This window comes from Balaenoptera ricei, chromosome 4, assembly GCF_028023285.1.
Source record: "Balaenoptera ricei isolate mBalRic1 chromosome 4, mBalRic1.hap2, whole genome shotgun sequence".
Taxonomy (NCBI): domain Eukaryota; kingdom Metazoa; phylum Chordata; class Mammalia; order Artiodactyla; family Balaenopteridae; genus Balaenoptera; species Balaenoptera ricei.
Genome location: NC_082642.1, coordinates 161,357,181 through 161,483,904, shown reverse-complemented (window position 1 = coordinate 161,483,904; position 126,724 = coordinate 161,357,181). Strand labels below are relative to the sequence as shown.

Below are 126,724 nucleotides of genomic sequence, written 5' to 3'. Positions count from 1 at the left end.
ACCCGCCAGGGGCTTGATTCACTTGCTGTCGTTGGCCTCCAAAGTCAGCGCTCAGCTTTCTCACTGATTGTGGGAAGGGGGCGTCTGGGCTGCGCCTCTCCACAAGGTGTCTGGTCACAGCAGAATTCACAAGAACCGCCCTCGCAAGTGGCAGCCGTAGGAAGCTGAAGACGCAGCTCTGAAGAGCTCAGTAAACTTACTAGGGGCACTGGGGCAGCATGTCTTGACCTTGGGCTCCCCTCAAAGACATGTGCCTGGCATTTTCACTTGGAATTTCTGGTGCTGTTTTAAAAACCCTCTTTCCTCGCTCAGGATTAGGGTGATAGCGATAACTTCAGAGTTACTTGTTTTCTTCAGGGAAAATAATTCAACCAGTAGTTTCTACGTGATGACTATTATTGGTATGTGACTTCCAGCCTTCCTCCCAGGGCGGTGGTGCCCCAGGGGCCATTTGAGACCCATGCTGCACATGGTGGAGAACAGCTACTTTGGTGGCTTTAGGCAGCCGCTGATGCCTGTCCCACGGCCAGGCCTCTTGTGCAGGAAGCAGCGAGCCGGAGACCTCATGTTCCCTGGTGGCCCTGGTTCCTGGGAAGGTGGAGGAGCAGGGCTTGCCCTTGGGCCCTCTAGGCATAGGTGAGCGCTGAAGCGGCCTGACGGTGGCCAGAAGACTTAAAACATCAAACAGAGCTTCAGCGGCCTGTTGGATGATACTGAGTGGTCCAATACGTGTCATCTGAGACCTAGAAAAGCGGGAGGGAGGGTGGAAGGCAGGCAGAAAAACATTGGAAGAAACCATGGCTGAAATTTTCCCTAACACAAGACGTGTAAGCCCACAGGTCCATGAACCTCAGCGACAGACCAAAAACCCCACCAAAACCCACTTTAAGGCTCATGATAATCTGATGAAAACCAAGGATGAATAAATCTTAAAAGCAAACGAAACAGGCACGTTATGTACTGGTGAGCAAAGACAAGGATGAGAAGCGACTTCTCATCAGGAACAGACATGCTGGAATGACATCTTCAAAGTGTTGAAACCTTAAATTCCATATTCAAAGAAAACAGAAATGAAAGCAGAGTGGACCTTTTCCAGACAAACCAACGCTGAAGGAATCATCCAGCAGCCTTGCCTTACGAGAAATGTTCATTTGTTTAGGTGTGGGAAAGAGATACCGTGTGGAAACTGATCTTCAGAGAATGAAGAGCACCAGGTGGGAAGTGTGTGGTAAGTATAGAAGCTTTCCCCCTTTGTCTAAAAGATTTTTTCTTTAACTTTTTTTTCTTTTAATTAATTAATTAATTAATTTTTGGCTGCGTTGGGTCTTCGTTGCTCCACGTGGGCTTTCTCTAGTTGTGGTGAGCGGGGGCTACTCTTTGTTGCGGTGCACAGGCTTCTCATTGCGGTGGCTTGTTGCGGAGCACATGCTCTAGGCGCACGGGCTTTGGTAGTTGTGGCACGTGGGCTCAGTAGTTGTGGCACACGGGCTTAGTTGTTCCGCAGCAGTGGGATCTTCCCGGAACAGGGCTCAAACCCATGTCCCCTGCATTGGCAGGCAGAGTCTTAACCACTGTGCCACCAGGGCAGTCCCTAAAATTAACTTTTAAAAGCAAAAATAATAATGGTGGTTTTAACATAAGAAGTAAAAGATATGACAACACAAAGGATGTTGAAGGAGGATGGAGGCTCCTACCTCGTGTATAAAGTGGTATGCTATGTAAAGGTAGACTGTGATAAGCAGAAGAAACCTACTGTAAACCCTAGAGGAAACCACTAAAAAAGAAAGAGGTACAGCTGGTAAACTAATAAAGGAGGTAAAATAACCCTCCTAAAATAAAAGAAGGTGAGAAAAAGAAGAACAAAGGACAGATGGGACAAATAGAAAACAAATAATATAATAGACTTAAACCCAACTCTTATGGACTGAATTGTGCCCCCCCACTCCAAATTCATATGATACTGCATCTGGAGATGGGGCCTTTAAGAAGATAATTAAGGTTAAATGAGGTCCTAAGGGTGGGTCCCTGATCCAGTAGAACTCGTGTCCTTGTAAGAGAGAGAGACACCAGGGACACACACACAGAGGAAAGACCACATGAGGACCCAGGGTGGGCGGTCGTCTGCACATGAGGAGAGAGGCCCCAGGAGGGACCAGCCCTGCCAGTACCCTTGTCTTGGACTTCTAGCTCCCAGAACTGTAAGAAAATAAATGTTGTTTAAGCCACGCAGTCTGTGGTGGTTTGTTATGGCAGCCCTAGAAGACTAATACACCAACCATTTAAATAATTTTATTAACTGTAAAGGCCAAGCACTCTGGTTAAAAGGCAGAGATTTTAACCAGAGATTGTTAACATTGGATGAAAAAGCATGACCCATCAATGTTGTCCATAGAAATTTTTAGTATAAAGATACAGACAGGATAAAAGTGAAAGTTTAGAAAAATACATAACATAAAAACACAAATAAGAAAAAGTGCTATATTAATATCAGTACATTTCAGGAAAAGGAACAGTACCAGAAATAAAAAGACATTTACTAACAATAAAAATGTCAATTCATCAAGAAGGCATAGCAATCTTAAATGTATGGGCACCTAATAGAGCTTCAAAGTACACGAAGCAAAAACTGGTGGCACTAAAGAAAGAATTAGACAAATACACAATTGAAGTGGGAGACTGTAATACTTGTCTCAGCAACTGTAGACAAAACCTTCAACCAACTTGAGGAATTGGCATCTGTACAGCTCCCAGCATTCTTTCCTAGTGCTCATTCACTAAGATAGGCCATATGCTGGATCATGAGACAAGTCTCAAGAAATTCAAAAGGATTGAAACTGTACAGAGTGTACTGTGACCACTGTGGAGTTAAATTAGAAATCAGTGACAAAAAGACTTAGAAAATCCCAAATATTTGGAAATGAAACAATACACTTCTAAATCATCTATAGTAAAAAATGAAAGCACAAGGGGAATTAGAAAATATTTCAAGCTGAATGAAAATAAAAACATGACATCAAAATTTGTGGGATGTAGCTAAAGCAGTGCTTAGAGAAATGTTTACAGGCTTACGTATTCATGCTGTAGATAAGGTTTTTTTTTTTTTTTTAATTTTTTTTTTAATAGTAATCTTTTATTTATTTATTTATTTATTTTTTTATTTTTGGCCGTGTTGGGTCTTCGTTTCTGTGCGAGGGCTTTCTCTAGTTGTGGCAAGTGGGGGCCACTCTTCATCGCGGTGCGCGGGCCTCTCACCATCGCGACCTCTCTTGTTGCCGAGCACAGGCTCCAGACGCGCAGGCTCAGTAGCTGTGGCTCACGGGCCCCGTTGCTCCGCGGCATGTGGGATCTTCCCAGACCAGGGCTCGAACCCGTGTCCCCTGCATTAGCAGGCAGATTCTCAACCACTGCGCCACCAGGGAAGCCCTAGATAAGGTTTAAAATCAATGATTTAAGTGTCCATCTTAAAAATCTTAAAACCAAAGTAAGTAGAAGGAAGGATATACCAGACAAAAGGGTAGAAGTCAAATGCTACAGAAAACATAAAAGAAGATCAGTGAAACCAAAAGTTGATGCTTTGAGAAAAGTAACAAGCCTCTAGTCTGACCAAGTAAGAAAGAAAACAACCTATATCGGGAATGCAAAAGGGTACCTCACTGTAGATCCTGCAGAAGTAAGTCGTCCAGCCTGCCCCCTAAGCCTGGCCACCCTTCTCCCTGGATCACATGGTTCCCACATGATCTGCTTTACATGCTCCTGCAAAAACCTGCTAACACTGTTTCTGCACTTTCACATTTGGTTTTCTGCCTCGGCTGGACCTATTTGTCCTCAGAGGCATGACACCTCAGAGAAGATAATAAGGAAATACGAGCTGTGTAATGCCAGTACTCCACAAGGTAGATGATGTGGACAAATTCCTCAAAAGACACGGTTGTTATCTAGATGGGCATGAGAAGAAATGGAAAATGTAAGTGATTTTATATCTATTTAAGAAATTGAATCAGAAACTAAAAGCTTTCCTGGAAGAAAACTTTAAGCTCACATGGCTTTGCTGGTGAATTTATCAACCATTTAAGAGAGAAATAGCAATGTAACACAACATCCAGAAAATGGAGGAGGGAACACTTTGCAACTCATTGTATAAGGTCAATATGACCTTGATAGCAAAACCAGACCAGGACATTACAAGAAAAGGAGATACAGATCAATTTCCCTCATGAACATAGAAAATACTTAAAATATTAGAAGTTGAATCCAGTGATGTGTTAGAAGGGAAGTGCATCATGATCAGAAACTGGCAGGATGTTCCCAGGTCCCTGGCTGGAGGGTACCACCTGGAGAGGGTTTTCTTGTGGGGGGAAAGAAATGGCACTGTAAATGCGAGGGGAGGGGCCGGCGGAGGGGAGCTCCTCACCCCCCCGCCCTGTTCTCAGGAGGCTGGCGGGACATCTGCCCTGGGGCCTTCCTCAGTGGGCGCTGTCCACGTTCCCGCCGTCCTGTCAGCTCTGTCTCGGCATGCAGCCCTTCGCAGATCCCCCCCCGAGACTGGGTGGGCGACGAATACGCTAAGCTGTGAGTCTGGGGAGGCAGGGCTGCGTTCTGCCTGGAGGCTCCTCCCCCTCCCCCTGCCCTCGAGGCGTCGAGGCGTCGGCTGAAGGGGAGAGAAGACGCTGCTCCTCTTCTGGGCTGTGTCCTCAGGCGGAGACGCAGGCGACCCGGCTGCGGCCTTTGGAGCCAGGAGACAGTGCTGGGTTTGTGCGCCTCCCGGGTAGTTAGTGGGAGTGGGGGGTTCACGGAGGTCACCCTGACCAAGGACTGGAATCTGGCAGGACTCTGCATGTGGGTGGGTGGTCCGGACGGCCCTGGGCCCTGGCCAGGGCTCCTCAGGTCCGGTAATGGTCCGTGTCCCCGACACTCAGTGCTGGTGGTCTGTGTGGGGACACTGACGTGCCGCCCGGACCCTCTGGACCAGGGAAGTGTGGTCGGCAGGTGGCCTCCAACTGCCAGCCCCTCGAGCCCGCTGGAGCTGTGCGGGCCGCGGGGGCCGTCGGGGGGCTCCCCGGCCCGCCTTCCTTGCGTCCACGGCCTCCTCTCCCTCAGGGGTGCGGCCCAGAGCTCTGGCTGTTCCTGGGACATGCCAGAACATTCCTGTCTGGGCCTCGGCCTGCGCTGTTCCCTGCGCTGGGGTGCCCGTCCCGCGAGGCCGCAGGCGCCCCCTCCCCTCCGCTCCCTCGTGGCCGCGGGGCGCCGCTGCTTTAAGGGCGACATCACAAGGCTGCGGAAGGCCAGGCGCGTGGAACTCCGGGCTCCTGGTGTTTCTGGGGCGCCCCTGGGCTCCGGATTCCCACCTCCATGGGGCCACGGCCCGCACATGAGCCCTGAGGACACGGCCATGGCTGAGGGCAGCGAGCTGACGAACAGGCTCATGAGCGAGAACGCGGACCTCAAGAAGCAGGTGCGCCTCGTGAAGGAGAACCAGATGCTGAAGCGGCTGCTCAGTGAGAGCTGCCAGGAGAGCTGCGGGCGCGGGGGCTGCGGCCTGCTCATGCCCAAGGCGCCTGCCTGCCCCGAGGCCTGCTCCGCTGGCAGTGCAGGTGAGCCCGGGCCTGTGTCCTCAGGCGGGTCCGCAGCCGGGGCGGGAAGGGCGCCGGGGAGGTAGGACCTGCAGTGTCACGGGCAGGAGGTGAGGGAGGAGCCGTGAAGCAGCGCGCCCTGTGGGAGCCGCTCCGGAGGCCGCGGCGCTTTCTGTGGAATTAGTTGGCTGTGCTGTAAACGTTTTCACGCGTGGAGTATGATTTAGGGCGTGCTTGGAGCCCTGGCCTTGGCCTGAGTGGTCGGGATGTGGACGGTGGGCCCCTGACCGGGCAGCCTCCTTGTCCCCGAGGCGGCGATCACTCACTGCCCAGCAGGGCGGGCAGAGTCCACACCCCAGCCCTCGCCTCGGGGTGCCCGCGCCCGTGGACCCGCCTCTCTTGGGGTGAGCCGTTCGACTGGGCCTGAGATGTTTTCCTTTCCTTCTGGAAGCAGTTGAGCTGCTGCCAGTTCCGCAGCAGGATGCGCGGGCTGCTCCGGGGACCTCCGTTGTGGGGTCGCCTCCTGGAGTCCACCGCACGCCTGCTGCCACCCTGAGCAAGCAGGCCCACGTGGAAGGTGGCGCCGTCACCCATCAGCCCCCTGCACGCAGCTTGTGGGCGCAGGGCCCCGTGAGCGAGTGTGTCCCCAGGGTGCAAGGGTCCCTCACGGCATCTCCACACCTTCAGCCTCAGGGGGCCTTGAGGAAGGAGCTCAGATAAGCAGGGGTTCCTCGTGGGGGGATGGAGGGTAAAGGAGGGGCAGCTGGAGAAGCCCGGGGGCCCGTGTCCTGAGCTCCTGCCGGTGGTCAAGGCACACACTTGTCCCCGGGCACTTGCTGAGGAGGGGCTGGCCTCACGGTGCTGTGTCCCACATGTGACGCCTGCAGAGGGTCCGTGCCGCCTTCGCAGCCTACGAGGGACGCCTTGTGCATGGTGGCTCATGAGGCACTGGTCCCAAGGCCTCGTCTGCACTGGGGCAACTGTCAAGAGTCACCTGCCTTGTGCCGCTCTGTCACCCTTCATCCCAAGAATTGAGTTGTGCCAGGGCCTAGCCTCAGGGCTCAGAGCCATCCACGCGGTCAGCCGGGGACAGGCTCGCTGGGCCCTCCCTCACTCCCCGCCTCACCGGGCCGGAAGGGTGGGCTGCGGGCGAGGTGCAGGCCCTCGCTCAGGCTGGGCTGTTCCCCGTCACACTCCAAGTCGGCCCGGAGTCTCCGGGACCGTGGCCAGCACCCCGCCTGTGGGCAGGCCCAGATCCTGCCGGACAGCAGTCTTAGGAGGAGCCCCAGCCCCTGGCCAGCCCGCGGCCACCAGGCCTTCCACAGAGAAGCCTTGGAGCCCCAGCTGCAGGGCGTGGGCCCCAGCCATCCTCAGGGTCACCTCCATGCCCAGGGTTCAGCCTTCGGCAGAGGGTGTGGCCTTGGCCTTGGGGCTGGACTTGGAGAACCAGCAGGAGTTCCTGCGAGCAGCTCAAGGTACAGATGGAAGAGAGCTGCCCGCAGCAGCGGCTCACTGTCTGCATTCCAAACAGGATGTGCTCTGAAAACCCGTTTTTCTCATTTACCGGCGTCACTCAGGGAACATGAGTACCCCAAGGCTGGGCCTGAGCCCCTGGCCCCGCTCCCAGAGGCGGCCGCTGTCAGCGTCTACTCGGCGTCTCCCTGACCTTGTCGGTGGCCATGTGTGTGTGTCTAGGGATCCTTTTGGTTGACATAAGTGGGGCTGAGCCGTTCTACACGTTGATCTCCCCGACCGTCCATCTTGCTGTCGTTGCCCATCGGCCCTCTCCTGGAGGGTACACTGTTCCCTGTGGGCTCACCACAAGCCCTTCAGCCTGGACCCCACGGCAGCAGCGCCTTTCCAGCTCCCTGTGACCACGGATGGCCTCACGTGTGCATCTGCGGCCTGCCGAGGGGTAGCTGTCGGGAAGCCCTTAGGTCAAAGGCCGCGTGCAGTTGAAACGTTGAAGAGGACACTGGAACCCTCTCTAAAAGGCTGCGGCCTCGACACCCTGCACCTTCCCAGTGCACGGCCTCACCCGTGGGAGCTGAGCCAGGCCACACCGGGGGCTCCTGGGGCCGCTTCGAGCATATGGCACACATGAGCCAAGGGACAGAGGCGGGGGCGGCCTCGACCGTCCCGGCCCCTCCCTCCTGGGCCTTATTCCTTCAGACCATGCTGGTCCCCGAGCCCCTCGAGTCACGGAGCCTCCGCTGGTGCCTGGACTCCTTGTCCTGGGTGGAGCGTCAGGTGGTTTCAGTAGTTTCTGAGTATCTCTCCCCCTCTTTCCCTTTAACACCGTGATGTAGCTGTTTCTGTATTGTTATAAATATATTTCAAATGGCTGTGTAATATTCCAAAAATCAGATGAACCACAATTTAAAGAACTCTTTTTATGTTTGAAATGACAGTTCTTTTTTCTTACTCTGAGGTAAATACCACAGCAAAATACTTTATATTTAGGGTTATTTCCTTAGGGTATGTTTTCCTAAAAGTAGAATCACTGGCTCAGAAGGCAGGGGTAATTTTTTCACATTTCTTCTGCTTACATTTGCCCAGAGGATGATTTCATCTACTGCAGTTTTATTAAGCTATTTTCTGTTTCTTCAAGTCTCTTTAGACATTTCTCACACATAAATCTTTCCCATTAATTAGTTTATTCCTGGAGCACTTTATGTTACTTGTTGCAATCATGGATGGGAATTCTTTTTCCATTGTATTTTCGGTTATCAGTGTTGCTATGTTTTGGAAAGCTGTTGATTTGTAGATATTTATCCTATATCCAGCCCGTTCATAAGGTGTTTTATTCTGCTAAGTTTTTCAGTTCATTCTCCTATGTTTTCTAAGTCTGTAGTTGCTCTGTTTACAAACGATCATTTTAAACGAGGTTGGCAGCTCATACCCTTGTTTCTGTCTTTGTCTTTGTTCCTCAGAACGCCCAGGACCTTTGGCCTTGGCAGCCTCCCCCCTATCCTCCTGGTGGGTGGTGGGCAGTGAATGGCCCTGTCTGCCCAGGGATCAGGGGAATGCCATCTGGGTGCAGTCTGGGTGCTGGGGAAGTAGTCCTTATTTTTTTTTTTTTTTCCTCCAACCAGTTTTATTAAACATAACAAAATTCTGTATACAAAGTGACCTAAACCTGTTGCTTCAAAACATACTTCCCTTAACTAGTATTTTGATAAGTCAATCCAGAGTGTCAAAAAGCAGCTTACTCTAAAATTAATAGAAAAGTGCCCAATGCACATTACATGAATGGCCTAATTACTGGAACTCTAATAGCTCTATAAGATAATTAACATAAGGTACGATTGAGTCCCCATGACAAGCTGCTGGAGAACTGATACAAGATGTCAAGAGGCCATTTTGTGCACTGCCACTGTGATGCCATCGTGTTTCTGGATCATAATGTTCCCATTATCTGATTCTAGACACACCACAGGAATATCAGTGGGGTCTGAGGTTAGCTTAGCTGCTTGCTGGGCTAAAACAGATATCACCCCAGCATGCTCATCTGACAGGGTTCCGCGGCAGCCCAAATTGAGTCCTTGTGAATCTGTGCACAGGACTCCAACAATGGATGGATTCTTCATTGTGTCCTCCAAGTGCTGCTCTAAGGTTGCCTCCATCTCGCCGCGAGTCGCCTCCTTCTTCGCCACTGCTATTTTTAAAGAACAAAAAAAAAGAATTGAGAAACGGCTCATTTTGTTAAATTTTTATGACCTCGTTTTGGCATCGGCAGAAGTGCCCTCAGCTGCTTCTCGCAGCTCGTCTGTGGGGTCTTGTTATGCTGCTTCGTTGAGAGACCCCGTGGGTCCTGGGCCTGAGCTGTGTCAGTTGTGGCATCTGTTTGGCTGGGGCTTTGCTTAGGATCTCTGGACCCTGTTCCTACATGAATCTGGGCTACAGTTTTCTTTCTGTGGGTTGTCTTTGCAGGGATTTGATATCAGAGTTGTGACAATTTATAACCTTAATAGTCAAGCATCTTTTAATTTTTTCAGTGTTCCAACCTCATTTATACGATGTAGGGATTGTTTGGGAACTTGAAAGAACTCACTCACCAACCAATCACCCAGGTCTGCAGCCCTTTGCAGCATAATTATTCTGTAACTTCTAGGTTTTTCTTTTTTGCTTATTGGTCCATTTAGGTTTTCTACTTCTGAGTCATTTAAAATAATTTCCCAGATGATCTCTCCTTTTATTAAAATTTTCAATTAATATTCAATTGTACATAATATCAATACTTTTATAATTTAAACATTATCTTCCTAGTCATTCTTATATCACTTTTCTTATTTCCAATTTTATTCCTTTATGTTTTCTGTTTCTTTAAAGTAGCTTTCCACAGTTTCGCTATCTTATTGGACTTTCCATAGAGCTGTGTCGAGTTTATTTCTGCTGCCATTTTTATTGTTTTCTAACTTTTTCTTTCTTCAAGAGTTCATTCCCATATGAATGTTTAATTTTTTGGTGATGTTTTAGAAGTAATTAAAGGATTTAAGTTACTAATTTCACTCTAAATACAGTTATTTGTTTTATAAAGCATTTTTTTTAATTTATTTTTTGGCTGCGTTGGGTCTTTGTTGCTGCACGCAGGTTTTCTCTAGTTGTGGTGAGCAGGGGCTACTCTTTGTTGTGGTGCACGGGCTGCTCATTGCATGGCTTCTCTTGTTGCAGAGCATGGCATCTAGGCGCGTGGGCTTCAGTAGTTGAGGCACGTGGGCTCAGTAGTTGTGGCTCGCAGGCTCAGTAGTTGTGGCTCGCAGGCTCTAGAGCACAGGCCCAGTAGTTGTGGTGCACAGGCTTCCTTGCTCCACAGCATGTGGAATCTTCCCGGACCAAAGCTTGAACCCATGTCCCCTGCATTGGCAGGCGGATTCTTAACCACTGTGCCACCAGGGAGGTCCCTCTAAATACAGGGATTTAAAATTTTTTTTAAATTTAATTTAATTTATTTTTTTATGCAGCAGGTTCTTATTAGTTATCCATTTTATACATATTAGTGTATATATGTCAATCCCAATCTCCCAATTCACCACACCCGCCCACCACTTTTCCCCCTTGGTGTCCGTACGTTTGTTCTCTACATCTGTGTCTCTGTTTCTGCCCTGCAAACCGGTTCATCTGTACCATTGTTCTAGGCTCCACATATATGCGTTATTATATGATATTTGTTTTTCTCTTTCTGACTTACATCACTCTGTATGAGAGTCTCTAGATCCATCCACGTCTCTACAAATGACCCAATTTTGTTCCTTTTTATGGCTGAGTAATATTCCATTGTATATATGTACCACATCTTCTTTATCCATTCTTCTGTCGATGGGCATTTAGGTTGCTTCCATGACCTGGCTATTGTAAATAGTGCTGCAATGAACATTGGGGTGCATGTGTCTTTTTGAATTATGGTTTTCTCTGGGTATATGCCCAGTAGTGGGATTGCTGGGTCATAGGGTAATTCTATTTTTAGTTTTTTATGGAACCTCCATACTCTTCTCCATAGTGGCTGTATCAGTTTACATTCCCACCAACAGTGCAAGAGGGTTCCCTTTTCTCCACACCCTCTCCAGCATTTGTTGTTTGTAGATTTTCTGATGATGCCCATTCTAACTGGTGTGAGGTGATACCTCATTGTAGTTTTGATTTGCATTTCTCTAATTATTAGTGATGTTGAGCAGCTTTTCATGTGCTTCTTGGCCATCTGTATGTCTTCTTTGGAGAAATGTCTATTTAGGTCTTCTGCCCATTTTTGGAGTGGGTTGTTTGTTTTTTTAATATTGAACTGCATGAGCTGTTTATATATTTTGGAGATTAATCCTTTGTCCATTGATTTGTTTGCAAATATTTTCTCCCATTCTGAGGGTTGTCTTTTCATCCTGTTTGTAGTTTCCTTTGCTTTGCAAAAGCTCTTAAGTTTCATTAGGTCCCATTTGTTTATTTTTGGTTTCATTTCCATTACTCTAGGAGGTGGATCAGAAAAGATCTTGCTGTGATTTATGGCAAAGAGTGTTCTTCCTGTTTTCCTCTAAGAGTTTTATAGTGTCTGGTCCTACATTTAGGTCTCTAATCCATTTTGAGTTTATTTTTGTGTATGGTGTTAGGGAGTGTTCTAATTTAATTCTTTTACATGTAGCTGTCCAGTTTTCCCAGCACCACTTATTGAAGAGACTGTCTTTTCTCCATTGTATATCCTTGCCTCCTTCTTCATAGATTAGTTGACCATAGGTGCGTGGATTTATCTCTGGGCTTTCTATCCTTTTCCATTGACCTATATTTCTGTTTTTGTGCCAGTACCATATTGTCTTGATTACTGTAACTTTGTAGTATAGTCTGAAGTCAGGGAGTCTGATTCCTCCCGCTCCGTTTTTTTCCCCTCAAGATTGCTTTGGCTATTCAGGGTCTTTTGTGTCTCCCTACAAATTTTAAGACTTTTTGTTCTAGTTCTGTAAAAATGCTATTGGTAATTTGATAGGGATTGCATTGAATCTGTAGATTGCTTTGGGTAGTATAGTCATTTTCACAGTGTTGATTCTTCCAATCCAAGAACATGGTATATCTCTCCATCTGTTTGTATCATCTTTAATTTCTTTCATCAGTGTCTTATAGTTTTCTGCATACAGGTCTTTTGTCTCCGTAGGTAGGTTTATTCCTAGGTATTTTATTCTTTTTGTTGCAGTGGTAAATGGGAGTGTTTCCTTAATTTCTCTTTCAGATTTTTCATCATTAGTGTATAGGAATGCAAGAGATTTCTGTGCATTAATTTTGTATCCTGCAACTCTACCAAATTCATTGATTAGCTCTAGTAGTTTTCTGGTGGCATCTTTAGGATTTTCTATGTATAGTGACATGTCATCTGGAAACAGTGACAGTTTTACTTCTTCTTTTCCAATTTGTATTCCTTTTATTTCTTTTTCTTCTCTGATTGCCGTGGCTAGGACTTCCAAAACTATGTTGAATAATAGTGGTGAGAATGGACATCCTTGTCTTGTTCCTGATCTTAGAGGAAATGCTTTCAGTTTTTCACCATTGAGAATGATGTTTGCTGTGGGTTTGTCGTATATGGCCTTTATTATGTTGAGGAAGGTTCCCTCTATGCCCATTTTCTGGAGAGTTTTTATCATAAATGAGTTTTGAATTTTGTCAAAAGCTCTTTTTGCATGTATTGAGATGGTCATATGGTTTTTATTCTTCAGTTTGTTAATATGGTGTATCACATTGATTGATTTGCATATGTTGAAGAATCCTTGCATCCCTGGGATAAATCCCACTTGATCATGGTGTATGATCCTTTTACTGTATTGTTGGATTCTTTTTGCTAGTATTTTGTTGAGGATTTTTGCATCTATATTCATCAGTGATATTGGTCTGTAATTTTCTTTTTTTGTGATATCTTTGTCTGGTTTTGGTATCAGGGTGATGGTGGCCTCATAGAATGAGTTTGGGAGTGTTCCTTCCTCTACAATTTTTTTGGAACAGTTTGAGAAGGATTGGTGTTAGCTCTTCTCTAAATGTTTGATAGAATTCACCTGTGAAGCCATCTGGTCCTGGACTTTTGTTTGTTGGAAGATTTTTAATCACAGTTTCAATTTCATTACTTGTGATTGGTCTGTTCATATTTTCTATTTCTTCCTGGTTCAGTCTTGGAAGGTTATACCTTTCTAAGAATTTGTTCATTTCTTCCAGGTTGTCCATTTTATTGGCATAGAGTTGCTTGTAGTAGTCTCTTAGGATGCTTTGTATTTCTGCGGTGTCTGTTGTAACTTCTCCTTTTTCGTTTCTAATTTTATTGATTTGAGTCCTCTCCCTCTTTTTCTTGATGAGTTTGGCTAATGGTTTATCAATTTTGTTTATCTTCTCAAAGAACCAGCTTTTAGTTTTATTGATCTTTGCTATTGTTTTCTTTGTTTCTATTTCATTTATTTCTACTCTTATCTTTATGATTTCTTTCCTTCTGCTAACTTTGGGTTTTGTTTGTTCTTCTTTCTCTAGTTCCTTTAGGTGTAAGGTTAGATTGTTTATTTGAGATTTTTCTTGTTTCTTGAGGTAGGCTTGTATAGCTATAAACTTCCCTCTTAGAACTGCTTTTGCTGCATCCCATAGGTTTTGGATTGTCATGTTTTTGTTGTAATTTGTCTCTAGGTATTTTTTGATTTCTTCAGTGATCTCTTGGCTATTTAGTAACGTATTGTTTAGCCTCCATGTGTTTGTTGTTTTTATGTTTTTTCCCCTTTAATTGATTTCTAATCTCATAACATTGTGGTCAGAAAAGATGCTTGATATGATTTCAATTTTCTTAAATTTACTGAGGCTTGATTTGTGACCCAAGATGTGATCTATCCAGGAGAATGTTCCATGTGCACTTGAGAAGAAAGTGTAATCTGCTGTTTTTGGATGGAATGTGCTATAAATATCAATTAAATCTATCTGGTCTATTGTGTCATTTAATGCGTGTGTTTCCTTATTAATTTTCTGTTTGGATGATCTGTCCATTGGTATAAGTGAGGTGTTAAAGTCCCCCACTATTATTGTGTTACTGTCGATTTCCTCTTTTATAGCTGTTAGCAGTTGCCTTATGTATTGAGGTGCTCCTATGTTGGGTGCATATAAATTTATAATTGTTATATCTTCTTCTTGGATTGATCCCTTGATCATTATGTAGTGTCCTTCCTTGTATCTTGTAACATTCTTTATTTTAAAGTCTATTTTATCTGATACGAGTATTGCTACTCCAGCTTTCTTTTGATTTCCATTTGCATGGAATGTCTTTTTCCATCCCCTCACTTTTCAGTCTGTATGTGTCTCTAGGTCTGAAGTGCATCTCTTATAGACAGCATATAGATGGGTCTTGTTTTTGTATCCATTCAGCAAGCCTGTGTCTTTTGGTTGGAGCATTTAATCCATTCACGTTTAAGGTAATTATCAATATGTATGTTCCTATGACCATTTTCTGAATTGTTTTGGGTTTGTTTTTGTAGGTCCTTTTCTTCTCTTGTGTTTCCCTCTTAGGGAAGTTCCTTTAGCATTTGTTGTAGAGCTGATTTGGTGGTGCTGAATTCTCTTAACTTTTGCTTGTCTGTGAAGCTTTTGACTTCTCCGTCGAATCTGAATGAGATCCTTGCCGGGTAGAGTAATCTTGGTTGTAGGTTCTTCCCTTTCATCACTTTAAATATATCATGCCACTCAACTTCTGGCTTGTAGAGTTTCTGCTGAGAAATCAGCTGTTAACCTTATGGGAGTTCCCTTGTATGTTATTTGTTGTTTTTCCCTTGTTACTTTCAATAATTTGTCTTTAATTTTTGTCAGTTTGATTACTATGTGTCTTGGAGTGTTTCTCCTTGGGTTTATCCTGTATGGGACTCTCTGCCCTTCCTGGACTTGGGTGGCTATTTCCTTTCCCATGTTAGGGAAGTTTTCAACTATAATCTCTTCAAATATTTTCTCAGGTCCCTTCTCTCTCTCTTCTCCTTCTGGGACCCCTGTAATATGAATGTGGTGCATTTAATGTTGTCCCAGAGGTCTCTTAGGCTGTCTTCATTTCTTTTCATTCTTTTTTCTTTATTCTGTTCTGCAGCAGTGAATTCCACCATTCTGTCTTCCAGGTCACTTATCCGTTCTTCTGCCTCAGTTATTCTGCTATTGATTCCTTCTAGTGTAGTTTTCATTTCAGTTATTGTATTGTTCATTTCTGTTTGTTTGTTCTTTAATTCTTCTAGGTGTTTGTTCTTTAATTCTTCTAGGTCTTTATTAAACATTTCTTGCATCTTCTCAACCTTTGCCTCCATTCTTTTTCCGAGGTCCTGGATCATCTTCACTATCATTTTTCTGAATTCTTTTTCTGGAAGGTTTCCTGTCTCCACTTCATTTAATTGTTTTTCTAGGGTTTTATCTTTCCTTCATCTGGTACATAGCCCTCTGCCTTTTCATCTTGTCTATCTTTCTGTGAATGTGGTTTTTGTTCCACAGGCTGCAGGATTGTAGTTCTTCTTGCTTCTGCTGTCTGCCCTCTCCTGAGGAGAATTTAGATGATTACTTTTATCCACCAGTTCATTTTCAGACTTGCTCAGTTTGTAATGCTCTTAAAACATCCAGGTTGAGACGTAGAGTCAGCAGCATCAGAAACTCAGATGATAGATATTGACTGATGTAGAAGAAAATGAATCAATAGTCAATCTAATGATACCAAGGGACCACTGCTGATCGAAAACCCTGTCTTCAAACTGAGAGCAGAGTTCTTCCCGTTACATGTTAAATCCTCTCTGAAATCCTGCTAGTGTTGGAGGGTCTCCTGCAGAGGTGGGGGTGGCTGTGTCTTACCGTGAGGAAACGGACACTGGCAGCCGAAGTTCTGGGAAGTACTCTTTGGCGTGAGCCCTCCCAGAGTCCGCCTAAACACAGTTTTAAATGTACTGATGTCATAATATATATAGTGTTCTGATTTTCATTATCTTTCAATAATCATTTTTTTCCTATTTTTATTTCCTCCTTGATCTGATCATTACTTAAGAGAATGCTTTTAATTCTGAGGAAATGGATTTTTCTATTGACTCTCATTTTTCATTTACAGTTTTATTGTAATGTGACCTGAAAATTTGGACTTCACTGAGGATTAAATAAATTTTTTTTTTAACGATTAACACAACTTTATTAAGCCTTGGGAATAACAGAAGGGAATTTCAATTCACTAAATAGAAACTAAATGAAAAGTGCAAACCCACCTGGCCACACAACAATCCCTTTAAAACTGGGTCATAGATATGGCTCTTCCCCAAGTCCATGAGGTGAGTTTTTCCAGCCCTTGCCCACTGCTGGAACAGCCCACCTCCCCTCAGAATATTTGCGTCCTGAGCACAGGGCTCCAGGCTCCTCTGGGGCTGAGCCAGAGGAAGAATCCAGCTCTGGGGACCCTTGATGCCTCAGCCTTGTTAAGTTCCTGAGGTGTGTCCCATAGACAGTTTGTGGGCTGTGTGTTTGGCAGGGGATGCACATCGAGGGACGCTGATCACGGCTTTGCTTTTACAAGGAAACTTAGAAACAGCCCCACATGCATCAATGGGATGATGGATAAAAAAATCTGTCTGTGTGCAAGTGTGTGTGCACGTGTGCCGGGAAATGGTTAAATGAACCAGTGAACTACCAAATGACTCAGTCAATGTGGATAAATCTCAAAAAAAGATAAGTTTCAGAATAAAACGTGTGTCAGATGATACCATTTATGTAAAATTTAAGAAGCACAGAAAAGTCACTGTCATAGTGTGTGGATGCACAGGTGGGAGGAGGCGTCAGAAGCACCCACGCTCACTGTGCCTGTGAACCCGAGGCTGCTAGTGTCCTTGGGCACTGGCGCCCATAGCTGTTTCACCCACGTGTCCGTCACCTCCTCCAAAGCGGAAATGGGAGCAGGTGTCAGAGCCGGGGCAGGGTGTGTGCGTGTTCTTAAAGTGGTCTCTACACTTCTTGGGATGTTTCGGGAACCTCAGCCTGACGTCTCCTTCCTCTCCTCCCTGCCCCAGTTCCAGATTTTGGAAGGTTCAACAGTGGCCCTGATGCGCCCTCCCAGCTGCAGGCGTCCTCCCTGGAGGACCTGCTGTGCTCACACGCCCCCCTCTCCAGCGAGGACGATGCCTCCCCGGGCTGTGCGACCTCCTCCCCGGCGCCCTTCAAGTCTTTCCTCAGCTCCCCAGAGCTGTCTGCACCCCACAGCTCTGACTGGAAGCTGTCCCCGCTCCTGAGTCCCTTGCAGGACCCGCTGGCGGACAAGACCCTGCTGGAGCCCAGGGAGGTGGGCCGGCCCAAGAAGGTGTGCTTCTTGGAGAGCAGCCTGCCCTCCGGGGACAGGACCAGGAGGAGCTACTACCTTAACAGTACAGCGGGCGAGGGGTGGGTGAGGGGTGGGAGGCTGCTGCTGGGGCGCGTGGTCCAGGCTCTGTGCTGCTGCATTTATCTGTGTCAGTATTGATTCCAATACACACTGTCTCAATTACTGTAGCTTTATAATAAGACTGTAAATCAGATAGTATACGTTCTTCAACTTTGTTCCTTTTGTCAAAGTTGTTCTGGCTATTCTAGGTTCTTCCGTATGAATTTTAGAATCAACTTGCCCATTTCTACAAAAAAACCTTGCTGGCATTTTGATTGGAATTGTCCTGGACCTCCAGGTCACTTTTCAGAGAAATGGCATTGTAACAATATTGAATCTTCAGATGTGTGAACACTGTACTAGCGTATCTTGTTTTATTGCACTTTGCTTTATGTGTGCTTCACAGATATGGCATTTTTTACAAATTGAAGGTTTGTGGCAGCCCTACGTGGAGCAAGTCTATTGGTACCATTTTTCCAACAGCATTTGCTCACTTAATGTCTGTGTGTCACGTTTTGGTAATTCTTGCAATATTTCATACTTTTCCATTATTATTATCTTTGTTGTGGTGATCTTCGATCAGTGGTCTTTGATGTTACTATTATAACTGTTTTGGGACACCAAGGACTATGCGCATACAAGACGGCAAACTTAATGCGTATACATTGTGGGCGTTCTGACTGCTCCACCTACCAGCCCTCCCCTGTCTCTCTCCCTCTCCTCAGGCCTCCCTATTCCCTGAGACAAAACAATATTGAAATTAGGCCAATTAATAACCTAAGTGTTCAAGTGAAAGGAAGAGTCACATGTCTCTCACTTTAAACCACAAGCTAGAAATGATGAAGCTGAGTGAGGAAGGCAGGTCAAAAGCCGAGATGGGCTAAAGCTGGGTCTCTTGTACTAAACAGTTAGCCAAGCTGTGAAGGCAAAGGAAAGTTCTGGAGGAAATTAAAGTGCTACAGTGATCACACGAATGATAAGAAAGTGAAACAGCCTTATTGCTGATACGGAGAAAGTTTCAGTGGTCTGGATAGAGGATCAAACCAGCCACAACATTCCCTTCTGTCAAAGCCTAATCCGGAGCAAGGCCCTAACTCTCCCCAATTCTATGAAGGCTGAGAGAGGTGAGGAAGCTGCAGAAGAGAAGTTTGAAGTTAGCAGAGGGTGGTCCGTGAGGTTTAAGGAAAGAAGCCATCTCCATGACATAAAAGTGCCAGGTGAAGCAGCAAGTGCTGATGTAGAAGCTGCAGCCAGCTGTCCAGAAGATCCAGGTAAGATAACTCATGAAGGTGGCTACACTAAACAACCGATTTTCAGTGTAGACGAAGCAGTCTTCTGTTGGAAGAAGATTCTATCTAGGACTTTGCAGTTAGAGAGGAGAAGTCACTGCCTGGCTTCAAAGCTTCAAAGGACAGGCTGACTCTCTTGTTAGGGGCTAATGCAGCTGGTGACTTGAAGCTGAAGCCAATGCTCATTTATCATCTGAAAATCCTAAGGCCCTTAAGAATTGTGCATTTATCATCTGAAAATCCTAAGAGCACTCTGCCTGTGCTCTATAAATGGAAAACAAAGCCTGGATAACAGCCCATATGTTTGCAGCATGGTTTACTGAATACTTTAAGCCCCCTACTGAGACCTACGGCTCAGAAAAAAGGATTCCTTTCAAAATATTACTGCTCATCGACAATGCACCTGGTCACCCTGGAGCTCTGATGGAGATGGACAATGAGGTAAATGTTGTTTTCATGTCGGCTAACACAACATCCATCCTGCAGCCCATGGATCAAGGAGTCATTTTGACCTTCAGGTCTTATTATTGAAGAAATACATTTCGTAAGGTTACAGCCGCCACAGACAGTGATTCCTCTGATGGATCAGGGCAAAGTCAATTGAAACCTTCTGGAAAGGATTCATCATTCTAGATACCATTAAGAACATTCATGATTCACGGGAAGAGGTCAACATATCAACATTAACAGGAGTTTGGAAGAAGTTGGTACCCTCATGAATGACTTTGAGAGGTTCAGGACCTCAGTGTGGGGCTTCCCTGGTGACGCAGTGGTTAAGAATCCGCCTGCCAATGCAGGGGATACAGTTTCGAGCCCTGGTCCTGGAAGATCCCACATGCTGTGGAGCAACTAAGACCGTGCGCTGCAACTACTGAGCCCGCACACCGCAACTACTGAAGCCTGCACGCCTAGAGCCCGTGCTCCGCAATAAAAGAAGCCACCACAATGAGAAGCCCTCGCACCGCAACAAAGAGTAGCTCCTGCTCACCGCAACTAGAGAAAGCCTGCGTGCAGCAACGAAGACCCAACGCAGCCAAAAACAAAACAAAACCCTAATATTCGATTATTTAAAAAAAAAAAAAAGAACTTAGTGGGGGAAATAACTGCAGATGTGGTGGAAACTGCAGGAGAACTAGAATCAGAAATGGAGCCTGAGGTGTGACTGACTTGCTGCAATCTCAGGATAAAGCCTTCATAGATGAGGAGCTGCTTTTTATGGATGAGCTAAGAAAGTGGTTTCTTGAAATGGAATCTACTCCTGGTGAAGATGCTGTAAAGATTGTTGAAATGACAACAAAGGATTTAGAACATTACATAAACTTAGTCAATAAAGTAGCGGCAGGGTTTGAGAGGATTAACTTTAATTTTGAAAGAAGTTCTATCGTGGGTGAAATGCTGTGAAACAGCATTGCATGCTACGGAGGAATTATTCTTGAAATGAGGAGTCAGTCAATGTGGCGAACTTCATTGTTACCTTTTTAAAGAAATTGCCACACCAACCCCAGCCTTCAGCAAGCACCACCCTGATCAGTCAGCAGCCATCAGCACTGAGGCAGGGGCCCTCCACCAGCAAAGAGGTTGTGACACACTAAGGCTCAAATGATGGTGAGCAGTTTTTAGCAATAAAGTATTTTAAAATTAAGGTATGTACATTGTTTTTTTTTGGACATAATGTTATCACACACTATAGACTACAGTATAGTGTAAACCTAATTTTATGTGCACTGAAAAACCAAAAATATTCATGTGACTTGCTTTAGTGTGATATTTTGCTTTATTGTGGTGGTCTGGAACTGAATCAGCAATATATCCAAGGTATGCCTGTATATCTCTCCATTTATTTAGTTCTTTAAAAATATCACTCAGCAATATTTTACAGTTTTCTGTGTACAGATCTTGCACATTTTTGTTGAATTTATCCCCTAGTATTTCATGTTTTTGATGCTGAAAAATAAATAGTATTGTTTTTGTCAATATGAATTTCTGATTATTTGTTTCTAGTATATAGTAACACAATTGGTTTTGTATATTGACCCCATTTGTCAACTTGACTGGGCCATTAGGTGCCCAGATATTTGGTCAAATATTATTCTGGGTATTTCTGTGAGGATGTTTTTGGATGAGTTTAATATTTAAATCAATAGACTGAGTAAATCAGATTGACTTCCTTAATGTGGGTGGGCCTCATCCAATCAATTGAAGGCCTGAATAGAAATGGTGACAGTGGGCATTCTTGTCTTTTTTGGATTTAGGGGGAAAGCATTCAGTCTGTCACCATTAAGTATGATGTTAGCTGAGTTTTGTAGATGCCCTCCATCAGGTTGAGGAAGTTCCCTTTAATTCCTTGTTTGCTGAGAGTTATCCTGGATGGATTTTGGAATTTGTTGAATGCTTTTTCTGCACCTATTGAGATGAGCATTTGGTTTTCATTTGTAGTTTGTTAATATGGTAAATAACATTGATTGATTTTTGAATTATAAACCAACCTTGCATTACTGAGATAAACCTCACTTGGTCATGATGTATTTATACTTTTTTGTATTGTTTGATTCAATTTACTAAATTTTTGTTAAGAATTTTTGCAGTCTGTGAGGGATATTGGTCTATAGTTTTCTTATAATGTCATTTTTTGACTTTGATATTGGGTTAATGTCAGCCTCAGTGAATGAGGAAGAAAGTGTTCCATTCTCTTTAATTATCTAGATGAGTTTGTGTAGAATTGGCATTATGTATTCCTTAGGTGTCTGGTAAAATTCACCACTGAAACCATCTGAGCGTTGAATTTTCTTTGTAGGAACATTCTCTCCCCACCCCAACAAATTCAATTTCCTTAGTTGATATAAGGCTGTTCAAATTTTTTTAAATTTCTTCTTGAGTGAGCTTTGGTAGTTCACTCACAAAAAAAGATACAAAAGTGAGCTTTTGTATCTTTTAAGGAATTGGTTCATTTCATCCAAGTTGTTAAATTTATTGGCATAAAGGTGTTGTTAATATTACATTATTATCCTTTTAATGTATGTAAAATCTGTGCTGATGCCCTCTCTCATTTCTGATAGTGGTAATTTTTGTCTTCTTTCTCTTTTTCTGTAATAAGTCTGGGTAGAGGTTTATCAATCTTACTGACTTTTTTTCTTTGAGGAATAGGTTTTTGGCTGGATCTTGGAAGACCCAAGTTGGCTAGACATGATTTCTAGATCCTGTCAGGTGTAGCTCGTTTCTTCTGCCTAATTTATACTTTAGGGAGAGAGGGAAGCAGGGAGAAGGACTGATTCCTGATGAGATAAATGTATTAATACAGAAGGGGGAGTTTGCACCCTGCTCCTCCATGGGCCCCATTTTCCCTAACATGTTTCTGTGCAGTGTATCTGGTTCTCAGCTTTAATTCCTGGGTACCTTCTGCAGCACTGCTAAGTGATTAAGGAAGGAGAACACTGAAAACTACAAAACATGGTTGAAAGAAATTAAAGAAGACCTAAATAAATGGAAGAAATCTTGCGGTCATGGCTTAAAAGACTTAATGTTATCAAGATGGCAAAACCTCCCAAATTGATGTACAAATCTCAATGCAATCCTTATCAAAATCCCACCTGGCTCCTTTGCAGAAATTGACATGCTGATCCTAAAATTTGTATGGAAATGCATGGGACTCAGAATAGGCAAAGCAATCTTGAAAAAGGAGAATTAAATCGGAGGACTCACATTTCCCAATTTCAAAATTTACTATAAAGTTAGTTACAGTAATCAACAGCGTGGTACTTGTATAAGAACAGGCATACAAGTCAATGAAATAGAATAAGTCCAGAGATAAACCCATGCATTTACAGGTTTGATCTTTGACAAGGGTTCCAAGACAATTCAGTGGGGAGAGAAGAGTCTTTTCAACAAATGGTGCTGGGAAAGTGGATATCCACGTGCAAAATAATGAAGATGGACTTCACACCACGTATGAAAATTAACTCAAAATAAATCAAAGACTTAAAAGACCTAAAACCATAAAACTCTTAGAAGAAAACATAGACATAACTCTTATGACCTTGGATTTGGCAATAGAGTCATAGCTGTGACACCAAAGGCATGAGCAACGAAAGAAAAAACAGATATATCAGACTTTATCAAAGGTAAACACTTTGGTGTTTCAAAGGAACATTTCAAGAAAGCGAAATGTCAACTCATGGAATGGGAGAAAATATGTGTAAATCATGTATCCGATGAGGGAGGGAACAGTATCCAGAATACATAAGAACACTTATAACTCATCAGGAAAAGGCAAACAATCCAATTAGAAATGGGCGAAGAATTTAAATAGACATTTCCCCAAAGAAGGCAGACAAATGGCCAATAAGCACCTGAAAATATGTTCAATATCCTCAGCCATCAGCGAAATGCAAATGAAAACCGCAGTGAGACACCACTTCACATCCACTAGGATGGTTATAATAAAAGAGACAGACAATGACCAGTGTTGGAGAGGGTGTGGAGGAACCGGAACCTACACACATCGCCACTGTGGAAAACAGTTGGGCAGTCCCTCAAAAAGTTAGACGTAGAGTCACCTTGTGTCCCAGCAATTCATTCCTAGGTATATCGCCGAAAGAACTGAAAACATTTGTCCACACAAAAACGTTTATATGAGCGTTCATAGCAGCATTATTCATATTAGCCAACGAGTGGAGACAGCCCAGATGCCTGTGCGTGGGGGAGTGGACACACAGCATGTGCTGTATCCGTGCGATGGAATGTTATTCACCATAAATAGGACTGAAGTTCTGACACACGTTACAACACGGACGTGCCATGAAAACATGCTGGCTGAATGAAGCCAGTCCCGAAAGACCACATATTGTGTGATTCCACTGATATGAAATGTCCAGAGTAGATGAATCCATAGGGACAGAAGTAGATGTGTGGTTGCAGCGTGAACTGTGAGCGACTGCTAATTGGGTACAGGGTTTTGTAGACTGTGGTGATGGTTATATGACTTGGTGAATGTACTAAAAGCCACTGGACTGCATATTTGAAAAGAGTGAATTTTATCATGTGAATTACGTCTCAATAAAAAGAGTTAAAAGTCATTGGGAAGCAGCGAGCCCCTCAACCTCAGTTCCTTTGTGTGTGAGTGGAGTCTGAGGCCCCTCGAAGGCTCATCGTGAGGATGAGCAAACCGTGGAAGGACCAGAGCTGCTTCTGGAGGAGGAAACGGACGCAGCCCGGCCTCAGCTGGGTTGGTTGCTGGCGGCCTCGAGGGCCCCTCTGAGGCGGTCCGAGCCCCTGTCACCAGGAACCTCCCCGTCACCACCGGTTTAACCCTGAGTCCAGAGCCTGTCCTGCCACTCCGGCCGCAGCCGCCAGATTACTTTCTCGACACCCTCTGTGGCTCCCTGTCTCCACAGGGTCAGCCCAGCATTTCTCCTGGGCCCTCGGACACCTGGCTCTCTGCCGCCCCCAACCCTGTGACCTTGTGACCCCAGGGCGCTCACAGGGCTCTGGGTCTTGTGGCTCAGGGGAGGCCCTCTGCCCTGGGCATCCACACCCCCTCGGCCCCTCCATCTGCCCGGCCCACATCCCCTGAGACCCGGACTGTTCTGAGTTCAGCCTCGTCCTCCCCGCTCAGCACGTGCACAGGCCCAGCCGAGGGAGCGGAAGGACGGATGTCCTCCCAGCCTCTCCTGGTGTCCGCAGAGGAGGAGGCTGCTAGTACCTGGCCTCGATAAGCCCGTGCTGACTGGCGATCACGTTGCTGTGGAGAGTGACCGGGCGGGGTTCTGGGATGGGGGGCTGTGTGGACAGTCACAGGATGGGGCCGAGGGAAGCAGAACAGCTGCCTGCGGTCACAGGCAGGGTTGGTCCTGGAGCCCAGCGCTCGTGCCCACACAGACAGCCCGCAGGAGCAGTTCAGCAACTCCCCGGGCCACTGAGCCCTGCCAGCATGGGTGGCGAGTCAGGCCGACCTCTCTGCGTGCTGGGGGTCCTGAGCCTTTGGTGGGCACAGGTGTCTGTGGGTAACAGGACCGGGGGGCCGGCTCTCCACGCGGAGCACCCAGCCCGTTTGTGCACTGCCCGCCCGGTGGACGGACCTGGCAGGGCTGCACCATCCAACACCCTTGGAAGGGGTTTGGATCACGGGCAGGTTTGAAGGTTGCAGGGCTTTAGGAAAAGCTTTAGAAACGGGCACGTTATTAAATGTCTCCCGTGGGGAAGAAAGGGCAGAGCGTGGAAGGCACAGGATCCTGTGCCGAGAGCCCGCGCCCCCCCAGCTGGGCACGTCCTGGTCAGTGAGGGCGCCCCGGGCATTGTGAGGCAGGCCCTTTCTCACTTGGCCGTCTCTCAAGGTCAGGTGCACCTGGTGATAACAGTGGGCAGTGTGATCTTCAAAGATCACAGTGGTTTTGAAGGGTATTGATCGTATCACGGTTGTCAGGTGGAAGACTTGCTGACATCGGAGACTGCTGTGGGGAGGGGAGAATTGGAAGCAGGTTTTGGAGGGGAGGGTGGTTGATGTGCCGGGTGACGGTGGGAAATAATTAAAATTAGAATCTCCTGCCAACGCAGCAATCCTGTTCACAACGAAGGAAAGTCTTATTACTGAATAAGCACTAGACCAGCATGTGATGTACACAGGCTGCCAAGACAGAGCCTCACCGTTTCACGTAGCTATGCAGACTGGACCCACACGTGTTACTTACGTGTTCTTCAGTTAACCAGACCGCACGCTCAAGTGGGGGACACGCCTAGCCCATCCCGAGTTCACCTGGTCATAGGGCTGGGGCCTCTGAGGGGTCAACCTTGACTGGGTGCTGAGCAGACTCGGGGACAAGAAAATAATCCTGGGCTGTGAAACAGGCTTTTAAAGTGTTTACATCCATCTGTGTTGGGGAGCAGGGGAGGGATGGAGAAAGGACCTGGGATCAGGGTGCTCACGGAACATGCCAAGAACAGGGAGGAGAGGAAAGCTCTTTCCCCTTTGGCAACAGAAAATTCAAAGTTTCCTTTTAAATTTGTGTTTGCCTCACAGTGGAGGGCAGGTGTCAGTGGGGAGGAGGGTGCCCCCTCAGGTCACGACCAGGGTCCTGCGGGAAGGCTCTGCTGGGCTCCCAAGGCTTCACCCCAAACCCACAGTGTCTGCGTTTGGGTCGGTTCTCTCCCTGAAATGGACCCTGGAGCACAGGCAGGAGGAAGGTTGGTGGCCCCTGACCCTCCGAGTCCTGGCCGGCCTGTCTCACTGGCCCCCCCGCACCCCCCCCCCCCCCACAGAGATCCAGAGCTTTGCCGGCACCGAGAAGGACGGGCGCATCGTTGGGGAGATCGCCTTCCAGCTGGACCGGCGCATCCTGGCCTATGTCTTCCCAGGGGTGACCCGGCTCTATGGCTTCACTGTGTCCAACATCCCTGAGAAGATCAAGCAGGTGCGCCTCCCTGCCTGGGGGCCCTCCCTTGCCCCAGGGTCCCCTTGCTGCCCTAGGACTCCCCCTTGCCCCAGGGTCCCCTTGCTGCCCCGTCACATGTGCCCACACAGCTGCAGCCCTGGGCGAGCCTGAGTGGTGTCTGAGGCACATGTGCCAGGGGACACGACGAGCTGGTCCCATGAGTCCCTGTGCTTCCTGGCTTGGGACAGTCTCAGGAGTGGCTCCAGGCCGGGGAGTACTTTCACGCTCAGCCCCGGCTGGCAAGACACCTTCTGCGCGCCTGCGGTGCAGCTCCCTGCTCTCCCTGACACTGTGTGCTGGAGGGAAACTGGGAGACGGCTCCCCTGGTGGGGGTCTGGCTGTGGGCCTCAGTGTCACCACCTACACAGCCGCGCTCGGGGAATCTAGCCCCTGCCCCGCCCCGGCCCTGGGCCGCGCCTCCCGCCCCCCTCCACGCCCCCGTCCGCGGGTTCCGGGCTGTGCCCGCCCACCCGCGCCTGTGCCCACAGACGTCCATCAAGCCCCTGGACGGCTCCGTGGATGAGAAGAGGCGGCGGGAGCTGACGCACCGCTTCCTGACGCTGACGGCGCGCCTGGAGAGGCTGGGCTACAGCCGCCACGTGCACCCCGCGTTCAGCGAGTTCCTCATCAACACCTACGGCGTCCTGAAGCGGCAGCCCGACCTGCGCGCCAACCCGCGGCACAGCAGCCCGGCCGCCCTGCCCAAGCTGGTCATCGACGCCGTGCCCCCCAAGGTCCTGGGCGACTCGCTGCTGCTGCTCAACTGCCTGTGCGAGCTCTCCAAGGAGGACAGCCGCCCGCTCTTCGCCTGGTGAACCCGCCGACCCGCGCCTCCCTGCAATAAACGCGTGCTGCAACCCGGGCGCCGCGCTCCTCGTCCGCTCCCCGGAGGGCGCGCTGAGGGCGCCGGGGCCCGGTGCGCCGCCGGCCGGCGCCCGGCCGCCCGCCCCGCCGCCCACACCTGCGCGGCGAGTCGCACTCTATTAAAAGTCGTCTGTTTGCTGTTCCTCCTTTACCGCTGCTCTTTGAGGGCGGAGGCCCCGCTGTGTTTGGAACGGGGCCACCAACCCCGAGGACCCGCCCGCACACACGGCGCCTGGCCCCCTCCGCTGGGGTCGCAGTGCTCCTCTCGGAAGGGCAGCGGTCCGTCCCCCTAGGGGTTTCCCCGAAGGCGGAGCCCGGGGCAAGGATTCGGCAGCAGGCAGGGAAGCTGCAGAATCTGCAGGGCGGAGTGAAAACACAGGCCCCTTTTTCAAAAGTCAGGAATTGCAGGACAGCGACTGCAGCGCTTTAAACCACGTGCCCGCGTGCAGCTGTGTGGGTGTGCCCTGCCGGTGAGGCTGGCGCAGGACAGGCAGTTTACTTGGGAGATGATTCGAGGAAGCAGGAGCCCCCAGGGGAGGGGAGCCAGTGTGCAAAGGGCGTCGATTTTCTGCCTGCTTCTGGTATCGAGAGCCCTGGTCCCTTTGGTTGGAAGGTGGTAGTAGAAACTAGCAATCGGGTGCTGGTGAGATGGCTTTTTCCTGTAAATGGTGGAGCTTTCCAGGGTCCGCTATTCAGGAGCTATTTTTAGCACTTGCCAAAATTTTTAATGTCTCAAAACTGCCCCCAAGAACTGGTCCCACTCCCCTGAGATAGAAAAATAATAGAAAAGAAAAGAAAAAAAACTGGTCCCAGCATCACACTGGGTCCTGTTCCTGCATCTTGTGTTCCCAGCCGTGGCCAAGCCCTGGCCCAGAACCGTCTCCGTGGGACACACAGCCCCACTCCTGCCAGAGCCCTCTAGCCCCCGACTTTCCTGAAGCCTGGAGAGGGCAGGTGGCCCCCTGGGGCTCTGCAGTCAGGACACCTTCCTGGTTCCTTCTCTGCTGTAGGTATGAGGATGAAGGTGCTAGGGCGCCCTGTCCCTTGGTTGTCACAGCCTTGTGTGTCCCAGATGCACTGGCCCCTGTCTCAGTCAGCTCAGGTGCTGTAACAAATACCACCGACAGGGCGGCTTAAACAATAGAAATTTATCATCTCACAATTCTGGAGGCTGAAATCTGCGATCCAGGTGCCACAGGGCTGGTTCCTCGTGGAGCCTCTCCCCTGGGCATGTGGACAGCCGTCTCCTCCCTGTGTCCTCACATGGTCATCACTCTCTGTGGTGTCTGTGTCCTAATCTCATAAGGATGCCAGTCCTATGGGATCAGGCCCACTCTAGTGACCTCATTTTAACCTCATTATCTGTGCAAAGACCCTGTCTCCAGGCACGGTCACGCTGGGGATTAGGGCTTCGACATATAAATTTGGGGGTGGGGTCACAATTCAGCCCATAACAGACCTCATCCCTCCCAGCCGCCAGACACTACCCTAGCTGAGACTCCCCACCACCTGGGGGCCCTCTGCAGGATGCAGGGCCGTCTGGTGGGCACTTTGGGCCCCCACCCCTGGGCCTGCGGGCTCTTTCGGGTGGGACCTGGCATCGGGGCCTGAGTTTGGAGAGCTGCCCTGGTTGAGCCCTCGCAAAGGACCAGGTGCTGCTGGGGTGCCCACATCCCCTCCTGGGACCCGGGGGGCAGGAGGCCATCACCCACGTTCACCCACAGTCAGCCCGGGGAGCCACAGCTGGACAGGACGGGCCTGCCCCTGGCCTCCAGGGTCTCTGGGCTCGCCCAGCCCTTCTGCCTCTCCCAGTCCCTGTGAGCAGCTGCTGGAGGGGTGGGCTTCCCAAGGACCAGACAGCTGCTGGCCCGAGAGATCTGGGCATCCCCTCTCCCGGCCCCGTGGTGACTGCGAGGGGTGAAACAGCTGCAGACGCTGACCCCACAAAGGCCACCGGGGGTGCCCACTTCCGGGAGGACCATGGATGGGTGCAGTCTGCTCTTGGGGGGCAGGGGTCTGTGGGGGTCTGTGTGCTGCCAGGATGACCATGTGATCCATGGGCCTTTGCAGAATGGAAACACCGCCCTGTTCAAAAATCACGAAGGACTTCAAGACGGTGTTGACTCGAGCTGGCTCTCTGGGCTCAGGGCCCTGTGCTGCTGACCTGGGTGTGTCACCCTTGTGGGGACCCTCCGGCCCTCCGGCCTCAGGGGGCACAGCCCGCCCCTCCGGCAGCGACACGCACCTGCACACACTCACCCCCTGCCCCGCCTCCTGCCCGACCAGGTGCGCTGACCTCTGCTGAGAGCCAGGGCCAGTGCCGGGGCCTCACACCCGGTCCCTCTCATCCCCCTGCAGCCCTGAGGCTTGGCTGTTCTGCCAAGAGACAAAAGGCGTGGAGGGTCATTGTACGGTCACCCAGAGGGTCACCAGGGGACTCTGGACCCAGCTGGGCCTCAAGCCTGGGCTGACCTGAGGCCGCCGCCTGCTGAGGACTTTCCCCCGAGGGTCCAGGTCACAGGCACTTCCTTCGGCGGAGCCCACGCCCACGTGGGTGGAGGCCTCAGTCCTCCCCCTCCGCTGGCAGCCTCTCGGGGTCCTGGCTCTGCCCCTCCCCCATCTACTCAGTTAATAAGAAGCCTGGCCCCGGGGTGGGGCGCCACCCGAGGGCATAAAGGCCCCCCTGGCCTCCTTCCCACCTCTGCTGGTGAGAGGAGCGTCTGGAGCAGGGCCTGGACCATGTCCCAGCTGGTAGAATGTGTCCCCAACTTCTCGGAGGGGAAGAACCAGGAGGTGAGGCACCTGGGGCGGTGGGGGGCAGTGTAGGGGGCTCAGGGCAAGGAGAACGCGGCTCAGTGTGGGGTTTGGGGATTATCTTCTCTGGAAAGAGTGAGGAAGGGGGCAGCAGGCGGGCAGGCAGGTCCTGGCCCAGGTCTGGGCCTGGGGTCTGGGCGGGTCACTTGGCCTCTTGTGTGAAAACAGGGCCCCTGAAGCCCGACCCCCAGGGCCATTTCAGGGTGCCCGGGGGGTACCCCGTCTCCCTTCCCCACCTTGTGAGGCGGGCGCCGCTCTCATCCCCACGTGACCTGCAGGAAACTGAGGCACAGAGAGCTGGGCAGGCCTTCCTGCTGCCTCGGAAGGTTCCGGGCCCTTCACACTCCCCCCCCCCCCCCAGACACAGGTGGCCTGGGGGCCGGGGCCCTGACCCTCTGTAACCTTGGCCTGTGGGTCACCTTCTCGGGGCCCTGAGAGCCCCTGTGCCCAGATTCTGCTTCCTGCCTCGGTTTCTTCCGGAGGGTGCTGCCCGGGTGCCTGCACCCCTATGCCCAGGTCCTTGCCCCGCGTCATGTCTGAATGGGGGCAGGGCGGGCATGGCCCCTGCAGCTCCCGCTCCCTCTTCCGCGTGGGGAGATCGAGGCACAGGCCTGGCTTTGTCCCCAGGTGATCGACGCCATCTCCCGAGCGGTGGTGCAGACCCCGGGCTGCGTGCTGCTGGACGTGGACGCTGGCCCCTCCACCAACCGCACCGTCTACACCTTCGTGGGGCGCCCCGAGGACGTGGTGGAGGGGGCCCTCAACGCCGCCCGGGCCGCCCACCGGCTCATCGACATGGGCAGGCACAGAGGTGAGGGCCCGAGTGCGCGCGGCCGGCCTCGCCCGCAGGACTCGCCAAGGGCATGGGGCCATGGGGCTGGCTGGATGCTCCTTGGACCCCGTCCACGTTTCAGGGGGCCCTAGAGTGGCTGGCAGAGAGGTGATCGCGCTCTGTGCAGGCCCTGGGCGGGGGTGGGGGACACAGCCCGATCTGTCAACAGCCCACAAGCCAAACACATTCTTTGGGCTGCAGGGTCAAAGATCGGTGGACACACGGGGAGCTGGTCAAAAGGGCAGGGTCTCTGGACGCCCACAGCGGGGGAGGGAATTCACACGAGATCCCAACTGGTGAAGAGAGATGGAGGCTTATCTCAGAGGAACCGCCTGGGGAGAGGGGGGCGCGGGGGCCGCCATCTGACCCGCAGCGGGACTCGGGTTTTGAGAAGGACCCTCTGTAAGGCAGCCGAGTGAAGGCGCCCCTCCCTGAGGGCTCGGAGCTATCCTCTCGGCTCTTAGGGGAGGGAGGGGTTTACCTCAGAGATGCCGCAGAAATCAGGGGCTGCTTCTCCCGGGGCCCTGTGGTCAGTGCGGGTGTGCGTGTGCGGGGGGCCGGAGGGCAGGGTCCGCCCCGAGCTCCGCACCTGGGCCTCCGCTTCCTCAGCCCCCATCTCTGTGCAGGGGAGCACCCTCGGATGGGCGCCCTGGACGTGTGCCCCTTCATCCCAGTGCGGGGCGTCACCATGGACGAATGCGTGCTCTGTGCTCAGGCCTTTGGCCAGCGGCTGGCAGAGGAGCTGGGTGTGCCAGGTGCGTGCCTGGGGAAGGGGGGCCTATCCCAGGGGCTCCCCCAGCCGGCCCCTCCTCACTTTACTTCAGTTCCCATCAGCAGCAACAGCAGCCATCCCTTGAGGTTCTCTGCTCTTGCATCCTTAAAAATGCATTTTAAGAAAAAAACCCCAAAACGCTACCATGCAGGTTTTTGACAGGCAGGAATGTCCTGCTTCTCCTGCAATGGGACAAAACACAGGGACAGGGTCCCAGCTGTCAGGGAGGCAGTGGGACCGAGTAGCCGCTCTGTAAAGGACTTCAGCAGGATGGATGGGGAGCCCTAAACAGTCTCTTTGGGGAATTAACCAAATCAAGGAAAAGCCCAGCACAGGGCAGCTGGCGGACCTGTGAGCCCGGGCACGGGTCCAGCCCCCTGCGATGTGGCTGATGGACGGGCTGGGGGACGGGTGTCACCTGCCCTGTGCAGGTGTCAGAGCTGGTGGTGAGTTTTGTTTTCTCTCCTCCTCGTTCCTTAATTTGCGGGTGTGTTGATCGTTCAACGAAAATGCACTTTGGAGAGAAACACGAATATCCTTCCAGCCCCTCTTGAGGGCGGGCAATGGCTTTTTTCTGGGGCATCTGTGCAGGGGCAGCGGGGGTGGGCAGAGGAGGGGTCCTGGCCCATACAGAGCGCCCATCAGCGACCACCCACACCCATCTGACGGGGCTCAGAGACGGGGGCGCTGCCAGCAAGACGGAGCTGCGGGAATGGGGGTCCCGCAGCGCCCGCCGGCCGAGGGCCTGACCGGCCAGGCCCCTTGCAGTGTACCTGTACGGCGAGGCAGCACGGACGGCCAGCCGCCAGTCTCTGCCGGCCATCCGGGCCGGGGAGTACGAGGCCCTGCCTGAGAAGGTGCGGTGTCCCCTACCAGGGGGCGGGCTGGGGGTGGGCCCTCCTCCCCCCTTCCCTCACCCACTGGTCTCCCCCCAGCTCAAGCAGGCTGAGTGGGCGCCCGACTTCGGCCCCAGCTCCTTCGTCCCCAGCTGGGGGGCCACTGTCACGGGGGCGCGGAAGTTCCTCATCGCGTTCAACGTCAACCTGCTCAGCACCAGGGAGCAGGCGCACCGCATCGCCCTCGACCTGCGGGAGCAGGGCCGCGGCAAGGACCGGGTGAGGGCACCCCGGGGTGCCGCCGGAGAGGGCCAAGGCTATGCACCGCGTGTGGACCTGCTGAGCAGCCCACCTCGGTGTCCACGCCACGTGGGACCGGCAGAGTCGGGGTTCCAGGGTTTGAAGTTGGGGAGCAGGTCTTTAAGGACATTTTCCATGGAAGCTGCAGGGCTGCAGCTGTGGTTAAAATACTGCATCATTTCCACACTGATAGGAAAACAGCCGCTTCGGCACCCCAGGTACCCCTAGGTGCCCCCATGTACCTCCAGATGCCTCAGGTACTTCCAGGTACCCCCAGGTGCCCTGATCCACCAAGTCGGCCATCATAGCTGTCACCTAGTGTGAGCATCGCTCCTGCAGAAAGTTCGAGTTGGACACAGACACAGAGACACCCGGTGGAGGAGGCCCTGCCCACCTGTCAGGCCCCACTCCCAGAGACCTGGGCCTTCCAGGCAGCTGAGGGCCTGGGAGCCCAGCTTCCGTGCCGAACACTCAGGTGTCTGCAAGCACAATACAAAAACACAGCCACTCCCCAATCCTTCTCTGTGCTCTGCTGAAGTCAAGAGTCTACCTAACCCCGAAAGGTAGACTGAGTCGCCCCAGGGAGTGAGGGCCAGGAGCTGGCCTCTGGGGCAAGGGGTGGAAGGGGTGGGAGGCAGGGCCCCGCGCCCAGGACAGGGCTGTGGGCGGGGATGCCCGGGCCGCAGGGCCTGGTCTGAGCGTGTGGCTTGTGCGGGGCGGGCACCGCGGCACTGACCCCTTGGGGCCTTGGTTTCCCGTGGTGGGCGGGCCCTTTCCCGGCTCCGATGGGAACGGGACAGTGAGGCGCAGACCCGCCTGAGGCCGGCTGCCCGGCCGCACCGCACAGTCTTCAGGCCACGGCCCCCCTCGTCTGGGTGTCTGGGGTGGGAGGGAGCCCTCGGGATGGCTGGGGGATGCAGGGGCAAGGGGCTGTCAGTGCGGGGCGCGGGAGAGGCTGGGCTGGGCCGGGCTGGGCAAGCCTTGTCCTCGACAGCCAGGACGCCTGAGAAAGGTGCAGGGCATCGGCTGGTACCTGGATGAGAAGAACCTGGCTCAGGTGTCTATGAACCTCCTGGACTTTGAGGTCACAGGGCTGCACACGGTCTACGAGGAGACCTGCAGAGAAGCCCAGGTGAGCAGGGTGGGTCCCCTCCCCCCGTTCTCAAGCCCAGCCCCCTGGGCGCTGACTCCCCCCTCCGACCTCTGACCTCTGCAGGGGCTGAGCCTCCCGGTGGTGGGCTCGCAGCTGGTGGGCCTGGTGCCTCTAAAGGCCCTGCTGGACGTGGCCGCCTTCTACTGCGAGAAGGAGAACCTCTTCGTCCTGGAGGAGGGGCAGCGGCTCCGGCTGGTGGGTGGGGCTAGAGGGGGTGTGTCAGGGAGAGGGAGCAGGTCGGGGGCTCCGGGCACCTGCACCCCAGGCCTGGGGCACTGTCTGCGGGCCCAGGCCTCCTCCTCCTCCTTCTTTGTTTTATTGTCTGTGCCTGGAAGTTGAGATCACACTGTTTTCACTTGGGGGACACTGTTGAGGTTTTCTCTGTGACCTAAAATGTGTTCAGTCTTGTGAAACTTCAGCGGAGAGGACGGGCCTGGTGCCGGTCCTGGAGCCGCATCCTGCGGATGGAAAGACCTGCCCCTCGTCCGCTCCCTGCCTGTTGGGATTTGGGTGCGTGAATCTAGTGTCCATGGGTTATTCACAAAGTTGTTCCTTTGGTCCCAGGTCCTACCGCCTGCTCTGGGTGTGGCCGTCCTTCTCAGTCCTGTTGCTCTGGCCTCTGAGTCATTTTGTCTTGAGGGCGTTTCTTACAATGAACGCGTGATTGGATTTCTCTGAAAGTTTTTTTAAAATTTATATTTATTTATTTATTTATTTATTTTTGGATGCATTGGGTCTTCGTTGCTGCGCACGGGCTTTCTCTAGTTGTGTCGAGCGGGGGCTACTCTTCGTTGCGGTGCGTGGGCTTCTCATTGCGGTGGCTTCAGTAGTTGTGGCTCAGGGGCTCTAGAGTACAGGCTCAGTAGCTGTGGCGCACGGGCTTAGTTGCTCCGCGGTGTGTGGGATCTTTCCGGACCAGGGCTCGAACCCGTGTCCCCTGCATCGGCAGGCAGATTCTTCACCACTGTGCCACCAGGGAAGCCCTTTCTGAAAGCTTTTGTCTTTTGGTAGTTGGGTTTATCCTTTTGTATCTGCTAATTTAGCAGGTATGTCTGGACTTAACTTTTGTCCTAGTTTTAGGCATGAGAGTGTGTGGTTTCCTTTGGGCTGTATGGAGGAGTCTATTTTTAGGAATTCTGGTAATTACCCTATAATAATATATTTATCTCTATTTTTTGATTTATTAATTTAAAAACTTTATCCAAATGTATCAGTTTGACTTAATTTTTGTCAATACAGGCACCTTGGAGATAGCATAGCTTTGGTTCTAGGCCACTGCAATAAAGCGAATATCACAATAAAGCAACTCACGATTTTTTTGGTTTACTAGTGTGTATAAAAGTTATGTTTACACTAGACTGTAGGCTATTAAGTGTGCAATACTATTATGTCTAAAAAAGCTGTGTACATACTTACTTTAAAAGTACTTTATTGCTAAAAAATGCTAACCATCATCTGAGCTTACAGAGAGTCGTGATCTTTGTGGAGGATTTGAAATACTGCAAGAATTACCAAAATGTGACACAGAGACACAAAGTGAGCAAATGCTGTTGGAAAAATGGTGCCAATAGACTTGCTTGAAGCAGGGTTGCCACAAACCTTCAATTTGTCAAAAACGTACTATCTGTGAAGCGCGGTAGAGGGAGGTCTGCCTTTTGCTGGCTGGCAGAAACCAACAGAACTTATACTCAATTGTGTAGCTTTGAAGAAATAATCATCTGAAAGCATAATATACACTTTAAGAAAATAATCTACATTCCCGTAACATTAGACACAGAAAATGAATGAGAAAGTAACTACACAGCATTTACTGCTGTCTTTTCTTCCTTCTCTATTTCCTCATTTTTTAGACTTGTGCTCTTTTTTAGGGAGCTGGTTATTTTGGTGCTTAAATATTTTTTCAGTTGTTTAAATTATGGTAAAATAGACATGACATAAAATTTGTCATCTTAACCATTTTTAAGTGTACTGGCCACTGGTGTATGTGTATAAAGTTGTGCAGCTGTCACCAGTGTCCAGGATGGGGTTTCCTATTTCTGCAAAAGACGTTGTCAGGACGTGTCGGGGCTCACACTGACTCCGCAGGCCACTTTGGGCGGTGGTGCTGTCTTACAGCACCGTCCTTCCAGCCCTGGACGTGGGCTGTGTTCCCCTTCACCTGTCTTTGCCTTCTTTCATCATGTTTTGTAGTTTTCATTGTAGTCTTTCACCTCCTTGGTTAAGTTAATTAATTCCTAAGTATTTTATGCTATTGAAAACAGAATTGTTTTTGTAATTTCTTTTTCGGATTGTTCACTGTTAGCGTTTAGAAATGCACTGACCTTTGTGTGTTGACTTTGTATCCTGCTACCTTGCTGAATTCATTTATTAGTTCTAGGTGTTTAACTTTTTAAGTTTAAATAATGTATTTAATCCTTTAGCGCTTTATCAGTGTTAGACAATGTCTGCTGACTCTTGGTGAAGAGAGACAAAAAAATTAATGCACTTGTGTGAGTGGTCATCTCTGTTCCAGATTTAAATTGCTTTGTTGTTATTTTTACATTGTCAGCTGTATAACATTTACCTTCTGTAACCATATCCACACATATTAAATATCCACAGATATTTAATCTTGGTTCTATACACGAGTGAGGTCACTATGCATCTCTGTCCTTTCCCATCTGTCTGGCTGGATTTCACAAACAAGCAGAGTTTTAAAGAAAGGCTCATAGGGGCTTTATTCTGTGGGTTCTGGCATGTTTGGGAATGTCTTTCTGTGACTTTATGCTTGCAAGACAGTAGGACAACCAAAACCTCAAGTCACATGTCTTTTCCTGAGAATGTTGCAAACACATCTTTACCACCTTTTGGAATAAGTGTCCCCGTGGGGAGGTCTAAGGCCATCTAGTTATCTCCCCACCCCTGGTGACCGGTTCTTTCTCCTGGATGCTTGAAGAATTCCATCTTTATCCTTGAAATTCAATGACTCTGCCATAAGAGTCTTGCTGTGGATTATTCTGCATCATTTTTTTCTCTGGAACAGGGTTTCTTGTGATTCACAGGTTCATTCTTGTTTAGCTTCAGGAATATTTTCTTCTATTGTATTTTTGATCCAGTTTTTGGTCCTTTCACTTTACCGACACCCGTTACACCGCGGTAGCATTTTCTTCCACATATTCTGTCTTTTTTGTACTTTCTTTCCCCCGTATTCACTGTGGTTTTCTCAGGCTTCACTTCGCAATCACTGATGCAGTTTATGGCTGGGTCTATTCTCTTTCTAGCGGTTACAAAGTTTTGTGTAACTTTTAATTTTGATGTAATTTCCTACTCACAGAAGAGGTGCAAGAACAGTACCAGGAACTCTTTTATACTCTCCAGATTCACCTATTGTTGCATTTTGCCCCATCCGCTGTATCACTCTTTTTCTGTATTCCACGCATAATCATATTTTTTCCTGGACCATTTTAAAGTAGACTGAAGACACTGTGCCCTTTACCCCTTGTTTATTCAGGGTGTAATTCTTAAGATCAAGGAAGTTCTCTTACCCATCACAGTGCAATGATCAAAACCAGGAAATCCAGCACGGTACAACCTGGTATCTAATCTGCAGACCGTAGTCAAATCGCATCAGTGTCCCCCCTCTCCATGGTCTGCCCCAGACCAGCAGTGGGTTCGGGTGGCTTGTCTTTTATGGTCTTTAATCTGGATCAGGTCCCCAGTTCTCCCCGTCTTTCCTTGACCGTGACGGGCTGTGGAGCACCGGCTGGTGGCTTTGTGAAGCGCCGCTCGCTGGGTGCTGGTCTGACCTGTCTCAGCGCTGGGTGTACGTGTGCGTTTCTGGCAGGAGCAGCTCAGATGTGACGGAGTATCCCCCTCAGGGCGTTACCTGGGTCCTCTGGTCAAGCTGGTATCCCCGACCCAGGGTTATCACTGCAATGTTTCTGTTTTCCTTTTGTTGTTAATAAGAACTCCCTGGGGAGGTAGTTTAAGAATGTGTAAATGACCTGTTCCTCTTAAAATTCCAGCCACAAGTATTAGGAGCATGGAGAGTTTTCTAACTTCATCCTTTTTCTGTAAGAAGCTTTCACCTCTCCCACATTTATTTATTCCTTATTAATGTGTTTGACGCTCTCTACTGTCTTTTAAAACATATTATTTTATATTTTTTAACTGAAAGTTCTGAGGTCTGCAGTCTTTGCAGGTCTGATTCTGCAAACTGTGTGTCTGCGGATTCTCGTGGTGATGCTTCTTCCTGTGCTTGGTGATGTTTGGTTGTGACTGCCTGTTCTTTAGAGTTTCGTCTGCGGTAATTCTTGGTCACCTGGTTTAGTTTGTGTTTGCCTCTGTTAGATGCTTGGACCACTTTAGATGAGCCCTTTGCTTGGAGCTTTGGAGCCACACAGGAAGAGAATTCTGTGCGAACGGTGGCCCACCTCCCCGTCAGGTTAGAATTCCCAGGAAAGATTTTTTTTGTGCTTCACCAAACGGAAGGCCGAGACTGGGAAGTATCCCAATATTTCCTGTGATGGGCGGTTTTCCCAAATTCATCCCTGGAGATGTCCTCTTTCAAGTGTCTCCCGTCTGACCCAGCTCTTGAGGGCTCGAGACCTCCCCTGCTCGTGAGAGGTCTCAGATGTCTCCAGGGTGGACCCAGCTTCTGGGAGAGGAGGTCTTTCCGGGCATTTCTGGTCGCTTCTGGCTGTGAATGGCTTCCTTTACATTCTGCCGGCTTTGCCGGGAGCTGAATTCCACTCTGACAGTCCTGTTCCTCATTCTGAGGTTTTCTGCGGCAGGCGGGCCGCTTGCTGGCTCTACCGCCAGCTCTCGGGCGCTCTCTGCCCCATTTCCGCGTCCTCAGGGAGACCTCATGACTGTCCCCTGGGACCTGCTGCTTCGTTTCCCTCAAGCTGCACTTGTCACTTTCTATTTTGTGTGGAACATGTCACCTGTGTGGCTCAGAGGGGCTGGGACTGTGCTGACGGCATCGAGCATCATAAAGTGTCCTGAGTGTTTTTTGGTGGAAAGAATTCTACTCCGAAATGGGGATATTTCCAACTTGATTTTGAATTCGGGTAAAATTCACTTTTCCTCACATGTCAAGTCTCACATTTGGGCAGATCAGGCAGCTCCCGGCGTTTAAGAACCAGAGAGACCCTGACACCCGAGGAGCTGGACTCCTGTCCAAAGAGGCAGTTTTCTTGGCCCCTTTCCAGCGCAGGCTCTTGTGCGGGCAGGATGGGGTCACCACGGGCCTTGGTCTCGCTGCAGCAGCACGGTGGGTGGGTGGTGTGTCCGGAGGCCAGGCAGGGCGCCTGCTCTGGGCGAGGCCTTCAGTCGGCAGGGCTGCTGGTGGGCATGGGGTGCGGCAGCTGTGCCCCTGCAGGCTCCCGACCAGGGCAGGGCGCCCCGCGGGCGGCAGGGGTGGGACCTGCGATCAAGGGGACTCCAGTCACCGGCCCCTCTTGCAGGTGGTGAACCGGCTGGGCCTGGACTCCCTGTCCCCCTTCAACCCCCAGGAGCGGATCATCGAGTGAGCAGCCCCGCCCCCCGCCCCTGCGTGGAGGCCCCCTCAGTCCGCCAGAGCTCTGCTCCGTCACCAGGCGTGGGGCTGGGAGCTTGCTGGGGGGCCCAGTGGGGCCACGACAAGGTGCCACTCTGTCCTCACGCAGCTCCTGGCTGGTCACAGCCCCTCCCCGGGGCAGCCACTCTGCATATCGGGCCCACATCCCTGCCCCCCCCCCCCCACTGGTGCGAGTCAGGGGCTCCCGGCCTGGCCGACCCCACCCTTGCGGCCTGGCTGCAACGACCCGGGGCCCTGTCCGCCCCCTCCCTGTCCCCGCCCCTGCACGACGCAGACCCTCACTCCCAGCTGCCCCACCCCTGCAGGTACCTGGTCCCCGAGGCCGGCCCAGGGCAGAGCCTGGTCGACCAGCCCCTGCGCACCTTCGTCCGTGAGGTGGGCGCCCGCTCGGCAGCCCCAGGGGGCGGTTCCGTGGCCGCAGCCAGTGCAGCCATGGTGAGTGGGGCCGGGGCGAGGATGCGGGGCGGACGGCCGGGGTTGGGGGCGTCGCCCGGCCTGGGGCCGGTCCCACGCACAGGGCGCTCTCCCCAGGGCGCCGCGCTCGCCTCCATGGCCGGCCTGATGACCTACGGGCGGCGCCAGTTCGAACACCTGGACGCGACCCTGCGGCGCCTGATTCCCCCCTTCCACGCGGCCTGGGCTGAGCTGACGGCGATGGTGGACGCCGACGCCCGGGCCTTCGAGGCCTACCTGGTGAGCGTGCAGGCGGGCCTCCACCACCAGCCCCGCAGAGGCAGCCCCGAGGGAGGGAGAGTGGGGTCGGTGGACGGTACGGGGTCCGGAGGAGAGACAAGTGGGTCAGGGTCACAGGGGGAGGGGGAGGGGCTGCCACGAGCACAGGTGTCTGTAGACGCCGGGGGCTGGAGGGAGGAGACAGTGGTCTGGCCCCTCTTGGGCCCCCCTCCCCTGCTCGTGCAGGGCCAAGCCCGGCGGGTGTGGTGCAGGCGTGACTGCAGGTCGGGGTCTCTGCAGGCTGGGGGAGGGCCGAGAAGGGCACCTGTTCTGAGGGTGAGCCAGGCTCAGCGTCCCCCTGCCCACGTCCCTGAGTCCCGCTGATGGGCGACACCCAGACCTGCAGATGCCGGAGGAAAAGCAAGGTCCCCAAGGAAGAGCTCCCATCCCGGGAAGGGCGGGAACAGGAATCTTCACAGAAGAAACGCTGAGGGTCATGGTCTCGGAGATCAGAGAAGACGTTCAGCCACGAGACACAAAGGGCCCCCGGGGAGCCGGGCACCTTCAGCAGCACAGGATGTGGGCGGCTGCCTCCAGGGAGTGCCCATCCAGGGGGCAGCGGAGGAGGGACGTCCATCAGACCGGGCGGGGGATGGGGAACTTGCAGGAAGGTCAAGAAGCCCCAGGCGTGTCTGAGGGCAGATCCAGCAGAGAGGACCCGGGAGGGGCGGGAGTGAGGGCGCTCGGACCCCACGGGGGTAGGAAGACACGCCTGGGAAGGAATGAGCTCCCAGCAGACAGCAGGCATCCAGAGCCGCCTCGGGGGTGGGGGTGGGGACGGGGCAGGAGGACCTGGGCCAGGCGACCTCGGGAGGCGACCTCGGGGGTCGGGGGGGGACGGGGCAGGAGGACCTGGGCCAGGCGACCTCGGGAGGCGACCTCGGGGGTGGGGGGGAGACGGGGCAGGAGGACCTGGGCCAGGCGACCTCGGGAGGCGACCTCGGGGGTGGGGGGGGGACGGGGCAGGAGGACCTGGGCCAGGCGACCTCGGGAGGCGACCTCGGGGGCTGCTGGGCTGGGCGCCCCGACGTGAGTGCCGCATCTGCACGGGGACAGTCTAGGATGTCGCATTGAGGGAGGAGGTGACCCTGTGACAGAAGCTGGGTCCCTGGGGGCGGGGTACAGAGACTGATCACCTTTCCCCTATGCGCTTTTACGTTTTAATTTCGTTTATTTGCTTTTTAAAATAGGTGAAAGCCTCAGGGGTTCAGAGTTCACAGGGGCAGAGGGCAGCTGGTGAGCTGCCCCCCGTCCGCCCCGTCCCCCCGCCCAAGCAGGTGCAGCCCCAGTGCGTACGTCTCCCTGAGATGTTTGTGTGCATTCGGGCAGAACTGGGTTCCCCTTTCTCTTCCTTTCTTACACAAATGCTGGCAGGCAGATGTCCAGTTGCAGCTTGCGTCTTTCACCTGACGTCCTCCTGGAGCAGGGACACCCCCGGCTCAGTGGCCCGGGGTTCTGGGGACGCCTGGAGTGGAGGCCTTGGACCAGCCCCGTTGGGGATTCTGGCCAGGTCCAGTCGGCACCTGGGACAGGCTGTGTGGACAGCTGGCGTCCGTCGCTGGGCACTCGGTGGACGGGCTGTAGGAGCGACTCGGGGAAGGGCTTTCCCTCCAGGGTGGGTGTGTTCCCCGCCTGAAGGGTGCTGCCCAGGGGCCCTGGCAGAGGTTGTGTGGACCGGGCCCTGGAGTGGTCCTCCCGCCGTTTACCCGACGCCGCGGCCATTGGGCCTGGTTGTCACGTGCATCTCTTGCTGCTGCCCTGCTGCGAGAGTCTCATGTGGGTGGGGCAGGAGCATTTTCATACTTTTTGCAGCGGTTTTCTTTCCTTTTCAGGAATGTGAGGTGTCCTTTTCTTCTCTGTTTTGCTTAGTGCTGACTGGGACTTTTCATAAGCCAGGGAGTCTCAGCTTGTTTGACTTTCAACTTTGCTTGTACTGGTTTCTGACCATACGAGCCTTGTGTTTTTATGTCGTCGAATATTCAGTCTTTCTTTTGCTCTTTCCTTGGTGCTGTGTCCTAGTTTAAACGGCCTCCCCAGGCCAGAATTATTGAACTTCTCTCCGGGTACCTCTAGCCATCTGTGGTCTGAAGAACTTCAGATGCTGAGAGGGGCTCGAGTAGAAGCATCAGCGTGCATATAAATAATAATACATAATTAAAAACAAATATTAAAAATTCTGACCACTAGAGATTAGAAATAAGACAAGTATAAAACAACTGGAGGGGGGCAGTAGAAAAATGAAAATCTAATCAAAAGGCAGGAAAGAAAAAGAAAAATAGTCAGCAAAGAGGTGTGGTTTAGAGAAAACCTAAAATAAAATGGTTAGACTGAAGACACACCCGACCAACAATCACACACACACACACGCACACACACACACATGTGAGTGTGGTAGATACTGCACTGGTCTATGTCCCCACCGAGCAACAAGAAGACAGACTTTTGAACAGAAATAAGAAAACATCCTTATCTTCCACCGAATACATGAGCAATCTCTAGGCAGAGTCGGAAGCTAGCTGTGTACCTCCTTCCCCACCAAACAAACCTCACAGTGAATCAGAAAATAAATCAAACTGCGGTGGGCAGCCCTCCTCAGCCAGACACAGACGTGGCCACGTGAAAGTCAGACTTGACTAAAATCAGCAAAGTTCTGCCCAGTGGAGCCCCCCGTGCCCCCGCTCCCCGACCTGGGTCTGCAGCGGAGTCAGCAGGTTCCCGTGTTCGTGAGGAGTTGCTGTGGGTCCACGTGGAAAAGAGAAACGTGTCACCGGAGACAGGCGGCCGGAGGGGTGCCCGGGGAGGCTAGGGGACGTCAGGATGGTGACAGAACCCGGTTCAGGTCGGGTCAGGATGGTCACAGGATCTGGTTCTGGTCGGGTCAGGATGCTGATCGAATCTGGTTCAGGTCGGGTCCAGGGATCCTTTACGCTCGTGCAGGGTTGATGGACCAGCTGACTGTTAACAGCTTTTGGGCGGAGATTTGGCGAAACCTACAAAACCAGCAAGGCACGTTCCCCACCAGCTATGCCCTTGGACCTGGCACGTGGGCAGGCCTCGGGCGCCGGTGTGAGCGAGCGAGCCTGGACGGGTGCTCACAGCACGGGGTGCGGGACCGGGGAGGCCTTCCTGGCAGCGGCGAGGAGAGCGACACACGGGGTGATGGCTCCTCAGAGGAGGCCTGGCTTGTGTGGCCCCTCGGGGATGCGGGGACACGGCCTGAACCATTACACCAGGACTTCGGGGGTTGTGCGGTTGCCTCGCCTGGAGGCTGGGAGGCCTGGGGCTGGAGAACCCGCTCCCCTCCACCCTCCTCTCCAGCCTCCAGCACTGACAACGTGGGGCCTTGCGCCGGGTCGCCTGCCCTCCTCTGTCGGGGGCCCAGGGCTCTAATCCACGGAACCGACCTCGGGGGTGGTGTGGGCCCTGCGCGAAGCCCCTCCCTCCCCCAGGCTCCCGTGTCCCCTCATCACAGCCAGTCAGCCGCACGTTTCTGTGTTTGCTCCGGCAGAAAGCAACGAAGCTGCCCAAGAACACACCTGAGGACAAGGACAGGTGAGCGCAGTGGCGGCTGCGGACATCCGGGCGCCTCAGGAGGCCCGGGCGCCAGTCAGCCCCCCTCTGGGGTGTGTTGTGATTGAAGAACAGCTTCCCTGTGGTCCCCACCCTGGTTCCGTCTGCTCAGAGCGGAGCCATCAGGTGGGTCCAGCGGTGCCCGGGCGCCCTGGGCTCTAACCACTGACCCTCTTGCTTCCAGACGCGCGGCTGCCCTGCAGGAGGGGCTGAAGCGGGCGGTGGCCGTGCCCCTGGCGCTGGCGGAGATGGTGACGTCGCTGTGGCCGGCGCTGCAGGAGCTGGCCCTGTGCGTGAACCTGGGCTGCCGGTCGGACCTGCAGGTACGCGGCGGAGCCCCGCTGCAGGGGCGACGTGCGGAGGGTCACTGGGCATTACAGCTCTTCGCCAAGCCGGGCAGGCACAAGCGCTCACGGGGCGTTTCGGTCAGTCTCAGCCCGCAGGGCCGGCTCCGTCACCCATTAAGGTCTTGTTCAAGGTCGCGCGGCAGAGAGAAGCAGAAGCTCGAGTGTGTCTCCAGAGGCCACCCCTAACCGTCCCCCAGACCCCGTCCCTTCCCTCCTTCCCACCGCCCCTCTTCCAGAAAACCCAGGGGCTTGCAGACGTGCACAGGCCCCCCGTCCGCAGCCCGTGCGCGGAGGCCCGGGCACCAGGAACAGCAGGGCCGGCTCTGCGTGTCCGCAGCCCGTCCTGAGGGGAGGAACCTTGTCTCCTCGGGCTGGTCGTCATCCGTCTCTGGAGGGGCCGGGCCAAGCTGCTCGTCTCTGTGGGGAGAGGGCCGGCCCTGCCACCGGGAGGGAGCCCTTGGGCTGGTCAGTTTGCCGTCTTCACGGCTGAGGCGTGAGGCCCCCAGGCCCCGTCCCTGGGCTGAGGAGTGGGCAGGGCGAGGCCCTGCTGCCCCCCTGGTACCGACGCCGGCCCTGCCCCTTGGCGGTTGCAGGTGGCAGTGAAGGCCCTGGAGACGGGGGTGTTTGGTGCGTATTTCAATGTGCTCATCAACCTGAAGGATGTCACCGATGACGCGTTTAAGGACCAGGTGGGCAGGGGTGCGGGCCGGGCCCACCGACGGGACTGGAGGTTGCCCTCGGGCCGTGGCTCCCAGAGGGTCCCTGAGGGCCTGGGCAGTGAGGGAGGTGGGGGTGTGGCGGAGAGTCCCCTGGGCTGGGGGCCCAGGGCACCTGGCCAGCAGGCCCTCGGGGAGGGAAGTGTCCATCAGACGAGAAGTTCCTCCAGCTCCTGCAGGTGGACGAGGCCTGGCCCGCAGAACGCAGGCGTCAGGGACGGCCGGGGCCGTCTTTCAGCGTCTCTGTGGAGGCAGGTGGCCTGGGGGCCTGCCGGTACCCCCTAGCTCCCTCCCAGGGGGCTCTGGCCAGGGCTGGGGTCTCTCCCAGGGGGGCTGGGCTATAGCACTGGCAGCACAGGGTCTCAAAGGACAGTCTCCAGCCTAAGCAATGACCCCACTTCAGCATCTGTGATAATTTCATTGTTACTGTTTATTGGAGGAAAATTCACGAAACACGCAGCTCACTGTGTTAGATGATGCAATTCAGTGGCGTTAGGCACACTTACGCGGTTGCGAGACCACCACCGCTATCAAGATCTGGACCATTCTCATCACTCCAAAGGATGCCCCACAGTCACCCCCATTCCCAGCCCCGGCCACTGCCCAAGTGTCTCTGTGATTTTGTGACAATCTTTAAAAAGTGATTTCGCGGCTCGGAATGGGAGCGGCACGGCCTTTTCGAGGGTCAGCCCGTCCCCACCTGCCTCTCCAGCCGAGCTGGGCTTGGCCATCAGGGAAGGCCCTGTCCACCATGGGGGCATTGAGATAACAGACGGGCCGCTTGAGCTCTGGCCCTTAGGGCCTCAAGACACAGCCCTGCCCTTGGCAGTCATGGCTAAAGTGGGGAGACCGGGAGGGTGGGGGCTGGCTGGCCCCAAATCTCAGGAAAGACAGAGGGGCCCCTCCCGTCACCACCAAGAGACCCATGAGGAGCTGGGGGCCCCTAGGTCAGGGGCTTGGGGTCACCCAGAGTGGACAGCCCAGGGAGGTGGCGGGGAGGCGGGGCCAGTGGGGTTGGTGGCAGGCTCGGGGTGGTGACGGGGCCCCTGTGTCTGTCAGGTCCGTCAGCGCATCTCCGGCCTCCTGCAGGAAGCCAAGACGCAGGTGGCACTGGTGCTGGACCAGCTGGAGGCCCGGCAGGAGTGACGGCCGGGCGGGGGACCTCACTGGACTCCGCTTCCCCCTGAGGCCACTCCAGACACATCCCATGGGGCCCAGAGAGGGGAGTGTGTGGGGGGCAGTTGTGTCTGGGGTTCGTGGTGTCACCTTCCATCACCTGGAGCCTCCAGTAAAGTGAGGACACACCGGTGCCTGTGGGGTGCATGCAGGGGATCAGTGGGCGGGCTGGGGGAGGGCTGAGCCGAGCGGCTGGGACGGGGACCCCGTGAGGTGCCAGTGTGGGGAGGCAGGTTGGGGGAAATGGGGGCGCAGCCCAAGGTGACACAGGATCCCAGAGCACCTGGGGTCGTGGGGGAAAGAGCGCGTCACATGGAGGGATGAAGGCCGCGCTGCCTGATGGGCAGGGACCTGCCAAGGTGAGGGTGGCCAGGCCAGCTCCTCACAGGGCAGGAGACGGTGAGGAGCAGCAGAGGGCCGGGAGTCCCTGGGGAGGTGCTGGTGACGTGTGACCGGGTCCCGCGTCCTGGCGGGAGAGCTCGAAGCGCTGGACCTGGGCTCCGGGAGGGGGGTCCCGGGCACTGGGCACTGACTTCCCTCAGTGGAAGCTCGGGGGCCGAGGCCCGGTGGTGGGGGTCCCAGGAGGGTCCCTGAGGGCCTGGGCAGTGAGGGAGGTGGGGGTGTGGCGGAGAGCCCCCTGGGCTGGGGGCAATCGACCTGGTCCAGGGGCTGCCGAGCCGGTGATGCTGGAGGGAGGGCCGCGGGATCCTGGGGGGGTGGGAGGTGTGTGTGGGGCCCTGCGGGGATCGCAGGAGAGGCCCGAGCAGGCGGCCGTGTTGCCCCGGTAGGGCAGCATCCTTGAGGCTTGGAGCTGTAAGCGCGCGAGCGTCGGCGCTACTATAGGAGATCCAGGCGACACCAGGAGCTGCAGGAGGGCCCCAACCTGGTCTTTTAAAATAGGCAACGTGTCGCGTAGTTCAAACACAAGGGCTGAGCGGAGTCCCCACCACCTGGCCCCCGGCAGCCCTTTCGTAACCTCTTCAGGAAATCACTGAATTCCCTCTTTGCGCCCATTCAGTGTTTATGCGAACACAAACACATGTGAGTATATACCCTTCATTCTTCCTTGACTGCGTTAGGAGAGCAGATCAAATGCAGACTTTTGTTCCTAGTTAACACGCTAGCCTGGAGGCCATAGCCCGGAGCCCTTTCACATCAGCGTTTATTTTAGAGACTACTACTTAATACTTACTTTATTCACTCGTCCTTTCCCCGTATTTCCTTCACCATTTCATTGTGAAATAGAAGATACATTCAGGAAGGTGCATGTCCTGATCGGCCCTCTCCCCGTCACAGACTCCTCACCCTGACCCCTGACCCCAACGGCCCTGCTCCACGGTGACCGCACTCTGGTTTCCTGTAGGCCGCCCGACACAAGTGCACACTTCCCACACAAAGGCTCAGTTTTCCCTGTGGGCTGACATTTGGGTAAACGGGGTCGTGTGTGCCCTCGGCATCTGCTGTGTCTCTCCACCTTGCGTGCATCTTGCACAAGGCTTACAGGGTGGGGGGACTGCTGAGTCCCGGGGTGTCACCCTCCCGAGCAGCTGCACCACTGCACTCAATCCCCCCTTGTCCCTGTGGCAGAGTTCGGAGGAGCCCCAGTTCTCACCACTGACAGTGGAGTGTGTCCCCAGCTCTCAGATGCTGGGATGGGGGCTGAGGTGGTGAGCATGGTGCCCACCGGGCTGGAGGAGACTCCCTGTTTCTCACCTGTTGCCTGTCTGGGAACCCCTGACCTCCACCTGAGGACGGATTTCCCCAGGTGGCCACTGCCATTGGCCTGAGCCTCCCCACTGACCCACAGCCCCTCGGCGAGAGTCGGGCCTGAGGCAGCCCCAGGGGTCTTAAGCAGAGCTGCCCTGGCTGATTCAGGAATGAAATAAATTTCAACTGTCCCATCCATGAGATGTCGTGGCTGGTTGTTATGTAGCAGCAGCTGACAGATACACTTCCCAACTGAGTATATTGTCAAGCTTTGGGGGTTTTGCCTTGAGAGGTGGAAGATGGGTGTCAGTATGGTTTAATTATCTTTTGTTGTATCTGAGGTTGACTGTCTCTTCATATCATTAATGATGGATTTCCTTTTCTGTAGTCAGTTCATGTGCGTAGCCTGTTTTTCTATTGGGCACTAGACTGGCCCTAAATATCCACCAGCCTCCAGCTCCTTCCTGGGGGGCGTCCTCGGCTGCATTTGATCTGCTCTCTTTATGTAGTGAAGGAAGAATGAAGAATATATGTTCACGTGTTTGTGTTTGTAGCCTCCTGCCTCCAGGAAGTTCCCGTTAAAAATAATTTGGAAAAGTCATCACACTCTGAAATTCCTTCCAGACAGGCTGTGCACACGGAAAAACAAAAAGTATGAACGTACTTGCTAGGTAACCATACAAGATATTAAGAGAAAATGATTTGGGGAGTATATCCTCCTTGAGCAAGGCAGAGAACCCAAATGTTTTACAGGGAAGTCTTACTATCTGAAAATTTAAAAACTTGTTTTGTGGGCTTCCCTGGTGGCTCAGTAGTTAAGAATCTGCCTGCCAATACAGGGTCCACGGGTTTGAGCCCTGGTCCGGGAAGATCCCACATGCCGCAGAGCAACTAAGCCCGTGCGCCACAACTACTGAGCCTGTGCGCCAGAGCCCGCGAGCCACAGCTACTGAGCCTGCGTGCCCCAACTACTGAAGCCCGTGCGCCTAGAGACCGTGCTCTGCAACAAGAGAAGCCACTGCAATGAGAAGCCCACGCAGCGCAACAAAGAGTAGCCCCCACTCGCCGCAACTAGAGAAAGCCTGCGCGCAGCAATGAGACCCAACACAGCCAAAAATAAATAAATAAAATAAATTTATTTAAAAAACCCCCAAAACCCCCCCAAAACTTGTTTTGGTAAAAGACATCATATCCCAAAGTAAATGTCAAGAACCTATTGGAAGGAAAAAACCCAACATAGATAACAGGTAGAGTTAGTATGACCAATAGAAAAGCTCCTACAAATTAAACTGACAAGGACAGTGTCTGAGCAGGTGTGCGGTGGGTGTGCTTGTCTGCGTGTGCAAGCCGGTGTGCGTGTATCTGTGCAAATGCAAGGACAGCTCCAGGAAAGTCCTCAAGGGGTGAACTCTGGAAAGGGCGTGAGCTTGGGGTGCAGGGTCTCCCTTACCTCTACCGTATTCTCCCAGTGGAGTGTGGGCGCAGGCCAGAGGCTCTCGTAGGGGCCCGGTCTACACGTGGAGCAGCGGGGGTGGGGGGCTGTCCTGGGGAGGGGACCCGCAGGCCCGTATGGGGAGGGACGGAGTTCCTCCCAAGGGGCTTAGGGGAAGAACTTCAAGTGGGTTTAAAATCCACCCCCCAGATGGCGCATCGAGGGTCCAGGCTGCCCAGGAGGCACCGCGGCTCCTTCACGACTCCCTTCATCCGCTCTTTCTTGCTTGTATCTGAGGCAGTTGTAATTGCTCGTGGTCGTTATTTTTGGTGGAAGTCACAGCGTCCCTGAGCAGGAGGCCCTCCTCGTGATCCGGGAGCTCGTCCGCTGCGCGGGCCCCCCTCCACCCCAGCCCACTGGTCCTGGCTCTCCGCGTCTCTGCCAGGTCCCTCCTCTGCTGCCTTTGAGGGGTTGGAAGGCGAGGCGCCTGGGGTCTCGCCATGTGTGTGTGTGTGTGTTTGTGTGTGTTTGTGTGTGTGTGTGTGTGTGTGTTTGTGTGTGTGTGTGTGTGTGGCGGCTCAGAAACGCGGGGTCTCCGCTCTCCTTCCCCACGGCCCCGGCTCAGCTGACCCCGGACATCTCAGGGCGGCACCCAGGACCCTGCTTGGCGCCCACCGCACGGCGGGACCTGGGCACCGATCCCTGAGTGAGGGGAGACCCGCCACGCCCACCCTCTCCCGCAGGACCGGGTACTGGGATTGGGGGGCTCATCCAGCTCCGGGGCGCTCACGGGAGGCCCTGCAGCCCGCCCGCCTCGCCTCCCGCCTTCCCCGAGGGCCCCCCAACGCTGCTCCACACCCTTCCCCCCCAGATGCTGCACCCTCCACCCCATGGTGGGACGACCTTCTGCAAGACCAAGGGGGCCGGGCTTCTGCCTCCAGACACCTTTCATCCTCAGCAGCGACCATGTGGCCTGTTTCTTGTGACAGACCAGGGGGTGCCCTGTGGGCAGATGGGAGGGACTCTCCCCTGGCGACACTGACCCCAGGGAGACTCTGACCTGGGGAGATCCTGTCTTTGGGGGACTCTGGCCTGGGAACACCCTGTCTTCAAGGGACCCCCACCTGAGTTGGAAGAGGCTCTGCCAGGCAAATCCAGGGGTGTCCGCACGCTGACCCCCCACAGGAGGCCATTCCCAGGTCTCAGGTATTTCACAAGCTTCGGGACTAATGCTTGTGCTTCCAGATGCTGCTGGAAAGACGCTCCAGCACACGCTCGGGTCTAATTGGTTATTAATGATTTGTCTTATGAAAGCGTGCCTGTTGGCCATTTATACCTTCTTCACTTTCTGTCTGCTGATGTTCTTTGTCCGTTTCCTTGGAGTCGCTTTCCTTCTTATGAATCTGTGGGTTTGTTATAGCGCAGACACAACCCTCAGCTTGTCGTATGTCCTGTAATGTCTCTCCAGTCTGTTTCTTTTCTTTTTTTAAAAAAATTTAATTTTATTTATTTATTTTTATACAGCAGGTTCTTATTAGTTATTTATTTTATACATATTAGTGTATACATGTCAATCCCAATCCCCCAATTTATCCCACCAACCCCCACACCCCCGCTTTCCCCCCTTGGTGTCCATACGTTTGTTCTCTACATCTGTGTCTCCATTTCTGCCTTGCAGACCAGTTCATCTGTACCATTTTTCTAGATTCCACATATATGCGTTAATATACGATATTTGATTTTCTCTTTCTGACTTACTACACTCTGTATAACAGTCTCTAGGTCCATCCATTTGTCTACAAATGACCCAATTTCGTTCCTTTTTATGGCTGAGTAATATTCCATTGTATATATGTACCACAACTTCTTTATCCCTTTGTCTGTTGATGGGCATTTAGGTTGCTTCCATGACCTGGCTATTGTAAATAGTGCTGCAATGAACATTGGAGTGCATGTGTCTTTTTGAATTATGGTTTTCTCTGAGTATATGCCCTGTAGTGGGATTGCTGTGTCATATGGTAATTCTATTTTTAATTTTTAAAGGCACCTCCATACTGTTCTGCATAGTGGCTGTATCAGTTTACATTCCCACCAACAGTGCAAGAGGGTTCCCCTTTCTCCATACCCTCTCCAGCATTTGTTGTTTGTAGATTTTCTGATGATGCCCATTCTAACTGGTGTGAGGTGATACCTCATTGTAGTTTTGATTTGCATTTCTCTAATAATTAGTGATGTTGAGCATCTTTTCATGTGCCTCTTGGCCATCTGTACATCTTCTTTAGAGAAATGTCTATTTAGGTCTTCTGCCCACTTTTTGATTTGGGTTGTTTGTTTTTTAAATATTGAGCTGCATGAGCTGTTTATATATTTTGGAGATTGATCCTTTGCCGTTGATTCGTTTGCAAATATTTTCTCCCATTCTGAGGGTTGTCTTTTTGTCTTGTTTATGGTTTCCTTTGCTGTGCAAGAGCTTTGAAGTTTCATTACGTCCCATTTGTTTATTTTTGTTTTTATTTCCATTACTCTAGGAGGTGGATCAAAAAAGATCTTGCTGTGATTTATGTCAAAGAGTGTTCTTCCTATGTTTTCCTCTAAGAGTTTTATAGTGTCCATTCTTACATTTAGGTCTTTAATCCATTCTAAGTTTGTTTTTGTGTATGGTGTTAGGGAGTGTTCTTATTTCATTTTTTTACATGTAGCTGTCCAGTTTTCCCAGCACCACTTATTGAAGAGGTTGTCTTTTCTCCATTGTATATGCTTGCCTTCATTATCAAAGATAAGGTGACCATATGTGTGAAGGTTTATCTCTGGGCTTTCTATCCTGTTCCATTGACCTATATTTCTGTTTTTGTGCCAGTACCATACTGTCTTGATGACTGTAGCTTTGTAGTATAGTCTGAAGTCCAGGAGCCTGATTCCTCCAGCTCCATTTTTCTTTCTCAAGATTGCTTTGGCTATGCAGGATCTTTTGTGTTTCCATACAAATTGTGAAATTTTTTGTTCTAGTTCTGTGAAAAATGCCACTGGTAGTTTGATAGGGATTGCATTGAATCTGTAGATTGCTTTGGGTAGTACAGTCATTTTCACAATACTGATTCTTCCAATCCAAGAACATCATTTATCTCTCCATCTGTTTGTGTTATCTTTGACTTTTTTTGTTTTGTCTTTTTTTTTTTATCTTTGATTTCTTTCATCAGTGCCTTATAGTTGTCTGACTACAGGTCTTTTACCTCCTTAGGTAGGTTTATTCCTAGGTATTTTATTCTTTTTGTTGCAATGGTGAATGGGATTGTTTCCTTAATTTCTCTTTCTGATCTTTCATTGTTAGTGTATAGGAATGCAGGAGATTTTTGTGCATTAATATTGTATCTTGCAACTTTACCAAATTCATTGATTAGCTCTAGTAGTTTTCTGGTGGCATCTTCAGGATTATCTATGTATAGTATCATGTCATCTGCAAACAGTGATAGTTTTATTTCTTCTTTTCCAAACTGGATTCCTTTTATTTCTTCTTCTTCTCTGATTGCCGTGGCTAGGACTTCCAAAATTATGTTGAATAATAGTGGTGAGAGTGGACATCCTTGTCTTGTTCCTGATCTTAGAGGAAATGCTTTCAGTTTTTCACCATTGAGAATGATGTTTGCTGTGGGTTTGTCATATATGGTCTTTATTATGTTGAGGTAGATGTCCTCTATGCCCACACTCTGGAGAGTTTTTATCATAAATCGGTGTTGAACTTTGTCAAAAGCTTTTTCTGCATCTATTGAGATGATCATATGTTTTTTATTCCTTAATTTGTTAATATGGTGTATCACATTGATTGATTTGCGTATGTTGAAGAATCCTTGCATCCCTGGGATAAATCCCACTTGATCATGGTGTATGATCCTTTTAATGTGTTGCTGGATTCTGTTTGCTAGTATTTTGTTGAGGATTTTCGCATCTATATTCATCAGTGATATTGGTCTGTAATTTTTTTTGTGATATCTTTGTCTGGTTTTGGAAGATTTTTAATCAGTTTCAATTTCATTACTTGTGATTGGTCTGTTCATATTTTCTATTTCTTCCTGGTTCAGTCTCGGAAGGTTATACCTTTCTAAGAATTTGTCCATTTCTTGCAGGTTGTCCATTTTATCGGCATAGAGTTGCTTGTAGTAGTCTCTTATGATGCTTTGTAGTTCTGCAGTGTCCGTTGTAACATCTCCTTTTTCGTTTCTAATTTTATTGATTTGAGTCCTCTCCCTCTTTTTCTTGATGAGTCTGGATAAGGTTTATCAATTTTGCTTATCTTCTCAAAGAACCAACTTTTAGTTTTATTGATCTTTGCTATTGTTTTCTTTGTTTCTATTTCATTTATTTCTGCTCTGATCTTTATGATTTCTTTCCTTCTGCTAACTTTGGGTTTTGTTTGTTCTTCTTTCTCTAGTTCCTTTAGGTGTAAGGTTAGATTGTTTATTTGAGATTTTTCTTGTTTCTTGAGGTAGGATTGTATTGTTATAAACTTCCCTCTTAGAACTGCTTTTGCCGCATCACATAGGTTTTGGATCGTCGTGTTTTCATCGTCATTTGTCTCTAGGTATTTTTTTATTTCTTCATTGATCTCTTGTTTATTTAGTAACGTATTGTTTAGCCTCCAGGTGTTTGTTTTTTTTACGTTTTTTTCCCTGTAATTTATTTCTAATCTCATAGTGTTGTGGTTGGAAAAGATGCTTGATATGATTTCAATTTTCTTAAATTTACTGAGGCTTGATTTGTGACCCAAGATGTGATCTATCCTGGAGAATGTTCCATGTGCACTTGAGAAGAAAGTGTAATCTGCTGTTTTTGGCTGGAATGTCCTATAAATATCAATTAAATCTATCTGGTCTTTTGTGTCATTTAAAGCGTGTGTTCCCTTAATTTTCTGTCTGGATGATCTGTCCATTGGTGTAAGTGAGGTGTTAAAATCTCCCACTATTACTGTGTTATTGTCAATTTCCTCTTTTATAGCTGCTAGCATTTGCCTTATGCATTGAGGTGCTCCTATATTGGGTGCATATATTTAACCGTTATATCTTCTTCTTGGATTGATCCCTTGATCATTATGTAGTGTCCTTCCTTGTATCTTGTAACATTCTTTATTTTAAAGTCTATTTTATCTGATATGAGTATTGCTACTCCAGCTTTCTTTTGATTTTCATTTTCATGGAATATCTTTTTCCATCGCCTCACTTTCAGTCTGCATGTGTCCCTAGGTCTGAAGTGGGTCTCTTGTAGACAGCATATAGATGGGTCTTGTTTTTGTAACCATTCAGCGAGCCTGTGTCTTTTGGTTGGAGCATTTAATCCATTCACATTTAAGGTAATTATTGATATGTGTGTTCCTATTACCATTTTCTGAATTGTTTTGGGTTTGTTTTTATCGGTCCTTTTCTTTTTTTTAAAAAAATTAATTAATTAATTTTTATTTTTGGCTGTGTTGGGTCTTCGTTTCTGTGCGAGGGCTTTCTCTAGTTGTGGCAAGCGGGAGCCACTCTTCATCGTGGTGCGCAGGCCTCTCACTATCGCGGCCTCTCTTGTTGTGGAGCCCAGGCTCCAGATGCGCAGGCTCAGTAGTTGTGGCACACGGGCTTAGTTGCTCCGTGGCATGTGGGATTTTCCCAGACCAGGGCTCGAACCCGCGTCCCCTGCATTGGCAGGCAGATTCTCAACCACTGCGCCACCAGGGAAGCCCTATCGGTCCTTTTCTTCTCTTCTGTTTCTCACTCAGAGAAGTTCCTTTAGCATTTGTTGTAGAGCTGGTTTGGTGGTGCTGAAATCTCTTAGCTTTTGCTTGTCTGTAAAGCTTTTGATTTCGTCGTCAAATCTGAATGAGATCGTTGCCGGATAGAGTAATCTTGATTGTAGGGTCTTCCTTTTCATCACTTTAAATATATTGTGTCACTCCCTTCTGGCTTGTAGAGTTTCTGCTGAGAAATCAGCTGTTAACCTTATGGGAGTTCCCTTGTATGTTATTTGTCATTTTTCCCTTGTTGCATTTTTTTTTAATATATAAATTTATTTATTTATTTTTGGCTGCATTGGGTCTTCATTGCTGCACGCAGACTTTCTCTAGTTGCAGCGAGTGGGGGCTACTCTTCGTTGTGGTGTGTGGGCTTCTCATTGCAGTGGTTTCTCTTGTTGTGGAGCATTGGCTCTAGGCGCACAGTCTTCAGTAGTTGTGGCACACGGGCTCAGTGTTTGTGGCACATAGGCTCTAGAGCGCAGGCTCAGCAGTTGTGGCACATGGGCTTCATTGCTCTGCAGCATATGGGATCTTCTGGGACCAGGGCTTCAACCCGTGTCCCCTGCATTGGCAGGCGGATTCTTAACACTGCACCACCAGATGAGCCCTCCCTTGTTGCTTTTAATAAGTTTTCTTTGTCTTTAATTCTTGCCAATTTGATTACTATGTGTCTTGGCGTGTTTCTCCTTAGATTTTTCCTGCCTGGGACTCTCTGTGCTTCCTGGACTTGGGTGGCTATTTCTTTTCCCATGTTAGGGAAGTTTTCAACTATAATCTCTTCAAATATTTTCTCGGGTTCTTTCTCTCTCTCTTCTCCTTCTGGGACCCCTATAATGTGAATTCTGGTACATTTAATGTTGTCCCAGAGGTCTCTTAGGCTGTCTTCATTTCTTTTCATTGTTTTTTCTTTATTCTGTTCTGCGGCAGTGAATTCCGCCATTCTGTCTTCCAGGTCACTTATCTGTTCTGCCTCGGTTTTGCTGCTATTGATCCTTCTAGTGTATTTTTCATTTCAGTTACTGTATTACCCATCTCTGTTTGTTTGTTCTTTAATTCTTCTAGGTGTTTGTTCTTTAATTCTTCTAGGTCTTTGTTAAACATTTCTTGCATCTTCTTGATCTTTGCCTCCATTCTTTTTCCAGAGTCCTGGATCATCTTCACTATCATTATTCTGAATTCTTTTTCTGGAAGGTTGCCTATCTCCACTTCATTTAATTGTTTTTCTAGGGTTTTATCTTGTTCCTTCATCTGGTACATAGCCCTGTGCCTTTTCATTTTGTCTGTCTTTCTGTGAATATTGTTTTTGTTCCACAGCCTGCAGCATTGTAGTTCTTCTTGCTTCTGCTGTCTGCCCTCTGGTGGATGAGGCTATCTAAGAGGCTTGTGCAAGCTTCCTGATGGGAGGGACTGGTGGTGGGTAGACCTGGGTGTAGCTCTGGTGGACAGAGCTCAGTAAAACTTTAATCTGCTTGTCTGCTGATGGGTGGGGCTGAGTTCCCTCCCTGTTGGTTGTTTGGCCTGAGATGATCAAGCACTGGAGGCTATAGGCTCTTTGGTGGGGCTAATGGCAGACTCTGGGAGAGTTCACGCCAAGGAGTACTTCCCAGAACTTCTGCTGCCAGTGTCCTTGTCCTCACGGTGAGACAGAGCCACACCCTGCCTCTGCAGGAGACCCTCCAACACTAGCAGGTAGGTCTGGTTCAGTCTCTATGGGGGTCACTGCTCCTTCTCCTGGGTCCCAATGCGCACACTACTTTGTGTGTGCCCTCCAAGAGTGGTGTCTCTGTTTCCCCCAGTCCTGTCGAAGTCCTGCAATCAAATCCCGCTAGCCTTCAAAGTCTGATTCTCTGGGAATTCCTCTTCCTGTTGCCGGCCCCCCAGGTTGGGAAGCCTGATGTGGGGCTCAGAACCTTCACTCCAGTGGGTGGACTTCTGTGGTATAAGTGTTCTCCAGTCTGTGAGTCACCCACCCAGCAGTTATGGGATTTGATCTTATTGTGATTGCACCCCTCCTACCGTCTCATTGCGGCTTCTCCTTTGTCTTTGGATGTGGGGTATCTTTTTTGGTGAGTTCCAGTGTCTTCCTGTCGATGATTATTCAGCAGTTAGTTGTGATTCTGGTGCTCTTGCAAGAGGGAGTGAGCGCACGTCCTTCTACTCCGCCATCTTGAACCAATTGCTCCTCTCCAGTTTGTTTCTAATTCTGTTTATAATAGCATTTTGGTTATAGAGTCATTTAAAAATTTTACAGTCAAATTTATTATATATATGCTTATCAACTACAGGGAAGGGGAGAAGGATCTAATCATGGTTTTTGTTTCTCTTTTTTCACTGAGAATGCTACTAGGACCACCACCTCCACTATCCCCACCTGGGTGGGTGCCCTCCCAGGCCCCTCACACCATGGCCGGAGGTCCCGGCATCAGCCCCTCGCCTCTGACCTCCCTAGACAGCAGCAGGCCCAGCCGTGCGAGCACAGGTCTGTCCCCGGCTGCCTGGAGGTGGGGCATAGGGCCTTGGGGGCAGGGAAGGGAGATGGGCCCTTCTTTCTGGGGAGCACAGCTACACCTTGACAGGGTGGTCCTGGGAGAACCTTACTTCCTGATGGAGGCAGCTGAGTGCAGGTAGGGTAGGGCACAGAGGCTGCCCTGGGAGGGTCAGCTGGGCCTGGTCAGAGCACCAGTCCTGGACCTGGAGGGGGTTGTCCCAGGGGTCTGGGAAGGGCCTCAGGTGCTCGGGGGCAGCCGTGGTGGGGACTCACTAAGTCAGGCCCGAGTGGCCACTGTCGAGCTGTGGGACTGTGTCCTGTCGGCCCCGGAGTGGCCTCATCGCTGGGGCTGCAGCTCTGCTTCAACCCCGCCTGAGAGCTGATGGGGCCCTGCCCCAGCCCTGTCCTGTCCTCTCCCTGTCCCCCAGCCCTGCGCCCTGCCCAGGCCTTTCTAGGGACAGCTGGAGGCTGAGCCCGTGCCTGGGGAAGGTTTGGGGAGGCGACTTTGGGAAGAGATGTTAGTGTGGAGGTGTCAGTGGGAGCACACTGGTGAGGTGTTGTGTGAGGGGTGATGGGGAGAGATGTTACCGCGGGGGATCTGGCGAGGAGGCCTTAGTGAGGGATGTGGGTGACAGGGTGTTCCTGAGAGGGTGCTACTGAGAGGGTGTTAGTGACGGGACTTTGCTGAGGCGGTGTTAGTGGGGGCCGTTCTTGTGGGGATGTTAAGAGATGGCGTTTGTGAGTGCATATTTTTGAGGGTATGTTAGTGAAAGGATGTTGGTTTGGGGACTTTGCTGAAGAATGTTCGTGAGGGACAGTGTGAGGAGATGTTGGTGGGGAGGCCTTGGTGAGGGGACATTCGTGCGAGGACACGGGTGAAGGGATAATGGTAGAGACAGTGTGAGTGTTACTGTGGGGCCGTTGGTGAGGAAATTGTTGAGGGAGTGTCTGTGAGGGACGCTACTGGGAGTATATTAGTGAGATGACGTTAGTGAGGAATGCTGGTGAGGGGACATTTCTGAGGGGACATTTCTGAGGGGACACTAGGAGCTGCTAGTGTGGGGATCTAGTGAAGGGTGTTGGCGAGGAGGCTGGGGATGGGTCGTTACTGAGAGGTGCTGTGAAAAGTTATTGAGGGGACAGTAGTGTGGGGACGATTGTAAGGGCTTGTCGGCGGGGTAACGTTTGTGTGGCCATTGCTGAGTGATGACCGGATGGTAATGAGAGGACACTAATGTGGGACGTGGGTGTGGGGACATTAGAATGTTGACACTGGTGAGGGTCCTGGGTGAGGGGTGTTTGTGCAGAGATGTTGTTGAGGGGCCCTAGTGTTGGGCTGCTCATGCGGGGTGTCGGTTGGGGGTGCTGGTGAGGGATACGCCACTCTCAGAGGCAGGAGCGTGGCTGGCTCCTTACGGACACTCTGAGGGCCTAGAGCGCTCTGGCCTGCGTCTGTCCTTCCTGTGGGGGGTGGAGTTGACAGGCATGACATCCACTCAGGCTAAGGGACCACCTCGAACACTGTGTCTCGGTCACAGAATAAGGGCGTGGCATGAGGACCCATGGCCTTGTGCACACTTTTGAGGCCTGGGGAGTCCACTGGGCTCCCCCGAGGGCTGCACGCCCGTGGTGCCTGCACAGCGGCTGTCCTGGGCGGCTTCTATGGCCACTCTGCTGGCTTCCTTCTGTGACCTTGGCCCCAGGTGAGCCCATTTGGGTTCATCCGTGCTGAGTCTCCTTCAGTCACGTCCCCGGCTCTCAGGGGACAGGATCCATGTCCGAGTGGGGCTGGGTGGCGGGGAGCAGGCAGAGCGGGGGCCCAGCTAACCCCAGCTGTAGAGGAGGCCCTGCGGGTGTCCCGTGTGTAAGAGGGAAGGCTCTTGTAGGAAAACGCAGAACCCTAACTCAGACACCACACGTGGCAGGGAGTGTGTCTGAGCGCCCCACCAAGGGGCTGAGGGCTGGGGATGTGGGGCCTCAAGGAACAGCCCTGAGAGGGAGCTGGTGCCCTTGCCCTCCAGGGAGGTCGGGGCCCCAGCGGAGAGCGCGGGGGACACCAGCGTGGAGGGCACCCTGCAGGTCTCCAAGGTGGCCTGCGCCCTGGAAGGACCCTGCCCACCCGCTCGCCGCGGTCGTAGGCCGGAGTCACGGAGAGGGACGTCCTTTCTTCTGCAGAGGGGACACCGTGCAGGGTCCAGCGGGCAGAACTCCAGATGCGTGGAGGGAGGGGCCCCTGCCTCCCCCCCGGCCCCGCCCCCGCCCCCGGGAAGTTCACAGGCGCCAGCCCTCCGGCCTGAGGCCTGGGGCTGCCGGCTCTTCTCTTTCTTTCTCGTGCAGGCGTTTTGTACGGTTCTTTGCGGGGAGGGAGGGGGTCAGAGGAAGAGAAGATACTTGGTGTGACGCCCTGCCTTTCAGCTGCAGGCTGTGTAGGCAGACGACAGGAGAGGCGGAAGTGAGTCAGTCACCCCCAAAGGGGGGGTCAACAGGGTGTCATCGTGTTCTGGGCTGAACTGTGTCCCCCTCCCCCAAATTCCCATGTCGAAGTCCTAGCCCCCAGTACCTCAGAATTTGACCTTATTTGGAAATAGAGTCGTTGCAACATAATCTGTAATTAGTTGAGATGAGATCATCCTGGGGTAGAATGGGCCCTAATCCAAAATGGCTGTGTCCGTGTCCAGAAGGGAAACGTGGACACAGACGGGCCCGGGGAGATCACGTGTGAAGATCCGAGGGACGCTGCGAGCGGAGGAGCGACAGGGGCTGGAGGGCCTGGAACAACCCCTCCCGAGAGCTCAGCGGGGGCGCGGCGCTGAGGACACCTGGACTGCGCCGCCTGCTGGCCTCCAGACTGTAGTTTAAGCCCCCAGGTTGAGGTACTTTGTTAGGCCAGGCCCAGCAGACCAAACAGCCTGGGGTTTAACAGGGCACTTCCCAGAGGGTGAACTTAAAAGACCTGGGCATCTGGACAAAAAGTCACTGAGGCTGCCAGAAAAAAAGAGCCTCTCTCTCATTTCTCCTCTGTCTATCTATCTATCTATCATCTATATATCAATCAATTATCTATCTACTTCTCTGTCATCTGTGTACCTGTCATCTATCTATTATCTATATATCAATCACCTCTCTCTCATCTGTGTACCTGTCATCTGTCTACCATCTATCTGTATCCCCTCTCTTTCTATCATCTGTCATCTCTCTATCACCTATCTCTATCCACAAGTATCCTCATGCAAACCAACAAACATCCCTAAAGTGCTCTGGCCCCGTTCTGGGGACAGAGTGAGACTTCACTGACCAAATACTTTGTTTTCAGCCCAAAGCCAACCAGACAGAGGTGGATTCCACGGCTGAAGCCATCCAGTCGGTGCCCTTGGGAGTGGGTGCCTGTAAGGACAGGAGGCCAGGCCCGGCACCCTCTGGGTGCACAGAGCAATCCGGGGACCCCGGGGCATGATCAGTCCTGGGGCTCATGTGAACGGTCTCAGCATCCCCAGTGGCACAGACACTTGCAAGCTGGGGAGCAAGCGGGGTTCAAAGCCTTTATTGGACTGGGGTGTGTGCACACAGGGAGGTGCAGGGCCTGCTGTCACAGCTCAGTCTGATGGGGCAGGTGACGCCCAGAGACCTGGGAGCGGGGCCAGGAGGGCTGGCAGAGAGCCTCTGGAGGGCACTCGGGGGAGGACAAGTCTGGGAATGAGGCTGGGCTGAGGGAGGCCAGCCCCAGATGTGCTCCCCGGGAAGCCTCTGGGGTCCCAGGAGGGCACAGAGGGCAGGACAAGGGTGGATGGTGAAGAGGGGCAGTGCGCTCAGGGTGTCCAGGGCTGCGGGATCCCCGGTAGGAGCTGGGGTGGGCGGGGGTCCTCCGCTCCTGACTTCACACCCACATGTGGAGAGATTGAGCCCTCAGTGCGCCGGACCTCTCAGGTGGGGTCTGAGTAGCACCACGGACAGGAGGACAGCACCCACGGGGCAGGGGTCACGGGGCTGGTGGTGGGGGCGGGCAGGGGGCGCTAGCAGATCCAGCGGATGAACCTGTCGAAGAAGCCAGGCTGGGCCAGGCTGTCGTAGTCCTTCTCGCGGAAGACGGCGGCCGGGTCGCCCAGGCTGATCTTGGAGAGCACGTCCGCGTCCACGTCGCTGCCCACGGCCACCACGGTGGGCACCACGTTCTGCTTGCGCATGGAGTGCACCGCCTCCTCCAGGCTGTCGTTGCCCGTGACGCCGTCCGTGAGGAACACGAAGTCCAGCTCGGCGTGGCGGCGCGCCCCGGCCCGCGCGCCGCGCACCACCTGGTTGATGGCGTGCACGATGCCCGCGCCCACGTGCGAGAAGGAGTTGAGGTAGCGCGCGCTCGCCAGCGCCTCCTGGATGACGGTCAGGTTGGAGGTCAGCGGGAAGGCCACCTGCTGCTCGCGCGGGCCTCCGAACTGCAGCAGCGCGACGCGCGCGTTGAGCGGGTCGTCGTCCCTGCGCGCCAGGGTCAGCCGCCGGGACACCTCCTCTACGAAGCGCCGCGCCTTGTGGAAGTTCTGCTCGCCCAGCCGCTCGGAGCCGTCCAGCAGGAAGACGATGTCCACGGGCCGCTGCGTGCACTGGGCCACGTACAGCTCTGGGGGCGAGACGGGGTGGTGCGCGGGCGACCTGGGTGAGGCCCCGCTGCCCCGCCCCAGCCGCGCCCCCCGGGCCACGCCCGCCCAGGCCACGCCCCGTGCCCGCCTCTCTGCGCGCACCCGTCCACAGGAGCCACTCAGACCGCTGGAGCTTCACCCAAGATCACCGGCGGTCGGGAGCCCTCCACAGCGCCCAGGACGTGGGTCCAGGCTCCTACCCTGTCTCCCTGGGACCGACACCGTCTCTCCTGGCTGTGCTCCCACCAGGAAATGTCCCCAAACCTGAGGCTGAGGGGTCCCCTTCCACTCTCCCAGCACCATCTCTGCCCAGCGACCTCCTTCAGGCCTCGCGGGCAGGCAGGCAGGGATCAGTAAAGCCCCTTCTTTTGGCCCAAGAATTGGATGTGCCCCAAAGGACCACGGTCCATGGGGAGTAGGAGTGGGAGAGAGAGGTGTCATCACACCTGTGATCGTGTAAAAAGACCTCAGGAAGATCCCCAGACGCAAGGACCCACCTCTGGAGGCTGGGCCGTATCTCTCTCAGCCCTGGGAGCATCAGGGAGAGAAGGGGCCTGTGTCCCCTCAACTGGCCAAGGCTTTGGTGGGCAGTGGGCACAGGTGTGGCCAGACCCCTGTGGCAGCCCGGGTGACTCCCTGTTACCTGAGACCCTTGCCCTCATCCGGCCAGTCACCAGCCCAGGACATGCTGGACAGTGTGAGGGCAAGCCTGCCACCAGGGCTGAGGCTGGGCCTCTGAGGGACATGGGCGCCTCTGCACAGCCTGAAAACCTGCTCCACACGCGGGACCACAGGCTGGGTCTCCGTCCAGGAGCGTGCAGCCAAGCCCCTCGCCCAAGGCACTGCTGAGATCTCAGCTCTAACGGCCAACGGGGCTCGGCAGGGGCGGGGCTGGTCCTCCCTCATGGGTCCAGCTCCTCAGCCCCATGGGCACCCTCCTGACCGGGGCAGGAAAGGGCTCTGGTCACAGCCCAGGCGTGCTGAGCCAGGGCCGGGAGCACAGCGATCCCATCTGAAGGAGCTCCTGACCTGTGGCACCAACCACGAGGGGCTCAGGATCCCGCTTGGGCCCCGCAGGCCCCAGGTGCCCCACTGCATGGGCAACCCCCGAGGTCCAGGCGAGCCAGCAGTTGGCCTCAGCAAGTCGCTGACCACAGCACACATTCACACTCCTCGTTTTGCAGCTTTTATAGAATGTATGAGATGCGCTCACAACACCTGAAGGACACTCTTGGTGTGTCGCCTGCAGTACTGGGCTACCCGCGGAGGAGCGAGTGTTTCTGGCAGATTTTTTTTTTTTTTTAAAGGAGCTTATTTATATGGCAGTGCAGATGAAGAGCAGCTTTGGCTTTAAACCCACAGGGCTGGAGCTAGAGCTGAAACTGCCCAGCGAGTTCCCTGTGTGCCCCTGGGCCTGTAAGTCCCTGCGGTCAGAGTCAGAAACGCAGGGACTGCTGGTTTGGGGGGGTTTCTCAATGTATCAACCAGGGGGACGAGAGAAGTGCACAAGGGGTGACCTGGGCACAGAGGCCAGAGGTGAAGCCGGGAGTTGGAGTTGCTTATGAGGCTCTGGTCTTCCCTCTTTCTTTTTGGCTAAATAACGGTCCCCAAGAGATGCCTACGTCCTAATCCTGGAGCCTGTGAATATGACCTTATATGGCAAAAGGACTTTGCAGATGGAATTCAATTAATAACTCCCTTGAAATGGGGAGACTCTCCTGGATTATCTGGCCCTAAGTGCCACAAGTGTCCCTGTAGGAGGCAGGCCGGGGCAGGGCGTGGGGGGAAGGGGAGAGGCCATGTGTCCACAGAGGCAGAGACAGGAGCTGGAGAGGCAGGAAGGGCCCTCCCTTAGAGGCCCAGAGGGCGCGCGGCCCTGGGACACCTTCCTTTTGGGCTTCTGGCCTCCGGACCAAGAGAACAGCTTCCTGCTGTCTTAAGCCCCGCAGTGTAAGGCAGGCAGTGCCTGGGAGCTAATGCAGCCGGCGGGGCTGCAGCCCGGGGGTTCAGCAGAGCGCCAGCACGGTCTCGGGGTCGCCCACGATGTCCCTGTGCACCAGCTTAAAGGTGTCAATGAACAGGTCCATCCAGTCCTGCCGCTCGCTGCCCGTGGCGAACTTGGCCCGCTCCGCGGTGTAGACCAGCACAGCCACCAGCCTGGAGTAGGCGGCTGGGTCCTGTGTGAACTCCGTGGCGTTTAGCAACTGTTGGATCAGGGGGATGGTCCTGGGGAAGGAGGCGTCCGGGCCCTCTTCCGTGCGGAGGAAGGTGACCGGGGGCTCGCCGCCAGGCCGCGGTCCATCTGCGGGGGATTCCAGAGAAGTCTTTAAGGGACTTGGTCGGCGTGATCGGGGCTCCAGCCGCCTCTCTCCTCGGAGATGAGGAGGGACCAAGAGCTCAGCGAGGGCGTCAGATGAGGAGCCGGGGAGGCTGCAGCTCCCGCATGGTCAGCGCGGGGTGCCAAAGCTAAATAAAGGGGCTTCGGGGAGCCCGGAGGAGACGGGGAACAGAAGCTCGAGAACTGCAAGACTCTTGGCACAGACGGCTGCTGAGACTAACCAGGTTGTGGCGGCTGCTGGCAGCTCAGGGCCCTGCCCAGGGACGACCCCAGCCCCCTTAAAACGCTCAGCACTGCGGGGAGAATTCCCTGCCTGTTCCAGCCCCGCCTGGCGATAGGTGGGGGTCCCTGGAGTCCCTCTCAGGGCGGTTTCTCGCCGGCTTGTGGTTACAAATCCTCCTCCACCCTTCACCGTCAGACGTAAACCTCCCCGCCTGGAGCCGTTGCCCCGAGGACCAGGGAGCAAATGCTCAGCGCGCCCCACGCTCTCCCCATCCTGTCACGTCCAGGGCAGGTCAGGGCCTACCCTCCGGGCCCCTCGCTCCAGGCGCACCACGGCCTCCTGTCCGCAGGGTGCCAAGGGCACGTCCAGTTAGCGCGCCCGGGTGGCCTGGCCTCACGGCCCCAGCCCTGCCCCGCGCCCTTCCTTTGGGGCGCCCAGCCTTCCGGAGCCTCCTGCCTTGGCGTGGGGAGCAGGGCTCAGGTCCCCCTGGCTCTCCCCCTCCTGCAGCAGCTGTCGCGGAAGAAAACCTGCCTTGGCCGCCTTTGACTGGTGTCTGCCTTTGTTTCTCTTTGACAGCCTCGTGGTTCTGTCCCAGCTGAGCTGCCCACCTGGCTTGCTCCAAGCCCAGATGCGGCTGAGCCTCTGGGTGGAAGGGGCCATTTGGTCCAGTAGGTCAGGGCCGTGCCAGAGCAGGCGGCGTCCACACAGCGCCCCATCTGCTCAGCCCTCAGCGAGCATGCCAGAGTCCACTCGTGTCAAGGAGGTCATTTGTAAAAGCATATTCTGTAGATAACATTTACTTTCTTCCCTTCTGGTCACAATGTCTAATTTACTAGGAAATTTCAAATCACTTTAAAGGAGAATGAGGTTGTGAGTTTAGCAGAGGGGGGACTTAGGAGAACAGGGGAGGGGTCCCTAAGGGGGCTGTTCCCTTTCACTGTCAGGTCCTGGAGGCTCAGGGGAAGTGAGATCACCAGCACTACTCTAGCATCAAAAGCAAAGACATCACAAGAAAGGACACGACAGCCCAAGATGTCTCACAAACACAGATGCAAAAATCCTCAATAAAATATTAGCAATCAACTCTAACAATATATATGTTTTATACATCATGACCAAGTGGAATCTATCCCAGGTCTTGGAAGGCTGGTTCAACACTCAAAACTCAATGAACACAATCCACCACATCAGCAAGCTAAAGAAGAAAAACCACCTGATCATATCAACAGGTGCAGAAAAAGCATCTGACAAAATCCCACACTCGTTCACGACAGACTCTCAGTACCTAGGAATGGGGGGCCACCCTCAGCTTGATAAGGAACATCTACAGAGACCCTCAGCGGACTCCCCATGGCGAGAAACTCACAGCTTCCCCAGCAAAATCACCGCTGGGCCCTGGCACCAGGGGCTGGGTCAGGTTTCTGCCCTCGAGGGGCCAAGCTGACCACGGGACCGCAGCCTGGGAGGAGTCAGGCGCCCTGAAGGCAGGGGCACAGACCAGGGGTTAGTTGGGTCTCTGCGCGGACCCCACCCTCTTTAGCCCCCGGGGGAGACTGGGGTTGGCGCTATTGGGCCAGCCTCTGGGGTTTGGGGTGGCTCTGGGCGCCACACACAACCGTCTTCAGCTGGCTCTGGGGACCCCAGGCCCAGGCCGTCTCTGGGATGACCCCACAGCTTGCCAATGGCCATGGCACAGTCACTGGTGCAATCTCGGCGAGCACTTCCTTGGCAGTTCTCTGTCAGAATGAGTGTGCGGACCCCTGTCCCCAACTCAACACGGTCCCTTACCTCAGGCTGCCTTGGTGCCTTTGAACCTGCCCGGGGCCCCCTGACGCCTGGGAGGAGGCTGCCGGACCGCTGACCTCGTGGCAGACACGGATGTGGACGCAGGCCCCAAGGTTCCCATCAGTGTGGGACCTGCCAACGGTCCAGCCCGACTCACCCTGCCCCCCGCCTGCTGCGGGGCCCCCACCACCCAGAGCCGGCCCCAGGGGCCCCTCCGAGGCAGCAGCAGAATGCCCAGAGGAGCTGGTTGACGCATCCTGCCCCTTCCCCGCCCCGAGGGACCCCTTGGGGGCAGCCTCCGTGGGTCCCCAGCCCCCAGCCTCCCGCTCTAGTGCAACCACGTAGGGCTCGAGGCACGGCCCCCTAAACATGTCTGCTCCGGAGGGAAGACCAAACCCCAGCCGCCAGGCAGCAGCTCAGGGCGTCAGGGCAGGGGCCCGCTCTGCAGCCGCCCCCGTGGCTGTGGATGCGTTCGCCTCCCTGAGGGTTTAAGACCAGCCATTTCACTTACTGGATCCAGGGCTTCCGCCTGCAGGACCGGGGTGGCCCTGGGGTGTCTGTGCCTCTGGGCACCTCAGCCCACGAGGCCGTGAATCTGTGTTCGAGACCAGCGGCCCGAGAGCTTAGCGCACCCCCTCCTGACATGCGCCAGGTGGGTGGGGCGGCCGAGTGACTCCAGACGTCAACTGCACCCCCAGCCCCTCCTCGGAAGTGCCGGGGTCCCGGAGCCGGGCCACCGCGGGTCTGGAATCTGAGGCTTCTCGCTGGGGCGGCTGCGGCGGCAATTCCTAGGGTCCCTGCACGGCCCTCCCCCCGGCCCTGGCTGCCGGCTTGCCTGGGGGGCCAGTGGCGCCCGCGTTACCTGTTTGGCAGGGAAGGTCCGGGCACACGATCTGGGGGTCTAGGAGAGAGGAAAAGAGGCGGGGGTCCCGGTGGCTCCCTTGGAGGCCTGCGGAGACCCGGCCCCTCCCCGGCCGCGCGCCCCTCCCCTGCTCTCCTCCGGACTCACCCGGGCACAACACGTCCTCCATGTCGTCGATGAACTTCTCGGCCACCAGGTCGGAGAAGAGCGTCATGTTGCGCACCTGCTGCGGCTTGTCGCAGGCGATGGAGTACAGGTTCTCGCTCTCGTGCTTCTCGTGGAACATGTCCCCGATGCCGATGGCCGTCACCGTCACGTCGTGGTTGCACAGCGCCCGCAGGTTGAGGTCGTCGTCGCGGGGGTCGTGGCGGCCGTCCGTGATGACCACCGCGAACACGCGGGTCTTCTGGCGCCGGCTCTCCTTGATGAGCTGGTTGTAGGCGAACTTGAGGGCCGAGGGCGTCCAGGTGCCGCCCGCGATCCACTCAAGGTTCTTGACGGCCTCCTTGAAGCTGGAGAGTGAGTCGATGCGCTCGTCGTCCAGCTGGATGGCCTCGAAGGTGCCGTCGTGGCTGTACTGCACGACGCCCACGCGGGTCCCTGCGGGCGGGCGCGGGCGTGAGGGCGGCCCTCGGCAGGGCTAGGACCCCTCCGGGACCCCTCCCGTGGATTTCTATCCGGACTTCAGGCGTCCTGCGGCCCCTCTGCTCGAGCCCTGCCCCGCCGGACCCCCACCCCACTGCGGGGCCGCTGACCCGTCTCCGACTTGGGGTCCTTGGCGATGGCCCCCAGCCTGTTGACCACGTTGATGACGAAGTTCTTCTCCAGGGTGAAGTTGGTGTAGCCGATGCTCTCGGAGCTGTCGATGACGAACACCACGTCCAGAGCGCCACAGCGCTTCTCACAGTCTGCGGGGGGCGGGGTGAGCGTGCGGGGCGGGGTGAGCGGGGGGCGTGGCGAGCGGAGGGCGGGGCGAGCAGGCGGGGCGGGGCGAGCAGGCGGGGAGGGCTGAGCGGAGGGGCGGGCGGGTGACAGCGCTGACCCCCGGCCCAGGGAGACAGCCTAAGACCCCAGGGGCGTGCAGGCAGGTGCACCGTGGGAAACAGTGAATGTGAGCGGGAGGGTAGGACTCGGATGGATGACCCTGACCCCGGGACAAGAGCCCCCGAGGACACAAGTGTCCCAGTCCAGCCGCGCGGGGGCCACGACTCACCACAGCACCCGCACGTCTCCCTCACGTAGGTCATGACGTCGCACTCCTGTGACACAGCGGGGTCAGCCCCCAGCCCAGAGCACAAACCCTGGGGAGGGGCTGGAAGCGCTTCTGCAGGAAGCCTGTGGCCCCTGCCCACCTCCTGCTCTGACCTCACCCCTGCTGACCTGCCCTTCAGATTTTTAAGAGGGAGGAGGGCCCTGAGTCCCACCCCGACTGACACCTACCGTGAGGCCGGGATCTCCTGGGGGGCCAGGCTCTCCCTGGAAGGAGGAAGGGTATCTGTGAGATGTGACACCTGTCATGGCCGAGGCTGGGAGGGCTGGACTTGTTCTCACGCGGCCACTCCAGGACCCCTGCATGGTTCGGGCTGCCTGTTGGCCTGGCTGGCCCAGGGACTGTGGCCCGAGGGCCAAAGGGATGGGCAACTGACCTACCTCGGGTCCTGGCGCTCCTCTCTGCCCCCGCGGGCCTGGCTCACCAGGGGGACCAGGATCTGCCTGAGAAGGAAACGGGCAGGTGGGCTCCGGCAGTACCTTGGGTGGTCCCCCCACGCGGCCCTGCCCCCGGCAACCGTCAACAGGCAGCAGAGGTACTCACAGGCTCGCCCTTCTGGCCTTTCCTCCCGGGTTCTCCTTTGGACCCGAAGTCACCTCTGCCCCCCTGTGACACAGGACACCCGTGTTAACAACGCAGAGAGCTCGGCAGCTGGCACTGCTCCCTGCCGCCCCCCAGCCCTCCAGGGATCTGCCCAAGAGGAACACGCCTTTTCAGGAGGAACCTGTACTCAGCAGTGCGGGGCGGTCAGATGCAGCCCCACACGGCGGCATTTCAGGGCGCGGCCCGCTCCCACCAGCAGAGCTCAGCACAGAGGCCCGCTGCACAGACCGCCCCGCGGTACGTACCTCGGGGCCGCGGAGGCCAGGCTCGCCTTTCTCTCCCTGGGAAGCAAGCACAGGGGTCACTCAGCACTGAGCTGAGGACTGATGGCTGTGCAGCCCCCTCCCTTCCCTGACGGGTGGGCTTGGGTATCGAAATCTGTACAGAGCCGCAGAGGCTATGGGAGAACGTCTGAGATTCCCAGGGGACCCGCCTCTGCTCTTGATGGCCCCCCCGCCCCACCCCAGCCTCACCCTGGGCCCGGCGGGGGGCCCTGGCAGGAGCTAGCAGGAACCTTCCAGTCAGGGCCCTCCCGACAATGCCCGCCCCCTCCCCCAGTCCCTGTCCCACCCCAGGACTTACAGGTGCTCCTCGGGGTCCCGGATAGCTGAAGCCAGGCCTGCCGGGGTCTCCCTGGGGGACACGGGAGGCCAGTCAGGGCAGGGCCAGTGGAAAAGGTGGAGACTGAGTCAGTCGGCCTGGACTGGGGGTGGGTGGGCAGGGCCCGCCTTGGGAGGACACGCCACCCCTGAGGGTGAGAACACGGGCTGGGGTGGGAGGTTGCTGCCCAGGCCCCTGATGTCCTCCCTCACCAAGGGGGCAGGGCCGGCATGCTCCCGGCAGCCTTACTCAGGAGCCCTGGCCCATGCTGCCTGCCGGGTGGGGAGGGGGCATACCTTGGGGCCAGGCTCTCCTGAGTCTCCGCGGGGGCCAGCGTCCCCAGGGTCTCCCCGAGATCCCTGAGGGCAGAAAGGAAGCAGGGAGTCGGCACAGATGGGGCTGACCTCATCCAGCTCTGACCCCCAGGCAGCATCGCTGCCCTGCAGGGCTGGCCGTCCCGAGGGTCTCTCCTCTCCGCGTGCCACGTCCCGGCTCCCCCTGGCACATCCCCCCCCCCCCCAGGTAAAGCCTGACCCCTCAGGGCAGGATGATGGTATGAGGTGCATGGGGGCCTTCGGCTCCCTCTCCCGCTGCCCAGGTTTACTGTGCGGACAGTATCCTGCCCACCCGAGGACAGGAGGACCCAAAGCCATGGGCCCTCCCAGGCATCCTGCTACTGACCTGCTTCCCGGGCTCTCCAACAGTCCCCTGGGGACCTCTGGGTCCAGGTAAACCTCGGTCTCCCTGGAAAGAAAAGAGACGAGGGCGCTTCAGAGACCCTGTTGTCACTCACTGTGGACCTCGGCAAGGGCAGGGGGCCCTGCTGCCCTCCATGAGGTCCTTAGCCCTGACCCCAGTGGCCCCAGGCAGGGTCTGCAGGGCGGAGGGCAGGAGAGGGGCAGGGGGCCCTGGCGGTGCCACCCCAGGAGGGTATGTGGCCTTTGTGGCGGCCCACCCGCTGCCCCACTTGCCTTGGCTCCCTTGTTGCCAACCTCTCCAGCCAGGCCCCGGGGCCCCTCAGGGCCAGGGTCCCCCTGTGGGAAGAGAGGCCAGGTTAGTCTGCGGGAGGTGAGGAGAGGGGATCATGAGCTCCCCGGGGATGAGGCCCCAGACGGTGGAGGGTGGAGCTGGAACAGCAGGCCTGCCCGCTCAGCCTCATGCAGCAGGGCAGGGGCCACGAGTCCCAGAGGAGGGAGCCCCTCCTTTGCGACCTTCCCCCACATCTCACAGGGAAATGGCTGCCCTTGGATTTCACCACAAAGACCTCCTGCGCCAGCTACAGGAGCACGTGGGGGGGGGGCGCTGGGGGGTGGAGCAGCTGTGCATGACGTGCGTGGGACTGTCCTTGCCCAGGCCTCTCATCAGGGAGTGCCTCCTGCTCTCCCAGACCCCGCAGGGAGCGCCCCCTGACGGTCAGGCCCCGGGGGTTGCCTTTGTCTCCTAGGTGGACCGTGGAGGGGGTGTTGGTCATCCCTCATCACAGGGGCTCCACTGGCACCACGGTGAGACTCCGGTGTAGACACAGACACGGCAGACAGTGCCCGAGGCTCCCCCGTGCGGACACTCACCTTCTCGCCCTTGGGGCCATCGCTGCCTGGGCTGCCCTTGGTTCCAGGGTCTCCCCTGCGCCCCTGCAGAGAACAGGCACGTGGGAGTGTGGGGTTCCAGCGTGGGAGCCCCACTGGAACCCCCCAGTCTGTTCTCCCCACAAGGACTCTGGCTGTGGGGTCTGGGGGCCCCTCCTGAGGGCCTCAGCCGAGACTCTGTCCTCTGCTGGGTCGGTTTGGTCCCAGACGAGGATTTAGGAAATGATGGGGGCTGGTGAGCTTGTAAGTCCAGGAGCTCAGGTGACGTGACTGGGACCGAGCTTGGACCAGCTCTTCGCGAAGTCCCTCTGTTCCCCCCGGATCGGGATGATGAGTCCCCTCTGGGGGTCAGCCCTGGGACTGGGCTCCACCCACCCTGTGGCAGGACCCTCAGGGACGGCTGAGTGGGGTCGCCGTGTGGACCCGCAGAGTGTGTGCCTGGGTCTAGGTTGAGCCCTCGGGGGGTCCTGCCGGGGGGGGCAAGGTGGGGCCCCGGGGCCACTTCATGGGCACCGAGCGTCCGGCAGGGGTGTGCCTGGGCCCCGCAAGCCACTCCCCAGCGGCCCTCCGTGGCAGCTGCTGTGTGGGGGCCAGGAGGCTCAGCTGGAGAGGCCGGAGGACGCTGGGCTCACAGAGGCCCAGAGCAGCGCGCGTCGAGGCAGCCCTGTGGGAGGGTGCGGCGGGCCGGCCAGGGTGCCCAGGGCCTGTGGGCAGGTGAACTCACGGGCTCGCCTTTGGGGCCTCGGGGCCCAGGCCCACCCTTGGCTCCTTTCAGGCCGGGACTTCCGGGGGCTCCGGTGTTGCCTTGGTAGCCCTGCGGGGAAGAGACAGCTCAGCTACGGCCGTGATCTGCCCAGGCGCACGGACGGCTGTGGGCAGAGCCCGGCCCGTGCGGACGCATGCCCGCCGTCTCCGGTGGGGCCGTGTCTCCCTCGCGGTGCGGTGCGCCGTCACCTGGCAGCAGGGACAGAGAGGCTGGGGGCGCTCAGGACCCAGGGCCGGCCTGCCTGCCCACCCCCCGCCATGGGGCACCACGGGCGTGCGGCCGGAGCCCGCCGGGAACACTTGCCTTGCTTCCTTTTGCCCCGCTTTCCCCCGGGGGCCCTCTGCGTCCGGGGCGGCCAGGGTCCCCCTGGAAGGGTTTGGAGAAATCAGCCTCATGCTCTTCAGATGCCAGCAGTGGGGCAGGACCCCGGCGGGGCTGGGGGCGTGCGCTTCCCCTCCCGCGTCTGTGGAGCAGGTCCCCCTGTGTGGGCACCCACGGCCCCCTGCCCGGTTTGCGGGGCCAGGGCCTCTCTGCTGGGCATCTCAGCCCGGTGCTGCAGGCAGGGAGAAGGCCCCCAGGAGGGTGGCGACCCCCTCTGCTCTGGCCGGCCCGCCACCTCGGCCAGGCTGCCTACCTTGGAGCCTTGATCTCCTGGCTCGCCAGGGCTGCCGGCTTCCCCTACGTAACCATCCGGGCCCTGCAAGAAGGGAGAGGGTTGTGCTGGGGCTCTGGCCGGGAGCTGTGCTTGCATTTTCCCCGTGGGGCCAGGGCCAGCTGACCAGGGGGAGGGTGACCAGCACCCCATCGCTGGACTGGCTGCCGGGACCCCCGGCCTGGGCGGGCAGACCGGACAAGCCGCTGGCACGGGAGCCCCTCGGGACTCTGGAAGCAGCCACCCGCCACCTGACCCGGGAGCCGCTGAGGCCATTCGTCATGTTGTGACCCCAACCCCGGCTGAACACTGGCGGGGTCCCGGGACAGGCGGGGGAGGGGCTGGAGGGAGGAGCCCAGCTACTGGCTTCCCGCCGCAGCTTGCAGCGCTGGTGGCTGCACTCCCCACCCCCGCCCGGCGCCTGGCACCTCCCGGGGCCAGGGGCTCGACGCAAAGCCGCAACGCTGTGCTCACCCGATCCCCGGAGTCTCCCTTGCAGCCAGGAGGTCCGATGCGCCCCAACTTGCCCTGAAGGAAAAGAGGGGAGCAGAAGATGCGTCAAGGCCAGGATTCGGAGGACATGGGCCCCGACGACAGAGGTCAGTGGTGCCGGGTCTACGTGCACCGGGCACCCCACTGTGGACGTGTGCGTCAGTGGCTGTCAGGGTGGTGGTCCAGAGTCTCCGGGGTGCGGCCGGGAGCATGAGTGTCTGTGGTGCCCCCTCCAGGCGTGTGCACGTGTGTGTGCATGCATGGTGCGTGCTCACCTGTGACATGTGTGTGTGTGTGCTGTTTGTGTGCACCTGTGCACGTGTGTGAACCACCAGTCAGGCCAGACGTGGGGTCTGCAGGACAGGCAGGGAGAGTCCTGCAAGGCCGGGCCCTGCTTTTCAGGAGCAAATGTCCACTTCCGCTCTTGCAAGGTTCCTGTGTGTCCTGTGTCCACCGGGTAGATGCAACCAGGGGCCACCCAAGCCACAGGTTGTGCGCAGTGGCCAGAGAGGCCCAGAGGCCTGGCCCCTGGAGGGACCTGAGAGTCTCGAGGGCGTGGCTGTCAGTTCACGGGCACCCTTGCTCTGCCCGGGGACGGAGCCCCAGAGCACCCTACCTTCTGTCCATCCGTCCCGTTCTTGCCCGCCAGGCCGGGGGCGCCCTGGAGGAGAGGGGAGGAGGGACCCCGTTAGCCCCGCTGCTCCTTCCTTCTGAGCAGTGGGGAGGCAGGCACCCCGCCCCCGCCCGCCTGTCTGCTCACCTTCCGCCCTTCGGCTCCAAACTCGCCCTGCACGGGAGGAAACGAGGCCAGTTAGCGCTGCTAACACATCACAGACGCCACTGCCTTAGGGGCCCAAGTCTACCCTTGGACAAAACACGAGGCCAGAGCGGCCCCAGAAGGCTACTAGCGGCACGACACCGGGTCCCATGCCCCAGCACGGACCCCTGGCTCGCTACCGGACACTGCTGCCAGGGTTGGGGCCGTGTGAGGTCTGGCCGCCCAGAGCCCAGTCTCACCTTCTCTCCTTTGAAACCAGGAACACCCTGAGGTCGGAAGGAAAGTAAAGCAGCGTTACCAGGGTGTGTGCGCTGGGACCCAGCAGGCCTGGGGGGGAAGAAGGGGGGATGGGGAGGTGGGGGGGATGGGGGTGGGGTGGTGGTCGTCAGGCTCGGGTGCAGAGGCGCCACGAGGGACGTCGCTGGAAATGCAGCAGCGCTTCACTTCCTTGGGGCAGGGGCGGGAGCAGTGGGCCACGCCAGACACATCCCGACGCCGGCGGCGGGCCCCGCCTGGAGCCAGGGAGCCCTTGGCTTGTCCTCATGTCCCCCGCCCCCCGGGCAGGGTCCGCAGCAACTTGCCTTGGGTCCTGGGAATCCAATGGGGCCTTCGATGCCTGGATCTCCCTGTGGAAGAGCAAAGGGCCGTGGATGTACCCTCAGCCGTGGGGAGCGGGGGCCGCCGGGACGGGGTGTGGAGGGTACTCACCTGTCGCCCCTTCTGTCCAGGCTCTCCGGGCTCACCCATGTTGCCCTTGGCGCCCTGAAAGCAGACGAAAGAAAAAGGAATAAATCAAGGTGGGGAGGCAGAGGGTGCGTCTGGCCAGCGGCCTGGCAGCCGGGCAGACACCTCTTCCCCGAATTTAGAAAGAAGCCACTTAGTAGTAACTTCCCCGTAACAGTACTTCAAACGCGCTGTCTCATGTCCGCAGAGGTTCCTTCCCTCTCCTGCCTTTACAGTGTTGGACATGAATCATTGGTGTTTCTGATACCCCGGCAGTCATTGTGGAAGGATTTCATCTGATACACCTGTGTTGTTACGAAAACGCAGGGCCAACCTAACCTCTTAAAACCTACTTAGTTAACAAATGACAGCAGTGAGTGCCCTGTATGAATTAGCACCATATTACCAAGAGTAACGGAGTTCATGTTTCCTTATGTACTTGAGCATGCTTGTTTACTTTACAGGAGTCTTTTATGGGCAAATCTTAATTAAAAAGTATTCCTACTTTTCTCAAAATGCCATATAAAATGCAGCTGATAAAAGCTGAATTTTAGTTCTGCCAGGGTGAGAAGTGGTGAGTCCATCCGAGGTGCACTGGCCCTAAATTTGGAGTTCAAGACAGGTCGGGGGCTTTCCTGGGAAACAGACCCCTCGGGTGGTCTGGGCATCTTACCTTCTGTCCGCGGTAGCCCTTGGGGCCGGGGGGCCCGGGGATCTCCAGACAGCTCACCTTGTAGCACTGAAACAGGAAGCAAGGGGCAGCGTGTGAGGCTAGCACCACAAGTCCCAGGGGGGAGGGAGACGGTGCAGCCTGGGGCCCACTGGACACTGGGCCATCCTGAGCTGGGGGCTGCGTGACGGAACAGACTTGGGAGGTGCCCAGGAGGCCCCTGTGCCCACCAGGGGCGGGTTCAGGGGTCCACACCAGTGCTCTAGGCAAGTTTTGGAAATCAAGGCTGCATTAAGCAATGACCAACAGTAGAAAGTATTAAATCGCTGCTGGCCAGTCCCCACTGCGCTTGCACATTAAATCGCTGTGGTATTGAGCAGCTGGGAAAGGGTGTGCTTGTAGTATCCTGGGCTGTGAGCTGGTGCTTGGGAAGCACAGGCTTCAGGTCCTGTGCTGCAGGTCCTGTGCTGGGCACCCAGCTGGCCACCTCCCTTCTCCTCCTGGCCTCCCTCAGGTGGATGGAGCCCATCAGCCCAGAGGGCAACCCTCAACCTCGACCCTCATCCTTTGGCTGAGTAGACCCTAACGCTGACCTCCTGCGTTTAAACAGCCTGGTTGTGGCCAGGAGCCCTTTGTCCAGACTCGAGTCTCAGGCCCCACATGGAGCTGAGGGGTCTTGCTCCCAGGCCGGCCCCCCCCTCATTGTCCTAGACCCTGGGAGCCCCAGGGAGTGGGGCGCGGGTGGTCGTCTCTGCTGGCTCAGAGGCCCCAAGCAGCTCCCGGCAGGGCCGGCAGGGATGGAAACGCTCTCACCTCTCCGTAGGCTTCATGTTTCTGCGGAAAAGACCCAGACAGAAACCCTGGTTAGGGGGGACCTGGAGACACGGTCAGCTCCAAGTCTGGGCGGGGATGCAGGACATCGGAGTAGACAGGACCCTGCCCGGGGCCCACCCTCTTCAGCCACCTCACTCAGAGGGGGTAAACTGAGGCCCGGAGCGGTGGACTGCCCCCTGCCACGCGGGTGAGCGGATCCCAGAGCTCTGGGCCCCACGCTCCGTCCCTGCTGCTGGCGGGTGGGGGTGGCCTCCCCGGCCCAGCGACTCACCATGACCTTGATGATGCGGTTGACGGTGTCCTGGTCGATCTCGGTGGAGTCCGGCCGCATGGTGGCGTAGTTGTTCCGGTAGAGCTCGTGCGGCGTGTTGGCGATGTCCCGCAGGCCCTGCTCGTTCAGCTTCAGGTTGGGCGGCACCGCGAAGAGCCGGATGCCCTCCTCGCGGGCCCGCTCGGCCTGCAGCTTGATGCCCCCGCACGGGCTGCCCGTGACGTGGCCATCGGTGATGATCACCGCGAAGTTGACCACCCCCTTGCCCACGTGCTGCCGGACCTCCTGGGTCATGTTGGCCAGCATGCAGTCCGTGAAGGTGCCGCGGCGGAAGGAGCTGATGCCCTGCAGGCTCTTGGTGAAGGAGGCCCGGTCGCTGCCGGGCGGGCTGAACACCTCCACCAGGTCGGAGAAGTGCAGGCCGCCGTAGCGCCAGCTCAGGGCCACCTGGTCCAGGTAGAGCTCGTCCTGCAGCTGGCTGATGAACTGCAGCACGAACTGCTGCATGTGGTAGAGCAGGCTGTCGGTGGGGGACTGCATGGTGATGCTCTCCGACGTGTCCAGCACGAAGTACACGTGGACCGGGCAGTCGGCCTTCTCTGGGGACGCACACGAGTCACCGTGGCGCCGGGGGCCCTTGCGCGGGCTGGTGCCGGGCTCTGCCCGCCCGGCCTCCCCGCAGCCCGCCCCGCCCCCGCCCTCCGGCCCCGCCCAGGCCTCGCCGCACCCACCCCGGTGGTACCTGGGCAGCTGTTCCTCTCGGAGGTGCTGGGGCTGATGACCTCCTGCTGCTGAGCGTGGACGGCCCCCAGGAGCCCCCAGAGCAGGAGGGCGAAGCAGGGGCCTGGGAGCATCTTGGCAGCGCCCGTGCGCCCCGACATCCTGCAGCAGGGGAGAGCGGCGCTGCAGACGGTGCCCCGCGCGCACAGCACGGTCCGAGCCCTCCTCCCCAGACGGTGGGGGCGGCACACACGCGGCCGGCCAGCAGCTGGGCTCGGGGGCCCCTCTCCCCCTGCCCTGGATGGGCCACAAGCATTGACTGGGAGCAGAGACCGCAAGCTTTGGGCTCCGCTCCGGGTGGGACGCTCGCCACTCCTCCCTGCCCTGCAGAGCCTGGGTGCGCTGGGCAGACAGGCGCGGCCTGGGAACTGAAAAGCCAGTGACCGGCATCGGTGAGGACAGAGGGGGTCCGGCGGTGGGCAGGGCAGAGGGGTCGCTGGGGGCGACTGGGAGGAGGGGCACCCGGGGAGGGGAGAGGGGCCCAGGCTGGGCCGGGGTGCGCCTTGGTACCGGACGCCATGCTGACTGCGGAGGGGGACGGCCTGGGGAGCGGAACGTGGGCGCTGACGAGGACAGGCCTGAAGGGCCGGCAGGCAGTGGCCTCCGGGTCCTGCTTTGTTGAGGGACGTGGGGACAGCTGCACAGGGTGGAGGGGACCCTTCTCCAGAGAGGTCACTGCGCCCTGGCGTGTCTCCGCGGAGCCTGGGGTGGTCCTGATGCTGTGGCCTCTGCACTCGGGGGCACCCTCTGCCGGACAAATGCAGCGAGAGGACCTAGAGGTGCGGCGTGGGTGGGCTGGCTGGGCTCTGGGGACACGGTGTGAGGGGAAGGGGGACCCTTCGTGGGAAGGCGAGGAAGGGGCTTGTCACCCTGCTGTTCCAGTGGGGACCCTGCAAACTGGTTCACTTGGCGCCCCTGGAACAGAGGGTGAACCTGCTGAAGATGCAGCCCTGCCGGGGACTTGGGCTCTGCTGGCAACCTGGGCCCTCACATGGCTGGGGGCGAGAGGAGGCACCTGGAGAGCTCTGAAGGGAAGCAGAGGCGTTAGGGGCACTTTGGTGCTGTTTCTTGGTGATGCCCCTCAACACTGTGGAAACGTCTCATTTTTGAGAGAAGGTGAATTTGCACTTGGTTTAAGGTGAGAGGGGTTATTCCTGGCGTAGTTAGGGGTGCACAGGACGTGGTCCTGCCTCCCTCCGCATGGGGTCATGGTTAGCTCAAGAGGCTGTGAGGCTACAGGTAACAGTCATGACCCCGAAGGGTGGTGACAGTTGCTGAGATTAAAGCAAGCCCCGTGGGAGTATCAGGAAATCCAGGAGGGCTTCCTGCAGGAGGTGATGGATGTGCCCAGACTGAGGGAATGGCCAGAGGAAGGAAGCTCCTGGCCGAGAGGAGTCTGGTCTAGGGAGGTCTGGGGGCAACACTCGATTGAGGTGAGGACCAAGAAGGTGGGGTGAGGGGCAGGCCAGGGGCTCTGAAGCACCCAGAAGCCAAGAGGGAGTCGGGCTGCACCAGCCAGAGCCAAGGGTCCAGAGCCATCAACCACTGGCGACGGCCACTGTGGGACTTCAGTCAGGGGGGCCAGTCAGGGCTGACCACTAGGATGTGGGCACAGCTTTGTCCTCCACTACCCCTCACCCTGCTGCCCCATGGAGGAGAGACCGCAGAGAGGGCACCATAAGGCCCACCATGTCCTGTGTGCTACAGGTGAGAGGGGACAGACCTGAGGGGAGGCTTGCCCAGCTTGGCACTGTTCTCCATGTGCACACATGTCACGCGCCACACACACACAGCACACACACACACAGACATCACACACGCATCACACATACCACACACACCACACACACAGTACACCACACACAGACATCACCATACACACACACCACACACACACAGCACACACACACACACGTCACACACCACACACACACACATCACACACCACACACACACACATCACACACACTCACATATCATACACCACACACACACAGCACACACAGCACACCACACACACGTCACACACCACACACAGACATCACACACACATCGCACACACTCACACATCATACACCACACACACACAGCACACCACAGACACCACACACCACACACACACAGCACACATACAGCACACACACACACATCATACACCACACACAAAAACACACATAATAAATTAAAAGAGGCCCACATAATAAAGTGTACTGGTGGAAAATCTTACTCTCAAATGTAATGAAAAATTCTAAAAATATCTACCCCAGGGGAAAAATACAATAGCAACAACAAAATACAGAAAACACCCGAAGGGAAAAATCACTTTGGCCTGCGGTAGGCAGCCTCCAAGTGGCCCCCGATTACTCTTGCCCATGCAGACTCCTCTTACCCCCTGAACTGTCTCTGGCCAGTATGACCAACAGAAAGACATGGAAGTGATGCTGTGTGACTTCCACGACTGGCTCATAAAAGGAAGGGTGCCTTCTGCCTGGTCCCCTCTTGACTTGCTATGGGGGAAGCCAGCTGCTGTAACGTGAAGACGCTCAAGCAGCCTTTGCAGAAGCTCACGGGGGAGGTGATGAGGCCTACAGCCGACAGCGGTGAGTGAGCCGTCTTGGAGGCAGACCCGCCACCCCAGCCAAGACTTAGATGACCGAGGCTGTGGCCAATATCCTGACTGCACCTCATGAGGGACCCTGAGTGAGAACCACCCAGCGAAGCCTCTCCTGAATTCCTGGCCTGCATAAATTACAAGATAGTAAATGCTTATTGTTTTAAATCACTAAGTTTTGGGTACTTTATTACACAGCAATAGACCACTAACAGAGGCATAAAACTTTTTCTCTACAACGTTGTAGACAAAGATGAGACAATAATTCAGGATTTTGACAGGAAAAAAAAAATGACCCAAGGATGTCTCCCCAGCCAACTTATCTTTCATGTATAAGGATAAACATCACAGAAAACTAAAAATAGAGCTACCATATGGTCCAGCAATCCCACTCCTGGGCATATATCCAGACAAAACTCTAATTCAGAAAGATACATGCACCCCTATGTTCATAGCAGCACTATTCACAATAGCCAAGACATGGAAACAATCTAAATGTCCACTGACAGATGAATGGATAAAGAAGAGGTGGTATATTTATACAGTGGAATATTAGCCATAAAAAAACACAAAATAATGCCATTTGAAGCAACATGGATGCAACTAGAGATTATCACACTAAGTGAAGTAAGTCAGAGAAATACAAATACCATATGATATCACTTACATACGGAATCTAAAATATGACACAAATGAACTTATCTACGAAACAGAAACAGACTCGCAGACACAGAGAACAGACTAGTGGTTGCCAAGGGGGATGGGGGATGGGGGAGGGATAGATTGGAAGTTTGGGGTTAGTAGATGCAAACTATTATGTATAGAATGGATAAACAACAAGGTCCTACTGTATAGCACAGGGAACTATATTCAATATCCTGGGATAAACCATGATGGAAGAGAATATAAAAAAGAATGTGTATATGTGTATAACTGAGTAACTTTGCCAAACAGCGGAAATTAACACATCGTAAATCAACTATACTTCCATTAAAAATAAAAAAAGGATAAACATCTCAGATGTAAAAGGGCTCAGATCTATGCCACCCACACACCGTTCCTAAAAATATTCTGCAAGGAATTTCTGCAGACAATGGAGAAATGAATAAAAATAAATGAAAAGCAAAGAAACTTGAGACATACAGTAAAATATAGAAAATGAAGGGAAAAGAACTGAAGCATAAAATTAAAAGCCAGAAATTTCACATAGATCAGTTGTGACAATAAAGGTGTATGGCTTAAATTCTCCTGTAAAGACAAACTTTCCTAAATTGGGTCAAAAAATGAAACCCATCGCCATGAGGTTTATAAGAGTCACACTTTAAATAGAAAGCCACAGATGGTGCAAAGAAAATGGAGTGGGGAGGGATGGATGCAAATGGAGAGAAAGACAGGGGCAGTGTTGTTGAGACACTAGAATTTAAGACAGAGGATGAGGGATGGGGCCCAGGGAAAGATAAAAGCTGCGGCACTCCAGTTATAAATCTTTATGTACCTAATTTCGTAACACACAATATTACTTAAAGCACAATCTGTGAAAAATCAAAGAAAAAACTGACAGACTGCAACCAAGTAGACTTTAACTCATCTTTTTATGTTACTGACAGATCATATTAAAAAAAACAGAGGATCTGAATGTCATGTTTTATAAAACTTTGATAGTAACAAGCCGGGAATATGTATTTTCTAAACATAAAGGATTTGGATAATGTGCATAAAACACGTGCACATATTACATATATACCTATGTTTTCAAAACCTACAAGTAGAGAACATACACTCTTTTAAAAATTTTACAGAATTCAATCCTAGAGTAAGCCACAAAGAAAGTTTTAATTTATTAAAAAAATGGAAATTTTACAGATAAAATTCTTTGAGCTACAATGCCAAATTTGTCACTAGTAAGACATAGGAAAAAAAACCCCAAAACAAAGCACTTGAAATTGAAAAACTCTCACAAAAACTACATAGGAATTAGTGACAATGACGATGTACACATAAAAACAAATATGAGAAGGCCAAAACTATAATCGGGGGAAAATACATAGCCTTAGATGCTTTATGTTATAAAATAAGAAATTAGTGTAACAAATTAGGCATGTGGTTAGAGAATAGGGACAAAAAAACTTAAAGAGATAAATCTCAGGAAAGCAAAAGAGAGAAAGTGGTAAAAAAAAAAAAAAACAATTGGTAGAAAAAAAACCCACAGTAGAATAATAAATACATCTAAGAGCTGGTTCTTCAAAAAGGCCAATAAAATAGAAAAAATTTTAGCAAGTCTAAGCAAGAATAAAAATGATGTAAACACAAATATAGAAATATACAAATTTAAGGAGTAAAATAATGATAGATGAGGAGAGTTTTTCTTGTTGTTTGTTTTTAAGAGTATACCAAGTGCAGCTTTGAGTGAGCTAGTAAATGCGAAAAGACCGTTTTCTGGGAAAGTGGCCTCACCTCTAGAGAGGAGGTGAGGAACCGGCTGCACTCTGACTTGGAAGGAATGGAAACACGGGAAGGAAACACGTTCCCGAAGACTCTGGCCCAAACAGATTTTGGGTGAGTTCTTTTGCATTTTCAAGAACAAACACTTCTTTATTTAACTTATTTCAGAACATAAAACGATAAGCTTTTCAATTCATTTGTTAACTTGGCAAAACCTAAGACCAAAACTTGGTAAAAGATACCCCTAAAAGGAACTCTATAGATAAATATCACTTTTGAATACAGTTGCAAAAATCCTAACTGATATTAGAAAATAAAATATAGTAGCATATTAAGGACTACTAAACCAGTACTAAGATGAAGTTAGTTAAAAATACAATGATGCAACATTAGGAAACATATTAATGTAAGTCACATTAATATAAAAAAGAAAATCATGTATAGGCATACCTCAGAGATATTCTGGATTTGGTTCCAGACCACCATAATAGAGCAAACATTGCAATAAAGGGAGTTGCAGGAATTTTTTTGGTTTTCCAGTGCATGTAAAAGTTATGTTTACACTATACTGTAGTCTATTGTGTGCAATAGTGTTATGTCTTAAAAAACAATGTACATAACTTAATTAAAAATACCTTATTGCTAAAAAAAATGCTAGCCATTATATGAGGCTTCAGTGAGTTGTAGTAGTAACATCAAAGACTGCTGATCACAGATCAACATAACAAGATAATAATGAAAAAGTCTGAAATATTGCAAGAATTCCCAAAATGTGACAGACATAAAGTGAGCAAACGTGGTTGGAAAAATGGCGCTGATAAACTTGCTCGATGCAGGGTTGCCACAAACCTTCAATCTATAAAAACCAAAACATCTGCAAGGTGCAATAAAGTGAAGTGCATTAAAATGAGGTATGTGTGTAACTGCTCTAAAAGGGCCCCAAAACATGCATTTGTGGTTAAACAAACAAACAAACAAACAAGGCAAAACCTCATAAGAGACTTAGGAGTTGGATTAACATTATAAAAGTAAAACTTCATAAGAAACTTAGGTGTTGGATTAATATTATAAAGGATATAAATTTCAAATCAACAGCCAGTATCAAATTTTACACAAAAACTAAATAGGTGTTCTTATCTTTGTGGGTCACAGACTCCTTTAAGAATCTGGACAGTTTCACCTGACACATATGCACAGATTACTCATATGGAGAAATCATAGTCCTCATTAATTCAGGGGGTCCATCTATGGAACTGACTCTGGATTAAAAACTCCTGCACTTGAAGAATGACCATTAGAGTACGAAAAATAAAAAATAAAAAAGACAAAGAGTGTTGATCTCATTATATTATTCACTGTTGTGTTGGAAGCCAATGCAATAAGACAGTAAACAGAAACAAAATGTCAGTCTTGGAAAGGAAGAGATAGGAACTGTCCTTATTAAAGATGGGACTGTCTACCTAGAAAATCCAATAAAATCAATCGAACAAAGTTTAGGGGAGAGAGAAAGGGGTATTCAATGAGGCAATTGTAAGAAAAAAAATACACAAAAATCTACAGATTTTCTTCTATCAGCAACAACCAATTAGGAAATGTAATGGAAAAAATACTATTTACACTAGCAAGAAAAACAACTTAAATCCAAGGAATAAACTTAATAAGAATCTACAGATGTGCAGGACTTATGAAAAAAAGTCCAAAAATTTCTAAGGAACACAGTGGACAGACAAACCTTGTTTTTGGATGAGAGACACAATATTTAAGAATATCAGTTATTTCTAACTGAATCTATAATAGAATGTAATTTTGATTAAAATTTCCAATAAAACTTTTTGCTTTTTTTGCCACTACATGTTGACAAAATGAATCTAAGATTTACCTGGAAGAAAAAATAAGAGTAGCTGAGAAAAATAAAAAATGAAGGGTGATGAAACTTGTGTTATCAAGTGCAATAATGGAATACAATTACAGTAATAAAGCATTAGTGGTTTTGGTGCTGGAATGGCCAACAGACCATACAGCAGTGGCATAACACCATATGAGAACTGAGGAAATGAGACGGCTGCTTTTCAGAGCACTGAGAGAAGGCTGGGAAAAGGGGTCACGATGTGATTAGAAATAAAGTAATCCCACCTCACACAGTACACCCAAATAAAGTCCAGGAGAAGTAAGTAACTGAGTGTAAAACATGGACCAAAAAGTCTTTGAAGGAAATAGAAAAGATGAAATGACAGTGAAATGTCTTATGATTACTCTGCACCAGACACTATGCTACATCTTTTCTTTTAACCCTCACAAGAGCCCTTGTGGATAGCACACTGGTGCTATTATAATCCCCATTTCATAGATGAGGAAACTGAGACTGAGACAGGTAACTTGTCCTCGGTGCTCAGAAAACAGCTGAGATCCAAATCCAGGCAGCATGGTTCTGAGTCCACACTCATGATAACTGGGCTCCCGCATATCACCTTCATTAAAACAAAACAACATGAGCAGAGTGGAAACATACCAAGAGCCAGGCAACCATATTCCCAATGCATGATCAAGATTTCATATTCTTAAGGTTTAAAAATTTTGATGGCCCATTATTGTGTAAATGTTTACAAGTGTAATATATTTTTGTTGTTTTAAACTTTTTATTAATATATAATGTCCTTCTTTGCCTCTTGTAACTCTTTTTGATTTAAAGTCCATTTTAATCTGGTGTTAGTATAGCTACCCCTGCTCTCCTTTGGTTCCTATTTGCATGGAATAACATTTTCCATCCATTCACTTCCAACCTGTTTGTGTCTTTGGTTCTAAAATGAATCTTTTGTAGACAGCATATAATTGGATCTCATTTTTTTTTAACATCCATTCTGCCAGTCTCTGTCTTTTGCTTGGACAGTTTAATCAATTTACAGTTAAAGTAACTACTGATAAGGAGAGACTTACTTCTGTAGTTTTCCTATTTGTTTCCTAGGTAGTTATAGCTTTTTTTTTTTTTTTTTTTTTTTTTAGAAGTGGTCCCTGATCAGATTCAGGGCCAGTTGCTTCTCGGAATGTTTGGTGATATTCTTTTTAAAGTTTAATTTTTATTTATTTATTTATTTATGGCTGTGTTGGGTCTTCGTTTCTGTGTGAGGGCTTTCTCTAGTTGTGGCAAGTGGGGGCCACTCTTCATCGCGGTGCGCAGGCCTCTCATTATCGCAGCCTCTCTTGTTGCGGAGCACAGGCTCCAGATGCGCAGGCTCAGTAATTGTGGCTCACGGGCCTAGTTGCTCCGTGGCATGTGGGATCTTCCCAGACCAGGGCTCGAACCCGTGTCCCCTGCATTGGCAGGCAGATTCTCAACCACTGCGCCACCAGGGAAGCCCCCTAGTTATAGCTTTTTTGTTCCTCATTTCCTGCATTACTGTTTTCTTTTGTGTGCAGCTGATTTTTGTTGCAAAACATGTATATCCCTTCCTCATTTCTTTTTGTGCATATTCTTTTGGTACTTTCTTTATGGTTACCACGGGATTACATTTAACATTCTAAAGTTATAACAATATAATTTGAATTTATGCCAGTTTAACTTCAACAACATACAAAAAAATCTGCTTCTTTAAAAGCTCCCTCCCTATCCCTTTCAGTTACTGACGTCACAAAATTACATCTTTACACATTTTGTGTCCCAAAACACAAGCAAATATTATTTTTAATGCATTGGTCCCTTAAATTATGTAGAAAACAAAATGTGGAGTTACAATAATACTAGTTTTAAGAAGAACAGAGCTGGAGGAATCACGCACCCTGACTTCACACTATACTACAAAGCTACAGTAATCAAAACAGTATGGTACTGGCACAAAAACAGACACATAGATCAATGGAAAAGAACAGACAGCCCAGTGCATAAACCCATGCACGTATGGTCAATTAATCTATGACAAAGGAGGCAAGAATATACAATAGAGAAAAGACAGCCTCTTCAATAAGTGGTGCTGGGAAAACTGGACAGCTAAATGTAAAAGAGTGAAACTAGAACATTCTCTAGCACTATATACAAAAATAAACTCAAGATGGATTAAAGACCTAAATGTAAGACCAGATTCCATAAAACTCCTAGAGGAAAACATGGGCAGAACACTCTTTGACATAAATCACAACAATATATTTTTGGCTCTCTCTCCTAAAACAAAGGAAATAAAACCAAAATTAAACAACTGGAACCTAATTAAACTTCAAAGCTTTTGCACAGTGAAGGAAACCATCAACAAAACGAAAAGACAACCTACTGAATGGGAAGAAATATTTGCAAATGATATGACCAATAAGGTGTTAATATCCAACATATATAAACAGCTTATACAACTCAACATCAAAAACACAAACAACCCAATTAAAAAGTGGGCAGATTTCACCAAGGAAGACATACAGATGGCCAAGAGGCACATGAAATGATGCTCAACATCACTAATTATTAGAGAAATGCAAATCAAAACTACAATAAGGTATCACCTCACACCAGTCAGAATGGGCATTATCAAAAAAGCTAGAAACAATAAATGCTGGAAAGGGTGTGGTGAAAAGGGAACCCTCCTACACTGTTGGTGGGAACGTAAATTGATACAACCACTATGGAAAACAGTATGGAGGTTCCTTTAAAAAGTCGAAATAGAACTACCATATGACCCAGCAATCCCACTACTGGGCATATATCCTGAGAAAACAATAATTCAAAAAGAGACATGCACCGCAATGTTCATTGCAGCACTATTTACAATAGCCAGGACGTGGAACCAACCTAAATGTCCATCAACAGATGAATGGATAAAGAAGATGTGGCACATATATACAATGGAATATTACTCAGCCATAAAAAGAAACGAAATTGAGTTATTTGTAGTGAGGTGGATGGACCTAGAGTCTGTCATACAGAGTGAAGTAAGTCAGAAAGAGAAAAACAAATACTGTTTGCTAACGCAGATACATGGAATCTAAAAAAAAAAAAAAAAGGTACTGATGAACATAGTTGCAGGGCAGGAATAAAGAGGTAGGTATAGAGAATGGACTTGAGGACATGGGGTGGGAAGGTGAAGCTGGGGTGAAGTGAGAGTAGCATCAGCATATACGCATTACCGAATGTAAAATCATTGGCTGGTGGGAAGCAGCCGCATAGCACAGGGAGATTGGCTCGGTGCTTCGTGATGACCCAGAGGGGTGGGATAGGGAGGATGGGAGGGAGGCTCAAGAGGGAGGGGATATGGGGACATGTGTGTGCATATGGCTGATTCACTTTGTTGTGCAACAGAAACTAACACGGTATTGTGAAGCAATTATGAAAAGAAATGGGCAGAAGAACTGAATAGACATTTTTCCAAAGGGGAAATGGCCAACAGGCACAGGAAAAGATGCTCAACATTGCTAATCATCAGGGAATTGCAAATCAAAACCACAGTGAGATATCACCTCACACCTGTCAGAATGGCTATCATCAAAAAGAACACAAATAACAAATGTTGGTGAGGATGTGAAGAAAAGGGAACCCTCATGCACTGTTGATGGGAATGTAAGTTGGTACATCCACTGTGGAAAACAATATGGAGGTTTCTCAAAAAACTAAAAGTACAACTACCATATGACCCAGCAATTCCACTCTTGGGTATATATTAGATTAATAATTTAAAAAAATGTATTAGTCTTTCAAATCATGTAGAAAAAAAGCGAGTTACATGCCATTGTTACATTAATTATTGTTATAATAATAATAGCTTTATAATTGCTCATGTATTTACCTTTACTGAGAGCTTCATATCTTCATATGACTTCAAGTTATTGTCTAGTGTCCTTTCATTTCACCTTCAGGACCCTCTTGAGCATTTCTTACAGGGCAGGTCTAGCAGTAATGGACTCTTTCAGCTTTTGTTTATCCGGGAATGTTTTAAGGTTGCCCTCACTTCTGGGGGACAATTAGGCTGGATATAGAATTTTCAGGCAATAGTTTTTTTTTTCCTTTTAGCATTTTGAATATATCAACCAACTGCCTCTTGTCTCCAAAGTTTCTGATGAGAAATCTGGTAATCCTATTGAGAATCCCTTGGATATGATGAGTCACTTCTCTCTTGCTGATTTCAAAATTCTCTCTTTCTTTTTGTCTTTTGACAGTTTGGTTATAATGTGTATCACTGGGAGTCTCTTTAAGTTCATCCTACTTGTCTTGGATGTTTATATTCATGTCATTCATCAAACTTGGGAAGTTTCTTCACATATTTCCTCTGCCCCTTTCTCTCTCATCTCCTTCTGGGACTCCCAAAACAAGTATGCATGTCCTTTAGGTTCTGTTCATTTTTCTTTAATCTTTTTTCTTTCTGCTCCTCAGACTCATAATTTCCATTGTCTTATCTTCAACATCACTAATGCTTTCTTCTGTCTTCTCAAATTGGCCTTTGCATCCCTCTAATAAATAACTAAAAGTCATTGTACTCTTCAGCTCTATTATATCGTTTTGGATTCTACCTAGGTTTTCTATTTATTGATATTTCTATTTTGTTCATACATTATTTTCTTGACTTTCTCCACATCTTCCTTTAGTTCCTTGAGCATCTTTAAGATGGTTGTGTTAAAGTCTTTGTCTAGTAGATCCACCATCAGGTCTTTTTCAGGGACAGTTTTGGTGAGTTTATATTTTTTCCTTTGAGTGGGCCATACTTTCCTGTTCCTTTGTTTGCCTTTTGATTTTTTGTTAAAAACTGGACATTTGTTTTTGATTATTGTAGGCTGTCTCCGTGCCAAGGTTCAGCCTGAGGAGTAAAGGTAAGGTCTTTTCATTTCCTTCCTGAGCCTGCACTTTCCCCCAGGCATGTGCAGTTCCTGTTTAATTCCCCCTGTATATGCAGTTGCTTTTGAATGTCATAATCATCAATGTCTGGCTCTCAAAAGGAGAAAAAGAGAAAAATGAATGGAGGAAAAAAGGTGCCAGCCCTTTAAATCTCCTGGAAGTCAATTCAACCAGAGAGGGCAAGGCTTGCAATGATGAGGAGAAGTGTAACAACAGTGGAAGCCTCAATAAATTGAAAAAGAAAATAACATAAAAAGTATCTTCTCTAATCACAATGGGATGACTTTAGAAGTCAATAACAGAAGGAAAACTGAAAAATTCACAAAATTGTGGGAATTAAACAACTCACCCTTAAAAAACCAATAGAATAGGTCAAAGAAGAATCACAAGGGAAATTAGAAAATACTCAGAGACTGATAAAAATGAAAACAAGACATACCAAACATATGAAACACAGTAAAAGCAGTATGAAGAAGAAAATTTATAGCTACAAATGTTAACATAAAACAACAAGAAGGATCTCAAATTAACAACCTAATTTTACCTTTACAACTTAAGGAACTAGAAAAAGAACAAATTAACAGCTAGCAGAAGGAATGAAATAATAAACACTAGAGCAGAGATAAATGAAATAGTAGAAAAACAATAGAGAAAAATCAATGAAACCAAAAGTCAGTTCTTCAAAAAGATCAACAACGCTGACAAATCTTTAGCTAGATGGACTAAGAAAAAAAGAGAATACTCAAATTACTAACATCAGCAATGAAAGTGGGAAATTACTACTGATTCTACAGAAATAAAAAGAATTATAAGAGAATACTATAATCAGTTGTATGTCAACAAATTAGATAACCTAGATGAAATGGACAAATTCCTAGAAACACAAAACCTACAAAGACAAAACCATGAAGAAATAGAAATTCTGAATAGACCTGTAATTAGTAAGGAGTTTGAATCAGTAATTGAAAATCTCCTGACAAAGAAAAGGCCTGGACATGACGGCTTTACAGATGAATACTAGGAAGCATTTAAAGTAGAACTAACATCAGTACTTGTCAAACTTTTCAAAAAAATTGAAGAGGAGGGAATACCCCCAAACTCATTCTATGAAGTCAGCATTACCCTGATACCAAAGCCAGACAAAGACACTACAAGAAAAGAAAACTACAGACCAATATCCCTTATCAACATGGATACAAAAATCATCAACAAAATATTAGCAAACAGAATTCAACAGGATAGAAAAAGGATTAAACATCATGACCAAGTGGGATTTATTCCTGGAATGCAAAGATGATTCAACATATGAAAATCAATTAATGTAACACACCACATTAACAGAATGAAAGAAAAACGCACATGATCATCTCAATTGATGCAGAAAAATCTTTTGATAAAATTCAATATCCTTTCATGATTAAAGAATTCAACAAACTAGGAATAGATAGAAACTACCTCAGTATAATAAAAGCCATTTATAATAATCCCACAACTAACATCATACTCAATTGTGAGAGACTATAAGCTTTTCCTCTAAGGTCAGGAACAAAGCAAAGATGCCCACTTTCACCATTTCTATTCAACATAGTATTGGAAGTCCTAGTCAGAGCAATTAGGCAAGAAAGAGAAATAAAAGGCATTCAAACTGTATAGGAAGAAGTAAAATTATCTCTGTTCACAGATGATATGATTGTATAGGTAGGAAATCCTGAAGAGTCCACAAAAAGAAACTGTTACAATAAATGAATTCAGCTAAGTAGCAGGAAACAAAGTCAACACACAAAAATCAGTTGCATTTCTATACACTAACAATGAATAACACAAAAAGGAAAATAAGAAAACAATTCCATTTACATTAGCATCAAAAGAATAAAATACTTAGGAATTATTTTTACCAAAGAAGTGAAAGACTCACTGAAAAATATAAAACATTTCTGAGAGAAATTAAAGAAGATATAAATAAATGGAAAGATATTCTGTGTTTATAGATTGGAAGACTTAATATTAAGATGTCAATACTACCCCAAGTGATTCACAGATTTAATGCAATCTCCATTGAAATCTCAATAATGACTTTTGCAGAAATGGAAGAGACCACTCTAAAATTCGCAAAGGATATCAAGAGACCCTGAATAGCATAAACAATTCTAAAAGTGAAGAACAAACTGAGGAACAAACTTCCTGATTTCAAAATTTACTACAAAGCTACACTAATCAAAACAGTATGGTACTGGGATAAAGGGACATATAGACAAATGGAATAGAATAGAGTCCAAAAATAACCCTCACATATGTAATCAAACGATTTTCAACAAGGGTGTCATGACCATTCAGTGGGGGAAAAGACAGTCTTTTTCAACAAATGGTGCCAGAAAACTGGATATCCACATTCTAAAGAATGAAGTTGGACCTTACCTAACACCATACACAAAAATTAACTCAAAGCAGATCCATGATTTAAGTGTAAGACCTAAATTTATAAAACTTCTAGAAGAAAACAGAAGGAAAAACTCTTCACAATACTGGATTTGGCAATGCTTTCTTGAATATGACAACAAAAGCACAAGCAACTAAAGAAAAAAAGAGGCATAGTGGATTCCATGAAAATTTTAAAAATTTGTGCATCAAAAGACACTATTCAGCCTGGTCCAGGGCACTCCTTTTCGTGTCCTTCCACCAGTCGTGGGCAGGGTCTGAGCGGTTCACTGGGGGTGGAGATGCATTTTTGGGGAGGGCAGTGAGGCTCTGGGGCTGTGAGAGGAGGGCAGCCTGACACCAGAGGCAGCAGCGAAGCCTCAGAACACGAGGCTTTGGGACCCAGGACACGGAGTCCCCAGACCAGCCGCTGCCTTTGGGACCGCAGAGTAGCACAAGAGGCGAGGTTATTGTAACTCAGGATGCGAAGGGCAGAGTCGATATGTACCATCTTCTGGAATGTCCACCAAGGAACTCTGAAAATGATGACCTAGCAACCAGTTTGGTTCTTGATCCCTATTTTGGTTTTCAAACACACAAAATGAATACTAGCTTTCGGTCTGTTACAGGAAGGCAAGAAGAACTAAAGGAAGTGATTGAACATTTTAAGAAAGATGAGCACTTGGAGAAAGCCGTCAAATGTCTGACTTTGCAACAGAAATGATGCAGGAGGAGCAACTAAGCCCATGCACCACAACTACTAAGCCTGCGCTCTAGAGCCCATGAGCCACAACTACTGAGCCCACGCGCCACAACTACTGAAACCCACGTGCCACAACTACTGAAGCCCGCGCGCCTAGAGCCCGTGCTCCACAGCAAGAGAAGCCACTGCAATGAGAAGCCCGCACACTGCAACAAAGAGTAGCCCCCGCTCGCCGCAACTAGAGAAAGCCCGCGCGCAGAAACAAAGACCCAACGCAGCCATAAATAAACAAATAAAATAAATTTATTAAAAAAAATGATGCAGGAGAATTTATTCAAGGAACACGTATTTATTTACTTGCGAATGTTTGCAACTGACAGTGGATTTGAAATAATGCCTTGTAATAGATACTCATTAGAACAAAATAGAGCCAAAATAATTGCAACCAAAGAGTGGAAATGAAATGACAAAATAGAATTACTGGTGGGTTGTGTTGCTGAGCTTTCAGAAATTGAGGAGAACATCCTACTTGGACCCAGAGAAAACGACTTCAGTGTTGTGTATTCCAGAAGGAAAAACTGTGCTCAGCTTGCCTTGGTCCTGCTGCATTTACAAACCATGACTGCAGACCTAAGTGTGAGTTTCTGCCAGTTGGCCAAGACACAGCAAGTGCGAAGGCTCTAAGAGATACTGAACCTGGAGAAGAAATTCTTGCTACTATGGAGGTGGGTTTTCTGGGGGGCAATAATGAGTTCTGCGAGTGTTACACTTGTGAAAGATGGCAACTGGTGCTTTTAAATCCAGAGCGGGACTCTTGCTTCTGCTGCTGTTATCAACAGCAAATGTGGACTCAGAGAAACAGTAAACCTTTAAATAGGCTTAAAAAGTTAGGTGACAGCAGTAAGAATTCAGTCAGTCTGTCAGTCCTAACACTGACGCAGACACCACTCAGGAATAGAAACAACGCAAGGTCATCATACGTTTGAAAGAAACCCTTCCACGGTGTTAGTTTCTCTGTGATGACGTTGTCAGGTCCCATGAGAAGACAAAGGACGACGTGGCATCACACAGGCACACACGTGTTCCACGCCTGGCCAGTCTGTTAGGTTGGCTGGTGGACTTGGGGAGTTCATAGCGTCTGACCTCAAGGCTCCCAACCCCCTTTTTACAACTTGCTTGCCTTTTTCAAAATGAGCTGACCCAATTCACCAAACCACCAGTTTCCAGACTCAGAACTATGATAGAGGAGCATTTTGAATGTTGCTCTACTATGACGTGTTGTAATAGCCGCTCCTCAAAGTAGCAAGAGAGATGAAGAGGAGAAAGAAGTGAGCTTTTAGATACCTGCAGTGAGTGGGGGTAGAACCTAATGGAGACCGGAGAAAGAGAGAATGAAGAATAAAGAGAAAAGAAAGAGAAGAAAGCCTAAACAAGCAAAAGAAAACACATCATGTTTGTGGAGCTTTGAAGTCCTGGAATCACTGTGATCGCTACTGTTTTTCATCAGGGTGACACCAGTTTTCTCTAGTTGCCCCTAAAGCAGTAGCCTCTTTAGTCTGACTTGTCTCTGATAGGAATAAAGTTTAAAAGTTTTAACTTGATGGTCCCCACAGCACGCCTGTTTTGGCACTATAAATGTCCATACAGGGCTTCCCCGGTGGCACAGTGGTTAAGAATCCGCCTGCCAATGCAGGGGACATGGGTTCGAGCCCTGGTCCAGGAAGATCCCACATGCCGCGGAGCAACTAAGCCCGTGCACCACAACTACTGAGCCTGAGTTCTAGAGCCCGCAAGCCACAACTACTGAGCCCATGTGCCACAACTACTGAAGCCCATGCACCTAGAGCCCGTGCTCCACAACAAGAGAAGCCACAACAATGAGAAGCCCGCGCACCATAACGAAGAGTAGCCCCTGCTCACCACAACTAAAGAAAGCTCGTGCGCAGCAACGAAGACCCAGCACAGCCAAAAATAAATAAATAAATAAATAAATTTATTTAAAAAAAAATGTCCATACATACCTCTTAGCACGTAAGTACCCTCTGAGGTCTGATTATTTCGGCTCTTCTCCCTGTCTTCAGATGTCTTCAGCCCAACTCTGGGTGCTCCTCTCCACTACAGAAGATCCCAAAGAAAAGGGAGGGTGTCTCCCATGATGGTGACTGTCACTGCCGTGAAGTCTGACTCTACCTGCTGCTGGGGGTCAGAGGCCAGGGGTAACCTCTGCCGTGGAAAAGTGACACTGTGTTCCTATTCCAGTCTTTAATGTCCAAAGTGAACAAAGACGGGCAGTCAGTCTGTCATTTACCCTTGACTGTTGGTTTTAATAATAAATGCAGAACAATACAAAAGAGACACTATCCAGAGAGTCAAAAGGCAGCCTACATAATTGGAGAAAATACTTGCAAATCATATATCTGATAAGGGATTAATATCCAGAATATATAGAGAACTGAAACTCAACAACCAAAACCCCAGCAACCCAATTCAGAAATGGGCAAAGGGCTTGAATAGACATTTCCCTAAAGAAGTTATACCAATGGCCAATAAGCACATGAAAAAATGCTCAACATCACTAATCATTAGGGAAATGCAAATCAAAATTACGATGAGATATCACCTTACACTCATTAGGATGGACAGTATCAAAAAACAAGAAATGTTGGAGAGATAAGGGGAAAATGGAATTGTTGGTGGGAATGTACAAATGTAGAGCTGTATGGAAAATAGTATGGTGGCTCCTCAAAGAACAAAAATAGAATTACCATATGATCTACCAGTTCTACTTCTGGGGCTATACATACTCAAAGGAATTGAAAGTTGGGTCTCAAAGAGATATTTGTACATCAATGTTCATAGCAGTATTACTCAGAATAGCTAAAATGTGGAAGCAACCCAGGTGTCCATCGATGGATGAATGGATAAGCATAATGTGGTCCATCCATACAATGGAATATTATTCAGCCTTGAAAAGGAAGGAAATTCTGACACATGCTATGACATGGATGAAACTTGAGGACATTATACTGAGTGAAATAAGCCACACACAGAAAGACGAATACTGTATGATTCACTTATATGAGGTACTTAGAATATCTCAGAAATCATAGCGACAGAAAGTAGAATGGTGGTTGCCAGGGGCTGGGGGAGGGGGGATTGGGGAGTTAGTGTTTAATGGGACAGAGTTTCAGTTTTACAAGATGAAAAGTGTTCTGGAAATGGATGGTGGTGATGGTATCACAATATGAAGGTACTTAATAGCACTGAACTATACATTTTAAATGGTTCAGATGGTAGATTTTATGTTATGTGTATTTAACCACAATTTTAAAAAATTAGGGGAAAAAAAATCTCTTACAAAGTAGTAAAAAATGAGCACCCATTAGGAAGATGGGGAAATCATAACCAGGAAAGTAACAGCAGTACAAATGGTCAGTGATCGAGCTGCACAAAAACCAAGGACATGGAGACAAACCAACAAGGCACCATCCCTCATCTATGAAACTGGCAAATAGGACAGAAAACCAGACACTGTCCACAGCCAGAGCACCAGGGCCCGTCTCCACTCCTCTGGTGGCTCTGACAACAGGTCTGGAAGCCTTGACACTTTTCAGAACTTGTGACCCAGACTCTGCTCTCCAAGGAGCAGCCCCCCACAGCTGGGCTGCCCACCCTCCGTCTGCCCGTCACAGGATCTACACTGGGCCCCCGAAGGCTACCCGCTGGCGGGGCGTGGGGCTGCCGGCCTGTTCAGATCTCTGGGGCGGATCTGCACCCGGTCTTTGCAGGGTGTCGCTTTCCGATTTGGCCCAATCCCAGCACATGCTTCAGGGCGGGGGCTGGCCCCCCAGGTCCTGTTCAGGGAGCAGCACCCCACGAGCCCTGCTTCTTTGCAGGTGTGCCCCACACCATGGTCCCCCGGCTTTGCACAAATGTTTGAAAGGAGCCACAGGAAGGAGAGACCCACTGGAACACGGGGCCGTGTTTAAAGGAAAAGAATCAAACTATTTGAGTTTTTCTTAAAATAATCACAAGAGCTAGGTTTCCCAGCATTGTAAAGCACTTGTGGCCACAAACACGGTCTCCCTATACCCTGTGAACCTGGAGACCTTGTTCTACAGATGAAAAAGCAGCGCCAGAGAGGAGGCTGGCTTTGGCCCACACCCCCTGCTGAGGCCCCGGGAAGACCCCTGGGTCCTGCTCCTCTCCCAGGCACCGGCCCATCTCAGGGAGCTCATCTCACACCTGAGGGACCTCAGGCGGGTCTGCTGCACAACAGAGCTGCCTGTGCTGGCTGGCGATGCAGAGTCTGCTGGGCGTGGATGTGCCCTGCCCGGTGCAGGGCCGCGCTCCACCCGACCAGGTGACCCAGCGGCTGGAGCCTGGCTTTCACCTGGATGTTGCCTTCCCTGTAGTTTCCACTGTGGACATGCCCAACAACTGCCCCCAACCTGCCGCAGTCTTCACAGGCCTCCCAGGTCACTTTCATCAGCCCAGGGTGGCAGCTTCCCAGTGACCAGAGTGGCCCAGTGGCCCACTGAGAGCCACGTCCTGCCAAGGGGACACATCTGCGCCCCTTGCATCCAGCCCCTCCAGTCACCTATGCCCCGGGGGCCCAGGCTCTCTCCCCCGCCCAGCTCTCCTGCCTCAAGAGTGACGGAAGGAAGGCAGACCACTTCCCTCCCTCCTGGGAGCCCCCAGTGCCCATCCAGCCTCCTGGCCCCGGTGAGGCAGACAGGAAATAGACCCCAACGTAAGATGGCCTCCAAGCCAGAACTCCTTTACGGGAAACAAAACCCAGGGAAATCTGTGTACCTCAAGCCTCCTTCTTTTTGGGTGTCCCTCTACAAGTGCAGATCCTTCCCTTGGGGACAGCTGGGTGGCCTGGGGGTGTGGGGGCCATCAGCTTTCTCCCTGGGTTCAGGGGACCATTCTCCGGGGCCCCGGGCAGGACGGCAGGCACCCCAGGGCGCCGCCCTGCGCCCTGCCGTTTTTGGTTGTTACCAGCATCAGCTGATACTCTCAGCGGCTGACCTCCCCACCCCCACAGTGGGCGCTGGGCCCGTGAGGAGCCCTGGGTGGGTGTGGGGCCCGACCAGCAGGGGAGCCGCCCTGGCACAGTCCGCCTGGGCTCCCACCTCCCTCCCTGTGTCCCACTCAGCGCCCCCTTAGTCTCCCTTAGCAGACTTTGTCGGGCGGATGCCGGTGCGCCCCTCCAGCCTCAGAGGAATGGGGGCAGGCTGGGCTCCTGCTGACTCCTGGGTGGGGTGGGGTGTGACCTGTGCTCTCCCCCTCCCTGCTCACCCCTGCTTCCGGGTAGCAGAGACCCCCTCCTCGCCTGCAGCCCGAGTGCCGGGAAGCTGGCCCCTCAGAGCTCATTCCAGGGGCCAGTCCTTCCAGGGGGAGGAGGGACATCCGCTCCCTTTCAGCCGAGCCGAGGAGGGGGACCAGCACCCCTGGAGGCCCTGTGCTCAGTTCCGGGGGGGTCCTCCCGTGGGAGTGAGCTGGGCTCCTCAACCTCCGGAGATGTCCCCTGGCCCGAGACAGAACCAAGCCTCCCAGGAGCGGCCAAGGGTCTGGCTGCAGATGGGGGACCCGGGCAGGGACGGCAGGCGCCGTGGCCTCAGCATCGCGCCGGGAACCGGGAGCCCAGCTCGGCCCCAGGAGAGGCGGGGACAGACGGGCGGGCCCCCGCGCGAGGCGCCCCAGGCGCGGACCCGGGGGCTCCGAGCGAGGCCGGCGGTGCAAGTGCGGGCACCGCGGCGGGCGCGTCCCCCGGCGAACGCCAAGTCCCCGCGTCCCGGCGCCGAGGCGGACCGCACTGTACAGGGCCTTACCTGACCGCGCGTCGGGCCCCCTCGCCGGACTCTTCCCGAGCGCAGAGGCTCCGGGTCCCGTCGGTGCGAGACGGCGCCGAGTGGGCAGGGGGAGGGGCCGCTGCTAGACCCCGCCCCGCCCCGCCCCGCCCCGCCCCGCGCCCACAGAGGCCACCGGGCGGCGCTGCGGCCCCGCGCATGGCGGCGGGGCGGGGCCGACAGGGGACCCGAGCGGCCGGGAGGGGACCGGAGGGGGCAGGGGTGCGGGGAGTCGGGGGACGGGGCGGGAGAGCGGCCCCTGGAAGACAGGACCCCCTCCCCGCGCTCGGACTGCTGCTCCGACTGGACGCCTGCCCACCTCCCTGCCTGCTGCCCGACCCCGCCCATTTCCCCGCGACCTGCGGCGTCTACTCTCGGGCCTGGGGCGCCTCGGACTCCCCGCTCACTCGCCACTTGGAGGAGCAGCCCTGGGAGGCCGCAGGGTCCTCCCGCCCGGCGTCCCCTCCCCATGTCCCCCTTGCTCAGGACCAGCGGGCTGGGGTCTTCTTCCTCATGCAGGGACACGCAGCTCTGTGACCCACTGATCACAACGGGTGTCCCGCTGTGGGGTCCCCGCCCCTCAGGGGTGAGAGGCCGGCCGGGCAGGGGCAAGGGCAGCCAGGACAGCGGGAGCCTCAGGCGCTCTGGGTGGGGAGCGAGGGCCTAGGGGTGCTGGCTGGGCCCGGGTTTCCTTGCAAGAACCCCACAGGTGCTCCTGGGGCTGGGCCCTGGGGCCACTGTGATGGCCCTACCTGAGCCGAGGCTGGGAGAGGGTGAGCAGGGTCCCTGTCAGGGCTGTGGGGGGGATCGCCACTCCCCCACCCGCCCTGGAGCGGCAGCCCCCCAGACCAGTGCTCTTCCTCGAGGGAGGGTGCAGGCGGGACTGGGGCCGAGGTCCCTGGGCTCTGGGATAGGCCTGCCACCGCCATCCTTGAAGGGGGCCCAGGCAGCAGGAGATGTGGCTCCAGCCTCAGGTGAGCAGCTTTGCTAATCTCTGGCTTAGCCCCTCCACCCAGGAGGAGAGAGACCCCAGAGCTTCGTGGTCACCTGTGTGTGCCCAGGAGGACTTCCCCACGGCGTGCAGCCCCACTGCGTGCAGCCCCGCTGGTCTTCCTGACCACCTCTTTCTGTCTGTGCCCTGATTCTGGTGCAGCTGGGTCCCATCTCCTGTTGGGATAGTACGGTGGCCGAGGCCAGGGGTCTTTGTGTCCTCAGTGAGCCCAGCAGTAGTGACTTGAAGCAGAAGGGGAGGGACACGCAGTCCCTGCAGCCTCGAGACAGGCCGCCCCTGCTCTGCTATCTGAAGGGCTTGCAAGTTACGCCTTGGCTCCGGCACGCTGCCTTCCACCTGCTGCCCCTCCCGGAGCCCCTCCGGCTGGACCCCCATCAATGCCCACTCCACCGCCCACTGCCCACCCGTCCCTTGGCAGCACCAGTCACTGTCTCCTCCCCAGGGGCCTTTCCCGTGTGGATGGGCGCCGGAGTCAGGGGGCACTGAGGTGGGGGTGTGGCTGTGTGAGTGTGTGTATCTGTGTGTGAGTGTGTGGGTGGATGTGCAGTGTGTGTGCTGTGTGTCTGTGTGCAAGTGTGTTGAGTGTGGCAGCTGCGTGGCGGCCAGGAACACGAGCCCAGGCTCCCTGCCCTGGAGTGCTGCTGCCTAGGGCCCCGCATGGTGCCGCCCCGCTGGGTCCACCTGTGCCCTCTGGGGCCACACTTCCCATGGGGGCTGCTCCCAGGGCTATGAACACAGGCCCATTCCTACAAGACCCAAATCCTTTAAGGGGCTAAGCTGGCTCCAGGTGTCCCTGTCAACATGGCCAGGACAGTCTAGGAGCTGCTCTGTGGGCGGCCACTCGCCTTCCCCAGCGCCCTCCCCGTGTCCTCCCAGGGGTCTCACCTCTGGTCTGAGGGCTCCGCCATCATCCTCAGCCTCCTCCCCTGAATCCTTCGCAGCCATTGCCCCAGGAAATCTCTAGTCACATCCCGCCTGCCTTGGTGCCTCCTTCTCGGAGGGCCCCAGCGGACACAGGAGTGCAGGGGGCATTGGTGCTGCCTCTCCCACCACTGGTGACCCCGTCCCGGTTGGTGTGTGGGGGGCAGGGAGTCCTCGGCACAAGGTGGAGGCCCAATTGCCAGATTCCACCAGGCGTGACCTGGGAAAATGTCCTGTTACAAGGAGCACCTCGCAGGTGTGATGACTCAGGAGTCTGAAGGGGTCGAGGGGCTACCTGGCTAGTGCTGAGTTGCACCGACGGCCCTGCGGGGGTAATGGGAGACCGAGGCAGTCAGCCAACGGTTAAGGGCTCAGGGTGAGAGCCAGGGGTCTCTTTGTCCTAAAAAGAGATCCCGTCTCCTTCGGGGGAAGACCTGAGGGCTGAGCAGCGGCTGAGAATGATAGGAGCACCCGGCTCCAGGCGCCGTGACTGCTCGGCCGTCGCTGGTCGGTGACGGTCAGGCCCCGGCCGAGTAAACCTGAGACCCTGAACCTGGTGGGGACATCCGGGTGGAAGCCCTGAGGAAGGGGCTCTGCAGACCCCTGAGCCCTCAGAGCTGGCGGGGCCCCCGCTCTTCCCTGGTAGAGCCGGCACTTCACTGTGCTGGGAGTCGCTGCAGGCGCCTCCCTGCCGCAAGGCAACAGATGCCCCTCGTGGAGGCCACCCCGGCCCATCTCCTGGCTGCCAGGCCAATGACCGGGAGAGAGTCCAGTGTAACCTGATGGGGACCTGTGGGCCGGGTCAGAAGGACAGAGGTCGTACGTCAGAGGAGCTGCGGGAGAGCCGGCCCACCTGCCAGCGCCGGGCAGCAGTCCTGGGGTTGGGTTTGAGGGTCCTTGACCCAGAGGCCAGAACAGAAGACTGTGAAAGCAGGAGTTCTCAACTTGGAGACACTTACTCGGAACTTAGGATTTAATCTCCTGGCAAGTCTTCAGGTCACAGGGCACACTCAATTCTGGGATGACTCACAGAGGCCTGGAGAAAGTTCTGGCCCACAGTGAGCAGAATAGAAGTGCTGAAGCTGCCCTGGTAGATGGCAGAGGAAGGAACGAAGAGGCTGAGGGCAGGGCCTCCAGTGAAAAGGCGGGATCCCGACTCCGTTCCCAGACTTCACGAATTTCCCATCGGAACCACTAACTGCAGAGGCGGCCGGGCGGCCAGGAGGAAGGGCCGGGCCACGCCTTGGTCAGTTTTTACTGTGAGGCTCCCCGATTCTCCCAGAGACCTACAGCATTTACTTGGGTGGCCCCAACGCTCTGGTAGGGAACTGTCAAGACGTTATGAGGACAATTGGACACAGAATCTGAGTGGATACTGACACCTGGAGACCCACAATGTCACCATGGCCTCCCTGTTGGAGGAGGGGTTTACCAGGCCAGGTAATAAAAGAATCCTGGCCAAAGTGTTGGTCAGACCACTCAGTGGTCATTTTCCTTGTCCCCAAGTGTGCAGCGGGCCACTGGAGTAACTGCACATGGGGCTCCTTGCCGGTGTGGTCACAGACAGCCCAGCAGGGAAGCCCAAGGGGAAGCTTGGACGCTGCCCCCTCGTGGCCCAGTAGATAAACCACAAACTACGTGTTGTCCTGGAGGTCACGACCTGGAGGAGGCAGGCGGGGTGGGCTGTCGGTCTCTGTGGTGACAAGGGCTGCGGAGACTGGCTGGTCCTGGAGAGTGTAGACCCCTGAGGCTTAGCCAGGGAGCAGCCCAGCTGCACCTGCTGTGCCAGGTGTGACATCCTTGTGACATCCTTGTCGCAGGTTAGTAAGGCCGTGGATCAGTGGTCACGTTCTTTTCCATCCCAATTAGAGAAAGAGAGGACCAGAAATTGTTTGCGGTCACGTGGGAGGGACCATAGCTCATTTACGGTTTGGCCTCAGGGCTGTGCTAACTGTCCCCTCTGTCCTAACACAGTCAAGGAGACTGGGCCCCTGGACGTCCCCCAGGACAGGACAGAGGCCCGTCGCAGTGAGGACATCAGGCGCTGGGCAGGACGAGCCAGGAGGCTGTGAGCAGAGGGCCTTAGGACACGTGCGCCCCAGATGAGGGAGGGGAGCCCTGCGAGATGCAGGGAGCTGCGCCTCAGGCAGGTTGCAGGGCCCGGGGTCAGGGGTGAGCCAGGATGTCCCCCCAAAGTGAGAGACGAGTTGCTGCGCCTTGCGTCCCCTTTCTAGGAAGAAGCACAGGCCCGGCAGGCCTTTTGGGTTCTGAAGGCGCACCTTCCACTCTTAGGAACATCGCCCCGCCCCGTGTCTCCGGTGACTCAGAGGCAGCTTTGAGGGGCGGGGAGCAGGCATGTCTGCGCAGCAGGCCGGGCTGGGTGCAGGCGGCCCTGCGCTTGGACCCCTGGCGTCGGAGGTGTCAGTGGGAAGCGCCCTGCGGGCTTTGGGCAGTCCCTGGGCTCCGGAGCGAGGCCGTGTGTCTGTGGATGATCCTCACCTGTAGGGAGACGCTTCCCGACTCCCGAGCTCGGGGAGCAGCCGGGCCTCGCAGCTCTGCACCGGGGATGCCAGGCTCCGGGGGAGGCTGGGCGCTTTGTGGCCTTGCTGGGAGCCTGCATCCCTACCCTGTCCTCCGTGGGGGGCCATCAGCACCCGCCGTGCTTGCGGCTCTGTTTGCCGATCCAGGCGGTCGTGACAGCATCGGTCACTGGATGGCTTCCCACTTCCTGCCAGACACTGCACGCACACGGCTCATGGCACCTGCTGCCCGGCGCCCTCGGCTGCACAGGAAACAGGCCCAAGGGCACAGGTAACCTTCCTGGGAAGAACCTCAGCCTGGGAGGCGAGGCCGGCCCCCTGTGCCTTTCTGCCTGCAGGGCAGGGCCCGGCTTCAGCGCGGGGGGTGGGGGGCGCTGCTGAACCGGTGATTCCTGAGCCTCAGACGCAGGCTTTGCAGGGCCCCGATATTCTATGGAGATTCGTGGGGACCAAGACCCTCAGAGTTGCCTTCTGCGTCCAGCCCATCTCGGCTGGGGTCTGTGAGGTGTCAGATGCAGTGAAAGCAGACACCCCGCGTTCCCCTGAAAACCACCGGGGCCTCCTGCTGCGGCTGTATTTAGAGAGTTCTGGAGGCATCACTTAGCCTTTACGGTCCCTTGGGCCTGAGGAGCCTTCCCCTTGCTCCTGCACGGCTGTTCCCCCAGGATTCTGAGGTGCAGAAGGATACGGAGGGGAACCCGGGTCAGCCCCACCCCAGCCAGGTGTCCTGAGTCCAGCGGCCCTGGCAGCTTTGGCCCCGGGCTGCTGTCTGCACTGCCACGCTGCCCGATCCATGCAGCGTCCCGTGAGGGGCCTGGCTGAGGCCCGAGGCTGGGGGCTCACGGCCCCGAGGGGTGTCCGGGAGGAAGCCAGGTGCCAGGGTCACTCCTGTCTGTGGGGAAGACGCACTTTGAGGCCTGGGGGACCAGCGATTCCTGAAGATGTGAGTGTGCCCTTAGTGAGGGAAGGAGCTGCCCTTGGCTGTGGGCCCTGCTGGCCCCGCCCGAGGGATTAAGAAGTGCCATTTCTGGGCTTTCCTGGTGGCACAGTGGTTAAGAATCCACCTGCCAATGCAGGGGACATGGGTTCGAGCCCTGGTCCGGGAAGATCCCACATGCCACGGAGCAACTAAGCCTGTGTGCCACAACTACTGAGCCTGCATGCCACAACTACTGAAGCCCGCACACCTAGAGCCCATGCTCCGCAACAAGAGAAGCCACCGCAATGAGAAGCCCACGCACCACAACACCACTCCCGCAACTAGAGAAAGCCTGTGCGCAGCAACGAAGACCCAACACAGCCAAAAATAATAAATTAATTAAATAAGTAAATAAAATAAATAAATAATAAAAAAAAGAAGTGTCGTTTCCTCCTCTGCCCACATGTTCTCAGGCCGCGGGAGGCCTTAAGTGGTTCCATGTGGACAAGCCCTCCGTGGCTTTCTCATGCTCAGTGGCTCTTGTGGGACTGTTCTGGGTGGCGGGGCAGGGCTTTCACAGCCTCAGAAATGCATTTAGAAGATGACTGTGGACTCACATTTTCCTTTCCTCACTCATGGGGCGGACAGAGTAACTCCACTCTCCACTTTCCAGACTCAGAAATGACAAAACCCGCCATTAACAGGCAATGCCCAGGAGTCAGTGTGTCACAGTGTGTGTTCCAAGTTGGTGGGAGAGCGGCACCTTTTACGGTTTTAAGCCAAAGCTACCTCACTGGTCTGGATAAACTTAGCGGGTGTTGGGCAGCAGAGCGCTTGTATTCATGACAACATAGGGCGCTGTGACAACTTGGCATGGACCACCATTCACATCTCCAGTGCGAGCCAGGACAGAGGCGGACCCCGGCGAGGGGCCCGCGTGGGGCCAGGGCACCAGTGGCAGGAAGGTTGGGGGACACGTGCTGTTGGGCAAGAGCTGCCCCCCTTGATGGAAAGAGGCTGTGGGTGCACGGTGGCCTCCCCCCAGCCATGCGACACTCCTGAGGGTCCTTACTTCCCCTGCACGTCCGGTCATTTCTCGGGAAGTGAAGCCAGCCTGAGGATAGCAGCTCCCCAAGGTGGCATCCACAGAGCTCCCTTCATACACCTGATCTAATGGAGCCTGTGTCACGAGAGCCTCACAGACGAGAGACAGATGCTCACAGGGAGGACAGGTGGGGGAAGAAAACCTGAGAAGGTGGCGCGGCCTTCCTGTGCCAGCAGAAACTGAGTTGCATGACATTCTGGGGGCCCTTTCAATTCAGTACCGCACAGCTGGTCAAGAGGAGGCATAAATATTCTGAGGCATTTTGTAAACTAATTCCATTTGGTTTAGATGTACTCAGAGGTGACGGAGGGGGAAAACCACCACCACTGGTGGGATGAGAAGTTCAAGACCCAGCCTTTGGTTTATAGCTGTTTTACTGTGATATACCTAGGCGTGGTGCTCTTTGTATTTACCCTGTTTGGCTTATGTAGATTTCTTTTTTGAGTCTGCAGTGTATATCTTTTATAGGTTTTAGAAAATTCTTGGCTGTTATTTCCTCAAGTATAGCCTCTGCTCCATTCTGTCTTTATGCTCTGTCTGGGCCTTAAATTTTACACATGTTAGACATTTTCATCATGTTCCATTTATCTCTTGTGCTCTTTTCTGTATTTTCTATCTGTTTTTAATTTGTTCTTCAGTCTTGACCATTTTCTATTGACCAATTTTCCAATGAGTCTATCCTCTCTTCTGCTGTGTCTTATCTGTTGTTAATTCCATCCATTGAGTTCTTACTATTAGTTACTGTATTTTTAATTTTTAGAATTTCTATTTTATCTTCAATTTCTAGATTACAGTCCTCTTATTCAGTTCTCTATCTTACCTTCCATTTTCTTGAGATATTAACCACATTTATTTTAAAGTTCATGTATGATAACTCCAAAACCAGGGCCACTTGTGGATCTTTTTCTCTTGTTGGTTTTTTTTTTCCCATAGAGTCATATAGTCCTGTGTCTTGACTAACCTGATGATTTTTTATTAAATGCTGGACATTATTAGTGAAAGATTGTAGAGGTTCTTCTTAATATTATCTTCCTTTTTATAGGATTTAATTTTATTTTGGTGGGCAGTTAGTTTAGGCCTGGATTCCTTTCTCCAGTCAGGGATTGATATAATTCAAATCTAGGTTTATGCCTTTGTGAAGACTGGTATATTACCAGTTCTTCATTACTTTTAGAGCATAACTTTCTAAGTGACCCAGTTGAGAGCCTGGCGTATTTACCAAGGCTCCCATTTCTTTGAAGGTCCAGAGTTCTAGGTGTTGAACTGAGAGAATAGCAAAGGCTATGCATAGCTTAAAAAAAAAAAACAGATTTATTGAGGTATATTTTACGTAACACAAAATTCATCCTATTCAGGTATGCAGTTCAATAATTTTCAGTAAATCTGCCGAGTGGTGTAATCATCATCACAAATCAGTTTTAGAACTTTTTCATCATCCCAATAAGAGCCCCCATGCCCATTTAGAGTTAGCCCCCTTTCCATCCCTCAACCCCAAGAAACCACTAGTCTACTTTTCTCTATATATTTGCCTTTTCTGGATGTTTCATATAAATGGAATCATATAAGATGTGGGCTTTTGTGTCTGGCTTCTTTCACTTGGCATGATGTTTTTGAGGTTCATTAATGTCATAGCATGTTTCAGTAGTTTATTCTTACCAAAGTACAGTAGTTTTTCTTGAATAAAATCTTCAGACTGTTGTAATCCTTTGGTTAATCACCAGGGCTCAGAAAAAGTTAATTTAGATAATTTTGCTAGTGATTTCATTGCTTTTAAGAAGGAGTAGATTCACAGAGGTCCTCACTCCAGCATTCCTGAAGTCCTGCCTTATAATTTACTTTTGTATATTGATTCTGTGCCTTGCTAAATCCACTTATTGGTTCTTGCAGCTTTTTCTGGGTAGATTCTGTAGAATTTTCTAAGTACACAATCATATCACCTGTGAATAGACAGTTTTACTTCTTTCCAATCTAGATTTCTTTTATTTCCTTTTCTCTCCTTTGTGCACTATTTAAACCTCCAGTATGATGTCAAGTAGCAGGAGTGAGAGTGAACACCTTTACTCTGTTCCTGAATTTAGAGAGGAAGTCTTCTGTTTCCATATTAAATACAATATTAGCTGTGGGGTAATTTTGGTTTTTGTGTTGATGATGTTCTTTAATAGGTTGAGAAAGTTACCTTCAATTCCTAGTTTTCTTACAGTATTTTCATAAACAGGTGTTATATTTTGCCAAATATATTTTCTGCATTTATTGAGGAGGTCAAATGGGTTCATCATCTTTATTCTATTAATATGGTGAATTATATTGTTTGATTTTTAAAAATTTTCAACCAAAATTGCATTTTGGGGATAAACCCACTTGGTAATGGTATATTATCTTTTTTCTAAATTTGTAGGTTCAATTTACTAATGTTTCGTTAAGGATTTTTGTGTCCATATTCATGAAGGATGTTGGTCTGTGCTTTTCTTTTAATATCTTTGTCTGGTTTTGGTAGCAGGTTAATACTGGCCTCATAAAATGAGTTGTGAAGTGTTCCCTTTTCCTCCATATTTTAGAAGAGTTTATACAGGATTGGTGTTACTTCTTTCTTAAATGTTTGATAGGATTCTCCAGTGACGCCCTCTAGGATAATGAATTTATTTTCCTTAATAAATGTCAGACTATTTCTTCTTGAGTTAGTTTAGAAAAATTTGTGTCTATCAAGGAATTTGTTTATTTCATGTAAGTTGTCTAAATTTATTGTTATAAAGATGGTCATTATATTTCTTTTCTTCTTTCCTTTGTTCGTTCTTTTGAAAAGGAAGTGGAGAGAGAAGAATTCTCTACATTAGTGTTTAAGAACCAGGGATAAAACAAATCTGAAATCTGTAAGTCCAGAGTCTTCCGAGTGTGATTCCTATTGCGTTGACAGTTCAGTGAGGACTTTGCTTATGCTTCTCTCTTATCATTGCGTTTCTTTATTGTTCCTTATTGTCTGTCTAGTGTCTGTTGGATCTATAGTTACATTTGCTCTTTCATTCCTGATATTAATAATTTGTGACATCTCTTTTTTTAAAAATTAGTATATGTGGAGTTTTATCAAATTTATTGATCTTTCCAAGCAATCAGCTTTTTGTTTTGTTGACTTTATCTTTCATTTGTCTGTTTTCTACTTCAGGGACTTCCCTGTGTGGCTGGGCCTGTCTCTCTGAGATGATGAGGTCAGTCCGTCTGCGAGATCAGTGCCTCTGGCGGGTCCATGATGACAGGATGGTCAGGATCATGGGGCCGAGGCACACAAGTGACCAGTCACAAAGGGCACGACTCCAGAGTCCCACCTGTGCCCTGTGATGCTGGCCAGGCCTCGGAGTCACCCGAGCTGTGGCTTCTCCTCTGTCAAAGGGATCTTCCTAGCACTCGTGTCGACAAGCTGCCCCATGTAAGTGACTCTGCAGGGTGCCAGGGTCAGGCACTCGTGTCGACAAGCTGCCCCATGTAAGTGACTCTGCAGGGTGCCAGGGTCAGGACAGCGTTGGTTTGTGACTTGACCCCTCTGGCATCTTCCCCTGCTCACCTGGCAGGTGTTGGCACCACTGGGTGGACATGTGTGCTGTCTGGCACGATCAGGTGAAAGCTGGCCAGCTGAACCCAGGAAGCACATCTGAGCGTCCCATATGGAAAGGAGGAGAAGAGCCAAAAATGCTCTTAACACCACCCAGCATCCATCCTGACGAGCCCTATTCTCACATTTCTAGAAATGCACACTCACGCTTGGCAGTGAAACTGCGTGCGCTCCCGTGTGTTCCCCACTTTCCCGCTGGCGTGGCGACTGGTTCCTCCCTGGGCTCGCCCCTGCTCCTCCCACTGTGCCTCTACTGCGTCGGGCGTGAGGGGTCAGCGCCTTATCTGGTTGGAATTCCCCTCCATGGTGCCCACCCGCTCCCCACTCCTCCCGAACGGCTGCGGCCTGGCCACCCCGGATGGCGAGAGTCTGCAGATGCAGACTGCCGGCAACACGGGAGCCGTGGTGAGAGGTGAGGGGACACCACAGAGCTTGGGACAGGGCCCTGGGTCCTCTCCCACAGCTGGATTGCAAGGCCTGGGGCCACAGCTGACCTGGGGTTATTTAGACCCAGAGACTGGACACTGACCCTCAAAGTCAGGCTGCTACTGTTTAGATGCCCGTGGCCCAACATGGGGACAGGTCGGGAGGCGGAAGGGGCCCCTGAGCACAGGGTGCAGCCCAAGCATCATAAATAAAGCACCCCCTGCTTGGAAGGGACCTCAGGGGCCCCCTGGAGGGACGCCCCTTTCACGGCCCACCCAGCTCCTCCCCTGCAGAGCCAGGACTCAGGGACTTCTGCGTCCTCACCACCACCCCACTTGTACTGCGAGGTCCCTGCGATCAGAAAGGGTGACAGTGGTACCAGAGCCAGCCTGGGGCCCTGCTGGCTTTCCTTGGGATGGGAGTCGCCTGACGTTCGCAGACCCCTCCGCTGCTGTGCGCCCACTCTGGTGCCTTCGGGCCCCTCCTCCCTCCGTGGGCCGAAGCTGGGAGGGAAGCCCAGCAACTTCAGCCCCAGGGGAGGGTCCCTTCCCTTTGATGGAGCCGCCTCTGGCAGGAAGAAAATTCAAAATTGTCTGACAAATCAAGCCTTAAACAGAACCAGCTTGTCTGCGGATTAACAGCCTTGAGACACGGAATTCCTACAGACCTACATGTGGGGGTGGGGGGGAGCGGCTCTGTGGGCGGCGACTGGAACGGATTTGAGAGTTGGAAGGGACTTCAAGAGAGTCCTGATTCCAGGGCTCAGGGAAATCGCGGGTGTGGGATTTTCTGAAATGCCACAAGAGCCCTATCCAGTTCCCCTCAGATCAAGGGCTCCCGGGGTCGGGAGGGGCCCAGGCCGCTGCTGCCACCGCCCTGCCCTGAGCGGCCCGGGGGGACGTCCAGCCCCGCTGAACAGGCCCGTCCTGGTCACGAGGACGAGGTTGAGGGAGGCCAGCGACATGTCCCCCCCACCCCTCCCTCCAGTCAGTTATTCCACACACTTAGCCCCCCGGGCGTGGGGACGCGGTGGCAGGTGTGGGAGGGGTGCTGGGGTCACTGCTTCCGCCTGGGGGGCGTGGACCATGCCCCTCCTGAGGGGAAGCCCTCGCCCACCCGGGACACCGACGGGGAAGCAGCCCGGCCTCCCTCGGGCACCTTTCCAAGCTCAGGTCCAGCTGCTGAGTGTCTGGCCGGGCTGCGTACTCCTCTGGCTGCGGCCCAGCTACCCCGCCCGTCCTGCAGGGCCTGTGCCCATCACCACGTCTGAGCCTGGCCCGTGGAGAAGCCCCACCCCGGCCAGCTCTTCCTGGAGCCCCCTTCCACAAGCTCCGAGACCCCCTTATGTGATTGCCCCGGCCACCCCGCCCTATCCCAGGTCCCTGACAGCCTGTCCTCTCCCTTGGCCTGTGTCTGGTGACCTGGCCTCGCCATTCTGAGTGGCCTTCCTGGAGGAGGCTCTGGTCCCCTCTGTCCTGCCAGATCCCAGGCCCTCCCGAGCCCTCTCCCCCCGCCGGTGCAAGTGGCTGCCTGACAGCCAGGAGTCTAGGCTCAGCATCAGGTGGCACGGGGACCCAAAGCGAGAGCCCCCAGTGCCCTGCCCAGCTCTGCCGGAGAGGCCTGGCCTACAGCGTGGGTCAGGGCTGGGAGGGTCTCTGGGAAGCTGCGTGGCCCAAGAACAAGGTCCTCTGGGCCAGTGGTCAGAGGGAGAGAGGGGCAGGCAGCTGCTGGTGGCCCTGGAGGGCCCAGTGGTGCCCGGAGGATGTGGCGGTGGGTCCTAAGCGAGTGGGTGAGGGACCAGGTCACTCCCTACAGGAGGAGGGGCCGCAGCTTGGCCCTGCCTGCTCACTCCAGGACTGACCTTGGCCTCCTAGGGGCTCTGCCATGGTGGCCCAGCCTTCAGCATTGTGGCTGGAGCCACGGCTGGTGCGGGGCGAGTGGTTGCCAGGGTGGGTGGCCAGGCTTGTGGACCCAGAAAACCGTTCCTGACACAAAGCCCCTGAGGTCCCCGGCCTCTCAGCCTGGCCTCGTGGGCTGCCCTCCTGGGCGTGGGCTCTTGCACAGCCTGTGCTGGACGCTCATGGTCAGCCTCTCTGGGCCGCATGGCTGCAGCAGGGCGGAGGGATGGCTCCCCCTGGACCCCGGGTTCTGGGCACTGAATGGTGGGCAGGGTCTCCAGAGTCCGCCTCAGTGCCCGAGCCCTCTGACCTCCACCCACACACGGCGCTGACGGAGAGCCAGGCTCCTGGGGCCCCACCTTGTCTGCCGTGCAGCCAGAGGCCAGGCATTGGCTCCGCGTTGCCTCAGTCTTCCCGCCTGTAAAAAGGGCAGGCACGTCCTGTGAGGCGGTCAGTGAGACACAGCACATGCCCTGGCTGTCACCTGAGGTTCTCCAGTCCCCACGTAAGGGGGCTCCGCCTGAGAACAAGGGAACGACCCACGAAGGCGAGGACATTGCCACCCCTTGTGCCGCCAGCAGAGATTCCGTCAAGCAGTCAGTCCTGAACGCTGGTCAGGTTAGATCCGCCTGCCCTCGAGCTCGGGGTGCACCTGCCCGCCCAGCCCTCTTGGGTGGGGTGCTGAGAGAGGGAGCACCAGGAATCTGGGCGCCAGAGATGGGGTGACCGGCCAGCAGGGATACTGAGGCAGGTCCCCTCCCCCTCCTGCCTGCTCGGGGCCCACCTCTCAGCCCCTAGGGTTGGGGACCAGGGAAGCATCACACTGCTGGGGAGAGACATGGCCACGGACCTCCCCGGGGCCAGACAACTTGGCCACGGCAGCTCCTGTAACAACGCACTTTCCAGAACCTGGGCCGCTGAGCCCTATTAGTCACTCCAAAAAAACGTTCTGAAGGCAGTTGGGTCCAGGTGAATGTGTCACAGCAAATTTATCAGGAAGGAATTCGGGTTGTTTGTGAGTAACTGTGGAAACAGCGAAACGCCCACATTTTCTGCAGAACCAGCCCTTGTCTGGTACCCGGTGGAGACAAAATCATTTGGCTGATGTCTTTGTGTCTCTTCCTCCATCCCGTTGTCCTGGAGAAGTCGCTCTACGCCCCATGAGGTTTTTGGGGGCCGCGTGGCGGCTGTCTGGGCCTTGCTGCCCAGGAGACCTGCCCTTCCCGGCGTCCAGCTCGGAGGCCAGCTCTGTCCCGTGGCACAGGATTCTGAGATGGCCCCTGGGCCAGGCCTGAGTGCCACGGCACGTTTGCAGCGTAGCTGAGGTTGCCAATCAGCCGACCTTAGCATGGGGGACCATGCGGGTGGCCTGACCCGACCACACAGCCCTTACAGAGCTGAGTTCTCTCCGGCTGGAGCCGGGGGGATTTGGCGTGAGGGAGGTGAGGGTTCTCTGTTGCAGAGATGGAGTGACCTCGTGTCAGGAGCTGAGGGCAGCCCCAGCTGACAGTGGCTAGAAGACCGAGTCCTACGGCCAAAGAGAACTGAAGTCAGCCAGTGACCCGAATAAGCCTGGAAGAGGGTCCTCAGAGCCCCCGATCGCACCCTAGCTCATCTGTCCTTGCTCTCAGCGTGTGAGGACAAGCCGGCCTCCTGGGCTTCTCACCCAGAGACAGTGGGCTAAGGGTGGGTGCGTTTAAGCCGCAGTTTGTAGAAAACTAATACGCTCCCTGGGGCTCCCTTCTGCTAAGTCCTTGCAAGGCTGGCAGCCTCTCTGCATCTGCCCTGCAGGTTTAGCTGCTGTTTTCTGACGCCACTGGACTCAAGGGCTGGCATCGCCTGGCACCTACTGCATGTGCTCCAAACCCCCAGAGAGAAGCTCACGCTCCAGAGAAGACATGCAGATGCCAACAGGTACAAGAAAGGCGCCCAACACTGCTAATCATCAGGGCAACGCACATCAAAGCCACAAAGGGGTATCACCTCACACCTGTCAGGGTGGCCATCACCAAAAAGACAAGAAATAAGAAGTGCTGGAGAGGGTGTGGAAAAAAGGCAACCATTGTGCACTGTTGGTGGGAATGTAAACTGGTGCAGTCACTATGGAAAACAGTATGGAGGGTCCTTAACAAACTGAAAATAGAACTACCATATGATCCAGCAATTCCACTTCTGGGTATTTATCCGAAGGAAATGAAAACATTACCTCAAAAAGATATATGCACCCCCATGTTCATTGCAACGTTATTCACAATAGTCAAGACATGGAAGCAACCTAAGTGTCCATTGATGGGTGAATAAAGAAGATGTGGTATATATATACAATAGAATATTACTCAGTCATAAAAAAAGATTGAAATCTTGCCATTTGTGACAACATGGATGGACCTAGAGGGCGTTATGCTGAGATAAGTTAAACGGAGAAAGACAAATACCGTATGATCTCACTTACATGTGGAATCTAAAAAAAACAAAACCAAACAAAAACACCAAGCAAAAAACCAAGCTCATGGATATAGAGAACAGATTGGTGGTTGCCTCAGGTGGGTGGCGGGGTGTGGGCAAAATGGGTGAAGGGGTCAAAACATGCACACTTCCAGCGTAAAATGAAAAAGTCACAGGGATGTCATGTACTTAATAATAGGGTGTTGAATATTTGAAAGTAGCTAAGAGAGTGGATCTTGAAAAGTTCTCATCACAAGAAAAAAATTTGTAAGTATGTGTAGTAATGGATGTAAACTGGACTTACTGTACTGATCATTTTGCAATGTATACAAATATCGAATTATTACATTGTACACCTGAAACTTATTTTAATATTATGTCAATTACACCTCAATTAAAAAAAAAAAGAAACTCATGGCTATTCCCTGCTCACCTGGTAGTGGGTTCTAGAGCTGGGAAGCCAGAGGCCATGTGGGTGTGGCCAGGACAGTTAATATGGACCATCCTCCAGGGAATGAGAGCAGGTAACACAAGGATGGGGTACAGAAGGTGCTCAGGCTGATGGGGCAGTTTTAGGAGCAGGTGGCACGTGTCCTGTTTAATCCGTTTGGTGCACGCACCCCATGGTGCACACACACCCCATGATTTACACCCCCCCATGGCACGTACACCCCATTGTGCACATATACCCCATGGTGCACACACCCCATGATTCACACTCCCCATGGCACAGACCCCAGGGCACACACCCCATGGTGCACACCACAGAGCAGGACTGACTTGCTGTGAGCATGAAGGCTGCTTTTCAACAGGGGATGAGGGAAGGCCATGGGCTGGCAGGAGGGACTGGGTGCCCTTTCCATCCCCCCTGCAGACGGCCTGCTCTCTGCTGCGTTTTCCCAAAGCAGAGCCCCTGGAGAGGCCTGGGGCAGGGTCCCGGGAGTCCTGAGTGGTCACTTCAGTGATCTGGGATCCCACGTCCCTGCAGGCGTCAGGAGCTGGTGGAATGTGCTGTGTGTATGTATGTATGTGGACATGCATGTGTGTATGCATCTGTATTCCACAGGTATGTGTATGTATGTGTATATGTATGTATGTGTACATGCATGTGTGTATGCGTCCATATTCCACAGGTATGTGTATGTATGTGTGTATGTATGTATGTGTGCATACGTTTGTGTGTACACATGTATGTACATGTGCACGTGTGTATATACGTGTATGTCTGTGTGCATGTTCACGTACGTATGCATGCGTGCACATGTGCGTGTGTAACGTCTCTGTATATGTGTATATGCATGTGCATCTGTGTGCATGTATGTAAGTGTACGTGTGTATCTACGTGTGTCTGTGTGCATGCATGTGAGGGAACGTGTGTGCATGTATGCATGGGTATGTATGTAATCATGTGCTCTTGGGAAGGATGAGGAACTGTGGTGACCCCTCTCCCGGAGGCAGGACGGACATGCATGGGAGCAGAGCCTTCTAGAATATCCCGGCTGGATGAGATCAGCTCTGTGGCCTACACATGTCAGCCAGACCGAAGCGAGGGCTCACAGGAAGTGAGCCCCCAGTTAACAGGCCCGTGTGAGCTGGTGGGGGAGGGTGGCGCCCGCTCCCTCTGAGTCACACGCGGGTCTGTTTCTAATTACGGTCCCGCCGGCACAGCGCCTGCCGTGTGAGGGGGCTGGAGTCTGGGAGCAGCTCCGCGTAGCCTCCTGGACGCTCAGACCCACAGGGGCCTGCGTCCCTGTCCACCCTGGGCCACTGAGAGGGCTGGGATGGGGGAGGCTGGTGACCCGACGGGGTCCGGTTCCAGTGCAGCTGCGTCGGCACTTCTGACCCCACATCTGGGACAGCTGGCCTGGACCCTTGGTTTGGTTGATGAGTTGCAGCGTGGCGGGCCGGGGCCGCTCCTGAGAGCGCAGGGCTGCGGCTGCACGGGCCTGCCTCCCCGGCCCGGCGGCGCCCGGTCCTCTCTGGGGCGCCCCTGCGGCACTTTGCAGCCACACGCGGTGGTGCCGGGACCCGCGCTCTTCATTTCCTCACAGCTCAGCCTTCGTGCCCCGGGGACCACGGCTGTTAAATCTCTGTCACCGCGAATTTCTGACCCTCTCCAGAGAATCGCAGGAGGCCCCTGGGGGCAGAGGCACGGGCAGGGGGCAGTGGGGCCTCTGCTGGTGAGAGCCAGGGACATGCCCTGCCCAGCCCCCGGGCCCCAGTGGCCACAGCGTTTTGTCTGCCGGGGCCTCTTGGGGACTGTGGATGCCCTTCTGCTCTGACTCCGTGCCGGGGTGGGGACTCCGGGAGGCTGCGGCCCAGGGGACCCTGCTGTGGGGCCCGTACACCTGCCCAGCCAGGTGGACGTGGGTGGCTCTCGCCAGTTCCCCTGCCAAAGCCGCCTTTCCCAGGCTCAGCCTGCGAGCAGGATCTTTCCGGAACCTTCCACCTTACCTTAGGTCCTTCTAGCCCCTCAGGGACTAAGACTTGGAAATACGAACATGGCAAGAGTCTGTTTGCCCTCCTTTCTGTATTGGTTGGAGCAGAAGGGCTGGAGGCGCCTCCGATGGGGAAGCGGCAGCACAGGGAACCCATCCGACACTTCCGGCCACGGCGGCCCCCACGGGCCATGCGGGGTGGGCCGAGTCGTGGAGAGGAAGGTACAGGATGACGATTTGGTCCCGGAAGAGGCCGGAAGGATGACGAGGCCTTGGCCTGTCACTGGCTCCTCACCTCCAGGCTGTGGGACCTTGGCAGGAGTATCAGTCAGGGTTCTCCAGAGAAACAGACCATAGGATCTATATCTATGTTCATATCTAGATCTATAGATCTATAAATAGATCTATATACAGCCTATAGAGCTATAGGATATTTATAGATCTATAGATCCTATATATAAATATGTCCTATAGATATATGTATAAGGTTCTATTTATATACAGATATTCATAAGAGGAGATTTATTATAGGCATTGGCTCACGTGGTTATGGAGGCCGAGAAGCCCCACAATCTGCCCTCTGTAAGCTGGAGGCCCAGGGCAGCTGGTGGTGTACTTCAGTCCAAGCCCAAAGGCCTGAGAATTGGGGGCTGATGCTGTAAGTCCTGGTCTGAGTCCCAAAGCCCAAGAACCAGGAGCAGCAATGTCTGAGGGCAGGAGAAGGTGGACGTCCACTCAACAAGGGAGAGCGAGTTACTCCTTGAGCATGGGCCCGTTGTCACACTTTCTTTTGCTGTGAAGCGAGCAATGTTGTGTGGAATGCGTGATGGATAAGGTGTTCTGTAAGCCCATGGGTGGTAGTTTGGCAAATCTGAATCCACAGCGTCTATTCCCGTAAGGACAAAATGCCGCCCCTTCCGTGATCGAGTGGCCCAGTGCAATCAACCTGCTCACCCCAGAAGTGGTGCCACATCAGGGGCTCAGTGTCGGTCTCTGCTCCTGGCAGGCTGGACGCTAAGCAGTGCTCGTGGCCGGGTCAGCCTTGGTGAGTGCGGGCCCACGCGCCGCTCCCCACACCCCGCCACCATGGCTACTTTGCTCAAGAGCCCATTGGGCGACGGCAGGGCTGGCCAGGAAAGAGGCTGAGTGGCACTCACAGGGCGGGCCACCTGTCCACTTGATTATTACAATCCTCCCCCACTGAGGTCACCCTTCGGGGGGCATTCTCACGGGACAGTGTCTGCACATTTCTTCTCCATTTAGAGAGGTCTATCCTTACTCCTCTTTCCCAGATTTCTTTGTCACCAGTTTTCCAGTCATGGTCCTTCCAAGACCCTGACCGTCTAGCCAGGCCACTGGCCGCAGCCCGTGAACTGGTGCATAACCACACAGCCGGCCACTTCTCCTCCTAAGCAAATGCACAGCCAGGTGCACTGCCTGAAGTCCGGCTCCCTGGAGGGTTTCCCTTCACCAGGTGTTCGGGGGATGTCCCAGGCCGAGGCTGCGGTCCCGGAGTCGCCCACCTGTGGGTGCTCCTGCGTATCGTGCAGAACCATCTGTAAACCAGGCCCGAGTCCTGTCTTCCTCTGTCACGGATCCTAGGGAAGTAAATTCCCCCCAAGGCCATAGGTGCTGGCTGGGGAGAGAAGGCAGAGGAGCAGGCGTGGGGACCATGGGCATCTGAGCCACTTTTCCACGTGACTCCCCTGTGCCCTCAGGGCCTGCTCAGGCCCCTCACACACCCGCCACTTCCATTTGATGACGAAGTGCTGCCGCGCATCTCCAAGTGTAGGGCTTGGTGGGCCAGGTGACCCCTGGTTCACGACGGGCTGCTCATGTCTCATGGTAACGCGGTGGCCCACGTTTGCATTCAGTTTCAACTAAGGCCCAGTAGCAGGCCAAGAGGTGTTTCTCAAAAAGAGAGTAGTTGTCTGCACAGGATGGCAGGGCCTTGCTCCAAAGTCCTAAAGGCCTGCACCGCGATTCACCTACACCAAAGGCTCCAAACAGCATCCTTTCTGCCACTGCCACTTCAGGCATTGTTGGATCTGCTGGATCTGTGGTGCAGGGCAGAGCAACTTGCCCCGCAGCCTGGACCTGCGAGGAGGCTCCTCTTGTTCTGGGCCCCACTCAAAACCAGCAGTTGTCCGTCACTTGGTAGATGGGCCTCAGTAGCAGCCAAAGGAGGAATACGGTGCCTCCAAAATCCTACGGGGCCCACAAGGCATCATGCCTCTTTCTAGGTTCTAAGAGGGGCCTGATGCAACAGCTTACCCTTCACCTTAAAAGGGACATTTCAGCCTGTTCTACCCTGCTGGACCCTAGAAATCTCACTGAGGTGGAAGGCCCTTGAATTTTTGTTGGATTTACTTCTCACCGTCTGACACACAAATGTCTTACCAGTAAGTCTGGAGTAGTTGCTACTTCTTGCTCAGTAGGCCTAATCAGCATAATATCATCAGTGTAATGGACCAGGGTGATAGCTTGTGAAAGGTAAAGGTGATCAAAATCCCTGTGAACTAAGTTACGAGGTAGGGCTGGAGACTTGACGTAGCCCTGAGCTAGGTGGGGGAACTTGTATTGCTGTCCTTGTCAGAAGAAAGCAGACTGCCTCTGGTGGTCTTTATTGACAGGGATGGAAAAAAGGGCATTTGCCAGATTAATAGCTGCTTACTAGATCCCAGGGGAATTAGTTCTGGGGTTTCTGGAATTAGCTCTCTAATCTGATTTGCTTTAAAAACACTAAAGACTATTTTCAGTAGTCAAGAGAGCACTGAGAGTCCATGGCATGGACATAGAGATGGACAAAATACCTGCATTGGATACTCCTAATCAACCACTTATGAAAAGCAAAGAGCTGGGTGACTCTGTATATGATACTTTCAAACATTTGGAAAACTAAGGCATATAAAGACATTAGTTGGTTGCTCCTAATACCACTGGACAAAGCGATGAAAGAAAAAGATGAGCTCAGGAATTCAAATTCCCAGCTCAAGCTGTGCATGATGATCTAAGAGCTTCTGGATTTGCCCGGAAGGATATGAGGGATGAAACTGCTCAAAATCAAATGCAGAACCTCACTCCTGTGATCGTCTGAATTACAACACAAGCTGAGCCCCTAGCCTCATAGAATATCTACTGTTAACGTGAGGGCATTGAATGTGAAGGAAATGGGTCCTGTAACTTGGGTGGGGATGTGTGGGAAGACCCTGCTGAAGCTGTGGACATTAAGCCCCTAAAATCCGGTGAGTCTTCTTTGTCAGTGGCAGAGACGTCTCCAGCCCGGCAGAAACGGCCTTATCTGAAGAGTCTTCGTCCATGGTGGTGTCAGCCTTCCCACCTTCATCTAAGGGGGCCGACCCTGCAATCCCTGGGGAAACCTTAATGGCCTCCCCTGAGGCAGCTGCTCCACAAGACGATGCTGATTGTCCCCAGGACCCACCCCACCGCTCTTCTTTGCTTCTAGACCTGTATCTAGACTCAAGTCCCAAGAGGCCCCTAAAGGTAAGGAACAAAGTGTGACACAAGGAAGTGTGCTACATGCACCCCAAAAGAATGACTTCAGTTTTCTAGTTTATACAAGCAGAAATCCTGGAACAGGTGTGAGTATGGGTCCTAAATGTGTGGGATCATGATGGAAGGAGTATAAAACTGGACCAGGTCAAATTTATGGATATGGGTCCATTAGGCAGAGATTCCGCATTTAATGTTACTGCCCCAGGAGCTAGAAAGGGCTCTCAGTGGGTTTGGTTGGTTGGTTGGCTGAAACATGATCCAAAAGATGGCCCACCCTCGGCAACTCAGAAATGCCTGACCTCTCTTGGTTGAAAGTAAAGGAAATGATTCAGAGGCTTAAGGAGATTGCAATGCCCGAGTGCATTTGTCATTTAAGACCTACACATTCATCCTGGGAGGGTCCAAAAGACATACCTTTCACTACCACTATGAGAAATGAATTTCTGAGGGGAGCCCCAGCATCCTTGAAGAGCTCCTCGATAATTCTTCTCTGTAGCCCAGACCTTATAGTGGGAACGGCAGCCATCCAATTGGAAAACCTAAATGCAATGGACTATTTGGATGCTGGGGTGTCAGGGGCCAAGTGGTAGCTTTCAATCACCAAAGGCAAGATGGGCATGGTGCCCACAACAACAGCAGAATCAAGAAAGCAATCAGAATTGTCTGATTCACATAGACCTACAGCACTGACTGGTTACTTGTGATGTTCCTGGAGAGAAATACATAGGAAGTCTACTAAATTCCTCCTTGCCCTGCATAAGCAGAAAAGTTCTAGCTCAATTGAACAAAAGTCTAACTCAAGTCATAAAAACAGAGTTATGGCCCCTCAGTCAATTCCCAGACTTGAGCTAGTTTACAGACCCAGAACCCCTTGGATGAAGGGGAGGTCACGTCCCCTTGAGGAAGGACCCTGGCACACTATCCAAAAGTTAATCTTTCTCCCAGTCTTTCCCCAAAGGAACCTAGAGCCTTTTACCAGCATAACTGTGCTTTGGGGAAAAGTAAATAATCAGATGTTTTGGGGGCTACTGGATAATAGCTCTGAACTGATTCTGATTTCAGGAGAAGAAAACGTCACTGTGGCCCCCCAGTCAGAGGAGGAGCTTATGGAGGTCAGGTGATCAATAGAGTTTTAGCTCAGGTCTGTCTCACGTTGGGTCAGTGGGTCCCTGAACACAACCTGTGGTTACTTCTCCAGTTCCAGAAAGTATAATTGGAATAGACATACTTAGCAGCTGGCAGAATTCCCACATTGGTTCCCTGACCTGTAGAGTGGGGGCTATTATGCTGAGAAAGGCCAACTAGAAGCCATTAAAACTGCTTCTACCCAGGAAAATAGTAAATCATAGCAGTACCACATCCCTGGAGGGATGCAGAGATTAGTACCACCACCAAAGACCTGAAAGATGCAGCGGCAATGATTCCCACCACATCCTCATTCAAATCTCTCAGCTGGCCTCTGCAGAAGACAGACGGGTATTGGAGAATGACAGTGGATTGTTGTAAGTTTACTGAGGAGGTAACCCCAACTGCAGCTGCTGTACCAGATGTGGTTTCATTGCTTGAGCAAATTAGCACATCCGCTGGGACCTGGTGTGCAGCTATTGATCAGGCAAATGCCTTTTTTTCCAACCCTGTCAATAAAGATATGATGGTGGCAAAAGAAAAGTCTATGACTCCAAACAAACAAACAAACAAATAGGTAATTCCCTGTTGGCCTAGCGGTTAGGATTCTGGGCTTTCACTGCTGTGGCCCGGGTTCAATCCCTGGTCATGGAACTGAGATCCTGCAAGCTACGTGGCACGGCCAAAATAAATAAATAAATAAATAAATAAAACCCATGACTTAAAAAAATTTACTGAGGTATAATTTACCTCCCCTAATTGCACCAATTTTAAGCACAAAGTTCAATGAGTTTTGACAAATGTATACACCTCTGTAACCAGCACCCCAGTCAAGCTTTAGAACATTCCCTTTGCCCCACTTGTGCCCGCCCTCACCTTCAGACAAACATTAATTAAATTTCTGTCACTATAGATTACATTTAGCTTTTTCCTGACTTTCGTATGGATAATATAGTACTTTCTTCACCAGCATAAACTTGAGATTCATCCATGTTGTGTCAATCTGTAGTTGGTTCCTTTCTCCTGCTGTACAGCACAGCGAGCTCAGCTCAGTGCTCTGTGATGTGACGACCTAGATGGGTGGGATGGGGGAAGGGAGGGAGGTCCAAGAGGGAGGGGATATATGTATACATATAGCTGCTTCACTGCACTGTATAACAGAAACTAACACAACATTGTAAAGCAATTATACTCCAATAAAAACAAAAAAGTAGTTGGTTCCTTTCTGTTGCTGCACAATATTCCATTTTTCGGGTGCACCACAATTACATTATCTAGTCTCCTGCTGGTGGACATTTTGGTTCAAGTTTTGGCTATTTATAAATAAAACTATAAACAATATATAAATAATACATAAAAATATAAACCATATATAAATATTTGTGTCAACATATATTTTCATTGTTCTAGGGTAAATATCTAGGAGTGCAATTGACAGGTCATAAGTAAGCATATGTTACACTGGATAAAAAACTATAATTTTTCCAAAGTAGTTGTACCATTTTGTATTCCTACTAGTTATTTCACATCTTTGCCAACATGTAATTCTGTCACTCTTTCAAATTTTAGTAAATCTAGTATGTGAGTATGTAGTGGTATCTTATTGAGACTTAATTTACATTTCTTAGATGACAGATGATATTGAACATCTTTTAATGTGCTTATTGACAATTTGTATATGTTTTTTGAAAAAGTGTCTATTCAAATTCTTTACTCATTTTTTATTGAAATATTTGTTTTCTTATTACTGAGTTGTAAGAATTCTTTAGATATTTGGGATACATGTCTTTTATCAGATATATGCATCGCAAACACTTGCTTCCAGTGTGTGGCTTTTTAAAAATTTCTTTTTATTTAATGGTGCTTTTGGAAGAGCAAAATATATTTATTTTGATGAAGTCAAATTTAACAATTTTTATATTTTATGGTTCATCTTTTTGTGTCTTATTTAAGATATTGTTGTCTAGCACACGATTGCAAAACATTTTCTCCTATCTTTTTGTCTAGAAATTTTACAGTTTTAAATTTTTATTTAGGTGAGTGATGCTTTTGAGCTAATTTTTGTGTATGGTGGGAGGTAAGGGTCAAGATACATCTTTTTTTCCATCATGATAAAAAGTTGTTCCACCACCATTTTTTTGAAAATTATTCTTTCCCCATTGAATTATCTTGACATTGTGGTAAAAAATCATTTGACTATATATAAGTGGGTCTATTTTTGGACTCTATATTCTTTTCCATGGATATAGCAACATATCAATACTACTTTCCTCTGATTACTGCAACTTTTCAGTGAATTTTAAAATCAGGTAGGGTAAAGTCTTCCGACTTAGTTCTTTTTTAAGATTGTTTTTGCTATTTTAGGTCCTTTGCATGTCCATATAAATATTAGTACCAGCTTGTTGATTTCTTCAAAGAACCTGCTCAGATTTTGATTGAAATTACTTTGGATTTGTAGATCATTTTAGGGAGAGTTTCATTTTAACACTATGTGTTTTAAAATTCATAAACATGGTATAGCTCTCCATTTATTTAGGTTTTTAATTTCTCTCAGCAGTGTTTTGCTGTTTCAGGAGTACAGACTAATTTTGTCAAATTCCTAAGCATTTTTCTTTTTTGTTATTGTTGAGGTTATCATAAATTACATTTTAAAAATTACAACTTCTGATTGTTCATTGCCAGAATATAGAAATACAATTTATTTGGGGGAAGACACTTATTGACCTTGCATTCTGTGGTTTTGTTAAGTTCATATGTCAATTCTAGTAGCTTTTTAGTAGATTTCTTTAGTAGATTTTTAAGGTATGCAGTCATATTGTCTGTGCATAAGGACAAGTTTACTTCTTTCTTTCCAATCTGTATACTTTTTATTTCTTTTTCTTGGAAAAAAGGCCAGGCTTAGGGCAAGGCTAGGCCTTTGAATACAATGTTGAATAAGGATGGTGAGTCTACTTTGATATTAATATAGCAAGTACATTTTTGTCTTTTTCCTTATCTTAAGAGGAGGACATTCAGCCTTTCACATTACATTGAAATTAGCTATGAGATTTTTGTGGATATATTTTATCAGGTTGAGGAAATTTCCTACTATTCCTGATTTCTAAGAGTTTTTATTACAAATAGCTGTTGAATTTTGGCAAATGCTTTTCCTACATCTATTGAAATGATCATATTGTTTTAAAGACTTATTCTATTAATATAGTAAATTGCATTGTTAAATCTTTGAATGTTAAATGAATCTAGCATTTGTTGGAAATATCTCAACAAGTTTGATCAAATTTGAATTTGATCATGATACATTAAAAAAAATATATTGCTGGATTTGATTTTGTTAAGGACTTGTTCAACTATGCTCATGAGGGATCCTGGCCCGTAGAAGATTTTCTATTTTTTTTTCCCCTTGATTCAGTTTGGTAATTTGTGTCTTTCAATGAATTTTTCCATTTCTTCTAAATTGTCAGTTTTGGGAAGAATAAAGATCTTTATAACATTCCCTTATCTTTTTAATAACTGCAAGATCTGTAGTGCTGGACTTCTATTTTATCCCTGATATTGGTAATTTGTGTTTTTTCTTTTGATCAGTTTATCTGGATATTTATCAATTTTATTAATATTTTCATTAAACCAGCTTTGGTTTCATTGATTTTTCTCTATTTTTAGTATGTTTTCAATTCCATTGATATCTACTCTTTTCTTTTTAATTTTCTTCTTTCCACTTATTTTTGGTTTAATTTTTCTTTTTCTAGCTTCTTAAGAAGGAAATCTAGATCTTTGATTTTAGATTTTTTTCTGTTCTAATATAAGCACATAAAAAGCTATGTATTTTCCTCTAAACATTACTTAGCTCTACCACCTATTTTGACATTTTGGATTTTAATTTTCACTCATTACAAAATATTTTCTAATTTTCTTTTGATCTCTTCTTTGACCAAAGTACTATTTAGAAGAGTACTGTTTAATTTCAGAATATTTGGGGATTTTCCAGATATCTTTTATTACTGACATCTAGGTTTATTCCACTGTGGTCAGAGAATATACTCTGTATGATTTTACTCCTTTTAAATTTGTTGAGGCTCATTTTATGGCCCAGCAGACGGTCTATTTTTTGTTCCCTATGTGTTCTATCAATTATTGAGAGAGGTGTTGAAATCTTTACTATAATTGTGGGTTTGTTCATTTCTCTTTTCAATTCTGTCAGTTTTTGATTCATGTTTTCTGAAGATTTTTTATTAGATGAATATTTCAGATTATGTCTTCTGATGAATTGGCAATCTTATGATTAAGTAACACTCTTGTTTATTCCTCATAATATTGCTTGTCCTGAGTCTACTTTGTCTGATTTAATATAACAACTCCAGTTTTCTTATGATTAGTATTTGCATGGTATATGTATTTTTTATCCTTCTATTTTGACCTACTTGTGTCTTTGAACTTAAAGTATATTTCTTTAAATATTGCTGTAGGTTACATTTCTGTGCACTCTGATATCTCTGCCTTTTAGTAAGAGTGTTTAGACCATTTCTATTTAATGTAATCATCAATATGTTTGGGATTAAATCTACCAATTTGTTAATTATTTTTTATTTGCCCCATCTATTCTTTCTTCTTTCTTCCCTTTTTTTTCTGCCTTATTTTTGACTGAGTATTTAATATTCTACTTTACCCCCTCTATTTGTTTATTGGCTATACATTTGTTTTTTTCCCCCTACGGTGTGCCATGGTTTGAAATATGCATCTTGTACTTTTTTCAATTATCCTGTGTCATATGTATTGTAATAAACTCATAACTGTGAACGTCCATGTCTCTCTCCTACCCTTTAGGCTATTGCTGTTTTACATTTTATGTGTATATATGTTATAAACCTCAAAGTACATTGTTATTATTTTTGCTTTAAACAGTGAATTATCTTAAGTAATTTTAAAATGAAAAAAATTCTTTTATATTTACCTACAGTACTCATTATTTTATGTAGATTTCAGTTTCCATCTGGTATAATTTCCCTTCCTCCTAAAGAACTTCCTTTTTCATTTCTTATAGGCACAATTTTGCAGGTGAAGGATTCTCTTAGCTCCCCACCCCCTCAAGATAGTAAATCAGAAACAATATCGCATTCCAAAGGGGATGACAGAGAGTAGCACCACCATTAAAGACCTTAAATATGTAGGCTCCCTCTCGTAGCTCCATTTAAATTCACCCCTGCAGCACCAGATGGATCCTGGAGAATGATTACAATCCACCACAAGAGTAACCAAGCAGTAACTCAAATGCAGCTGCTCTTCTGGGCATGGTATTGCTGCTAGAACAGATTAATAAGACGTCATGTACATGATATGTGGCCACTGATTTGATGAATTCATTCTTTTCTATTTCAATTAAAGAGACTAGCAGAAAAGTCTGTAATCATATGGGATGGACTAAAATACCCACTTATTGTTTTGCCTCAGGTTCCGTTGACTTTTCTGTCCTCTGTCATAATGACACTGATCAGTTACATTGATGACCATGACCTCATGCTGATCAGGCAAGATGAGAAAGAGGGATTCTGGACCAAGCCCATTCCATCTATAGCTGAGAATCATAGGCACTCAGAGAAATGTTTTAGGGTCTTGATAGGATGGAGCACTTGACTAGTGGACAACTGACCATGTGTTGAAAACCCATTCAGAGGCAGAGCCTGTTGGACTCACCATGTCATAAAGCCACATGTGTTCAGCAGCAGTCTTTCAAAAAATGGAAAAGAGGGGATGACTCAGCTGCGTGAGAAGGTAGTGTTGACTCGCATGTCACCCCAGCAGTGACAGTGGTACCTCTCCCCCAGCTCACACCTGTGTGGGGGAGGCTCTGTCGACCAGGTGCGGAAGGAGGGAAAGGGCTGAGCTTGATTTACAGTGCAGTCAGCTCAGTACGGGAGCCGGCTGAAAATGGATGGCGGCTGCACTCCGCCAGAGGCAAGGGCATCTCTGAAGGCAACGGAGGAGACAGCTGCCCAGTGGGCAGTGCTCCAGGCACTTGACCATCCACTCTGTGGGGAAGGAGGTGTGGCCAAGATGAGAATATGTACAGATTCCCAGGCAGTAGGCACTGTATTGTTGTCTGGTCAGGAACCCAGAAGGAAAAGACCGCAGGATCAGGGATGAGGATTTTGGGCTAGAGGCATGTGGATGGACATTTGGGAGTGGACACGAAGTGTGAAGATTTTTGTATCACTCGTTAACACCCACCAGGAAACACTCACCACAGAAGAGGCTCTGTGACTCGGCCAGTAGACACCAGCCAGTTTTCACTATCAGTTACCCCAGAACCAGGGTGATGGGCACACAAGTGGAATGAGCACAGGGCAGAGATGCAGGCCATAGTGGAGATGGACCCAGCAGTATGCATACTCACTTCCAAGGAAGATTCAGCTACCTCTGAATGTCCAAACTGCCCGCAACAGAGAACAGCACTGGGTCCCCGTTATTCTTCAGGAGACAACAGAATACTTGGTGGTAAGTCAGCCACGTTGGGCTACGTCCATCCTGGGAGAGCTTGGTGAATAGATACTCCAGGCACAGTTTCACCTGCTCACAAGGCCTCAGCCCACATGGTCCCCAGGCATGGAATCTCATGAGCATAGCATTCAATCAGGGGGCCCACTTCACAGCGCAGGAGTGTGGGATTGGGCACATGACCATGGGACCCACTGCACCTCCCAGGGTCAGGCGGCCTCCCAGGAGGCTCGAACAGCTTTCTAAGGGCGAGCTGACGCATTGGTGAGGCGGCGACACTGAAAAGAGACGTGCCCTCTTTCAGGATGCAGCGTCTGTGCTAAATCAGAGACACTTACATGGCGCTGTGTCCGCAGCAGGAAGAATATGTGGGCTCAGGAACTGAGGGTGTGAGCGGAAG

General features: G+C 51.8%; 4 protein-coding genes and 1 pseudogene across 11 annotated transcripts; 3 read left to right on the top strand and 2 right to left on the bottom strand.

The window, feature by feature from the left end:
• The first annotated feature begins 5,389 nt into the window (after positions 1–5,389).
• Positions 5,390–26,952, top strand: SPATC1L (spermatogenesis and centriole associated 1 like). 2 transcript variants are annotated; one of them, XM_059921760.1, is made up of 4 exons: positions 5,390–5,591; positions 17,084–17,428; positions 25,965–26,116; positions 26,626–26,952. In XM_059921760.1, the coding sequence occupies exons 1-4, from the start codon at positions 5,390–5,392 to the stop codon at positions 26,950–26,952; spliced, it is 1,026 nt and encodes a 341-aa protein (XP_059777743.1). The 2 variants fall into 2 exon arrangements, with proteins under 2 accessions (XP_059777743.1, XP_059777742.1); XM_059921759.1 differs by having other exon boundaries at positions 17,078–17,428.
• On the bottom strand, positions 8,652–9,222 carry LOC132365592 (ragulator complex protein LAMTOR5). The gene has a single exon (XM_059922317.1). The coding sequence runs from the start codon at positions 9,194–9,196 to the stop codon at positions 8,921–8,923; it is 276 nt and encodes a 91-aa protein (XP_059778300.1). The 5' UTR covers positions 9,197–9,222; the 3' UTR covers positions 8,652–8,920.
• Positions 26,953–29,710: 2,758 nt separating the features above from the next.
• On the top strand, positions 29,711–48,672 carry FTCD (formimidoyltransferase cyclodeaminase). 7 transcript variants are annotated; one of them, XR_009503038.1, is made up of 16 exons: positions 29,711–29,794; positions 30,443–30,626; positions 31,274–31,402; positions 32,188–32,276; positions 32,355–32,534; positions 33,550–33,687; positions 33,772–33,903; positions 39,156–39,217; positions 39,574–39,703; positions 39,800–39,961; positions 43,509–43,552; positions 43,755–43,893; positions 44,511–44,606; positions 45,693–45,926; positions 48,145–48,187; positions 48,356–48,672. XR_009503038.1 is itself a non-coding variant. In XM_059921756.1 (14 exons), exons 1-14 carry the CDS (start codon positions 29,741–29,743, stop codon positions 48,368–48,370), a joined length of 1,554 nt encoding a protein of 517 aa, XP_059777739.1. In that variant the 5' UTR covers positions 29,711–29,740; the 3' UTR covers positions 48,371–48,672. The 7 variants fall into 7 exon arrangements, 2 of the variants coding, with proteins under 2 accessions (XP_059777739.1, XP_059777738.1); XR_009503039.1 differs by having other exon boundaries at positions 48,141–48,168; XR_009503037.1 differs by having other exon boundaries at positions 48,141–48,187.
• A 12,053-nt stretch (positions 48,673–60,725) lies between these two features.
• Positions 60,726–97,967, bottom strand: COL6A2 (collagen type VI alpha 2 chain). The gene is made up of 28 exons (XM_059921754.1): positions 97,872–97,967; positions 77,024–77,163; positions 76,282–76,880; positions 75,990–76,010; positions 75,180–75,245; positions 74,492–74,545; positions 74,365–74,409; positions 74,023–74,049; positions 73,766–73,792; positions 73,622–73,666; positions 72,988–73,041; positions 72,496–72,558; positions 72,165–72,227; positions 71,820–71,909; positions 71,078–71,140; positions 70,477–70,543; positions 70,191–70,249; positions 69,806–69,868; positions 69,492–69,542; positions 69,155–69,190; positions 68,850–68,912; positions 68,687–68,749; positions 68,477–68,512; positions 68,250–68,295; positions 67,792–67,944; positions 67,184–67,636; positions 67,037–67,075; positions 60,726–61,809 (listed from the first exon to the last, which is right to left on the bottom strand). The coding sequence occupies exons 2-28, from the start codon at positions 77,160–77,162 to the stop codon at positions 61,211–61,213; spliced, it is 3,084 nt and encodes a 1,027-aa protein (XP_059777737.1). The 5' UTR covers position 77,163; positions 97,872–97,967; the 3' UTR covers positions 60,726–61,210.
• On the top strand, positions 91,806–92,992 carry LOC132365591 (histone-lysine N-methyltransferase KMT5B-like; annotated as a pseudogene).
• Positions 97,968–126,724: the final 28,757 nt, after the last annotated feature.

Bases quoted from the DNA above. Each gene is read 5' to 3' on its own strand.
- FTCD (XM_059921755.1), top strand. From the start codon at position 29,741: ATGTCCCAGCTGGTAGAATGTGTCCCCAACTTCTCGGAGGGGAAGAAC. The intron at 33,688-33,771 runs GTGAGCAGGGTG...TGACCTCTGCAG, and splicing joins AGACCTGCAGAGAAGCCCAG to GGGCTGAGCCTCCCGGTGGT. The intron at 44,607-45,692 runs GTGGGCAGGGGT...TGTGTCTGTCAG, and splicing joins ATGACGCGTTTAAGGACCAG to GTCCGTCAGCGCATCTCCGG.
- LOC132365592 (XM_059922317.1), bottom strand. From the start codon at position 9,196: ATGGAGGCAACCTTAGAGCAGCACTTGGAGGACACAATGAAGAATCCA.
- SPATC1L (XM_059921759.1), top strand. From the start codon at position 5,390: ATGGCTGAGGGCAGCGAGCTGACGAACAGGCTCATGAGCGAGAACGCG. The intron at 17,429-25,964 runs GTACAGCGGGCG...CCCCCCCCACAG, and splicing joins GAGGAGCTACTACCTTAACA to AGATCCAGAGCTTTGCCGGC. The intron at 26,117-26,625 runs GTGCGCCTCCCT...CTGTGCCCACAG, and splicing joins TCCCTGAGAAGATCAAGCAG to ACGTCCATCAAGCCCCTGGA.
- COL6A2 (XM_059921754.1), bottom strand. From the start codon at position 77,162: ATGTCGGGGCGCACGGGCGCTGCCAAGATGCTCCCAGGCCCCTGCTTC. The intron at 74,546-75,179 runs GTAAGATGCCCA...GTCTGCTTTCAG, and splicing joins AGGGCTACCGCGGACAGAAG to GGCGCCAAGGGCAACATGGG. The intron at 73,042-73,621 runs GTAGGGTGCTCT...CTTTTCCTTCAG, and splicing joins ACGGGACGGATGGACAGAAG to GGCAAGTTGGGGCGCATCGG.